Source organism: Dysidea avara, chromosome 4 (assembly GCF_963678975.1).
Source record: "Dysidea avara chromosome 4, odDysAvar1.4, whole genome shotgun sequence".
NCBI lineage: Eukaryota > Metazoa > Porifera > Demospongiae > Dictyoceratida > Dysideidae > Dysidea > Dysidea avara.
The window spans coordinates 44,098,220-44,242,398 of NC_089275.1; the positions used below are offsets into that span (position 1 = coordinate 44,098,220).

The following is a 144,179-nucleotide window of genomic DNA, read 5'->3' on the forward strand; positions in this document are numbered from 1 at the left end:
ACTGCTTTGCCATGCCTTGGCACTGGTTGGCACATGACTGTGTGTGTCCTATAAAACTCAAACCCACGATGAAAAGCATTTATTCCGTCGAGTGTAAATTTGTAGTAAGACTGTAGTGCAGTTTTCTACTCATTGTCAGTAATCATTTCACAATCCAAAACAGGTTAGCCCTTGACTTTGTGACTGTTATACTTATGGTGGCGGAAATTTGCCCATTGTGCTCTTAATTACGCTCCATTATGCCAGAATTATGCTTTATGCTTTTCATCCCCTATTATGCCAAAATTATGCTGGCATAATTGATGCAAGCCTACAAATCAACATATAATTTCTGCAGATAATGTCCACTGTTCTCACCTCTCGGCATAGTAGGTCACATGACACCCTCCTGAATCCCACATGGCATTCTTTAATTAGTCCAATGAGTGATTCATCACTACACGAAAGTTAGTATACAATTAATTTTTAAAAAGTGAAGTAGGGATCCAAGTGATAAAAAGTGACGAATCAAGAGATGAATGATAGTATTACAGCATAGCTTGGTGGGAAAATTCCTACATTGGCATATTAATTTTGTTCAGGCCAAAGTAGGGATTTTCCCACCAAGCTATGCTGTAATGCTATCATTCATTTCTTGTTAACTACTTTTTATTGCTTGGATCCCTTTAAATATACTTGTTTGGTTGGTTTTTTTATTATAGCATACAGCTATACACATGTGATTGTTCTATTAAGGTGACTGCTATCTTGAGTCATCCTTCACCTACCAGGAGGCATGTGACTATTTCATATTTCACTGCACTAGCATTATGAATACAGCTAGACCAATAATATGGGGTATGGTCAAGTAAATAGATGTGGTCACTGCACTCCATTGTTATTAATCAACCGAGATGGTTAATGGGCATTGTCTAGAACCTATTGTGAAGTTACAGATATCTACCAAGTATAAGCATGTTAAATAATTTGGTGGTGTCTAAATATGTTGCTCAAGGAAGATGTTGATACAGAAAATTAATGCCTTGATATGGTTTCATTGCATCAAGAAGAAGACTGATTGAAGATAAAGAAGACAAGGCGCAGAGGGCACCCACTTGTCGGAACCCCATAGGGCACATGCCACTGGTGAGTTTGTTATTGCAACATAAAAATTTAGATCCAGCCCTGCAACTGTGGTCAAGCGGGCAGGCAGGCAGGCAGGCAGGCAGGCAGGCAGGCAGGCAGGCAGGCAGGCAGGCAGGCAGGCAGGCAGGCAGGCAGGCAGGCAGGCAGGCAGGCAGGCAGGCAGGCAGGCAGGCAGGCAGGCAGGCAGGCAGGCAGGCAGGCAGACGAAAATCAAGTTTCTGTGATTTTAGAAAAATTTCTATATCCGGCCGTCTGTAGGTGTTTTCTTGGTTTTATATTTGATGTTAGATTGTTCCGTAAAGGTGATTTTCATCACATAAGTTGTCTCTAGGATGATTTTTAAAGATAACATTTTTGGCTGTACGCATCACTTTTGGGCAGGTCCCCAGTACTACTGTACTGTTTGATACTGTATGTGAAAGTGTATGTACAGTATGCGTGGAAACAGCAGCAGCAGTAGCTACGGTGGTAGATTACTACTCTGGGTCCACCTGGTAAGTACATTGTTCAAGGTTTTCAAAGTCCTGGCTGCAGTCAAACACTTCTCTATACTAGAACGTACCAGCCTGCTATGTACTCAGCATTTGCAACTACTCTTATGATAATTATGGCGAGTACCATGTGAGTAACAAGACAAGTGTAACTTGGTCACAGATTTTGTCTCAAGAGTATAAATCACTCACATTTGCATTTTTCTCTGGAGTTTCAAGAGATTATTTACAGAAAGACACATTTTTCTAAAGCACTGTAATTCAGCCCTAGCAGCTACATGTAGGAAATTTTCAGCAAATATGGAGCTACTGTATTTATGACCTTCAAGAACATCCGGCCAAGGAATTCTTACATAGTTTCCCACTAGGTTTTCATGAATGTTGCTGTATCACAAGTTCTCACATAGGGTGGGTGGTAGGGTGAGCAACACCTAAATTTCATACCTGGTTTGTGTTTTTCAACAGAATCACAGGTTGATTTTTCCTTTTTCAGTGGGTTTGTTCTGAAGCCACATTTAATAAATTAATGACAAATAGTGATGCTCTGTGGCTTTCAAGCAGTGCAAGCAGGTTGCTAGCTTAATATCTACTTAAACTGGTGCCAGTAATCTGGCCTATATACATGTGTACTATCATACTACTATGACACAGCATACTAAGTGGTGAAATTTTGTGGATATTTATGTAGCTGAAAGATATTTCTCAGTGTAATAACATCCTAAACGTAAGCAGAGTGTAGTCATCATCACAAAATTATGTAACTTTTAGGCATAGTAACTCCATATTCCCATTTAAAGATAATCTTTATGTGTGAACACTACACATGTGTCTGTACAATTAAATGCACATGTATACGTATTCATATAAGCAATTATTCATTGTGGTTACAGAAAAACAAAGACCACTTCTCAAGGAGTTGGACAATCATGTAGTACCACAATGGGCCACAATGTGGCGGCAACTGGGAGTGCAACTCCGTGTTGCAGACCACTTGTTAAGAATTATTGAAAAAAATCACCCTAATGATTGTGAAGGATGTTGCAGTAAGATGTTACAAGAATGGTTGGATTCTAACAGTAATGCATCATGGGAAGTTCTTACTGGTGTATTAGAAAACTTGAAATTGACTGATGGCACAGAAGGTAATTTGTTGATTTTTTATTTCAATGTTTTATTTATTATGTAAAATATGGTCTACTTGAAAAATCATTACAATCAATTAAATCCAATTATTACAAAATAATTTATCTTACTTTGTGAGTTACTGCCTATTCTATTGTACTGATAATAGTGGCAGGTACTTAATGGCATCTTGGTTGCAGGTGCATTTTAAGTCAAACTACAAGATTGTACCTTGTTTCAATTATGCACTATTGTCCCTAAAATTTAACTCTTTACTTATTTCAAAACAACTACACAGAGAAATTTGGAATTTTCAGCTAGAGTAGGGACCATAGCACATCCATAAAAAGTACTGAAACAAGCTGGAGTGGTGCACGATATTTAAATCACAGTAAAATGCTAAGAAGTGTTATATCCGTACTGTGCATTTCCATTACAGTATCTTAAGCAAAGTAGGGATATAACACTTCTTATTGTTTAACTGTGATTTAATATCGTGCACTACTCCTGGTCCAGCTTGTTTCAGTACTTTTTATGGATGTGCTATGGTGCCTACTCTAGTTGAAAATTCCTGTCAATGATCGTCTGAAAAGTGAAGTATCCATTACACTTCATTGTCAGCTATGTTCAACCCGTTACACAGCAATACAAATCAAGAGCTGTTCGAAAAGCATCTCTGCAACCCACGCGTACTGAAAGAAAGGGTTGGTGCCGTGCACCCCAGTTATATCAATTATCGTCTGAAAAGTGAAGTATCCATTAAGCTTCATTGTCGGCTATGTACCCGTTACACAGCAGTACAAATCAAGAACTGTTCGAAAAGCACCTCTGCAATCAAAATAGTCACTATTAGGGACCCGCCGATTATGCTCATAATTTTACCTATTATGCTATGCTGCACTGCTCAAAAATTCACCTATTATGCTTAAATTAATGCTCAATATTTACCTATTATGCTCGATTATGCTCAATGTTCATGCCTTAGTTCATATGCTTTGCTACTAGTTTAACACTGTATAGAAAGAAAAAAATGAGTGGCTGGAACACAAATAATAAATTCTTGCTGCATGTAAGAGAAAAGATCGTTATACTCTAATAGAACAGTCAGTTTGATGATTGTTCTATTAGAGTTACTGACTGCTCTATTAGAGTATATCGATCTTATTTTGTAATTGTCATTTTTCCAGCAAGAATTTATACTATCGTACAAATATTTAACCTATTATGCTGGCATTATGCTCAATGCTTTTAGGTACCTATTATGCTCAAAATTATGCCAGCATAATCGGCGGGCCCCTAGTCACTATGAAAAATACGGATGATTTCCGTTACGATCAAACAAGTGTAACTCGATAACAGCTAAGACTACAGGCTTGATTTTTTCACTGTTCGATGTCACTTTGGCCTGAGAAGTGCCTTTTGGCATACCGCAGTACGTACAATGCATTCTTCATGGACTTACCAGTGTCCTCCTTTGTGCGCCATTCATCTTTGCTGACAGCGAAAAGCGTTGATTTGGCGGTAGCACATGATGGCTTCCCTAGGCATCAGTCAGTTACCCATTCAGTTACTCCCTCAGTAGAAAATTTATTTTTATATATTCTGTAGCAACTTATTGAAAGCGTTTCGGGTCAATCTGAAAGCTTCTTAGTTTTACCTAACCAATACTGCCTCACCGTTGTCAGGGAAAATTGAGGCTGGTTTTTGGGTGATGTTATTTCATGGGCCACGCCTACTCCTTTGTGGTCCCTACTGGCATAATAATTATTGTGCAACTGTTAGAAAACAACTGCACTTCTCCTTTGAAACATAAGTAATCAATGATACTAGTATAGTAGTTTTCAACAAAACAGTGTCGGTTATTTTAAGCATTATATAGCTAATACTATCATCTTCAGGTGTGATTCTAGGGGGCTCACTTCATAGAAACCAGTCAGTGTTTTTCAAAAATTGAAACTATAATAGAACATTCAGAGTGTAATCCGAAGCCAAAATCACTAAACAGATTGTTTATTGTACAATGTGAAGTAACCTGTTGTGGCCGAACCTCATAACCACTTTGTCACTAAATCACCCAAAATCGCTTTCACAGCACCTTCCAATGTGTTAAACACCTCTAAAAATCATTAGAAAATTTTACAAAATATGTGACTGAATTTTGGAAAAACATTCCAAATCGCACATTAGAAGTTTTGGATAAATAGTACAGTGTTAAAGAATTCAAGTCAGCATAACTCATCAAGGATGGCAAGCACTCATAGGAAAATTATACGAAAATGTGCATCAATCTATTACCTTTCAGACCACTTCCAGTATTTTTAGCTGCTTGTAGAGTTTCCCACCAAATAAGATAGAAAATCTGAGCAGTTGGATGAGCGAAGTATCACGAGTGCTCACAAAGGGGAGGAGGGTGGCGGGGTGGGCATGATTCAAAATGGCGGCAGACCACGACTGAAGTCCAGACACAAGTTACAAGGCGGTGTTGGCTTCTTAGTGGCTGATATGAAGCAAAATCAACAGAAAACTCATTTGGCCAACATTATCAAGCCATCTATCAGTAAATCACTCATTCTTGCCAAGCCAGGCTCTTCACAAGGCCTGAAACCGCAATTCGAGCTATCCATACCACCCAGAAAAGATGTCTGTTAAAACCAGCCTCGAGTAGTTTGTGTATTACTGAGAATCAAAACTAGTAGTATGATAGTATAGCTATCTACTGGTGGTGTTAATTATTTTGCCTGACGTGTGATTTGGAATGGTTTTGTAAAATCTACATGGTCACATATTTCCTTTGGTGTATGAGGTTACCAAATCCAATAGAAACCTGTGGCGGGGTTATTAGTTAGTAAAGCCAGTGGCTGTTTACTGCATTCATCAAACAAAAATTGTCAAACCAAAAACAAAATATTTGTACTGTTAGCTCACTTTCTGGACAAGACAAGCATCATTAACATTGTTCCAGTCAATAAACCAATGTTATGGTGTGGCACTAACACCATAAACTCAAAGAATCTTGATGCTAACACCCATAGTTTGCTCCTTAACAGCTTACTTTCTGGACAAGACAAGCATCTTTCTAGCCCTGCATAGTACAATAAGCTACTAGATACTGGCACTATTGTTACATGATGTTATGATAATTACACTGGTGCTGGTGTTCTAAACCACAGCTGACATGCTGACCCTTGACTTCACTACATAGATTTGCTTTCAGCTGATTCTTTCATATGACAATGTGATGGGTCACTAGTGCTTTATTTATTAGTGATAAGAAGGGTACATAGGCAAGGAGCAGCTAATGATGTTGCAGGACTTGTGAGTATGTGTCAGGACGACTCTTCTACAGATAAAATTAGCAGCATTTCAGGTGCTTCTTACTATACTACCTGGTTAAATATTAACAAAGCCACCAACAATTGACCTACTAATCACATTGTTCTATATATATATAAGGCAATGTTGGAGGATCATGTGATTAGGCTATTGCACATGCTTATGTCTATGGTGAAAACTTTGTTACTGTATATTAGAGATCATGGAGGTTGCACTTTCTCAGATAAAATATTGACTAGAAACCAGCCTCACAATACCTTCATGGCACCTTGGCAGTATTGGTTATAGGTATAAACAAACACAAATTATCTTTAGTGCGAACTGAAATGGCTCTGGTGTGGAGTGGCAGTGCAAATGACTATCAACAACCCCATATAAAAGTATGGATAGCAAATGTGGTTCAGACTATTACTTGCCACTGAAGTAAACCTACAGGCAAGCCTTAGCTGTACTATACTTCTCCCTCTGAAAGAAGTGCTTATAACTGTCCATCCTATGAATCAATTTACACGTTATGCCACATGTCACCATACATTTGTTCACCGTCATGACATATCATACAGTACAATAGTACTGTATATTAGGGACGATGAAGGCGTGGGCGTGGCCCATGATAAAATATCATCCAAAAACCTGCCTCAATTTTTCCTCACAACAACATGACAGCATTGATTGGGTAAAATCAAGCCCAAAAGTGCCTTCAGATTGACATGAAACATTTTTGTCAAGTTGCTACAGAATTTAAAAATTTCTACCGCCAGTCTGATGCATTCAGTCAAGCATTGCAGAAATCTGGGTAGAGCTACAGCCCTACTTCTTTCACAAAAATGTTTCAAATTCACTTAAGAATCATATTGATAAGCATACAATGCATGTATGCTATTGTGTTGCCTTTTATCCTTCTGTACCAGTGATCGAATAGTAGGGCTTCCATCCACGGGCGTAGCTACGTGTTTCACAATATTATGCAGTATTCATATCGTGTACACCCATGTACACGTGTTGTAGATGTTGCAGTGCTGAGTCAGCTGTCCAATATCATCGTAGACAAGTGTTTTGTTTTTAGCAAAGCTAACTTGACTACGTACTTGCGTTTCAGAATGTTTGCTATGACCAACGCTGTTCTCTACAGGCATGCCGGGATCCAGACTTCTAAAATGGGAGGTTCCACTCTTAATGGTAGACTCCCCAGCAATGTTTCACTGTTAAATCTTACCATTTAGGCCTTTAGAAATATGGTTGAAGCCTTTACAGTTGCTGTAATAGCTTTAGAAGATAAAGACAATAATAATTTTTAGAGGTGCCTATCACAGAAAGATAGCAGTTTCATTGAAGTATTATTGCTGTAAACAAAGGCAGAAGTGTTATGTCACATAAAGTCTCAAAAAGTGTTTCTTTGACTGATAAACTGATTTTAGAAGAAAATCTTGTCAGCAATTAGACCCAGTCAGGCGTCTGCCAAATAGGGGTTCCATGGAACCCTTTGAGCCCCCCAGATCTACCCCTGCACTAGCTGCTTCTCTTGTTCACTTCATCATTATTCAGACTGGTAGCATGCTTTCCTTCAAGATTTCCCTTGTGTTTCTTCACATGATGTGCCAAGCAGACCACATATAGCTATAGCCTTCTACAGTTTAGCAATAATATTTTTGTGGTGTGTTATACATTTAGCTAATCGGCAGAGATTTGCTGACTACTTGCATATGCCCGTATATAGTGCTGTAATTGTGTAAATATTGTGACCAGTTTAGTGAAAATGGGTCTTCCCGCACACACATCCAATTTACCAACCTAACCTCAACGATTCATAGCTTCAGACAGATTGAAGGAAAGTAATGACATCAAATCTGGTCAATAGCATTGCTAAATGGACAAAACATTTTGTTCTATGTATATACAGCTCCTACATGGATGAGTGTTAAAGACCTGTTTTCAAAAATCCAGTTAGATTAATTTGCACTACTATACAGTGTGTTTAGTGGTCATGAACTTGCAGAAAAAGTCCACGAACAGGTATAAGAAAAGAAATTTTAAACTAGAATAGGGACAATGTAGCACCATGATAAAAAGTACTGAAACAAGCTGGATTGGAGTAGTATGTAATGTAATTTTTGCTTTTACTTGTTAAAGAAGATGGGTGTAGAGTATGAGAAAATACATGCATTTTATTTTGTGCAGTATGCATAGATGAAGGTATTACGTTGATAAACCTATCAAATTCCCTTTGTAGTACATATTCGATAACTCTGTTGATAAACTTATGTATGACAGATGTTTGTATCCATAGGGGTTGACTGGCTTAGTGAGTTTATGAAGGGACAATACTGTAACATGAGACTTAAAAAACTTGAAGAAGAAAATGACCCATGGCCACCAATTAAAACTAAATCTTATGTAACATTAGCACTGATGTACCAAAAAGATTTGCAGTCAAGAGCAGAAACAGCTGAAACAATTTATTTACGTACAAAAGGAGATATTTCTGAAATACCTCAGTCCCAAAAGTTGACTGACATCACAAAAATCTTTAGTTCTCGATTTGGCAGGATTCCCAACAGTATCCTTATTGAGGGTCATCCTGGAATAGGAAAGACAACTCTTGTCAAAGAGATTTGTGTTGAATGGGCTGAGGGTAAGCTACTCACCTCTGACAAATTAGTACTCCTCCTGTTGTTAAGAGATCCTAATGTACAGAGAATTACTAATGTACAACAACTGATAGAACACTTCACACAGTCAACCAGTAAGGTAACACAACTACACAGTTATTTAGAAGATAATCATGGAGCTGATGTCACCTTGATCATTGATGGCTTTGATGAACTAAATAATGAATTACGCAGACAGTCATATTTTGTAAAACTAATTAAAAAGCAGGCATTACCTAAAGCTAAAATTGTAGTGACATCACGACCAACTACTTCTGCTTGTCTTCATTCCATTGTAGACAGAAGAATTGAAATTCTTGGATTTGACCATACCAGTAGAATGGAATATGCCATGCAAGCGTTACAGGATTCTCCATCTAAGCTGGAGAGGTTGCACAAACATATTCAACAATACCCAAATATTAATGCCATATGCTACATACCTTTAATGATGTCAATTATTGTATTCCTTTGTATGTGTCAACCAGAGGACCTCCCACCATCTGCTTCTAAAATGTATCAAAGTTTTGTCTTGCATACAATTTGTCACTACCTGAAGAGAACAGGGAAGATTGCTGAGGATGAACACATCAATAACATAGAAAATTTACCACATTCAGTTCAGTTAACATTACAACGACTAGAGAAAATTGCATTTGATGGTCTTATGGAGGACAAATTGGTATTTATGATGAAAGACTACTTACCAAACGTATGCTGGGATGACCCAACTTGCTATGGTCTGTTGCAGTCTGTCCAGTGTTATTGTTTAGATAACATTGGTACAATGACTAGGTCATTCAACTTCCTACATTTGGGAATACAGGAATACTTTGCTGCTAAGTATGTAGCAACATTAACAGAAGATGAGGTAGTTGCATTTTTAAAGGAGTCATTTCTTGTCAATACTGGAGGTGCATGTAATCCCGATTACCCCAATATTAAGAGTGCTCGTTTTTCCAACATGTGGGTTCTGTACTGTGGTATAACTAGTGGACAGTGCAACGCTTTGAGGCATTATATATCAAATTATAACACGTTCGAATCATATTTTTCCCGTGATTTGCAAGGCATTTCAATGTCAATTATGGCTACAGTTACATTAAGGTCTGATCCTCCACAAATAACTGGTAATTCTGACACAAAGGTGATCTTAGGAAAGTCAACTTCTTATAATCAGAAAATATCACAAGATATATTACAGGACCCAATGAAGGCTCTTTGCTTGTTCCAGTGTTTCCAAGAAGCTGAAGATAAAGCTTTATGTAGTGTCTTGTCCAAATGCTTCCAAAGAGGTGAAGTTAATCTCAATAGAATTATGCTCCTTCCACACCAGGTGATATCATTGGGGTTTTTCCTATCACAATCACAAAGAAACTGGGAGCAGCTAAATCTAGATGGTTGCTACATTGGAGATCGTGGCATCAACCTACTGCACCACTACGTTTGTGTAGAGAAAGTCAGCAAACAAGAAATAGCAATAATTAATCTTAATTCAAACAAAATAACTGGACCATCATCACCTCTCATTGGTGACATCATTGCTTACCTTCTACCGCATACTTTAAAATTAGCTCAGAACAGTATCACTGACGTGAAATACATCTCCTCAGCAACAATGAGCACGAATAAAGTCAAAGTCATAGATTTGAGTTATAATTGTCTCACAGCATGTGAAGCATCAGCATTATCAGAAATGATGACATGTTTAGAGAAGTTGTACATTGGCCACAACAGGCTTGATGACATTGCTGCAGTTACACTGTCACAAGGAATAACAAAAACAAACACTCTGAGGGATTTAAAACTTAGTGCAAACAACATCACAGCTGCAGGAATAGTAGCAATTGCAAAGAGTTTAGCAGACAACACCTCACTGGAGATATTACGAATAAGTGAAAATGATGTTGGTCATGAAGGAGCTATAGCAATTGCCAATGCCATCACTTGGAACAGGACACTTAAACAACTCATACTGCGTGGTGATAACAAACTGAATGAAAAGTCAGCCATGATCATAATGAAGAGTCTGCACTACAACCAGACAATTGTTAAGCTAGGGCTTCCCTTTAATCTACAAAGGAAAGATGATATACTAAGAGAAATTCTATGTGTCAATAGTACAAGAAAGACATTTAATCATCAGCAATTAATAGTAGACTAACCACCCATCAACAGTTGTATACAATGGTTGTACATTCTTATGAAGTATAGCCCAGCAAAGTACACATAATATTATTGTGATGTTTTAGTACAGTAATATAGTGTTAATTGGAGAACTTGAATATACATTCAATCTAGATCTCCACTAACACTATATATACCCATATCTCATGACCACCTGAAAGCCATAACCAATATTAAGGCACTTGAAGGGACTACAGGAATTAGCTAGTTTGAAAATCATGAATAATTTTCACCAGAGGCATTTTAAACTCTATCATCAATTGGAGATTGTGCCCCCAGATCCTTGCTTCGCTACCAAATTTAGAAACCATCTTTGAAAAATCCTTGCTACGTATCTCTGAAACTTTTAATTATGATTATGAACCAACAGTTCCTAGCTATCTATTCAGTTGCAATAGTTTCAATTTTGTGTTTTTTTACCCTTGAATCTACAAGAGTAACATCCATGTTTCCACATTGTATATAATTAGTTTCAGTTGCATTTCCTACAGCTCATGTAAGTGTCCAGCTGAAAAGTGTGAGTGATACAGAACAAATGGTGTAAAACCTGTTAATTAGGACACTTGAAAATGAGGACACCTGCATAATCTACACTTGCAATTGGTAATGGTCCCAAATTATCCCTTAGCATGTAAACTGACTTAGAAAATCAGGACAATAATAATCAGGACACTTCTGGCCATGGTTGGTCCCAAAATGTCCTTAATACACTGCAGGTTTCACTGTACATCATTAAATTTTCAGAACCTAAATTAAGACCTCATTGCACATAAACTAAGTGTGCTGTGATAAATGTGACAAATATACCATAATAAGCAATGCATAACCAAGAGTATACTTTTAATATCAACTTAAGCAGCTGTATACCTTTATAGATAATGCTAAAAAAATAGGTCTCACTAACGATCAGTGTAAGATATCAGGTGGCTGTGAATAGATATATGGGTAACTTCAGCAGTTTGTAGCTAAAATTAATTGTTACTACATATCAAGACACACGGTAGTGTGTCGTGCGGCCCAAGAAGCCGGCGCGCCACACCGTGAGTGTATTTAAAGGAAGAAAGTAAACGCGATTTTCACACCTTTGTAGCTCCGTGATTCCTTATCCGATTGAAACCAAAGTTGCTACAGAAGTGCCGGCTAGGTAGGGGAGTCTACATTCCTAATTTGAAGAAAATCGCTCCTTCCATTTCCGAGATACGAGCGGCCAACGTTTGGGTTTTTTTCTTCTACTTCTTTTCGCACACTTTGCAAAATCCGCCATAAAACACGAATGCGTGCTCCAAGCGGGCTGAAATTTGGCACACTTAAAGGGCTCATTAAGGCGAATCTCAGTACCGAGTTTGGTAGGAATCCGATAAACGTTCACGGAGTTATGACCGATTATTTGCGTAAATAAGGTCGAAGGTCTGTCACGCCCACAGGGTAAACCGCTTGAAGGAATGAGCTGAAAATTGCTATGTAGATGGAGTAACTATCGTAGGAGTGCCTTTCTGTGGTTTGAAAGGAATCCAGTTAAAGGCTATCGAGATATGCCACAAAATCCAACCTGTGTCACAATTACGCGATCGATTTTTATGAATAAAAAAACTATTAGTTTTCACGCCTACTAGGCAAACCGCTTAGAGCAGTGAGCTGAAAATCGATGTGTAGCTGGAATAATTATCATAGAAAGTCCATGCAGTAGTACAGAAGAATCGGATTACAAACCACCGAGTTATGATTCCAAAGCCAACTACGTGTAACATGCGAGATCGAGATACTCTAATAGAACAGTTACCCTAATAGAGCATTCAGTTTATTTATTTACTCCATTATAGAATTCTATTACATTGCAAGTTATTCTGTAGGGAGTTTAGCTGCAAACAGTTAATCTTATAGACAGTTCAGCAAGAAGCAATTGCAAGTCACACTATAGAGAGTTCAGCTACAGATATATCGCTGTAGTGATTCAGAAGAATCAGAACATTACAAGTCACACTGAAGAGAGTTCAGCTATAAAGAAGTCATGCACCCTGTGGAGAGTTCGGCTACACTCTCTAGAGAGTTCAGCTACAAACAAATCACTGTGGAGAGAGTTCAGCTACAAAGAAACTACCCTGTAGAGAGTTCATCTATACAAACAAGTTAACCTATAGAGACCAGCTGCAAACAAGTAACCCTGTAGAGATTTCAGCTACAGACACGTCACTTTATAGTTTATACAATGTTCAGCTACAAGTAAGTCACTCTGTAGAGAATTCAGCTACATACAAGTCGCTCTGTAGAGAATTTTACTACAAACAAGACACAGTGTAGAGAGTTCAGCAATCAAAAAACCACCTGTAAAGAGTTCAGCTATACAAACAAGTTACTCTGTAAAGAGAACAGCTAGAAACAAGAGAGAGCTCAGTTAGAAGAAGTTTCCCTGTAGAGATCTCAGCTGCAAAGAAACCCTGTAGAGAGATCAATTATAAACAAATCACCCTGCAGAGTGTTCAGCTAAAAACAAATCACCCTGTAGAAAGTTCAGGTACATACAAATCACCCTATGTAGAGTTCAGCTACAAAGAAACCATCCTGTAGAGAGTTCAGCTACAAAAAAGTTACCCTACAGTGAAATCAGTTTGAAATAAGAGATTTCAGCTACAAAAAAACCACCCTGTAGGGAGTTCAGCTATGAACAGATCACCCTGTAGAGAGTTCAGCTATACAAGTCACCCTGTAGAGAGATCAGCTAGAAGCAAGTCACCTTGTAGAGAGTTCAGTGACAAAGAAACAATCCTGTAGAGAGTTCAGCTACAAACAAATCACCCTGTAGAGAGTTCAGCTACAAACAAATCAACCTGTAGAGAGATCAGCTAGAAACTAGCACAGGAGATACTAGCACTGTATACGGAATGGACGCTGTCCGCGAATCATTTCACTTGGCGGACCGAGGCGGACTGTATACGGGTGTAAACCCGTGCGGTGCCCGCCTAATGGCTTCCTCCACTACGCGGATACAACGCCTATACCCGCAAAGCAACTTATTCTACAACGCGGACAAGACGGAAGTAACGGGTAGATAATTATAGTAGCTACAGGCTCCAACAATGATGTATCTATAGGGCTAAAACCACAGATTCAGAATTATAGCCCATGCGCGTTATAGCTTGAGGCCTGCACTCACTACTGTCCACTTTACCAGTCAGGTACTGGAAGGTGAACATTGGATGCAAAACCTGTACGAAATGCTTATCACGAGCCTGGACACATAGAGGCCAATGAACGACTGATAAGAAAAATCGGGAGTATCGATGCCGGAGTTTAGGTATTAATGGTGAAACTGGCGCCTGCATGGGCACTTGAAAGCAGGCGACCACTGTGTCTCGGTGCTGGAAACACTTTGCACATGATGCATCAGCTAGCATGAGACCCCTCCTCGCCACAGATTATACCCCAGCACTCGTGTTTAGTGGCAAGTACCGCGGGTGCGGTTACCATTAGCTGCAAGAGTGCCAGACCTGCAGTTCTGTGGCATATTATGGCACAATATACCTACATCAACTTTTTAAGCTAGCCCCACCCCCGGAATCCCGATACACCTACTGGGGATTTGACCATCTAGATCCTGGAGCTTTTGATGGTGGCGGTCAAGTCATTTTGATAAATTAATTCCCCTCAGAAACCCCCTTTTGAGGTGGGAATATAGTGGGGTTTTAGCTTCGGTACTGGGAAATTTGACACTAGACCTTCTCAAATCTGCTGTATTCCCCACCCTACCTGGAGTGGGACATGAATAGTACATTGAAATTTGGTAGAACTCACCATAAAAGCTGTCATATTAACAAATACTTGAATTGGAGCTATGACATCATGGGAAGTGTGGCTTCATGGACCAAGTAACTAAACTAACTTCGTAACAGTATACTACATCCCCCCTTCTTCAATAAGACACTCAGAACATTGTTTGTCATGCATTAATCAATTATAAATTATTATACTTCTTTCATTCGTGTTTCCCGTTTATGGTATGTACTGTCCAACTTGACAGCAGCTCATGGTTATAGGCTAGCTTCAATCATATGGCAAAGTTGTTAGCCTAGTTGCATACCTTTACTACGTCCAGTATGTGCATAGACAGGTGACATATATAATTATTATGACGATAACTTCACTGTGACAGTTCATTTAGCCTGCAAACAGAAACAAACAACTCAATATGTAGTAGTTTCAATAGCCATATGTGTCCAACTCAGCAAAATCCTCGTATGTGTCCAACTCAGCAAAATCCTCGGCATATCACAAAGCACCACTGCTGGACCTGTATAAGTGTTGTATATGTACAATTCATTAATTATCGAACCTGACAAACACATAATGGACAAATCACATGCTGGAAGGAATGATGTGGCGGACACGGCTTTACAATACAATCATTGTTATACAATTGCTTTACTTTCAGCAGGTAGTACATATGAATAATAGTTAGCATATTATATAGTTACTGTGGGCTTGTCCCACCACCCCTGCATACCATCCCACAATTCAGCTCCATTTCACAGTTTTAACTATGCCACTAATACAAGCTTGGAGTTCCACATGCCAGACAAGTGGGCAGTTTAAATCTTGCTACACAGTCACAACATTAAAGAATACTTATAAGCATTTGATCTGATTAATGCACAATAAAGAGGAAATTGTTCATTTTCAATATCAGTGGATATATAATTAACATCTTGCAGAGGAGGCTGGTCATGCTACATCAAACATCTTATGGTCTCCAAAATTGTTCAAACCATTCAACTGTGATGCTAAAAATTATTGAATTTAATTATTTTAAAAGGACTCTGGGAACCATAGATTATGGTTCCCAGAACCCTACTCAACACTTGTTTGGCTTTCGTAACTAATAAACAAATGCTACGAACATTATGCATACCCACTTAAAAGTGTCAAAGGACTCCATATGGACGATGATATTTTCAGTGCCCCGTTTGGTTCTGCAGGCAATGTCGTAGAGCTATGACACACGGCGAACCATGAGCTCCTCCGGTTTAGGGTAGTAAGATCAATCACCCTATCTCATACACACTTATGTTAATCCAGTTTGGTAAATCAACTAAGTACTTACACACACACACACACAGACGCACACCCACACACCAGGAATATGGCAGGAAACACCAACAAAATAGTTATGAGAAATCTTGATAGCTGAGATTTCTGAAAACTTTCATGTTTTCAAAGCTGCAAACAGTGAGCTGCGTACCCACTGATTTTTCCTGTCTAAAGATGGGACATCTTGACAGGACATGCCAACAAAAGATGGGACATCTTGATGGCTGAAAATCATGAGTACAGAGCTAAAGCTTGTACCGTTTTGCAACTGCAAACATCGTAATAACATTGATATTGATAAACAGTTACGTACCCACTGATTTTTCCTGCCTAAAGATGGGACATCTTGACAGGACTTGCCAACAAAAGATGGGACATCTTGATGGCTGAAAATCATGAGTACAGAGCTAAAGCTTGTACGGCTTTGAAACTGCGAACACCGTAATAACATATTGATAAACAGCTACGTACCCACTGATTTTTCCTGACTAAAGATGGGACATCTTGACAGGACTTTCCAACAAAAGATGGGACATCTTGATGGCTGAAATCATGAGTACAGAGCTATAGCTTGTACCGTTTTGCAACTGCGAACATTGTAATAACATTGACATCGATAAACAGCTACGTACCCACTGATTTTTCCTGCCTAAACATGGGACATCTTGACAAGACTTGCCAACAAAAAAAGGGACATCTTGATGGCTGAAAATCATGAGTACAGAGCTAAAGCTTGTACGGCTTTGAAACTGCGAACACCGTAATAACACTGATATTGATAAACAGCTATGTACCCACTGATTTTACCTGCCTAAAGATGGGACATCTTGACAAGACTTGCCAACAAAAGATGGGACATCTTGATGGCTGAAAATCATGAGTACACAGCTACGTGCTCACTGATTTTTCCTGCCTAAAGATGGGACATCTTGACAAGACTTGCCAACAAAAGATGGGACATCTTGATGGCTGAAAATCATGAGTACACAGCCAAAGCTTGTACGGCTTTGAAACTGAAAACACCGTAATAACACTGATATTGATAAACAGCTACGTGCTCACTGATTTTTCCTGCCTAAAGATGGGACATCTTGACAGGACTTGCCAACAAAAGATGGGACATCTTGATGGCTGAAAATCATGAGTACAGAGCTAAAGCTTGTACGGCTTTGAAACTGCGAACACCGTAATAACACTGATATTGATAAACAGCTATGTACCCACTGATTTTTCCTGACTAAAGATGGGACATCTTGACAGGACTTGCCAACAAAAGATGGGACATCTTGATGGCTGAAAATCATGAGTACACAGCCAAAGCTTGTACAGCTTTGAAACTGAAAACACCGTAATAACACTGATATTGATAAACAGCTACGTGCTCACTGATTTTTCCTGCCTAAAGATGGGACATCTTGACAGGACTTGCCAACAAAAGATGGGACATCTTGATGGCTGAAAATCATGAGTACAGAGCTAAAGCTTGCAGTTTATAAAACTGTGAGCATTGTAATAACATAAAATGAGATATCTTGAAAGCTAAAAACCATGAGTACAAAGTTAATTTGTATATTATCAAACATAGAACGTCTTTGAAGTGGCCTATTTTCTTCATTGCTTTACAGATAAATATATGGAATTACGATGTGGGTTAGGTTCACACCTCTTGAGTTCACCAAAGACTTAAATACAGGTCGGCTCACCATTTTTTTGTTCTAGTGAGGGTACGGAGAGTATACTATCTAACAGGATATCTCGTCGGATGTGTCAGTCACTCTGAGGATAGCTACATGTTAGCCGCTAGCTCAGTACGTCGGTAACGAAGAGACGGTTGTTTCTTCCGTTTATCGTCCAATACTTGAACACAATACAGTAGCAGAATGATAGGTACCACACGAGGTCTAAAGATTGTTCTGGAATTATTTTAACAGATGCGCACCTTTTAACTGGTGGAGGCGTGCGCACAACAAACCATCTTTGATCATCAAAATCACGTGCGGTTTCTTTTTGACGGAAGTGATTGGATACTGACGCTAAGCAGTCTAACGCAGCCGGATTGTTGAAGAAAACTAGGGTTAAACATGGCGCAACATTGGCGCTACTCAATACCAATGATTGCGACGATACTTTCATGGAATTTGGGGGGTTTTCGGGTGCTTGGCAGCTGAGACGTAATGGCGCTTGACTGAGCAGATCTAGATGTGAAGGATACCATCGTGTCAAACACCTCAGATTGTTTTCGCCAATCGATACGGTGAAATACGTATTGTTTTTAATAACTGTTTTATGTATTATAACAGACATTCCGGGTAGAGAGAACTACCGTCCTAGTCTGCTTTCTTCTGTTAGAACACTAAGCTGTGTGATGGTATGTACTCTTTGGTTAAGTATAGTTGTGTTTTGGTTGGTAAGCCATGGCTGTTTTGTAGTGTAGTCGCAGTTTATTGCACCGTGCCCTTAGTGGATGATTTCAGCCCAATATCTGCTATGTTGCTGGGATGCAATCGTACCATGGGCTGTTTGGCTGTCGTAAGGATTTTAGTTACCTACTATTCAAATTCATGGTAAGACTTGTTTTAGTGTAGCTTGATATAATTTAATGTGTTTCTCTGTGTACCAGTTGTCTAGCCAGCTTTCCAACAGTAGTTCAGTGCTATCAAATGATTTTGCCTTTATCTTTTAGGATTTCCTACAAGATATTTTACAGCATTAGCATCTCAATGGAATTTCCTTGCCACTACTTGCAATAAGCTGTCAAGTACTCAATAACTGAAACACCAGAGACTGTTAACAGAATCCTATGGCATTAAGCCAGTCTTTGGAAGCCAGATTGTTGCAAGCTGATCGTAGCAGTATGATGACCCCTCTGGCACGTGATGGCAGACATCAACCACAAAACAAACTCTTTACCTTACCCAGAAACTTCTAATGGATATTCCACTTTCTGCTAACGTCAAAGTCAACTTGTAAACAGTGGTAGCTGATGGACACGTGACTATGGTACGTGCTGATAGTGTGTAACTATTTTCTTTCCATTATGTATAGGCTTTTTCCAGGTGTTGTCGTGTTTGCAACAAAGAACTATTCACACAAGTAGTGTTCACATCTGGTACTTTGGCATGTGCTAGGTTAGTGTATAGTAATGTGCAGTTTGTGATACACTGTAATGTATGTTTTTCTTCAGGTTGAACTTGCTTTGCTTCGAACAGTTATTCAAGGTACATGTGTAGTGTGTAGCTGCATCATCTTACTTTTGTTATTGACAGAACTGGAACGTTGGAGTGCATGGAGCTAAGAATGTTGTGTAAAAGAATGAACAAGACATTTTTATTTTTATTGTGGAATTTATGCATTTTAAATTATGCTCTCACGTGACAAAAACTGAATTCATTATCGGACACAGCGGCCCGCGCGTAGGATCCTGCGTGACCCTTTAGGCTCATTGGCGGACACCGGATAGGTGCTTACGGAGAACTAGGCGGTTTATTGATGGCACCGTACGGATTTCTTCGCGGGTGAGACGCGTACATCCGCGTACAAGTGGTCCCAAACGGGGTTCTAACAGTAGTCCGCGTACGCCTACGCGGATAACCGCATCTCAACCGTCTGCTCCCACTATGCGGTGTCTAATCCCCTTGGTACGTTGTCCGCAATCAAGGTGCGTTATTCCTGTGTAGACACAATATAGGGAATTCGGTTACAAGCAAATCACCCTGTAAAGAGATCAGCTACAAACAAATCACCTTGCAGTGAGTTCAGCTACAAACAAATTAGAGATCAGCTACAAACAAAACACCATGTAGAGACTTCAGCTACAAACAAATCAACCTGTAGAGATTTCAGTTACAAACAAATCACCCACTGTAGAGAGATCAACTACAACCAAATCAATACCAGAAATTTGAGGTCATGGGCCTACTGATTAAAAATTAAATTGACATACAGTGTTGGATTGGCAATACATCTCAAATAGCGGTGTACAATTTCCGCTCTGCAGTGAAGGTAATGAAATTTTGTATAATAGAGGTTAAACGACCCATTTGGTAGGATTGAAGCCCGTCTACATGTGGCAATACAGACTATGGTTCGGTAGGCCCAAATGTATGGGTTTAACATACAATAAACTCACTCACCCTACGAAGTCGGTTGAATCTGTATGTAACCAATCATTTTCACCTTATTATTAACGCGTAGGCTAAAACCTTCGCTAAATACAGCCATCTACTTATGGTTCCAGGCCGTCCATAAATGTCCAGCGGTGCTCCAACAAATTAGAAACTGCTTCAGTCTATGACGTATTGCCAACGTCATTCATCATTAATAGGCAAATCCAGCACTGACCTTACTTAGAAAGCTCAATCCAACTAATTATAGGTGTTCTGTTTTCTCCAGCAAGTAAACTACGAAAGTAGTAGCTAGCTGAAACTGGCGCCAAATGAGATAGTCTACTTTTCAGGATGTATTAAAATCACGTACATCGAACTAGAAAATGCTTGTAATAAAATCAGCAGACTATGATGGGTGCTGTTTTAAAGTAAGGAGTTTTGAGCATATATGCACGTACACAGTGCAAAACCTAGAGCATGCTTTAGCATGCTCTTGTCTAGGGGGGTCTGGGGGCATGCCCCCACAGAAGATTTTTTGAGAATTTACCCATCTAAGGTTAAATCTGGTGTAAATTTGGACCAAAAATTGCTCGACTAGTTATGCTAGCGATAATAACAAAGCAAAACGACTGAAGTATGATGTGATAGACCAGCTTCCTCCAGGACAAGACACTTATGGCGTACGCGTTGTGATACAGACTACATTATAGTCAATCAACTCAATTAATTTAAAAATGCAATAACATGCACACACATGTATGCACATTAGAAACAATCATCAGTTTAGTCGGTGACTTGTGGCTTCCGGATGAATGGTTTTGTATAGACGAGCTGCAGGCTATAAAGGAACATGTACTTGTAAATTACAACAGAAATTGAAAAAAAATAAGAAACAAACAGTTTATATCTCACACAATGTTCCTTAACTGAGAAAGTTAAAGCACACAAACAGTTATTTCGAGTATCCCTTTGATGTGGTTAACACTCTAATTTATGAGGTATAAATGTGCCATGATTAAACCATGCAGACACAGACACACACTACATACACAGTATGGCTTTGAAGTGTACTAAGTGGAAGCAAATTTTGAGGTTAGTGCAAGATAATATCGTGGTTAGGGACTAAATGGCTTCAAACCCTTTGGAATGTGTTGGTTTCAATCATTAGACATTTATTGCAACATATGCATAGCTTTAAAAACATCTCATTCAAAAACGATTGTATTATATGAATATTTTACACAGGTTGTCTACACTAATGCACACGACCAAAAAATGTACTAAATTTCTGGTAATGTCACCCTGTAGAGAGATCACCTACAAACGAATCATCCTGTAGAGAGATCAGCTACAAACAAATCACCCTGTAGAGAGTTCAGCTACAAACAAATCACCTTATAGAAGGTTAAGCTACAAACACATCACCCTGTAGAGAGATCAGCTACAAACAAATCACCTTGCAGTGAGTTCAGCTACAAACAAATTACCCTGTAGAGAGATCAGCTACAAACAAAACACCGTGTAGAGACTTCAGTTACAAGCAAATCAACCTGTAGAGATTTCAGTTACAAACAAATCACCCACTGTAGAGAGATCAGCTACAACCAAATCACCCTGTAGAGAGATCGGCTACAAACAAATCTCTCTGTAGAGAGATCAGCTACAAGAAGTTTCCTTGTGAGAGTTCAGCTACAAACAAATCACCCTGTGGAAAGATCAGCTAGAAGAAATCACCTTGTAGAGAGTTCAGCTACAAAGAAACCATCATGTGAGAGTTTAGCTACAAACAAATCGCCCTGTAGAGATATCAGCTAGAAGAAGTTACCTTGTAGAGAGTTCAGCTGCAAACAAATCACCTGTAGAGAGTTCAGCTACAAACAAATCTCATTGTAGAGAGATCAGCTAGAAGAAGTCACCTTGTAGAGAGTTCAGAAACCACCATGTAGAGAGTTCAGCTACAAACAATTCACCCTGTTCAGAGATCAGTTAGAAGAAGTTTTCTTGTAGAGAGTTCAGCTACAAACAAATCACCCTGTAGAAAGATCAGCTAGAAGTAGTCACATTGTAGATAGTTCAGTTACGAAGAAATCACCATGTAGAGAATTCAGCTACAAACTAGTGACCCTGTAGATATATCAAGTTACCTTGTAGAGACTACAAAGAAACCATTCTGTAAAGAGCTCAGCTGCAAACAAATCACCTGTACAAAATTCAGCTACAAACATATCACCCTGTAGAGAGATCAGCTAGAAGAAATTACCTTGTAGATAGTTCAGCTATACAAAGAAACCACAATGTAGAGAGTTCAGCTGCAAACAAATCACCCAGTAGAAAGTTCAGCTATGAACAGATCACCCTGTAGAGAGTTCAGGTAGAAACAAGTCATCCTGTAGAGAGATCAGCTAGAAGTGTCACCTTGTAGAGAGTTCAGCTACAAACAAATCACCCTGTAGAGATCAGCTAGTAGAAGAAGTCACCTTGTAGAGAGTTCAGCTCTAAAGAAACCACCATGTAGAGAGTTCAGCTGCAAACAAATCACCTGTAGAGAATTCAGCTAGAAACAAGTCACCCTGTAGAGAGGTCAGCTAGATACAAGTCACCCTGTAGAGAGTTCAGCTAGAAGAAGTCACATTGTAGAGAGTTCAGCTACAAAGAAACTACCATGTAGAGAGTTCAGCTGCAAACAAATCACCCTGTAGATAACTCAGCTACAAACAGATCACCCTTTAGAAAGATCAGCTAGAAGAAGTTACCTTGTAGGGAGTTCAGCTACAAACAAATCACCTTGTAAACAAGTTATCTGTAGGGAATAATTAACATATAATAAATGTATTATTATATATATAATTTGAACATTTACTGATAAAATCAGAATTAGTTAAAGTATTTAAAAACTTCTTCATCTTTCTCTTCTTCCTGTGGTAAAGAAAAAAAATAGGTTAAAAAAGCCCCAAAGCTAGGCCGGCTTTGGGGTATGCAAATACAAAAAGAAGTGAAATCTAATCCAAAACAGCCAAGCTGTAAAAAAAGAGTGCGGCCCTCAGAAAGGCTATGGTGAAAAAAGATGTGAAATCCAAGGTGGCGGCCAAGAAATGGCTGTGATGGTAGGTTAATGGTAAAAATTTTAATAATGACAATTCAGGTGAATTTTGTGCCAAGACCAAGCAGCACCAAATTCACCTGAATTGTCGTTATTAAAATTTTTACCATTAACCTACCATCACAGCCATTTCTTGGCCGCCACCTTGGATTTCACATCTTTTTTCACCATAGCCTTTCTGAGGGCCGCACTCTTTTTTTACAGCTTGGCTGTTTTGGATTAGATTATAGTAAATGGAAATATATAACCATTATGTTGCTGATCTGGACTCAGTATTGAAATTTTGCAGCCTGCACAAAAATTAATACTTTTAATTTATACTTTATTTTTTTATAGTACTATGGTTACATAAGCAAAATGCCGGATGTGACCATGTAAACTGAGTGTGGTTTATGCTTTATATATCGAACATTTTAGTTTGTTTAATTTTATTACTATAGCTAAAAGACTGGACTGTACAGTATTATTCAGGGAAGTTGCTCTTCTCAGAACACAATTTAGATCTCTCTTCTCTTGCATGCAGTATGTCCGAGGGAGGCCTATAGGCCTGCAGGTGAAGAAGTCTGCAGGTAGTACAATTAATGTGCACTCTATATGCTAACATTTCTAAGTTTATGGTTCATTGAAAAGCTGAATCTTTACTAATAGCTATAGCATAGAATTTGATTATAATATTATATGTACTAAAGTACCTAAGAATGTGTAATTAAGTATGTAATATATGTTATACAAAATTCTGAAGAATCATGGATGTAGCTAGATCAGAGGTCCATGTGCATCAATTCACTTAATTATCATTCCATATACATATTATTTGCATTATTATCACTATACTGTCTACTGAATGGCATTTGCCTAGGTTTGTACAGCCATATACATCTACGTAAATGCTAGGACCAGCTAGTATGGGGCCAGGAGCCCATGAGTATATATTATTAATTGATTGACATGTTACATCCTAGTTACAACTTCACTGTAACAATAGCAGCAGCTATTGTAGTAGGAATAGGTCCATTTAGTGACCCCATTACTGTGATGACACTGGAGGATGGTGAGTGTTTGTAATCATTTCTTATTAACATAAAATTTCTTATTTTTAATTATGCTCAACTTTAATTTGTAAGTAATTTTGTTAATTTCTTTTGTAATGCACTGATAACACTTGCTTAAAACAATAATTGACAATGTGTTGGCGTTATAACAAATGTTAATGTCAAAGCTATGCGTCATTCAGGCAGACAATGTTGCAAACAGCTGCAGTTCATCCATAAAAGTTATATACATGTACATGTACAGTTATAAGATTAAACACACACGCTTTATCCTGTGATGCCTGTACATTAGCAATAGTATAATATATTACTATAACTTTGGACTTTTAAGTTACTTAATAAGCATAGGGGTATGTACAGAAGTAGAAATTATAATTATGAAGTATAAAGTAGGACTGAAATACATGTGCTGTAGAATACTAAATCATAATGCAACAACAAGAACCCAATGAAAGTGACAAAAAATAATTATACTGTGACCTCGACACAGCTCAACATAGCCTGTGTAAATCTGCTTTTAAAAATGCATTATTTATTAAAAGAAACAAAATGGACACATTTTCTACCAGAAGTATAAATTTAAGGGTTTGGTTCTATTTATAAATGTTTCAGCATTTTTATGCAACAATTCTCGATTGTTTATTTCCTCAGGAAGATCCAAATCTGTCAAAGTGCTATTCACACACAGAACAACTAGTAATAATTCCGATGCTGCAGCATAATCTATTGTTTGGTCTCCAGTTAGTGATAATTCCTTTAGTGTGGAGTTGCTACAAAGTGCAAGAGAAAGCTCTGAAACTCCATAGCTACCAATGGCATTACCGTTCATTAGTAAAACAGTTAATGAAGAGTTGTAAGTTAAGGCAGTTGCAATAGCACTAGTCCCGGCTTCACTAATGTTACATTGTTTAATAGCTAGAGACTTTAATGTAGTAGTACGACTTAGTGCTTTGGATAAAACACTTGCTCCATCATCACCAATGTTACTATTGCTGATGTCCAGTTCTTCCAAACTTACAATCATTTCAGATATAGCTTGCGTCCCTTTAATTGTAATTCTATTACCTGAAATGTTTAGTACTTTTGAATACTTGTTCTCCACAATTGTAGCACCGATGTCCTTGATGCCTGCATCAGATATATTGTTGAAGCTCAATACCAACGAGTGTGGATTAAGACAGTTAATGAGATTTGTGATTAGAGATGAAGAAGCGGCAGTAAGATTATTACCACAAAGATCGACAGTATTTAACCTAACATCACTGGTGGACAAATTCTGATGCAGTAAAAACATGCCATAATCACCAATGTGACAACCAGGTAGAAGCAATACCCTAGCAGTTTTGAGAGATTTTAGGAGCAAAGCTAATGATTCCACATGGTACGAAAGGAGATGCTTATTGCTAAAGTCAATGACACCTTTTACAAATGTATGAGATACAATCTCGTCAAATTCATGCACTCCTTGAAAACATTTCAGAAGACAAAGAATACCTTCATAAGGTTCTTCCATGACTTTTTTCAATAGCTTCACTACTGCAACTTCTGATGTTTGGTACAACACTGGGGGTGTAAAACGACGGGCATGAACTTTATTTACATTAAATTGTTGTGAGTGACCAGAAGGAGAAAGTGTGTACAGGTGACTGATGAACTTTGGTAAAGTAGAATCTGTGTCAGCAATGGCAAATGATGGCTCTGCAAAATAAAATACACCGGAAAGGCCTAGTGTCATCTCAAAAACCAAACTCCACATTTTATGAAACTTGAAGCTTGAACCAACAGGAATACTCATGTGGTACACCCCTAGAAGAACAGGAAGGAATATTCTGAAAAGATCGGCCATTTCTTTACTAGGCATGCCTGCAACATGTCTGGCAGCAAGATACACTAGCAGGTCTTGGTCAAGAACTATAAGTTGTTCCACTTCATTGCAAGACTTCATGTAATATACCAAATTATAGCAAGAGGAATGATCTCTACATATGTAAGGTAACTCTGATTCAAAAAACACCTCTTTGCTATCTCTCACAGTTGCAAATGCAAATTGTTCCAATTCTTTTAGAACAGAGTGTGAAAGATCACCAAATTCATCAACTGCTTCAGTTACAGTCAACTGGTATTTGATAACATGAAATAGAAAGTGGTTAAACATGTCAGCAGCAGTCATGGGCAGAGAGTCTGGGTACTGCAGACACAGGAGCACTATAATGGCCATGTACCTTGGCATGTGAGATAATCTGTCCATGTTGGGGTATTGGTGAAAATGCTTCTGTAAAGTTTCATAAGTTGATGGATGGTCCTTTAAAGCTGTAGCAATAAATTCATTTTTGTGTGACGCTTCTAATTCAAATATTTCAATCCTTCTGTCTACAATGCTATGAAAATCATTAGAGGCAAATGGTTTGGATGTGAAAATTATCCTTGCTTTTGGCAGCTTTCTTCGCTCAATCAGTCCCCTCAAGTAGCAACTTTCTTGCAATTCTGAACTAAGTAGATCATAGCCATCAATAACAATTGCTACTCCAGCTCCCTCGTATTGTCCCAAGTATTCCACAAATTCTCTTTGCAGGATAGCAGATGTAGTAAAGTATTCTGCCAGTTGAAGATCTGAGGTAATTTTATGAACACTGGGATCATGTAGTAACAGTAGTAACACAAGTTCATCGGGTGTAAAGAGATGACCCTCAACCCACTGCACACAGATTTCCATACAGAGTGTTGTCTTGCCAACCCCAGAATGTCCTTCAACTAAAATACTCCTCAGTCCATATGTGTCAGGATTACTTTCTTCTGGAACACTAGTGTTCAAGGGCTCAAATATGTCCTGGAGATTCTGGAGAGTTCCTAGGCAAGAAGAGTATGCTCTATTGGTTGACTGTAATGACTGCAAGGAGTCATGAAACACACACTGGTACCCGATACAGGGGTAGAAAGGGAATGGGGACCAGATGATTTCGTCGAGGATTGATCTGTCATTCTTCAAACTTTGGTACCACTCCTTGATATTATCTTGCAGTGAATGTACCCAACTGGCTAGAGAAATCAACATTAAGAATGTAAATGATACATAGATACTAAGTCAAACGTAACTGTAACATACCTGAGTTAAGGTTACTGCCATATGACCAAGCAAAAACATCATTCTGTGTGTCAAAAAGAAATGTTAAGATGCATGGAATACGACTCAATAAATTTTACCTGATTGGAAGTATTAACCACCCTTAACTCTGCATCATCATCAATTTTAATAACAGAAATTTTGTGAGCACCAAACATCTTCATATCTAGTGAAGTGACCTTGCATTGCAGAATATAATCCTTCACTGAAGAAGAAATTTGATAAAATACCTCAACGCATCCTTCCTTGATGCCTTTAAAAAGTAATGCATAATTTTCCAATTTAAAGTGCTTAGCAATTATTGTTTTAACCTCTTTTTCAGTTTCTAAAGTGCATTTATCACGTGAAAGTTTAATTCTCAGCCTACAAGTACCTGGAAGTAGATTTTCATCTTTAAATATTCTACATTTTAGTATTAGCTGACAATTTCTGATTACTGATGAATCAATGCCATCAAGAAACTCTATATATCTCTTTTTTGCTGCTTCACATTGAGCTGTATCAACTAGGTAGATCAACACATCATAATCATACAAGTGCCAGTATCCACTGAGTATTTCAAAAAGTTTATCAATGGATTTCACTTTAACAAAAACATCTACTCCAAACAAAGGCACATCTCGGTCTCGTACAGCAGAAGAGCTTCGAAGTTTTAGTAATAAGTCATTCACTTTGATGTTGTTACTATCAAGAGCTTTTTTGATATCCACCACCATGTTGCCAAACTCCACCTCCATCTCATCAAAATTAGACAACTTCTTCTTTGACTGTTTATCATCATCCCATCCCAGAGTGGGACAGATTGGCTGGATATCATCAGTAATTCCTATAACAAACAATGCTAGATGTTTCTTCAGAAATTACATTGAACAGGTGGATTACAGTACAGTATAGTACTGTAGATTAGGGATGATAAAGAACTGGGTTTTTCCAGCCAAAAATATCACCCTAAAATCAGCCTTAATTTTCCAGCTTGCCAGCATTGGTTAAGTACAGCCAAGCCCAAAAATGTATTCAGACTAATTCCAAACCCTTCCAAAAAGTTCTATAGAATTTTAAGTTTTCTATTTAACAAAATTTTATGCTGACTGACTAATTGATGCCTCCAGTTAAGCACAACTCGACAATGGATAAGGCTATGTGCTTGACTTCTTCACTGTTTGACGTCACTTCGTCCTGAGATGCACCTTTTTGTTGAGATCTATTATGCTTATTGCTATTGTTATTGACATCTCAGCTATTATGCTTACTGCCCATATTTTCCGTAGCCACTGGATTAATAGCAGAGAAACTTCTCATACTTTTCTTTATTTGTAACACTGCGTGATGGGCAGAGCATAGCTTAAAACAAAGTGTAATGGCCACCTCCCTTTCCATTATGTAACTGATTGCTGGGCTAGGCTTGAGCCAATTATGCTTTGAAAATAGCCTATTATGTTTTTGAGAAGTGCTAATTCAGTATTAAGGTGTAGTGTGTTCATGTTTAGCTGTATTCATGTGCATTGCACATTTTGATTAAAAATCTTGAAAATCACCTTATTATGCTTGATGCTTTTACTAGCCTACTATCCTCGAAATTATAATATTATGCTGGAATAATTGTTATAACCCTATATTGGGGCATGCATCATGATGCAAAATTACTTTTAATACATATGCATTGGTTCGTGTGTCATAAAAAGTAAACAAACATGTAGAAGGAAATATTATAAATTTTACAGATCAAAGATAAAAAAGTAGCGAAACAATGGAATAGCTAAAATGTGGTGAAACAAGGAAGGTTGCCTATACTTGCAGATTTACTAGTGGACTTTTAATCCCTAATTCAGTTCAGGGATTTGATGTCCACTAGTATACATCTGCAGGCCTCTTCCTTGTTTCACCACTTTTTTCTTTGATCCCTAGAATTTGTAGTTTTTCCTTCCACTTGTGCATGTATGACGTATGTACATCACCAATGAACCCATAGATGACTCAGTAATCCAGCAGATATACAAAGGTGCACATCAAGAGCTGCAGTTTGGCTTTGAACAAAACCGTGACAAACCACACACTAACAACACAGGTAAATCTTATAAACATCGATCATTTAGTGGGTGTAGAAAGCCTACAGATATATAGCTAAAAGTGGGCTCAGCTCCATGTATGTCACAGGTACCACTGAGTGGGTGCAGCTGCTCTACAATAAATTATTGCAGATATTGTGGCTTTGACTCACCTTGTCCCAACAGTTGTTTAATATTACTGGCCACACTGTTCAGTCCAATAAGTGTAAGAGCTTCTATCACTTTATCCCAACTAGCTAGCTCATCAGTGGTTAGCCATTTGCTAAACATTTTCCTACAACATGTTTTGGTGTCGTTCTTCATATCAGCTGCTTCAATGATGTCCAGTTCATTTTCATATTTTGGGTCAAGTAACTGTAGTCCAAGGTCATACCAGTGGTTCGCTACTGATGATATCACATGATTTACTAGATCTCTCAATACAGGACGATCACAACCTACAGTATCATAGATAATGTGTATATGACAGTATCACACTTACTCACCACTTGCAGTGATCCTCACTTCAGCCATTGTTTGAAAGGTATAATTGTGTGATACCAAATAACTGATCCTTTTTAATAATCAATTTTATCTGCAATGATACACTATACATGATTACTGTTAAGTAAACCACATACAATGCCACAGATGAATTTTGCTTATTCAGTTTAATGGGATTAGCTACATGTATGTTGTATGGTTTCTGAGATACATATATATGGCAGTTTAAAACATGCATTAAAACGTTCAGATCAGAATCTCCCCGAAATTTAGTGGTGAAGGGCAGGGGCATAGGCAGGAAGGAGGGGGAGGATGGTTTGGGCAAACCCCCTTTCGGTGGCAAAAAATTTTAATTAAAAATTGCATAAAACTTTCAGCCTTGGAACTCTTCAGTAGGTATACGCATGCTGTCGCGGCCCCCTGAGAATCACATCGTACTAAATAAAGATGAATCATTAATGATGAAACCAAGCAATTGTATAGGATATATCACGTGATACCTGGTGGAAACATGGGAGATATGATTGTGAAAATGGTGGAGATTATTTGAAGGGCAGCAGCTGCAGTTTATCGTGATATACACCTGTCAGGTTAGTATAAAGTATACAAGCCAGTTTAGTGACGAGTTGAGAGAAGAGCCAAGAATGATGTTAAAGTTCGTGCTCAGAATAAAGCTTTGCCAACAAAAGGAGCTCAGAAGTGGATCCCAGAGAAGGGCAGTGTGCTAGAAAATTAAAGTTTGGAATCAGTATGCTGGCCGGAAGTGTAGATTAACTAGTTTCATTAATAATACAGTAGGATTATAGTATTCATGAGCTGCATGAACAGAGGTGTGGGTTTCAGCTAGATAGATGCACACGCAGCTAATTTAATGTTACTGCTTTCCAAAATTTCCTGTCTACACCCCTGAAGGGGTCATCGTATAGTGCATGTGGGCATAATTGTGAGCCACTGACCTATGTGTGTGCCTAGGACTGCACTGAATTTGTACTAACGTCAACTGTTTTTGACATCAATTACTACTGTATACGTAGTGACTGCATGGACAAAATTAATTTATTATGATTATGATGTAATCCAAATAATGTAATTGTGTGCATAAAAGTTATATTTTTCAGAGTTTTTCCAATGATATGATTCAAAAGTACTTGTTAGTATATTGTGTTGTGCGTGTTAGTCCTACAGTCTACAAAGGACAGTTCAACCACAGTGAAAAAGCACACTTAAGCATTTACAATTGATTTAGCAGTTCATACAGTACGTTCCTATTACTATATATACACAGCAAATTAAGAGTACACCATTGCACACAACATAATATTAGATAACCACAAATTTAAAAACAAAGGGCATCAATCCTTAGCCAGCAAACTAACATCCAGCAAACTAACACACAGACAGTCTAACAGTGTTTGTAGATCGGAAGTCTAGTATAAACGCACATATTAATCTGCAAAGTGAAAATCAACCAGTATTGTGTTATAAGACGTCTCCTGACTATTTCCTTTCACTCATACACCAGTATTACTTCAAATTACACACTATCACAAAACATAACAGACAATAGTGTGTGAGGCATCCATTTATCCCTGTTCCTGTTTATGTAGGAGCTCATATTTGGCACCTACTATACAACTAATACCATAATAGGGTAAACTGAATATTTGCTATTTAATACTAAGATGCATAAGTAAGATTCAAAGTGTCAGCTTGCAGTTACAAGCTTATCTTGAAATGGTCATACCACTACAATTGTGCAAGGCAGACCTAGGATCAGAGGTGGGAGTGCTACTAATTCATATCCAAATAGTATGCATGGTGATGTGGTATAAGGCATGCAGTCCTTTACCACAGTCATATGTAAATAGAATGAAATTTTGTCCACCTCTTATTACTCTTAGCAATGTATATACCGTATAGAGGGAAACTTTGGTGGGGAAAAACCTTGGCGAATTTGGTGATTCACTACAAATTCACCAAAGTTTAGCCCGCCAATTACTCGTAGCACCTGAGATTAGCATCTCTATAGCTAAATTGAGCTTGAATCTGCTAAAGTTTATTTTGCCAAATGCAATTTAGCTTGCTATTCGCCAAAGTTTACCCCCGCCAAAGTTTCCCTCCATACGGTAGTCTGGTTTTAAAGGGGAACGTGCGGTTTTGACCTGTTCAGCTAATGAACTCCAGATTGAGCTACTACTGAGTCTATGCATTCTCACCTATGGTGTGTACAACACAACTATCAGGCCTGTTACATATAAGGACATACAGTGGAACCTCAGTTATCCGGACCCCACTTATCCGGATTCTCGGTTAACCAAACTACGGAAATGACTGCTCTATTAGAGTAGTGACTGTTCTATTAGGGTAGTTGAAATACTGATATTTAAAAAAATGTTCTTTATGCGATTTTAAGGTTGTTTATACAGAGATATGGACTTTTCATACTTATGGACCACCCCTGATCCCAAGGGGTTTGGATAACTGAGGTTCCACTGTAGCTAGTCAGTTAGACAACATGACTACAAAATATCCAGAAAAGAACATGCAGGTTGTGAATCAGCATAGTCCTGTGTCACTGCGATAGTTTCTACTCTGCATACTCTCAGTCTACTGTGTAGAGCATCAGTTCATAAAAATGAGACCACAACAGGTGGAGCAGATAGTGAAAACTGGGACCTACCTTCACCGAATTAGGACTTTAAGGACAAAACTTGGTTGACTTATCAGGGCTCAACCCAGAATATAAACCTAGAGGGGGCGAAGTAAGTCACTTCGGATTCTAGGGGGATCTGGGGGCATGCTCCCCCAGGAAAATTTTGAAAATTTAGGTGTAAATATACTCAATTTTGGTGAAATTTTACTGTGATGCCATTGAATATTGACCATTGGATTAAACAACTTTGGGATCAATTAAACCTTTCCATTTCTCAAGGCTTTAGGTATAAACCTAGGGGGGGCAATAGCTAACCCAGAGGGGGCCTGTGCCCCCCCCCCCCCCCCCCACCCCCCCCTAGATTAACCCCTGCTTATGTGATATGGTGTTTGATAGAAAATTAATAACAAACTAATATTGTGAAAAATCCTTCATAAATAAACTGTGTTCTAACCAATAGCTTTTGTTTATGCCATGCACATGTATCTTTCAGAATGTGTTAACGAAACTACTACTACGTATAGACCATGCGTGCATGCCAAGGTTTATTACATCATCAAAATAACGCATCCACCATTTTTTGAGGGCAAAAAACGTATGCATTCTATGCATCTTTTTAATGTTAACATGAAGGAATCGTGCTAAAAGATAGAGTAGTGCTGGTATAAAGTAAGTTACTGGGTAAAAAGTATGTAACATACTTGCTGCATGGCGAGTTATTAAGGTTTTTGCAATACAACGCTCAAATCTTTTGCCCTCACTTTTCTCGTAAACTATCATGAAACTTGAAGCTGTAGCAACTTTTTTCCGGTTTTTGCCAGACCACACCTTGGCACGCACAAGGTCTATACATATTATGTCATGGACTACTCACTCAAAAATAGCAATTAACAATTAGCAATAAACCTTAAGCTTGATAATGTGTTTAGGAAAACGGTTTGTTCATTACAATACAAGTACAAGTAAAAATTAGGAATTTTAAGTTTGATTAATAATCAAAGAAATAAAAAAAGTAGTGAAACAAGGGAGGTTGCCTACATCTGCAGATATAGTCCAGCTAGCACACCACCTACTTCTGATGATTGAGTATGCTTAGTTGCAGAGTAAATAACAATAGTCTGCTGCCACCCTTATATAGGGGTGGGGCTGAAGTGGCATTAAATTAAGACTATGTTGCTATATATAGTTGAGGTGAATGTAGCTTTATAGCTCAACACTTAGCTGCTATTAGGACTACTGAGAGCCTGTTAGTTTGACTCAGGAAAAGGGTGAATCTACAGTACTTGGCTTACTGCTCTACCCGTGCAAGAACTTGGCTTTTCCCTGTGTGCTTTGACATGGATGGCTTTCATCTCAAACACCTCCTCATTGTGTGTGTGGTACTGGTTTCTCATGCTCTTTCATGCCCAAAGGGGGATCTCCATCAATACGCCACAATGAGGTAAGAGACCTCACAGCTGAACCACTGACTGAAGTGTGCCAGGGTAAAATTACATGTGCTACATACATATCTTAATCGCATCAGTTTGAAACAAAGCTCAAATCAATAAAAGCTATATATATATACACCATCAGATTTGCCTGTTCATGGAGAGTAAAAAAAATCTTTGTTTCGTGTTCATACAGTGAAAGGGATGTGAGTTATGAGTGCTTATTATGAAGTTACCATCGTCATTTCTTTGTTGGAATGGCCTTCTTTGTCCACATTAAGGAGAACAGGGAAGCACTATAGCTTGATGCCCAGTTCATAGTGAACAGATTTAGTTAAGTCCCATCTTCGCATCTTAGTTTCAGTCGTGAGTTATGATTAAGTGCTTTGGAATATTGTTGTTGTACAAATCAAATTTATTGCTATTCCAATGTCTAGAACAAACTATTTCATCTGAACCTTTAGCTGTTCACTCCTTTGTTACTACAGACAACAGAAAAGCAATAAAACGAAATTTGAGGAATGTGTGAAAATGCCCAACATCTGGTCATATATTCAAGTTTTCAACCTTCCAACAGTGGATCCAGCATTCAGTCTTGCTACCGACAACATAAATTGGTGAAGAAGCAGACACAAATCTGGGAAGTGGAACACAGCACTTGTACTCCATTGGTGTTCTCAGCAACCAGAGGAATGGGTCATGTGTTTTATAAGAGACTGGCTAATTTACTGTCTGACCCATAATTATGCTGTTTTACTGGGTGCCGACTTTTGCTATAAAATGTATTAGAGAAGCATGGTCTTCACAGGGCCATGTGATAAAGTCTCCTGTGGATATACCGTATGAGCAGAAATTTTGGCGTGGAATTAAAATTGGCGAACGCTCACAAAATCGCCAAATTAAAATCTCGCCATTAGTGTTTCTAATATTTTAACCGATTGAACAGGCAAAAGTTCAAGCATAGATAGTATATATTATGTAGTATATACTATCTATGGTTCAAGCAAGAAGCAAGGTGGTGTATATAGATCAATGTACTACTGGAGGTCAGCCAGCGGTTAATCAGACAATCATTGATTGTCTGTATAAATATCACGGATTAAGGAGGTCCTATACTATTTCACCAAACAAAGATACTGCTCGAGGAAAATACACCTTGAGAAACATGCAGCGGAGCTGGATCATAACTAGCCACTTGGCATGGAGGATGTTCCCAATCACTTCGTTTCCTTTTGCTACACTGTCATGGATTCTCCATCTCACATGAAACTCTCTCCAGTATGCGGGCCAATGAAGTAAATGTACGTACACACATCTTTGTAAACGAAAAGCCAGCTATACAATTTGCTACCATGTTGCATTTCGTCAAATTAAACTCTCGCCAAATACAAATTATTAAGCAAACACCAAATATTCTGCTCGCCAAAATTTCTGCTTATATGGTAATTCAATCAGAGGTTCAGTTTTCCATCTAATTGTGTGATTGTATGTAAAAAACTAACTTGTGCTAGCCTGTTAACTACATAGCATCACACGCCTGCCTGCAAACTGATTTTGTGAACAAGTAATACTTTTTTCAGAGGAGTTGCAGCCGATGCAATTGCAACCCAGTGGTGAATTCAGAGGGGGGGGCATACATCCCCTTCTCCAAGAAAAATTTCCCTACAAAAGACTGAGATACTCTAGTCACAGCATGTAACATTAATATATTATTAAAGCAATTAAAGGCAGCCATACAAAGTTAATTGGACAGTATGTTTGTGGAATTACACAAACAAATGCGGAAATCCAAAGATCACAGCAAAGCATCTCAGTGGACTAACAGAACAAGTTGTCAGACTGCCAAGCTACTGTTGTTGATACACAAATGTTACTCATGTGCACGCTTCTCTGGTTAATTCACCGGTGAATGGCCGTCGCATGATTACTGTTATAGGGAATGTGCCCTGACTAGCCACACAGTCTCCTTTCTTACTAAATAACTTCAATACTATGCACCACAGACCATCAAAATTTGGTATAGCCATCGGGTAAGCATTGCTCTACAATAAGAATATTTGTGATTCGGACTGTTGGCCAATGTTGTAGTCCACAGGTATGCATTTTCACTACTTCTCATATTAAGGAAACTGTGGAATTGGTATACAAAGTGAGGAATGGTTGGAACCGAAGTGGCTTAGCACTAGACTGTTTATTGGCCTAGTTATCTGTGACCGGATCTACAAAAACCCAACACAATCATGCATTTTTGGAATTCTTGTTTATTAAATATTTATAATCCTTTGGCAAAGTTTCAGCCTCATATACCAATAACTTTGGGAGTTACAGCCCTACAAAGTAGCAACAACAGAAAGATAGATTTTTATAGCAAATGCATAGGGAAATAAACTACAGGCACTTACTAAAACGGTTGCAACTTACGAGCAGAATCAGGCACACACAGGTTGAAGTTTGCACCATCCTGTTTGTCATGAGCAGGGGAATCGATTACTGGGTAAGGTTTTCCTTGTATCACCTACATACAAAGGTGAAAAAATTAGTGAAGAAAGATCAATTGTGTACTATCGTTTTGACGTGACGTAAATAAACACCCGTAACTTCTGCATCCTTACATCTACTGCAACAAAAAAGATTTTCAAGTTCCTCTTGAGTAGGCAAATAAGATGACATCCAGGGTTTTATTGTTAGGCCTTTTCTTCAATAAGAACAAAGCGTTCAAGTATTTCACTCATTGTATTCAATGTTTTATTTTATATTTACAGTAGGTTTGCACAATTGTGTTAGGTTTTTGCAGATCTGGTCATATTTTTAAAAATCGACTTGAAACTTCAGAGTTAGATCAGGCAAAGTAGATTGCTAGTTTCTCATCAGCCACATGCTCAATTTTGATGTAGGCAAGCGGTCACTAGTGTTCATTGTTAATTATTGAAGGAAGCACTCAAAATCACAGCAACAGCAGGCTACCTGTCACTACAAGGATTATCTAAACACCTTCTTAAAGCTTATTCATACATCTTACCACCTGTCTAAAGCAGGAAGAAACATTTTTATTTCCCTAGCTGAAAATGATATTTAATTTGTCAAAATGTTGGTGCATGTGATCAATTATAGCAGTATGAATTTAGGGGTGAAGGTGATGCGGGTGGGTGATCAGAAACTATAACTCAATTTAGCCTAGCCTTACATTGGCATTCATAAATGTATGATATTTCACAAACTAAACTAAAGCATCACAGGGACTTTTAGGCATAGATTAAGTTGTACACTGACCAGCAAAGTTTTGGGCCACCCTAATATAACTCATTAAGCGTGTGGGTTGAAACAGTGTGGCTGGACTTAATCGGTTCAGCGCCACCTTAAGAATCCTCCCGGCACAGTCATTTGCTGAATACAAAAACTTGCATCCAGATCCAGCACCAATTCATGGGCCCACTTAGCTATATAGCCTGCTAGAGTTGTTTTTGCAGAATAAATGCACTTGGTCCTCTCAACCCTGTACCCGTCAATGGTATAATGCAGGGGAGTACGAATGGATTGGGGGGGGGGAGCACAGGGCCCCCTACTTTATAAGAAATGATAGAGGAAAGTAATATGTAATATTCTTTTTTTGCAACAATAGTTCTACCCTCCAGTAGTACAGCAGGAAGTTACAGTACAGTGTCAGTTAGTACAACAGGTAGTGACTACTACAAATTGACCTACTTATCAACAAATGTATGGTGTGAATAATCACGTAATGGTGAATAATGTGGTAGCTCTTCATTAGGGCTCAAACGAATAGTGGTTTTTACTACGTATGTATTCAAATATTCTTTATTCGCAATTGCCATATATTCAAATATTCTTTTACAGCATTGGAATCGATGGGATATCAACAATCCTTTTGTACAAGATGTCTCTAACTAAATGTAGAATCAACATGATTTAGGATCAAAAATGTTTATGTACTCTACACAGTGATGTTATATATTTCCTTTGAAAGGAATATTTGAATACCCAAAATGATATTAGAATATTCACTGAATATTCGAATAAATAGAATATCCGTTTGAGCCCTACTCTTCATCACTGTCATCAGTAGTACAATATCATCATTCAGTTGTAAATATATAGCTACAGTATCACTGTGAAAATGCGCATTATCTTGGAGTTGTGTGTTTGCGCTTCTGCTACAATTGGAAATTCCAAAACTGTGTGGGCAGCCTCTCACTGCTGGTGTTCATTCTGAAGGAAGTGCAAAACACTGTGACATTGATGATGACAAATACAAATAAGGGAGTTCAGTAGTTTATGCTGTTTAACTTCGTAATGAACGATGACTGACAGTACAAATAAGGAAGTTCAGTAATCTATGCCATTTAACTTTGCTGTGTCCCATTGACGATGACAAGTTCAAAATTTAATAAGGAAGTCCAGTAATCTATGCTGTTAATTTCATCCATGACATTGACAAGGACTTACACTTCTTTGTATATTATCACGTCCTTGTGTGACACTAAAGAACTTGTAAGATTTGTTTTTCATATTCAATTGTGAAGTTGCAATGTAATAAATGATGACTGACAGTTTGTTGTATTTGATCGTAAATTGCCATGTAAAAGACAATGACTTACAGCTCTCTTGCTAGTGTGGGGTTCACTCAGGCTCACCCCAAAATAAAGGAATTACACATATTATCCCCATTTCTCAAGTACACTCGGCATCAGTATTACTTGAATTGATGAAATTTAATTTAAAAATACCTAAAATTCAGGCCCCTATTCAAGCTGAGCATCTAATTTTCACAAATTTCCTTAGGGGGGTGGGATGCACACGCCCCCGGTACAGGCATGCCTGCACTGTTTTACTGTACTGTTGTCAGTAATAACTTCAGTATCACTGGTACTCAGACAGCTGTGTGCCCCCATGTGATTTATCACTTGGTACCGTGACGCCCACTACGATGTATTAGCGGGGCGTGCCTAGTCATACAAGGGGAGACTTAGCCGCGCCGCCTGAAGAGTTGCAGGGTTGGGCGTGTCGGCCTTAAGATTTTAAATTTACCGGATAGTCTTAGGCTCTGCTAGTCGGAGTGGTTGCAGTTTAATCAGACCTTTAATACTAGCTAGTGGGTAATTACTAAAATTGTCTGAAAGACTGGGAGAAGCGAGAAGGGGAGAAGCTTTACTCAGTGTTCGAGTCCACTGAGCCTCGGCTTGCTTGCCCAATGCGCCGAGGGTTGCCCCGCTTGCCTGAACCGGTGGGATGGGTTCTTAGCTACCTGATTCGGTACTACAATACTATAAATATTATTGCGCACATACCATTTGTCTACTACCCAGCTGCCAGTTCCACCTTCGGCTTTTATCATCGGCTAGTTTTCACCCCTAACGGTACACCCACACACTTAATCGTCAATTACGTGGAACTCCGGATACTTAATTGTCCGAGTTTACTTTTCGAGGGTTTCATCTCGGGTTTAACGTAAGTGGGAGCGTCCTTTGTTTATTGTATGTGTTTGTCGCGTACTTTTCGTTTCGATCTTTGTGTATTAGCTACTGTGAACAACAATGTTGGTGGTGGGCATTATTTAAAATTGAATGCACTGAAACCATAGATAGTATACGCTGGAACCAGCATTCAGGGGTGGGATGGCTAGCCACCCAGCATGCAAAATACAAAAACATACACTTCAGTTGCTGAAATCATAGATAAGGTATATATTATCTATGCTGAAATGAAACCACATCAAGTTAAAAGGTTTGACTTCTCAGAGTCTCAAGATTCTAAAATTAACTTAGAATTCCATTCTGCTCCTGTTGCCAACCATTCTTGAGCAAATTCAGGAAACATTGTATTTGTATAAATGTGCTATTGGGTTAAGGTGATAGAGATTGGATGATATATCAATACATCACCGTATTGCAATACACAAGAGGATGATATACAAGTACTAATACAGTCTTTAATATATTGTAGCAATGAGTCAGGTGTATCAGCTTGAACATTACATACATGGCTGTGTTTGACATTAATATTAAAAGGTAGATGCCAGTTTTAAACCAAATTATTGCTTTGTAGTATCGCATCATTGTATTGTGATATTTTTGGGACAATGTATCAATACTTTCCAATCCTGTATCATCCCATCTCTATAAGGTGATGTGCATAACTTGTGTTCATGGGATATATGGCAAGCAGTGGATGATAGTTCACATTTGTGATTCAATGAAAAAAACTTACACTATCATCTCCTACATGCAACACAGTAATGTGTAGTATGCACAACACTTTAAGGACTATGGCATACCTGCACAAAATACACACTGGTATGCAAGTAAAACCCTTGTTTCATTATGTAGAATCATGTCAGATATTGTATGCTTGAGTTGTTCTAGGGTGTGTGTGCTGTGTGAGGTAGCATAGCCAAGTTGCTAGAGCATTGGTCTGATAATCAATAGGTACAAGGTTCAATGCTCGGTTATGCCTAGTTGCTATTGTTGTTTCCTTGAGCAAGAAAGTGTACTCACGTTGCTCCAGCTGTTTAATTGATTGGTAACCTGTTGTCAACTGGGGGAAGCAGCCCACCCAGCTGTAATGTCAATGCCATCATTCTATCTCAGGAGTAACTGTCACCACATTTTAGCCCTTGTATGCCACACAATGCCACTCAGACAAAGGCATGATATCATTGTTATTACACTTGTAATGGCATATAACTAATAGCCATAATCATACAGTATGATATTACTGTATAGTAGGGACCACAAAGGTTTGTGCGTTGCCCATGAAAAAACATCACACAAAAACCAGCATCATTTTTCCCTGACAACAATGAGGCAGTATTGGTTAGGTAAAACTAAGTCCAAACAAGCCTTCAGATCGACCTGAAACACTTTCAACAAGTTGTTACGGAATTTTTTTTTTTAATTATTAAATGGAATTTTCTACTGACTGACTGACTGATGCCTTCAGACAAGCATAACTCGATAACAGCTAAGACTACGGGCTTGATTTTTTCACTGTTCGATGTTACTTCAGCTGGACATGTGCCTTTTGGCATACCACAGTACGTACAATGCATTCTTCATGGACTTACCAGTCTCCTCCTTTGTGTCCCATTCATCTTTACTGACAGCAAAAGATGTCAATTTGGCGGTAGCACATGATGGCTTCCCTTCATAACAGAAATCATCCATATTTTTCATAGTGGCTACTTCAATTGCAGAGGTGCTTTTCAACAGTTTTTGGTTCGTAATGCTGTGTAACGGGTTAAACATAGCTGACAATGAAGCATAATTGTTACTTCACTTTTCAGACGATAATTGGTAGCTGGGGTGCATGATGCCATTTCTTTCCTTTGATGCGGTATGCGTGGGTTCACCAGTCATAATAATTTTATTTTACAAAAAAAGTTAACAAACTAGTTCAACTAGAGTAGGGACTAATGATGCCATGATATGAAAAATTTAATATCACGATGATCACGATGTCATGGGACTTATATCATGATAGTCACGATATATTAAATGAATTGAATATGCTAATGTTTTCACAGGACAACAGTCAACTTATAAAAATGATTTGACTAGTTTTTTAATGCATCAACACATGAGATTATCCTCATATTTTGCAAATATATCAAGTCACTTTTCACTAAATAATGTTTTTTTTATTTTATCACGATATAGCTTTTTCTCTATCTCGATTATCATGAAATGTTTCTATCACGATTATTGCAATGTTCGATATATCATGGCATCACTATGCAGGTTATGACGGTTTAAACACAGGAGTGTAAATTCGCGTAATGTTTTAGAGAAGAAGATATCTTTGAGGTTTGTAAACGCTGTGGACTGTAGTCATGTGGAAGGTATTCTGTCGATCTACAAGTTGATATGGTCCACTGTGGCACTGTTCAAGCAGCGTTGCTTCTCAGCAAATCCCTCAAGATTAGTTGTCTTGTTGTCAACTTCACGAGTGAAGCGTTCGAGTGAGCTGATGGCGATTATTGTCAATTGAGGACAGATTTCAACTTAAACCAAACAAAGAAGACCATGAAACACAAGGAGAAACAGTACTAACTGTTTTATTATTGATATATCTGTAAGTATATAACACTTTCTGTTATGAAACAGTTGTTGGTTAAACATCATGCATTTTCCGTGCATTTTTTATGTTGCCACTATAGTGGCTTATGCACCTTTAAGGGTTAAAACTTAAGATATCACTACCATTTGACACAAGATCGCTGATTTCTTGATCACAACACAGCATATCTTTCCAATTTTCATATCATCATTGTAGTATGGTGGCAGCCATAAAAGTACTTTCTTATAATATGAATAAATGGTATGGTTTGGGCTCCCGTGAAGTGTAAAGATGTTAGTCCCATAGGTTTCAATACATTTTAAGACCTCCCAAAGGACACCAGATGTTGCACAACCCATAATAAATTAGTATTCATTACCATACCATGAACACTTTAGCTTGCGTGGAAATGGACTATTAAAATACTATTGGATAATACACATATCTGTTTCAGCCCTAGTGTGTAGCAAGTTTTTGATGACATTTGTATTTCTTAACAGACTATATGGCCCTGTACTGTGTTGGATACTCTCCTCTCCTCTATTATTATCTCTTGGTATTATGATGTGGCGTTTATAATGCAGATTGTATTTCTTACATTGCATTATACCTACCAACCATGGCCTAGTTTGCATTGTGAAATTCAAAGAAATGAATGTGTGCTTTCTGCTCAGTAGTCATGTATTGAAGCTATTGCTCTTTCATTAATCATTTTTCCTGCATGCATGCTTACATAAATAATTTTCATGCAATGTTTAAAGTGTCAAAACTCATTTGGTTCTCTGATATTTACAGCTGTATTTGTATTGTCACATCCTAGCTCATCCTCCTGCTTCACCCCAAGCTGTCTCACAAGAAGTTAGGAATAGACCAACAGTTTTCATAGATCATGTTAATGAGAGTGAGAAGTTTATCTTTTTAGAAAATATTTTGCAATCTCATCTTGGGTATCAGGAATCTGATATTTTAACTTTAAAGAAATGTGCTGTAACACACTTTGATGCTTCCAGCAACATCATTACACTTCTGGAAAAGTCACAAAGAGTAATTGTTGTCATTTCAAAGAACTACAGTGCTCCACATATAGTCCCTGAAATTCTCCTAATTGGCAAAGCAATTACCAGCATCATCATTATCATAGGTGATGATGGCACTACTGACAATGATATTCCTGATGATTTCTCCAAGTTTGCATCACTATCTTATGATGATGTAAAGTTTATTGAAAAACTAGAACAGTTCTTGACATGAATTATGTATATTGATGTATAGCTATGTAGAGCCATTTTCTGTTGTAATAATATGTATGCGGTCTTCAAACCCTACCTCCACCCATGTATCTGTACAAACTTATGTTATAGTCTGCTCATGTTCACCTGAGCCCTTATTTCTTGTTAATCTTGTTACATGGGCCAGCTGCCCAAACATTTAGCAGTGCTGTGAAGCCCTTTAAATGCCTGAACTAGTAGTCATACAAGTGCTTTGATACTGGCAGGAACAAGTGAGTTATGAGGATTTAAAAATATCTCATACATTTAGTATGGACGATTCAGGCCCATGCACAAACATGTTTACAACATGAAAACATGCTTGTTCCAGTACAAAACCATTGGGAGCGAACATGTGTTCACCTCTTTGATATTGCTAATTTGGCGAAGGCTCAGGTGAAAGTGTACCAACTATATATAGTAACATTATTTCTATAATTGGCCATATTTTTGATGTTAAACCGTAAGCAGGTTTTTGAAGATTTCAGACATGTTTTACTTTGTGCATATCATATACAGCATGTGCACTATGTATGGATTTACAGCTACCTATGCATAACAATATTGAGAGTGCATACATACCATATCTTCACGGCATATGGCCAGTATTGGTAAAGCCCAAAAGTGCCTACATGTTGTACTTTCATGACCACTGAAGGCGACTGATGATTGAAAGTAAGCTTAGTTATGTAAATATACAAAGAAGCTTCAGTCAGTCATTCAAAGATTCCACTAAATATAAAAAATGTAGCAGGTATTATGGGTATAGCCCTGAATCTTGTACAGTGACTAACGAGCATGTTCTGGATGAAAATCTATTTCCCACCTCTCACTACGTACATTTATAGCTATATAATGACAAACACTGCACTCTGTGACTGTATTAAACATATGTGGTCACATATATACAATCTACCGCAATTGTCCATAATTCTTTTATTTTGTGCGAGTAATTTTATTTTCTTGCCATGAAATACACTGAATAGAAATTATGTTGCATTTCAATGTTTTGCAGCACTGGTAACAACAGTAAAAAAGGATTTAGCAACATTAATATTTTGATGCTTATTGTGTCTTAGTTAAAAGCTAGCCAATAGCTACAGCATTTAACCACACAGGTAATGCATGGAAACTTGCTATAGCTAATTGTGAAAAATTTTGGGTAAGAATATTTTGCATGCAAAAATTGTTTTACAATGAAAAAATAAATTATGGTATATCACTACTACATTACAATTGCACACCTAGTTGCTTACACAGCTAGACATAGAACAAGGTAGAAGACCCACTGGAGGTAGCTTTAGCCTTTTGTAAACTCTAATAGAGCATTCAGTTAACTCCTAGTAGTCATGTGCATGTATGAATATAATGAACTGTCTACCCACATTGGTTTAGATTAACTTTCCTGATCTGAATTATAACATTAACCAACTCTCAGATAGCTAGCTATAGTATGCAACAGTTTAGTATGTAACAGTGGCAGCTAACATCCCTTCCATTATATAATATTATGCCATCAATGTTGCTGCATGGGCCATCTTGAGTGATGTCTGACTAACACTTAATAGTATTTTTTTGTCATACAGTGATCTATAAATATTAGTAAGGTTTTCATCATATATGCTTCCTGAAGTGTATTTGTATATTATAGCAGTATATTATTGCATTTCAAATTTCAATTAGATTCATGTCCTATCCTGTATTATAATATACATACTTTGAAGCAGGTGAAACTTCTCCTTACTAAATTACAACAGTGTTCCTATACAGTGAATATACCTACTGGTGTAAAAATAAGTAATAAAGCATGGGCGGCGGGTGCTGAAAAAAGTAAAGAAACAAGGGTCAAACAAGCCAGCATGTTAAAACACACAGAGATCTCTGTTTGGACTCAATGGATATGGTAGAAGCTAAGAAAAAACATGTACAGTAGTTTCTGCATAAATCAGATAATGCTTCTGTATAAATGTTTAATGTGTGTTTATAACATGCTGGCTTGTTTGACTGTTGCTTTTCTTTACTTTTTTCAGTGATGTCTATCCCATGTTTTAATTTTTTAAATTATTTTCACACTAGTTTGGTTTACTTTTTATAAATCCATTAATTTTATGGATAGCCAATATGAGGTACTGGTGCTTGGTGCTTGATATACACAGTACTCAACATGTATATCAAGATAGTCCAACTATAGGTAGTGTATAGCATGCTGTGGTCAGCAATAGTTAAGCTAGCAGTGATACACAACAACATTGCTCATGCATGGTATGAACTATGGAATTAATACTGCATGTGGTTAAATACAGGTAATGATATAAGGTTTCTGAATAAATGTGTTATATGAATAGATTGGATGCTAACTTATTAACAATTTAACATGTTGGTTGTTCTTGCAGAGACTAAGTCAGAAGATCAATGGCAAAGTGTACCAACAAGAAGCAAATTTGCTTGTTATCATTGTAATATGCATTAAAAAATAGGTCATGGACGTGTAGAAAGACATGGGAAGGAAAGTATGTAGTTTTTATCCCCAAAAAGTAATCAAATTTTGCTCTAGCCTTGTGGAAAAATAACAAGAAGTGTGAAATTTTTTGCTGAGTCTTTATAACTAACTATATATGCATGGCCTAATAGCATAATCGTTGGTTCACTGCACGTTGTTATCAAAATTACTGTGACAAATTGGTACTGCTGTGGGTAAAACAACAAGTTCATGTGGAACAGATAAAATGCTGAGAGAGACTGTTTAGAAGTGTTAGGGAATGTTCCAATGCATTGTTTGAGGTATCACCAAAAATAGGCAGCACCCTTTGGATGTAGAAGTACTGAGAAGTGTATTCATAACACCCTGACAGAGAGTGCTGCAATTGAAAACTGTTACAGGGTGCTCCAATGCATTGCTGAAAAACAGACAGCACCCTTTGGCTACAACAGCACTGATTGGTACTCTCAGAATGTCCTGGCGTTATGCTGGCATAATTTAAAGCATGATAGGTAACCAAAAACATCAAGCATATATAATCAGGATGATAATTACTTTAAAATGTGCAGTCCTTGTGCTTGAAAGAAAGCAAATGATCACCACCAAATAATGTTATTGTATTATTACTGAATTTCATAATTATTTAAAATCACGTAATTAATGATTAATTTTCTTGGTTATTTACACTTTCAGAACTCTAATAGAGCAGTCATACATGCAGCAGTCAGGAAAACTGATTTACTAGTCAGTTCTTGAGCATAATGAAAGCATAATTTTGAGCATAATTATATAGGCTAGCTTGATTCTTGAGCACTGCTCAAAAGTATAATAGCATAATAGGCTGGGGCCTTTATGAGATCTATAGAGGTGTCTGCGAAAAGGGGTCTTATATAGCCTTTCCAAATTGTCAAGTTTGACTATAATCATTACTCCTCATGTTTTCAACCTATCACCTTCATTTTACACCATGCCATAGTGCTACATTATAAGGGTATAAGGGGACTAGATTTCAGGGTGATACCACATTCACAAGTCAAGTTACAGGTTGCCAAGTACATGCCCTTTTCGCAGACCGGGTCACATTTTGTAGTGGAAGACACCCACTGAGCACGTATCTTGATAGGTCTCTAATAATTATCTTGATAAAAGGTGTTAAGAACATCATTTTGTCACTCTCTGGATGTAACTGCAATTTAAATCTTTCAAGAATGCTGTCACAGAACTCCAGTCGTAACGAAACTGCGGTGCCATGGTGACACCCAAATTTTAAGTACCATCTAATATTTTTACAAAGACATTTGACCTCACAATGGCAGAGGAGTGGTTATCTGACAATGAAATTTACTGTTGCTATTAATGACCATCATTCTTATTTATTTTAATGTCATGTAGTTTGTTTGATCGCTTTGGTAATTTGTCTTAGAGCTGTTGCATTTGTGTCCATTTGTATGCATGCTAGGGATGCGGCGATTATGCCAGCATAATTTCGGGCATAATAGGTATGTGTGGAAATCAGGAATTATGCTAGCATTTTGAGGTGATTATAAAGCTTTAACAGTAAGAAAATCTGCAATTCCGTTAAAAAAGATCGAGATACTCTAATAGAGCAGTCAGAATCTCTAATAGAACAGTCACTGAATATTATTTACTCTAATAAAGCAGTCATATTAAAGTCAAATACTCTAATTCAGCAACCATCTAAAGTATTCAAGACTATTTGAAGCTTAAACATCAATGAAAATAGTCTGATACAGCAATAAACTGGCATTATTAGCCAATTGTGGTGGCATAATTTTGGAAATAATGGGCAATTCTCAAAAGCATAATAGGTGATTTTTTGAGCACTGCTCAAAAGCATAATGCTCAATTTTTGGAGCATAATAGCCTCATGCCTAATCCATGCCCATTTTTGTATCCATCTCATTTGTACTTGTTAGCTAGCTATGTGTATTTGTCTGTTTTGTGTGCTACTCTGGCAAGGAAGAACGGTAGTTGCCTAAATCAATCTAAAAAGATCCTTGACACCAACATAATCAAGCCCTACATGATCACAGAGGGAAAAAAACAATTGAGTCAGCTGCACCTTATTTATATTTAGGAATTAGTCCAGAAAGGAACTATTATGTTAAACTGATATAATCAACAAGAATCTGCTTGGAAGAATAGAAATCATAACGTGATGACTCCAGTAGTAGCACAGACAATCAGCATTGCTATTAACATCTCTGATCGACTGATTGATGGAATGGAGTACATAATATACACTGAATTTTAGTATTATAGATAGATAGTTGTATTGAAACATGAGATGTATCATGTATATGGTCTACGTAGTTTATTCTGGCTGTGAACACATGTTGCAGCTCAGACCTTTATAGACATTAACTGGACAGATCGGTATAAATTATGATTTTATATATGTACTCTGATCTACTTTATGTACATGCAATGTTAGCACATGTAGGGCTGTAACGAAAATTTTGGTCCGGGGAAAAAATCGGTCTGGCCGGACCATTTTCAGTCGACCAAATTTAGTCCACCCGGACCATTTTTAGCATCCAAAATTGGTCTGACCTGACCAAAATTGGTCCGGCCCAAACCTAGTTGGCCACATGCACTCCTGACCACTCGGACCAATATTGGTCGACCAAAATGGGTCCGGGTGGAACACTAACGCATGCAGCCAATAGTGCATAGCTATAAGATGCCTATAGATAGTTATTTGTGATGGAACACTGCAGCCGACTTAGCTATAACTATTCTCATCAGTGCATTTATCAATCTCGAATAATGAGCATTGCAGGCATTATCACTGCATGGATTTGTGCTTAAAAAGGTTATCCAACAAGGGCACGGATCATTGCATGCACGGTATCAGCTAGCTGTATTGGAGGTGCTTAAGATCGAGATACTCTAATAGAGTAGTCACCTATTAGTATAACATTCATCACCAGGCACTGATCCAGAAATAAATGAAGGTAGGTGGCTACCCAGCCTAGCCCAGATTTTAAGTTGAGAGTCCTAAATGTTTTAATATTTACATCAGGAAAAACTGACATTGTTATTGTTTGGCTTGTACAGTGAAGTGCATGCACAGTAGCATGTGCACTGTGCATGCTCTTATGCACATATAATGTCTGATCATGCATGAGTTAACACTAATGGTTAGAACAATACATCTGTAACACCTGCATGTGTACATACTGCAGATTCCTCTCTTGTATGTGATATGTAGGAGATGATAGCTTAGGCCCCTATTTGGTGATTATTAGTTTCTCATCCAGTCTTTCTAATCATTATGATGCGGGCGGGAGGGAATTACCATTAGGCCATTATAATATTAATACACAGTTGTACGAATTTTCCTACAAATTAACATTGGTTTTTAGTTGCAATCATGCTCTATCGACTTTGGCATAGTGAGATTTCAGTTAAATGTTGAAAAACTGTCGAAAATAGAATCCACTGCAGTAATTTGCCAAGGAAACAACAGTTCTCCTGGTGATGCATAGTGCACTGTAGTGTTAATTTAAAAAACGTCGTCGTGTTTCAATGCAAACTATGATGGTTTGGTATCACATGTTCTTCTGAGCATGCACAGAATAAATAATGGCTTACCATGCGGTAGCCTAAGAAGGATGCGGGCGGTGGATGAGAAACTAATAATCACCAAATAGGGGCCTTAGGTTTGCTCCATTAAATAACTAAATGTGAACTATCATCTCCTATACTGATCACATGTTCCTATACTGGTATAAAAGTTTCCTTAAAAATATTGCTATAATATTCCCTGTATGCTTTTCACTACTTAACCAACTTTAAAATTTTACTAATTTTCACCTGTGCACATATACCAGTAGGAGATGCAGGCACTGATCCAGAAATAAACCAAGGTGGGTGGCTGGCCCAGATTTTAAGATGAGAGTCTTGAATGTCTTGGTAGTTACATCAGGGAAGAAGGGCTGAAAATATTATCATCTAGCTTGTAGCTATAGTACCTAGCTAGTAGCATGCCCTTGTGAACAAATTAAGGCCGGGAAAAGTTGATTAATTGTTTCGCATCCCCACCCACATCCCTTTTTACCCCACCGCCTCTAATTTCATTATTGCTGTTATTAATCACGTGCACACATATTTTGATGTTAGGAAGGCTGGTTATCATTTTGCAGCACAGCAAATGTCACTTGCACCTCAGAAAAGGTGGTAGCTAATAAGTAAGTAATAGTCCTTAAAAGGTTTTAGTTAACCTTTATAACAGACTTGCCTGATTCGGAGTATTTTCTTTACTAATGAATAATGAAAAATGACCTCCCGCCTGCATGGAAATCTAAATTTTTTGTGAATGAGAAACTAGTAATCGGCAAGTTTCCTGGCCTAATGTATTTTGTAATCCCAATATACAGGCTGATCATGAGTTAACACCAGTGGTTAAAACAAACTGTAATACACCTGTAACACTCACATGTGCACATACTGCACATTCCTCTCTGTCATATGTGATATGTAGGAGATGATAGTTTAGGTTTACTCCATTGAATAACTAATTGTGTATGAACTATCATCTCTTACTAATTACATGCCCCACAGGAAGAAACATCACCTTAAAGGTTATAGCTATAATATCCTCAGTATGTTTTTCATTACTTAGCCAACTTAAAATTTTGAGGCATGCAGTTGCATTATTCCACAGCCTTAGGGTGAATTGCTGCAGACATAAAAGTAAAATCGACTCAAACCTAAAGGAGACCCCATATTTTCCTTCAAGAAGTCCTCTGCCTGGTGATAGTTAATACTGCCCATGATCATAGATAAATTCATGTATACTGCTACCATCTACTGCAATGTTATAGCCAGCTATAGCATTGGAAACTGATGCAATGCAGGGATTTAGTTCATATTCATAATTGATATAACAAAAGAGTGTTCATGATCAGTAATATTCAGCATTATTAAATAATGCATGTCTGAGTGGCTGCAAGGCCATGCATGCATGGTGGGTGGCTATATAGCCACCTCATCCATCCCTCTGGATCAATCCCTGAAATAATAATGTGTAGCTGTTTATGACAATGCGTGCATGGGTATTCCCAGATTAAAGAACTGACCAAGGGTCAGAATTAACAAATTAAATTCTGAGCTATATATGCAGAAGTTGAAGATAAGACATGTTTTAATGATAGATTTTATATATTGTCTACCATCCTCAAGTATAAGTGATCCAGCATAGGCTGTTGATTTCCATCATGTTGCTATAGTTGTTTGTCATGCATAATCACCACAAACAGGCTGGATGAAAGATTCAACCAAACACTGCAAAGCTGATGATGCTTGTGAAGTTTATTTAACATATAAAAATGTAATTGGGAAGAATATCTTGATGCCTGTGTTTTTGTATGCAACATTGCACGCCATGAGTCCAGCATTCACCATGCATTTGAGCTGATGTATGCTAGAAGAAAACTTCTACTTCCCAGCTAGTTATTGACATGGAGAAGAAGAATGCAGGACTTTTATCATACCACTCTGCTTTAAATTAAAACAGCATTAATTTTGCGACTGCATGCATGTGGTCATCGCTGCATATAGCTTATGACATGCAATTTAGTTTCTAGCTACTAATATATATGCATTTTCCGTAAATCAACTCAGGAAATTAAACTACGCTACTCATTTATATAGTTTCCAGGCTAAGTCGGCTGCAGTGATCCATCACAAAAAACTTAGCATGGATCACCTGTCCACACAATGCCGGGTACACCCGCGGACCAACCAAAATTGGTCCAAGTGGTCAGGGGGTGCATGTGGCCAACAAAGTTTGGGCCGGACCAAATTTAGTCAGGCCGGACCAATTTTGGATGCCAAAAATGGTCCGGCCGGATTAAACTTGGTCAACCAAATTTGTTCCGGCCGGACCAGTTTTGGTATCCAACATCGGTCCGGCCGGACCGATTTTACCCGGACCGATATTTCTGTGACAGGGCCTGCATTATTTATTAACGCAAAGAGCTAAATAATTTAAAATGAATGCACGTGCTTAATGCTATATGGTTGCTACAGTGTATGTACCCCATATTGGTAATCAATTAGTTAGTATGAGAACACATGTGCTAAACTTTATTAAGAATTTTCAGTGGTCATCTTTGGGAGCGTGTCAATGTTTGCACTGCATATACATGTGTTCAAGCATATAGGTATGATAATATCTAAGCTTTAAGTGGTTTTACTATAGAGAGAGAGACGTCTTATTTTGTTAACACAATTACAACGTAAGTACTAGGGGTCTAGACTCAGAGGTATCATGCATATCACATATATTTTTGACTGCTTGAATACATTTGACCAGTTTCTGGAAACCTCAGAAGCCCTGTATGATAATATCTATGCTTTGGCTAGGGAGACATCTTATTTTGCTAAGTAAGACAATTACAACATAAGTGCAGGAGTCTAGACTCATGCATATCATATACTGTATCATAACCACATATCAAAATAATTATATTTTTGATGGCTTGAATACACTTGACCGGTTTCTGGAAACCTCAGAAAGCCCCGTATGATAATATCTATGCCTCAAGTAGTTTGACTTTGTGGTAATTAATGTGTATCCTGCACCTCATGATCAGTGTCACCATATTAATTGTTCCTTACCACATCTCCTTTTTCCCTCCTACTATTCAACATTTTAATTAGGGCTAAAACGAATATACCGAATATTCGAATTCGTATTCGACTCGACTTCGTTCGAAGGAATTATTGAATTCGAAACATCGAAATTACAGTAAAGATGGCAGACACTAGTAATGAGGAATCTTTGTCAGTTTCTACAACTTCAACAACATCAGACACTGGACTAGAGATGCACCGATAATCGGATTGGTGATCGCGAGGGTGATCAGATCGGTTGCCGATATGCCTTCCATATTCAGTAATAATGGGCACAAACGCTCTATGAATCGATTAGTTTGCATGGCCAGCTATGAAAAGCCTTTTTGCTCACTACAAACAAACAGAAAGCCTCTCTACACTATTCTATAAAACGCTAAGTTACGAGAAGCCATATGACGACGTGTGTGAGTACTGCTATTAGTGATAAAATATTCTTACCCAGAACAGTAGCTGTTAGCTGCACTTTAAGAATAAAAATCTGCACTACAGGAAAACTAAAGTGATCACCTGTGTATAACAGCCATCTTGGTAACTAATCAAAACACGGAGTAATCCGGACAAAGGAGCATGTATTAAAATATTTGCGGTGCCTAATTGTCTGGGTTGTGTAATAGAGGCCACACCACCATAGGTAGTTGTGCAATATAGTAAAGTTACATCACTTCTCCTTTCTCAATGCTACAAATCATTAGAATATACATCATGCAGTAGCTACACCTGTAGTTCTATTTGATTTACGAATATACAATAATTTAATCAGTATATAATCAGTATCAGCTCTTTTAGGTACAAATTAATCAGATATCAATACAACTGAAAAATCCTTATCGGTACACCTCTCATAGCTACATCATCAGACACTTTTACTTCATTTCAAAAGCTGCCTACTGTATCAATTTTTAATGATGTTTTACAATTGAATACAAATAATAAGAAATAACACATGTACACTGTATAAGAGCATTACACTATATATAGAATATTCTATTATTCATTCTTGACTAAAAATATTCGTTCTCTTTCATTTAGAATATTCGTTTTAGCCCTAATTTTAATGACACATGTACAGCAAGTGTATAAACACTATAATAATTGTAATTAGCTGATTCGGCTCTCCACCAATGCAGTTCAGTGGAGATAGCAGGATGCTCTGATGGTTGCAACTTTCTGCTCCCTCAAATAGCCAGCACAGCAGAATGTAATAAAGAAAATGAGATGGCACAATGCATCCAGGAGAGTGTCTGGTGGTAGGAGGTACCATGCTTCTGGGATACAAGATCAGCAAGATGGTTGTAGCTTCTTTTCCCAAGCCACCAGAAGTGGGGGAAAGATTCACATTCAACATTGCGTGCCTGCTAAGCCTACTATTCAACAATGCATTTTTATTTAATCACGAGGTCTCATGCAGTAGGGTGAGTAGGCTAGCCCTTTCACCGAATCATCCTATAACTTAAATCCACAAGTCTATACACACGCACGGATACAATTAGTATTAACTGGTATGTTTCTCACGTACATGTTATAAAAATTTGATCATTAGAAATGGAGCCACAGTGTTTTGTTTCGCAAAAATTAATTTGATATTAATATGCGGAGATTATACCGCGGATTAGGCCACTCTAAATAAATTCTCTGTTTCCCGTCCTGGACTCAAGCATATTTGCATGCGGGCGGGCGGTCCATTTTCATTTTCATTATAAGATTGGCAAGCCATTATTTACCTGGCACAACCATAAAAAAGCTGCATAAAAGCATGCTTAAGCTTTTAAGTTGCAAAAATAACACAAGCGTGATTCACGCTTGTGTTATTTTGAAGTGTGGGCCAACTTGATAGCACTGCTGACACGTGAGCTGACACCGTTTCGAGATGACTTACTGAGCCTGTCAGTGTGCAAGAATAACCGGAAAATAATGGAAGTTTTTAGAGCTGACAGTAACCAGATGCGGGCGGTGAACGGGAAACAGAGAATTTATTTGGTTATACTGAGAGTTTATTTATTTTTATACATTAGTAGCTAGTTTACGAATTATTGAGTTGTGAAAAGGCGTACTCAGAGTCAGAGACGTACTCTGGCTGATCTGTTTCTGCGACCATCAGATGGAAAAGAAAACTTCTTGTTTTCTTAGTAGTAAGCATAAAGTGATTGTGATGTGTATTATTGTAGAGTGCTGGTGTGACTGTTGGCTCGATCAGTGCTATAGCTGGAGCTAGCTACTCCTGTACTCTCGCGTGGTCTAGGGAAAAGTGGTCTCAGTGACCACGCGAGACAAAACTAGCTGGCTAATAAGCTTTGCAACTTCGGCCCTCAGAGTCACCGTGACGGCTCATCCTGCGGCTATCTGTTTATGTTATCACATATGAATCACAGGTCACCACCAGTTGCGGTGCAAGCCGGAATTAGAAGACCTAGTACTTTACTCTGAGAAAATATCTACTTGCTGGAAACAGCTAGCTCAGGAACTGTCACTACCTCCAGACACAGTGGACACCATTGACATCAACCATGATGAGGTCATCAACAAGTGCTATGACATGTTCAAGATGTGGTTGAGGATGACAAGTGACACTTGTTGGTGTCACATAGTCAATGCCTTGAGGAAAGTGAGGTTGTATGAGGCTGCCGAAGGGATTGAAACCAAGCTAGGTTTGTTCCCAAATAATAGCTACATTGCTACAATACATGCAGCATTTAAAAAGTGTCTGTGTGCAACAAATAATCCTTCCATGTTTTCCAATTCATTTCACCTATATAGTTCCAGTCTTTTAATCATGCCCTGAGGCATTGATGTTTCTGCCTACTTAATAGATTGTGTGCCCCATGCTGACAAAATAAAAATATCCGTGGTCACCCAATTGTCTGACATGGCCACAAGTTAATTTAGTGGTAACCACAGTTGATAGATCATCCCACATGTTTCTTGTTGTTCTCAAGTATACAATTAATGAATTTCATGTAATGCATGTTTTAGCCCTATGTAATTTAAGATGGTTAATCACTGCTGTTAATGGCTTGACATAACTCCCTATTATGGTTAGTACCAAGGGTAGTGAAGGCAGTAGGCATGGAAATGGTACATTGCTAGAAAATAGTTTAGGAAATCTGTCTCAGGTATAGGCATAGCCCATTTAAAATATATACCTTACCCCCACACTCAGAAAAATCTTGTTCACTACACATCTAGAGCTTTTGGCTGGCCAATGCTGCCGTGTACTCTCATTGCATGCATGAGTGCACACACAGCTAGCTATCTTTCAAAAATACTATCTCAGTGCATGCGGGGCCCACCAGTGTCTGTTAGCTATATACTTTAAACTCTGCTATGTAATTTTCGTCACATCACCCTTATCCAATCTCCGCCCCTGACCTGTTAAAAGTATGTAATTATGAACTATACTGTATTCGATCAACCTGTTTTCTGGAGAAATATAGCTACATAAAATGATTTTCTGACATACACATCAGTATGCATACTTACTACATGGTTTGTTGATGCAGCTGGTCGATCAAACAGACTCACATGGGGATGGGGACAGAGCAATGATGATGCACACTTGGAAGAAAAAAAGCCATCGAATTTTAATGTAGAACCACACAATGTCACTGCTGTTCAAATTGACAATGATTTGGAGTCGAAAGTAGTCATCAATGCTTCTAACCAGGTAAAAATCAAGCCCCTAATGTACATATACATGGCTGTATTTCTTACTCATACAGAATGATCAGTTAGTTTCATCATATGGTATTGGTCCTGGTAGTAACATGGAGTCAGGTAGGTTATGTAATACAGGCTGGTGATGAGTTAACTTGCACAAAATGAATAACTGCATGGCTGAGCAAATACCAGTCGTTTTTACACATTCCTCAATTCCATTCTGTTATCTATGAAAAGGCAAGTCTGATGGTGTAGTGGTTTTATTGATTTGAGTTTTGTTTCAGTGAATATCAAAGCAAGTAAAATGCGAGTAAATATTTTTACATTGCGTATTTTTTACCCAGTTTAGTTAAAACAAATTTTGAAAATGGTCGGTTTTCACTCAATGAGTCACAATTATAAGGTTAGATTACCTCGCTTATCTGACCTCCCATTGTAGTACTTGCAGGTGGTCTGCACTGCAGACAATGTTCATGACATTTTACCCTTAACTGGTTATTTGTCACCCAAACAGACTCTTGACTTTTAGGCTTGTGATAAACTTTTTAACCTCTGCATGTGCATATCTTGCATGTGCATATCTTGCATGTGCACAATATTTTTGAATCAATAGTTATTAGTATATTTTCATACATTTTGCTCTCATATAGGTGGCTGGTTGCATTTACTTCAAGATAATCTCAAAAGGTGGTATCAAGGGATGAAGTACAATAAATGTGTTGCTGACAAAATCATGTGGTCCACATTTCCAATCTTCCCCTGTATTGGTTATCAGTGTGTGTTACATGACTCCTTGCAGCCATCACAGTTACCTTATAAAACATACACTTCTTGCCTGAAAACTCTCCAGAATCTCCAGGACTTATTTGATCCCTTGAACAGTGCTTCACAAGAAAGTAATCCTGACGAATATGGACCGAGGAGTATTTTGGTTGAAGGACATTGTGGGGTTGGCAAGACAACACTCTGTATGGAAATGTGTGTGCAGTGGGCTGAGGGTCATCTCTTTACACCTGAAGAACTGGTATTACTACTGTCACTACATGATCCCAGTGTTCATGAAATAACTTCAGATCTTCAACTGGCAGAATACTTCACAAAATCTGCCAATATGCAAGTACGTTTAGTAGAGTACTTAGAAAATTGCGAACGTGCTGGAGTAACAATTGTTATTGATGGCTATGATCTACTTAGTTCAGAATTTCAAGAAAGTTGCTATTTGAAGGAACTGATTGAGCAAAGGAAGCTCCCAAAAGCAAAAGTAATTGTCACATCCAAACCATTTGCAAGTATTAATTTTCACTACCTTGTAGACAGAAGGATTGAATTATTTGAACTAGAGACATCACATAGAAATAAACTCATTGCTATAGCTTTAAAGGATTTTCCATCATCCTATGAACGTCTACAGAAACATTTGTATCAGTACCCCAACATGGACAGATTATCCCACATGCCGAGATACATGGCCATCCTTATGTTCCTGTGTCTGCAGCATCCAGGCTGCCTGCCCTCCACTGCCAGTGACATGCTAAAACTCTTTCTGCTTTACATTATTAACCATCAGCTAAAAGCCACTGAAAATATTGATGAAATTAGTGATCTTCCACAATTTGCTCAAGAGGCCTTTAAAAAATTAGACCAATTTGCATTTACAGCCCTAAGAGAAAGCAAAGAGGTGTTCTTAGAGTCAGAGTTACCTGAAATATGCAGGGATGATGTCACGTGTTATGGTCTGGTGCATTCTGTGCAATCTTGCAATTCAGCAGGACAAATGAAGGTTGTTGACCAAGATTTACTGGTGTATCTTGCTGCTAGAAATGTTGCTGTTATGCCTAACAATGAAATGGCAGATTGTTTCAGAGTATCTCTACCCACCCTCTTAGAGTCATACCACTCCAGTACTCCCGTTGGCTTGAGTACCAAACTTCATAGAATGTGGAGTTTAGTTTTTGAGATGTCACAACTCTCTAACATGCTTTTTTCTGCAGAATCTTTGTTTGCCAATACTGGCACATGTGCTAGTATATCAGAATTTATTGGTGACTTGTATACACATTCTGATAGCGGTCAAGCCCAAGAATTTAAAATTGGCAATGGCCTACAAATTCACGCACGTGGCTTTACTACCATGGAAACTGAAGCAGAGAGATTATTGAAACAGGCCAAAGAAGAGCCTTTCACAAGCTGTCTCTGTCTATTCCAATATTTCCAAGGGCTTTATGAATTTGATGAGGTTATGTCTCATACATTTAACAGTGGTGTTCTTGACTTTAGCAATAAATGTCTCCTTCCATACCAAGTGGAATTGATAGCTGCACTCTTGGCATCTCTCGAGACCGTAAATGGATTGCTTCTATCCGGTTGTCACATTGGTGATTATGGAGTGTATTTATTCTGTCAGTATTTGTACGTCCGTGATCTAAGCTTTAATACTGTTGATCTTTGTGGCAATAATCTTACTGCAGCTTCTTCATCTCTTATTAGCGATCTCATTAATCATCTTAATCCACACTCATTGGTACTGTGTTTCAATAATATGTCTGACATTGGTATCGAGGACGTTGGTGCTGCTATTGTTAACAACAAGAATGTAAAAGTACTAGACATTTCAGGCAATGGGATCACAATAAAAGGGACACAGGCTATATCTGGGATGATCATGATCTTGGAAGTACTGGACATCAGCAATAGTGACTTTGGTGATGATGGAGCAAGTGTTTTATCCAAAGCACTAAGTCGTACTACTACATTAAAGACTTTAGCTATCAAACAATGTAACATTAGTGAAGCTGGGACTATTGCAATTGCAACTGCCTTAACTTGCAACTGTTCATTAACTGTTTTGTTGATGAATGGTAATGCCATTGGAAACCTTGGGGCTTCAAAACTATCATTTGCACTTTGCCACAACTCTACGCTAAAGGAACTTTCACTAACTGGAGACCAAACAATAGACTATGCTGCAGCTTCTGAGTTACTACTAGCTGTGTTATATGAGAACAACACTTTATCAGATCTTGATCTCCCTGAAGAAGTGAACAGTCAAGAATTGTTATATAGAGAAGTTGAAACATTTTTCGACGATAGACCCAGAGCTAGGCCCCTAAATTTGTCCTTCTGGTAGACCATGTACTCAATTTCACACCGCAATATTACAGTTAGCTAGCTATCATTTTAACTACAGCTATAGCTGTTCAGTTCTATAGCAGCCATGCCAGTGCATGCAAACCGGAACACTACCTATAATATTTAATGTACGTAGTTAGTTATAGCTGTACAGCCTATGCAATTTTGATATTAATTTGTTGTTCAGTTCTGTTTTGTGGCAGCTAGCCCACTGCATATGGACCTGTGAGAAGGCTTAAAACCTGTGAATAAAGGAAGTCGAAACGTAAATGAAATGTGAAGAATGCAGAAAGAAAATCCCAGACCCAGTGGTGACTTACCCCCTCGAATCTCCCGCAACATGCAATGGTTCGCATAATTTTTAAATCCTCTAATAAAGCGGTCGGCCGCGTTTCATTCCGTAAGCTCCGGATATGACAGATCTCTATTTAATACCTACCCTATTTTCTATGTAACGTAGAAGCAGTATGGCGGAGGAAAGTGAAGACACTACCGACTTTACAATTACTGAGATGGAAGGTGAGACTTGTTGTACAGATATATATATAGCGGATCAGGGTCCACGTGGTAGTACAGTGACAATGTAACGCCCAGTTCAAGGGGGTGTCACGTAGGTACGCGCTGTAGGGAGATCTGCGACCGCGGTCAAAGTCTTGACTGGCCGAAATTTCGCTCTGACCTGTGACTAAGAGGCTTTTTCGACCTTTGACCAGTGACTTAGCAACGATATTTCAGCACTTTTCGATTGTGGGTTGGAAGCTTTTACCCTTGACCGTTGAATTGGCACGATTTTGGTGGCCTTGACCTTTGACTTAGACTTTGACTGTGGTCGCAGATCTACCTACAATGAGTGCCTGTGTGTCACCCCCTTGCAGGTTTCATTACCCAAACCCGTCCCCAAAGTAGGCATGTGTAGGTAACTATATTTAATTAATAATGGTAGGGGACTTGTAACTCGGAAAGGTATATATTATCTATGCTCGGAAGTTGGCCCAGGGGTCAGTTTAGTTAGGCATTCCAGACCGATTTTAAAATTTTGGAAAAACTGGCTTTTTATATGCTCAATAGATAGAGTATTGATTGTTGATCTCAGAAATATATAGTTTGTTGGGTTGGAATTAGCTTCTTTGGCATGCACAGTGCTTAAAAACTGAAAAAAAGGTACATTTTTTCTCCGGGCCTCCCCATACATTTTACAGGGGAAAATGGCACAATTGAATCAGGAAGCCATCTAGCAATCTGGACTATCTTGAAACTGCAGTTGCTTCTAGCTGCAAGTTTGTACATGTAATGAGAGTAACTTCAGGTCTTCTTGGATCTCAGCGATCTTTGTATGCTTTGTGGTGAGCAAATATGTTTCACCTACTGCACACTTCTCAATACAATGGTGTATACCCATAGGCAAGTGGCTATCTCAAGTTGGTAAAAACATCAAATTAGCAACTTATAAAGGTAAACAACTATAGTGGAGGTGCCACAATGATGCAACAATACCTAAGGTGGGGTTGTAGTTTCAATTATGGCATTGTTATGCCAACTTTGAAGTGGTTTATACTTTTGAGCTGATGACACAGCCATCAGAAAATTGCTCTGGAGCTGAAAATCGCTAACCCGAGTGAAGTAACTACGCACTTTAAAGTAAGCACCAGTGACTACCTTCCACCCGACAGTACGTTTTTAAAAGTTTTAAAGTATTCTACATACATTACAAGGCTTGAAAAGATTACAAAACAACACAAAACTTACTTATATGTAACGCGCACGACAAAACTAAGATTTTCATGATGATCAGCGTGTAGACAAACCCCACAGCGATTTTCATCTTCATTGGAGCTCGGACGACGGAGCAATCCCAAGTTAAACACGAGTTGTCATTTTGTGCCAGGGTTCTATTGGGGAATATACGGAGAATTTTTTTATTTAAAAATCTCGGATACTGGAATGCCTAGTTTAGTCTGGCGCCGCCCGCCCCTTCGCATAAAGTAAGGGTCTGGTGAAATACAGATACTAAATCATTTCTAGCGCCCAGATTCGGCGCTAGTCAATTAGTACATGCCAATGACGTTCACACAGAAATCGCCTTGGCAACACAATGCTTTTGTTCGAATTGAAGTGCAATCATCTGACGTAACAAGCATTACGTGCGCTGTCTAATTGAATTCCTTTTGAAATGATTAGGTATTTGTATTTCACCAGACCCTTACTTTTTGCGAAGGGGCGGGCAGCGCCAGACTAGGGTCAGTTGAGAATTTTTCACCATACCCCACCTGATCTGGGGTAGGTGGGGCTTGACAATGATAGGTGCATAGTTTTTAACTAGTCACTGCATTCTTTACACCATAACGTGTCAGCTGCAAAGACACATCTACAAAGAAATCTTTAGACCCCATGTTGTCTGCCTGTGTTCTCTGTAACACAAGTTATTACATTGGATTCGATTGTAATAATATTAATAGAGACCCTGAAAAATCAGGGCACACCTTGATAATCAGGAGACTATTGGTTGGTCGTATTACACTGGAACTAAACACTTGAGGACACCTACATAATCCAGACACTTAGTTAAAGTCCCAAGGTGTTTCTTAGTACATAAACTGACCTGGAAAATCAAGACACCTTGATAATCAAGGTATCTTGATTAAGGACTGCTTTGCTTGGTCATACCATATAGAAGGAAACTTTGGCGGGGGAAACCGTTGGCGAATTTGCTACAAATTTTGCCAAAGTTTAACACACCAATTACTCATAGCGCCTTAGATTAGCATCTTTGTAGCCAAACATTGAGCTTGAATTCACCAAAGTTTATTTTGCCAAATGCAGTTTAACTTGCTATTCGCCAAAGTTTACTCCCGCCAGAGTTTCCCTCCATACGGTATAATGCAGTTTTCACTTGGGTCATGTTATACACAAACAGCACATTTTGCAATGATCATTTTAAACAGACAACCTTTTCTACACAATGACTTGATCAGGTCTCCAGCTGAAGTCTTATTTATAATCACTTAAAGTGTCTGTTTTCATGTAGTTAGTGAGACAGTTGAGTTTTTGCCACGTGAGCGTAGCAGCAGCAGCAGCAGCAGCAGAAACAGTGACCGGAGTGATACCAGATGCAACATCACAAAGGCCAGAAATGTTGTAGGCTTTTGGTAAGTATCAACATTGTGATAGATTTATACTATGGCTGTACAATAGTTGATGTATGACAATTTTTTGAGTTGAAAAATATTAGTTGATGAAAGTTCAATTTAACATATTTGTAAAGTGATGAAAGTTTATTGCTTAAAACACAGTGTAGTGAACAGAAGCAAAATGATGTCAAAAGTTGGATTATCATGTACATTTGAAAAGAGGTAGCTGCCACATCTGCACTTGCTATGTGTTTCGTGCTAGTGCCATACTATGCCATGCTAGGGATCTAGTGTAAACACACTATGTCAGCTGCTCTGCTGCATCCGATTAATGAATAACAATACCTTGCTAGCCTGGCCTAGTAATCCCACTAGGCCAGCTGGCGTTAACAGGCTCCTCGCAATTGTACTGAAGTAATTCCTCATGCGTAATACCAATATTATTGTGAATTGCTATTCCTATAATAATTTTAAAAATTTGTTGTTGATGCTCAATGACAAAGAATTTTGACAGTGATGTTTTTTACAGTACCGTATTGTCTTGAATTATGGCCTGGGCGTTTATTTCCTTCAAGCAACTTTTTACCCCAGCTACTAAATGAGACCTGAGACTATATGAGACTGTCGTTTATATACCTGATCAGCATTTACGAGTCAACTTCATACCTTGGTGTTGTACTCTCTTGGGCTCTCCTTGATGTTTCCCTCAGCATATATCACAGATTCAGGCTTAAATGGAACTCTGTAAAACGTTCTCTTTGCTTCATCTTTTATAACACCTCCCGGAATTGTTGAAAGTAATGACTGCACTAGACATTTATTTGAGACCCAGTATTTATTTGAGACCCGGTGTTTATTTTTATTATGATGCTGTATACCCCCAGTGACTAAACGGGACCAGGCGTTTATATGAGACCGGCCATAATTCAAGGCAATACAGTACTTAGCATAATGTATTAATTTTATACTATTGTTTTTACATCGTTATGTACTCTGTGTATTAGGCTGATTGGTCTGTGCAACAATTTTCCTTATGTTGTGATGTTGAGTGCTGCATTTGATATTCTTAGTAAAGTGGATAAAAGTACTTCACATACTGTAAGTGTGTTTTTGTGTGTGTGTGTGTGTGTGTGTGTGTGTGTGTGTTGGTGGAGGTGTGGCTAATGGCAGCACCCCTAGCCCTGACCAATAAACAGTGTCGCAGTTCCCTTGCATTGGATTCAACAATGTGGTTTACACTATGCATACAGTTACAGTGCAGGAGGGGATGGAGCAAGGAGATTACTATTATTGTCTGTGGCCATGTCCACCTTCCTTGGTGGTGTTCACTCATTTGGCTTATTAATTGTTTGTAATTAGGCTACCCATTGCTGAGTGGATGGATACTGTGGAGGCAGGGATGAAGGTCTCCAGTCAAGAGGTGTGTGTGTGTGTGTGTGTGTGTGTGTGTGTGTGTGTGTGTGTGTGTGTGTGTGTGTGTGTGTGTGTGTGTGTGTGTGTGTGTGTGTGTGTGTGTGTGTGTGTGTGTGTGTGTGTGTGTGTGTGTGTGTGTGTGTGTGTGTGTGTGTGTGTGTGTGTGTGTGTGGTGTGTATGTGCTGACCATGCAAGCCAACAAGAGGGCTTTATGTTGTGCATACACCATGCGTTGCACCGGGCAGACCAAGTGTCTGACTCAGGTCCTGAAATTGTCTATAGCCTATCCACCCCTCTCACCTCGCAAAAATATCAATAGCTTGTATAATAGTTTAAATTCAATAGCTTGTAAATGAGCTATTCAGCTTCCTCTGGTAGGGTGAGTGTGTACCTTCCCTGGATGAAGTACTTTGACTGCTCTGTTAGGGTATTTGAGCATTCTATTAGAGTATATTGATCTTTTTATGGTTTTAAATTGCAAAGGACAACCTTAATAAGATTTCCAGCTAAAAAAGAAACAAGGGTTTTTCTCTATGTAGAAAATAGCATTTCAGACAACCAGATGATTAGAGGTGAAAATAAAGGTGCAGTTTGACTCCATAACAAGTTCAGGAAAGGCTGTATTTTATGGTGGCTTCTTCATTGGAAATGTGTGATGAAATATTGGTCATGAATAATATGCCGCACAATTGAATGTAGTGGGTCAAGTAGTAGTACATGTACAAAGGAGGTGAATTTCAAGGACTTGTGCATTTCAACGCATGAGTTTAATTGCCGTGAAAGAAAAAGTTTGGTGTTACTTTGGCAAATCAGCATATAAAGCATGTTGACAGATAAAAGTTTGGTGATTTTACCACCCAGCCAGTATAGACAGTCGGATAATCGAGGGAGCACTGTACATGTAAGTTTATCAAATTTGGCGAATCAACCAAACTTTATTCGTCAATTTTTTTGTTCTATTATCCAAACACTTGGTTGTCCATGGCTGCTCTATTTAGAGATACCGATCTAGTATCAGATCGATGCTGATCTCGACAATTTGAGCAAAATCGGTAGAACTGATTTTCTGTTGAAGCCACCGATTCATGATACTGATCTTTCTAATCACCATTTCTTCAACTTCTATCATTTCTCTGCTCCATTTACAAAATAAGCTAAAGTATAGTGCTATTTTCTCCATTGAAACTATGAGAAGCCATATAAATACATTCAAGTTGGCTGTTTTGATTACTGGAACTTACCAGAGGTCCTTGACGGAAAACAATGGATAGTGCTACACCATATCAAATAAACTAAACTATTAGAATCTCTGCTACAACAGCCTACAAGTCTTGGTAGGAGCATGCATTAAAATATTTGTTGGTGCTGTCAGTGCTGATTGTCTGGGTGGTGTAATTGAGGCCACACCACTATTGGTATTGACTCCAGTAGCAATGCTGTGATCAGCAATTGACCAATTAGAGATTATAAAATGCTATTAAGAACTACCTGTACAAGATCAGTTGTCATATTAGATAACTGATATCAGATCGGTAAAATATCAGTAATAAATTTCCTAGATCGGATCGGTATCGGTAAAGCTCAGAAAAGTTGAATCGGTACACCTCTAGAGTATTTTCTCTAAGATATATGTTCTGTTAGAACAGGGCTCTGTATATAAATGAATGGGCTTTGATTATCTGAACATGGTTTGGTCCCAAGGGGGTTGGATAATCAAGAGAGCACTGTAGTAGTCACGCCAAAATGTTGTTTGCGGTAAATTTTTTGAGGGCTATCACAGCAATTGTAATGAGCACAATTACGCACTATCACAGCAATTTGAAGAGTTCACGTGAGTACAAACAAATAAAATGATGTCATTCTTCCGGTATCCAGACTATATAAACCGCCACGTGTCTCTTCCAACTCGGACTATACTCTACTGGAGATGTGCATCAATGATTACCTGTATGTAGAAAACTGTACATCAAGACACACGGTAGTGTGTCGTGCGGCCCAAGAAGCCGGCGCGTAACACCCGTGAGTATATTGACAGGAAGAAAGAAAACGCAATTTTCGCACCTCCGTAGCTCTGTGCTTCCTTGATGAAACAAGACGATTTTGCTGTGGACATGCCCCCCAACTGCAGCACTCCACATTCCAAATTTGAGCGAAATCGCTTCGCGCGTTCCCGAGATATGCGACTTCAAAAATTGGCTCAGTTTCTTCGTTTTTTTTTTCTTCTTATTTTTCTTTTTCTTGTCGCACACTTACAAAAACTGCTATAAAACTCGCACGCCATATCCGATTGCCTTGAAATTTGGCAAACAGAAGGGGGATATAAAGGCGCATCTCGGTACCAACTTTGGCTGGAATACGATAAACAGGCAAAGAGTTATGAGCGATTATTCACGAAAAATAACACCAATATGTTGTCACGCCTACAGGGTAAACCGCGTATGGGAAGAAGCTGAAAATCGGTGGGTCAATAGGTTAACTATTGAACCTCAAACCTTTTGTGGTTTGAAAGAAATCGAGTTAAAAACCAGGAAGATACAACGAAAAAACTAACAGTGTGTAACAATTACGCAATCGAGATTAGCTAATAAAAAAACGACTGCTTGCCACGCCTACCAGATAAACCGCTTGGGGTAATGCTTTGAAAATCGTTGTACAGATGGAGTAATCATCTTAGAAAGGCTCATCAATGGTGTAGAAGAATCAGACTTAAAGCCACGGAGTTATAACACGATATCCAACTTGATGCAGCAAGTGCGAGATCGAGATACTCTAATAGAGCAGTCATTCTAATAGAGCAGTCACCCTGAAGAGAATTCAAGAGATCAGCTAGAAATAAGAAACCTGTATAGAGATCAGCTACACACAAGTCACCCTGTAGAGAGATCAGCTAGAAGAAGTTACCTTGTATGGAGTTCATGCAACTATGGAAAGAGATAGTTCAGCTAGAAAAATTCACCTTGTAGAGTTCAGCTACAAAGAAACCACCATGTAGAGAGTTCAGCTACAAACAAATCGCCCTGTGGAGAGATCAATAGAAGAAGTTACCTTGCAGAGAGTTCAGCTACAAAGAAACCATCATGTAGAGAGTTCAGCTACAAACAAATCTCCCTGTAGAGAGATCAGCTAGAAGAAGTTACCTTGTAGAGAGTTCAGCTTCAAACAAATCACTCTGTAGAAAGATCAGCTAGAAGAGGTCACCTTGTAGAGAGTTCAGTTACAAAAAAACCATCATGTAGAGAGCTCAGCTACAAACTAGTGACCTTGTAGAGACATCAGCTAGAAGAAGTTACCTTGTAGAGAGTTCAGCTACAAAGAAACCATTCTTTAAAGAGCTCAGCTGCAAACAAACCACCTGTACAGAATTCAGCTACAAATAAATCACCCTGTAGAAGGATGAGCAAGAAAAGTTACCTTGTAGAGAGTTCAGTTACAAAGAAACCACCATGTAGAGAATTCAGCTACAAACTAGTGACCCTGTAAAGACATCAGCTAGAAGAAGTTACCTTGAGAGAGTTCAGCTACAAAGAAACCATCATGTAGAGAGTTCAGCTACAAACAAATCTCCCTGTAGAGAGATCAGCTAGAAGAAGTTACCTTGTAGAGAGTTCAGCTTCAAACAAATCATCCTGTAGAAAGATCAGCTAGAAGAGGTCACCTTGTAGAGAGTTCAGTTATAAAAAAACCATCATGTAAAGAGCTCAGCTACATAGTGACCTTGTAGAGACATCAGCTAGAAGAAGTTACCTTGAGAGAGTTCAGCTACAAAGAAACCATCATGTAGAGACTTCAGCTACAAACAAATCTCCCTGTAGAGAGATCAGCTAGAAGAAGTTACCTTGTAGAGAGTTCAGCTTCAAACAAATCACCCTGTAGAAAGATGAGCTAGAAAAAGTTACCTTGTAGAGAGTTCAGTTACAAAGAAACCACCATGTAGAGAATTCAGCTACAAACTAGTGACCCTATAAAGACATCAGCTAGAAGAAGTTACCTTGAGAGAGTTCAGCTACAAAGAAACCATCATGTAGAGAGTTCAGCTACAAACAAATCTACCTGTAGAGAGATCAGCTAGAAGAAGTTACCTTGTAGAGAGCTCAGCTTCAAACAAATCACCCTGTAGAAAGATCAGCTAGAAGAGGTCACCTTGTAGAGAGTTCAGTTACAAAAAAACCACCATGTAGAGAGCTCAGCTACAAACTAGTGACATTGTAGAGACATCAGCTAGAAGAAGTTACCTTGTAGATAGTTCAGCTACAAACAAATCTCCCTGTAGAGAGATCAGCTAGAAGAAATTACCTTGTAGAGAGTTCAGCTACAAAGAAAACACCATGTAGAGAGTTCAGCTGCACAGAAATCACCCTGTAGAAAATTCTGCCAGAAACAAATTGCCCTGTAGAAAGATCAGTTAGAAGAAGTTACCTTGTAGAGAGTTCAGCTACAAAGAAACCATTCTGTAAAGAGCTCTGCTGCAAACAAATCACCTGTACAGAATTCAGCTACAAACAAATCACCATGCAGAGAGATCAGCTAGAAGAAGTTAGCTTGTAGAGAGTTCAGCTACAAAGAAACCATCATTTAGAAAGTTCAGTTACAAACAAATCTCCCTGTAGAGAGATCAGCTAGAAGAAGTTACCTTGTAGAGAGTGAAGCTACAAACAAATCACCCTATTGAAAGATCAGCTAGAAGAAGTCATCTTGTAGAAAGTTCAGTTACAAAGAAACTACCACGTAGAGAGTTCAGCTACAAACTAGCTACCTTGTAGAGACATCAGCTAGAAAAATTACCTTGTAGAGAGTTCAGCTACAAAGAAACTATTCTGTAAAGAGCTCAGCTGCAAACAAATCACCTGTACAGAATTCAGCTACGAGCAAATCATCCTGTAGAGAGATCAGCTAGAAGAAGTTACTTTGTAGATAGTTCAGCTACAAACAAATCACCCTGTAGAGAGATCAGCTAGAAGAAATTACCTTGTAGAGAGTTCAGCTACAAAGAAACCATCATGTAGAGAGTTTAGCTGCAAAGAAATCACCCTGTAGAAAATTCTTCTAGAAACAAATTGCCCTGTAGAAAGATCAGTTAGAAGAAGTTACCTTTTAGAGAGTTCAGCTACAAAGAAACCACCTGTACAGAATTCAGCTACAAACAAATCACCTGTACAGAATTCAGCTACAAACAAATCACCTGTAGAGAGTTCAGCTACAAACAAACCTCCCTGTAGAGAGATCAGCTAGAAGAAGTTACCTTGTAGATAGTTCAGCTACAAACAAATCACCCTGTAGAAAGATCAGTTAGAAGAAGTTACTTTGTAGAGAGTTCAACTACAAAGAAACCATTCTGTAAAGAGCTCAGCTGCAAACAAATCACCTGTAAAGAATTCAGCTACAAACAAATCACCTTGTAGAGAGATCAGCTAGAAGAAATTACCTTGTAGATAGTTCAGCTACAAACAAATCACCCTGTAGAAAGATCAGTTAGAAGAAGTTACTTTGTAGAGAGTTCAGCTACAAAGAAACCATTCTGTAAAGAGCTCAGCTGCAAACAAATCACCTATACAGAATTCAGCTACAAACAAATCACCCTGTAGAGAGATCAGCTAGAAGAAGTTACCTTGTAGATAGTTCAGCTACAAAAAATCTCGCTGTAGAGAGATCAGCTAGAAGAAATTACCTTGTAGAGAGTTCAGCTACAAAGAAACCATCATGTAGAGAGTTCAGCTGCAAAGAAATCACCACTGCCCAAATTTCAAGACAATAGCTCTTTCCAATCTGAAGTTATCAATTGTCAAAGTTGGCAAATTGGATGTGTGTGGAAGACCCCTTTTCGCAAATCCGATCACATATGCATTATATATATAATTTGTACATTTACTGATAAAATATTTAAAGTATATACATCTACTTCATCTTTTCGTCTTCCTGTAGTAAAGAAAATAAACATAGGTTAAAAAAGTCCCAAAGCTGGCCATAGGCCGGCTTTGGGGTATACAAATACAAAAAGAAATGAAATCTGATCCAAAACAGCCAAGCTGTAAAAAAAGTGTGCGGCCCTCAGAAAGGCTATGGTGAAAAAAGATGTGAAATCCAAGGTGGCGGCCAAGAAATGGCTGTGATGGTAGGTTAATGGTAAAAATTTTAATAACGACAATTCAGGTGAATTTTTGTGCCGCTTCACAAAATTCACCTGAATTGTCGTTATTAAAATTTTTACCATTAACCTACCATCACAGCCATTTCTTGGCCGCCACCTTGGATTTCACATCTTTTTTCACCATAGCCTTTCTGAGGGCCGCACACTTTTTTTACAGCTTGGCTGTTTTGGATTAGATATTATTAGCTATAGAAAGGGGTGGGGGGTGGGAAAATGTTGATATATCGACTTCACCTTCCTCATGTAATTCCTAATAGCATGCAGGCACTACGTGCCCTGAGCCATTCGTAAAGTACATTTCGGAAGGCTCCGTCTCAATATAAACATGTAAGTTTAACGCTTGAGCAGATGACAAAACTGCTGTCCCAAAGGATGGTTTGTCATCTGAATCCTTGGTTGGACGGAGATAAAACTTTTGGAACGTTCCTGCTGATGACCAATCTGCTGCTTTCAAGATGTCTGCTGTTGTTACTCCAACAGATGCAGCAGTAGAGCTTGATGCCCCCCTGACTGAGTGAGCTTTAAAGATCTCAGTATTAATGCCCGCTTCCGTCAAGCATGTTTTTAGCCATCTGGCTATAGTGCTGCCAGTCACTGAGTCATGCTTTCCAATCCAGGATAAGATTCCAATCCAGGATAAGAACAGCAAGGTTTTCTTGTTCTCTGTTGACCAAGCCCTAAACTCCATTGTTCTGGCTTCGTATGCTTGCAGTGTAACCACTGGGCAAATACTTTGATCCTCTGGATATCTAGGGTAAAAGAAATCTGCCAAGGGCTTTGATGCCCTACTTTGTTTAGATAGATGCTGCGCCATGAAGGTGACGCCTGCCTCTGAGAAGGAGCATGCTCTAATGTCCAGTTTGCTTAAGTCCACTGACCTAGCTGGTCTAGTCAAGGCCATCAACATAGCTGATTTTATTGTAAGCAAGCGGAGTGACAATGTACCATTCCCACCCAATCCTTTCAGATACCTCAATACCACACCAACATTCCAGAAGGCTGAGTATTTAGCTACAGGCGGTCTTTCATTGAAAACGCCTTTAAGCATTCTAGTAATTAAGGGGTGTTGACCTATTAAGTACCCATCCACCTTTGAGTGTAGCACAGAGATAGCTGACCTGTATGAGTTCAGCGATCGATAAAGATATCCTTCCTTAAATAGGTCTGCTAGAAAGTTTGCCACGTCTTCTATATAGTGTATAGTGTTTACAGCATGTCGTTATTATATATTTAGTGTATGTATACCCTTCCCTTGTTATTTAATCACTACATGTATACGGTCTGAAGACTACATATGCACTCACCCCGGTCCCCCTTGTACGTAGGTTGGGAGCAACAGTTCAGTTGACTATTGTCAGCTCCAATATGACTACTGTGAAGGAGTGAGACAGAACAACACTGGACACTATCCCCACCGAGAGTGTAACAAGGTCTCTACTGGGGTGAGTGAATACTGAATACCACAATCAATTGTGTCAGATATATATGTGACTGAGTGTGCAAAAACTGCATAAAATTTACCTAATTCCTGAAATTATTGTAATGCATAATTTTTCATAGCGTTGTGCCATTATAGTCATATTGAAACTGTTTTAGCTATTGTATACTAGTTACTACAGTGGAACCTCAGTTATCCAGATCCCAACTATCCGGATTCTCGGTTAGCTGAACTACTGAAATGACTGATCTATTGGAGTTGTGACTGTACTATTGGGGTAGTTGAAAATACTGATACACTTTTTCTTTATGCTATTTTAAGTTGCTTATACACAGTTTCAGAGATATGGGATTTTCAGACTTAGGCACCACCCCTGGTCCCAAGGGGTTCAGATAACTGAGGTTCCACTGTAACTGTAGGAGTTCTAGTGAGATATGACCTACTTTGTGACCAGATGCAGTTTGTGTCCCCAGTCACATATACCCAAGTCTAGTTTTGTATGTAGACAGGAATACATTCGTACATGTGGATCAGTTGGTTACTTGTAAACAGCCTTTGTTGCTGTCCACCATATGTGTATGCATGCTATACAGTAGTGTAACAACAGCTGTGCACGTGTCAGTGTCTCTTACTTTAGGTCATTCTATTGGCTGACATTTTACCTACACTGATCATAAAGGCAACAGCTCCATGGTTTATGGCTGCTATTCCTTACTGGTTAGTCTGTATGTGTGTATAGTGTGCATGTAGTGTACAGTGAAACGTCATTAGCAGGTCCACCTGTAGTGTATTGGGTCAGCCTCAACAAGAGGCATGTTACTCAGGACATAAAGTGTGCCTTAGTGGTCACTATAATGAGGTAGTTGGTCTTATTGTAGAGGTGGCCACTAAGTAAGGTTTCACTGTATTGTATATAGCACATAATGGCCACCTTGTCAATGAGGACAGCTTACGGTGGAGCTAGTCCATGTGTCCTTTCCACCTTGAGTTAATACAACCACCTTGTTACCAGTGGCCATACGTACATATGTGACCGTCTCAGCAAAAAACCAACTTGTTTGCATATAGTGCTAGACAGTAGGTAGAGCAAGATAATCGATTTGTACAGCGAGTATACTGAAAATAAACTACAGGCGCTTACATTCACAGCCATAACTTCCGTTTGAATTAGTCTACAACGTTGCAATTTGGCTTAACATGTTCACCATGGATTAGCACATCAGCCAAGGTATAGTGTTAACCCTGTAGCCACCTGTGCATATGAATATGAAGGCAGTTTAGTAGAAGAAATGATGACGATCTTGTTTACATTTACTGCATCGTAAAAAAATGCACATGACACACATACCGTTGGGGCTACAGAAACGAGACAAAAATTTTCGAACTCTCCATGAGCAGTCGAATAAGGTGGTAGATAATTTTAATCGATTTGAGTCTTCCTTCTTTGAGTACTGGCCCGATAAAAACTTGCGCATATTTTTTCTTGTAGCATGCATAATATTACGAATTATTTTTAAATTCTGTTTTTCTTAATACACATGCTTGTGCAAACAAGTCAGGTTTTTGCTGAGACGGTCACATATATTATGATGTCAAAATATGAAAACTAATACAGTATTCCCTCTTAACAATGTGAGCAGGCAGTGGACCAGTTACTCTACCCTCTTTAATTGCTATTTGTAGGCATCAATGTTGGCTGTGTGTACTGTCTTTGTGGCAAGTACAGTAAGTGTGTGTAAAGAATTAAACATTAATAAAAAATATACGTATTGCAAAAATAGAAGGTACAAGTGAAAGTAAACTACAGCTACTGTGGTGCACTTATTGTAGTGACTTTAAGTAGAAACCAGCAAATCTCAGTATAATATCTTATCAAGCCATGGCTGATTCTATTGTTGGTTATCTCTCACTAGCTACTGTACATTCTTTGGTAACTCTCCCAGTATTTTTTCCAACAAATGGCCATATGCTCTGTAGCTGAAACTTTTACAATTAGTGATTGTACTATTAGAATATCTTGGTATCACTCATGTGAAATGTGCACAGTAGCTTTAGTTTTTACACAAAATCTACACAGCAATATTTTTACCAGACTATCAAGGCCCTGACATAGTCAGTGCCTATCTAAATTCTAGTGTACAATAAGTCATTGTTACAGCAACTAACTGTTTGGTTTGCTGAAGGACTGACACTTGCCTTTGTTGCATTTCCAGGTCTATCTCAGTAATGGAGTCACTCCTTTTGTGCCGTAAGTAGTCCTATTGACGAAGTTTCACTATAGAGTATGTGTGTGACCAAACTTACAAAAGGAGTTCTTCCACACACATTAAATTAACCAACTTTGATTCATAACTACAAAGTGAGAAAAGATATTGCCTTGCAATTTGGTAGGTACACCAAGTTTAATGGATGGTTGGTTTGCATGCCTCTTTTATACAAAGTTATGGTGTACCAAGTTCATAAAATTAGATGTGTGTGATTTCTCTACACCTATCTGGTCACTTTATAGAGTTGTAGCTTGTACAGTATATATCGGTATATGTGTTCAACATGCTTTTCACTTTTATACAGGATCAGGATCAGTTCATGTGTACTAGCGTCGATGGGAAGTTTTGTGATTGTGGCCTTCGCTAACACCACTGGAATATTAATACTTGGTAAGTCAGTATGTCAGTATGTTGCTGCTGCTGCTGCTCAGTAGTTACATCACAAGGTCATGTGATCTCCTGTAGGTGTTTGTTGTGCAAGTTATGGGTCAGGTCTTGGAGAGTTGTCTTTTCTTAGTCTCACCTCCTACTACGATAAATCAACTATATCAGCTTGGTCTTCAGGAACAGGTTGTGTACTTGTGTACGTATGTACAGCTGTAGTGTGATCGAATGTGTTTTTGTGAGTGTGATGTGTGCGTGCATGTGTGTGTGTGTGTGACCAGGCATGTGAAATCCGGGCTTGCCTACTTTTCATGACTCATCTCATTATACACACACTTTAGGTGCTGCTGGTGTAGCTGGAGCTCTAGTATATGCTGCACTACTGGAGTTCACCACTCCTAAAGTTGCTCTACTACTTCAACTAGTAGTACCAGTGTTGTTAGCTGTGAGGTGAGTGTGTAGTAATGGGTGTGATAAGTGAGGGACTATATGTTCTTTGTGCATGACTCTAGCTATAAATGTAACGTCAATCATGTACACACGCACACACACACACACACACACACACACACACACACACACACACACACACACACACACACACACACACACACACACACACACACACACACACACACACACCACATAGTGTATACATTGGGAAAAGAAAAACATGTCTGTGGTGAAAGAAAACTTTTTTTGAAATGCCTCCTGAAAAACATTTGAACCTTCTCACCATCATTTGCAGTCAACACCTTACAGTAACAATTTAGCAATCATCTTGTGATCAAGTGTGCACCCACTGCATTACAAGTGAGTGGCTAGATAGGAATTTCACAAGATTTACACAGTTTGTTCTTAGGAATTTCTGATTTGTTTTACCCACAGGTACACAGTGTTTACACTGCTATTTTTTCTGCAGTTATTTCTTCATCCTTACAAAGCGGACCACAACACAACCCGGTCGTAGTAGAGTTCCCTCACCAGAACAACTCTCTATCTTAGCCTCTGACAGTGTCAATGTTACCAGTAGTTTAGGTATGTGTGTGTAGTGTGTCAGTATAGGTACGGTACGTACTGCTCTAATGCAACGTTGTCTTGCAAGACTGCGAGTGATTAAGATGACTTGCTAATTAAAGGGTGTGGCACCCGTTTCACTCGCGAGTATTCCTTCTGTTTCATTTGGGATGAATACTCACAAGCAAAACTCGTTCCACATCCATTTTTTAATCAATTGCACTCTCATGAGAGGACGTTGCATTTGAGCAGTACCATATATGTGTGTAGTTGGCTTCTTGTATCAATTCTATGGGAAGGTATTGGATGCCCTGAAAATGTTTTGATGTGAAAGTGTAATCATTATAACCCCCTTGTTGAGTTATGGTTGCCTTTATCCTGTAAAATCATCCACTGTGTGCGCAATACATACACATGTTGAAACTATAGAAGTATCTTTTATAGAAATGTAGAGATTGTTGGTTTTTCAGTAGTTCAAAATGCTGTAATTTACAAGTTTGTAAAGTATTTGTTACAGCGAGGTTGTATATACAATATGACCGGATTTGCGAAAAGGAGTCTTCCACACACATCTAATTTACTGACTTTGGTGACTCATAACTTCAGATTGGTATAAGCTATTGATTTGAAATTTGGTCAGTGATAAGTACCAACGTAGGTTAATGGAAGAATAAAGTTTCAGCTTTGTGTTTTTCAAAACCTAAGTTATGGTCTTTCAAGTTCATAGAATTGGAAGACCCCTTTTTGCAAATCCGGTCAATATATCTTAAGGAATGGTAAAAGTGTTCAGACAAGTGAATTGGTTTGATAACTGGGAGACCACACATTTATATACAAAGCTATGTTGATATACTCTAATAGAACATACACCTGTACTCAAAATACTCTAATAGAACAGTCATTTCCAATTTTGATTAACTGGATAACTCAGGATCTACTATAGTACTACAGTATACATACTATAGGTGATACCCAGTCAAGGTGGAGAGTGAAGTACACTACTGCTCGTGCTCTACTGATCAAGAGGATCAAGCTACTACCAGTGAGTGTTTTTGTGTACTTGTGAGAGATTCTTAGTGGTCTACACAAATTTAATATATTGTCAAAGTTGTGATAATGTGCGTAGCCCAGCTTTTTAGCCATGCATATATGTATGTATGTAATGCAGGGCCAGTGGAACCACATTGGCGACTACAGTACAGTAGGGGTTGTAGCAGATTTTGTCAGTTGAAAAGTATGGATCAACATACTCTAATAGAATAGTCACCGTATTATTGTTGAGAGCTTGAAACTCTTCAATTTTGTCTGTAAACACTCCCAGATGCAATCTCAGAGCTACTATTATTATGTTGAACTGGATCTTCAAAACATTTAATAACTCATGGATGCAATTACATACAATCTTGAAATTTGGCGGCCATTTGTAGTACTGCTTGACCCCTTAAAAGTATTTAAATCTTTTTGTTCAAATGTGTGACATAATATTTACAGCCAATCAAAATTTTGACTGTACATTTCTTGTGTGGAAGCCATAAAAGTGTAGTGTCCATTACAATGGAGCCAAACCATACATGTCTGTTGTTACCTTTGCTGTGACCACTAATTGTCTGGTTGGCTGAAATGTTAACTCTGTTGAGAAAATAATTTTTAGCTGTTTTTCAGGATCCAGCTCAACTTGTACTATAGAGGAGCATGCCCCCTCCCGGACCCCTTCCCCCTTGAAAACATTTTGTTCTGTGCACACTATATTAGTGGTAACTCTGACTACAGCCATTGACCTGTCATTTGTAGTTGCCACTGGCCCTGTGTACTTGCTAATAGTGGCTAAGTGTTTATGTGTATGAATTGTAGATGTATAATGTGTGTGTGTGTGTCTGTGTGTGTGTAGTGTGTGTGTGTGTAGTGTGTGCATGCGTACTGCATTTTATTCATAATCTTGTATATCTCTCTTCCCACTCAGTTCCTTTCCCAGTTCATGTTGCCCTTATTTGGAGTGTACTCGGCAGAATATCTCATCAACCAGGGCTTGGTAAGAGACATCATTTAGTCCATCCTATTACACTATCCCATCAGTATGAACAACTGTACTATGAGAACACTCATATTGGAGGACTGTGTCTCAACCAGCACTCCCAGTATAGATGGTACGTGTGTATGGCTATAGCTGCTCTGTATGGCTGGAGTTTTTGAGGAGTTAAATTTTCATTAATTTTGAAAGTTTACATACTGTAATCACAGTTGGCAATTTCAATTCTTTGTGCATTAAACCCATAATGGGTCTTGAAAGCATTTTTTGCTAGAATTTAATATGTTCAGTGTTGGGAGTAACGCGTTATATAAGTAACGTGCTACGTAATATTATTACTTTTGTGGTAACTAAGTAATATAACGAAATACACTATAAAAACAGGTAATATAACTCAAGTTACTTTACTTGCAAATGTAACGCGTTACCTAAGTAATATAGTTACTGTAACGAGTCTAATATTATTACTACAAGTAACGAAGTTACTAATCTCGTTAGTGATCCACTGAGTAACACCTAGCCAAAACAAAGTAACGAAGCCTACTGAATGAAGCTTATTCACCAGCTTCTTACTTATAACCAAGATTTGCACATTGTCCAACAACGCAATCATGTCAAGTGATAAGGTGGTAGTTTCACACATGGCTGCTTAAGGCTGTGGACACAAAGTAATATAATATGTAATATTACATCCCAGTGCGTGGGAGTATCAAAGTGCCGCGCTGGGTTATAACTACCATACAGCTAGACAGAGTGGCGCTGCTACTGTACGATATATTAGTTATCACCCAGTGATAACTAACTTATCACCCTGTTGCGGAGCCACTCAGTCTCTTTCGTGACATCATAATAACCGCGAATGGCATTGTTTACCAATGGAACAAAGAGCCAAATAAGGAAATATTGATACAAAACATACCAATACAGCACTTAAAACTAGCTAAATCTTACAAGAAAACTGTTAATCCTTTACACAATAACACTACAAGTTACCAATACGATAGTTTAACAAATGCAGTCAAGAATAGTCCGTGACGATTTTCGCTCCAGCAATCACTCCCAACGGTCACTATGGTGAAGAACTAACTTCCTCTAGCTTCATCGTTCTATCTCGGACTATGGTAGCCACTTGTTGGTCTTTATTTTTCTCTTGCACACCACGCGACACCACCATACCAAAATCTGACGAAGGCGAATCGTACCTGGAACCGCTGCTTCATAACACCGCCCTTCGCTACAGTTTGTAGGCAGTATGTAAGGTCTCTCTTGTAGCTACAAAGTAGAATCTCCACACAATTCGGATGAAATCTTGAGCACAGTGACAGGAACTCAAACCGGAACTTAATTTACTATCCGTAAACTTCTGCGCACTCCGGGATATAAAATAGTTATATCCCGTATACTCGGATGATATCATTGTTATTACACTCGTCCTCGGCTCCGCCTCGGACTCGTGTAATAACAATGATATCACCCTGGTACCGGGATATAACTATAACTTATTATAGTTACTTTATTTTATGGGTAATATGTAACTGTAACTAAATAGTTCAATTGCAAGTAATATGTAACTAGTTACTTCTACAAAGTAACTTGCCCAACACTGAATATGTTACCAATTTCTATGTGATAATGTTGTGTATTACAGTTAAACAGTCGCAGCTGTTAGCAACTTTCTGAAACCTCAATGTTATGGACACAAGATTTTGGTCCTACATAGCATTTTACCATTTTTGTGGTAAATGTAGACCGGAACTATCAGCCGTAAATCTTCCATGATAGAGAGATGCTCCACCGTAGTTAGCACGTGACACTATTGTGTAGTGCTTGTAAAATTACCATAAGATACGTATATAGCAAATTGCACATATCAAAGCACTTTTGTATTATTAACAATTCTGGCATTTTAAGGACTTCACAGAGCTGGCCCATGTAAACAAGGGCTCAGGTGAACATGAACCGACTATAGTCTAGTTGGACATTACTGAACACCTGTGTTCCTCCTATACAGGTATCAGGTGATGTACCAGGTTGGGGTGGTCATATCACGATCATCAACCTTCTTAGTACACATCAAACACTTCTGGGTGTTGACCATACTACAGGTTAGCTTACTACTAGTGTACGGTACTATTTAAATGCAATGTCCTTTCGCAGAAGTCTGAGTGATTAAAGAACTCTCTAATTGAAGGTCATGGCATCCGTTTTGTTCCATACTCACAGGTGTCACATTCTTTAATTAACCCCCCTCACTGCCAAATTTACAGAGGCCTCCAATTTACCTCTTCTGAACTGCCATAACTTATGTACCATACCATATAATTCTATATCAATTTACTCGCTATAGAACAAGGAATTCGATTATCAAGTTGTTGTTTACACAACAGCAACCACTAAGCCATTATATAACTTCGAAGTGCAAAAATCGACCTAAATGAAACCAAACGTGAAATTTCACAACTTTACAGGCTAGAACTGTTTATAATAACACAATAAACATCGCTAACCTGTTTATAGTTGAAGCGATGATCACCAAGTCTGGTTTTCCAGCATTTGAGCAAGTGCGTCTGCGCATACAGACACGAGGTTACTGTTTCAAGGCGTAAAAAAGTAGCAACACACCACTCCAACCTATATAATCTCTCTCCTTACTGTTTCTCTTCATTAGTAGTGCCGTTATCACTATGCTTGTTATCGACATTCCAAAAGTGCATGATTGCATCATCTAACTGTGTGATAGTGCATGAGAGACTGGTTATCCCTGTTCCCGTTCACTTATGGGTGTGGTTGCTACAGGATAAGCGCAGGAACTACTAAAACGCTCAACTGAAGTTACAGAGCACTAAGAATGTGATGCTATGGGTGTTTATATATCGAAACCACCGTGTGGCGGTGAGAGGGTTAATTAATGAGTGCCAAAAAGGCGTGGCATCCATTTCATTTGCGATTATTCACGAAAGGTGAATGTTTGCAAATGAAACAGGTGCCATTCCGTTCAATTACTAACTTCTTTAGTCACTTGCACTCACTTGAAACGATGTCATTAATTCATCCTCAGAAAATACTTGCAAACAAAATAAGTTCCACGCCTTTCAATTAGCAAAGTTTTTAATTGCTTACAAAATGACATCACATTTGAGCAGTGCCGTATGTATTCAGAGGAAGCTCTGGTATATATCAATTAGTGATGCACTGATACCACTTTTTTACTACCGATCCGTTACTGATACATTTGAGGCCAGAAATGGCCGATACCGATACTTTGCCCCACAGGTATTTCTCACAAGAAACAGCTAGTGATTTAGCTTACTAAACTCATTTGCTAATCCCATCAACTGCAGTTTGCTGGTTTTGTGGCTATCAATTACATGCAAAGATAAGTTTATGGCTTCAATGAATCTTATTTCGTGGCTTACTTCAGTTTCCACTGTACTAATAATGCTAGTAGCTGGCTTCTTTTAAGGAATTCATGGCGCATATCAGCTTTTGCTCAACTCCGCCTTCAATGTGCTATGTACGCTGCCATCTTGATAAGTAATTAAATGACGTCATTTAAAGTATCGGTTGGTATCGAGCATTTATAGCTTTACCAATACAAGTCCGATACCGCCACAATAGGGCCAATACCGATGCTAGTATCAGTATCGCTAGCATCGGTATCGCTAGCATCAGTATCGCTAGCATCGGTATCGCTAGCATCAGTATCGCTAGCATCGGTATCGGTGCATCACTAATATCAATAACCATTTTGAATGTGATAATGACTTGTTACATGATAATGTACATGTATACTAGCTCTTGTTCTCTTTTGCTATACAGATAATGACTTTCCTGTTGTTGTTCTATGAGGCAATCTACACATTCATCCCTTCATTTTGGATAACTTTCTTCATCATCTTGTGGGAGGGGCTGCTTGGAGGAGCCACTTATGTCAATGCATTTTACCAGCTCTCATCATCAGTGAGTACAATGATTATATAAATTGTATCGTAGAAAACCAGCTCCATGCGTCCAATATGAACACCTTGTGATCACGTTAAAGTGTCCATATTAGTGAGGTTTCCTAATTTTTAAATGTGTGTACACTAATACAAATGGGATCATGGACAAGTATGTCCTGATTATCAAGATGTCCTTATTTCAGGGGTCTAAATGTGTATACACTAATAGAGGGGACCATGGGCAAGTGTCCTGAGGGATTATTTTTGTACCTTAACTGTTTAATGCATTGTCCAACACCCATACAGGTATCAGATGAACACAGAGAGTTTGCAATGGGTGCCACCAGTGTAGCAGACACTACTGGGATAACACTGGCTGGGATCAGCTCAATCTTTCTGCACAATTACATCTGTGAACATGTCATAGATAACATATCACCAACATGTCCTTCATGACACATACCATAACACATTTGATGTACATTATTTGTGCACTGGTATACATTGTCATAGGTTTCTATTTTTATACCTTTGTGCAGTGCTGTAATTCTTATTTTTTTGAGGACAGATGGATTTTATTTTTATTGATTAAATAGTTCCCATGACTCTGACTTCTTAGCTAGTCTCCTCTATAGCTACGTAGTCCCGAAAGTTGCTTTATGGATTTAGCCACCAAAGGTGTCAAAGTTTATTGATGCAGTGTGACAAAACAGGTGAAAATGATATAGCAATGATTGTCTTTATTAAGTGACCTAATAAGCATCCATCCATATTATGGTACATAATGGTGTTAATAAGGGTCATTATGGTGAAACCTGTGTATTAAAGACACCTATGTACTAACTTAATATGTAGCAGCACCAACAGAATCCAGCAACCCTAGCAAGCTAACAGAAGCCCTTGTATATTACCATAATTTGCTTAATTTTTGTGCAAAATTTAGTGTAAAAATATTTTCGTTTGATTTACCTGAATGACTGCTCTATTAAAGTAATTTGATCTTGCATAAAAAAATTTGTGCAAGATATTTTTGTACAAATTTTGCATACAGAAATTATTTTACAATGAAAAAAAGCTAATTACGGTAACAGAAGCCATCTAGCCTTATCATCTGGATCTGCGAAAAAGGGTCTTATAGCCTTTCCAAATTTTCAAGTGTGACAAGTGTCATAACTCGCATGTGTTTAACCCATTGTATTAAAATTACATCCAGGAATAGTGCTATGTTAGGAGTGTAAAGTGACCAAATTCCATACACACAAGTCTAGTTATGGATTGCCGAGTACATGCAATTGGAAAGGTTATAAGACCCCTTTTTGCAGATCAGGCCATAATACCTAGGTCATTACTGAACTCGTGTATTGCTCATTACGGTAATTCTTAGGACAGTTGATCCTCATAGAAAATTTAGGGCTTTATTGGCCAAGTACTAGATTGACCCAACTAGGTATGTTGCCATTGATGTATATTTATGAAATATCTGACATCCTCTTTTTCATCAAATCACTTAAAACTCCTACAGATAAGTTCAATATCCTGAACTATGTCAGCTTCAATACTGGTTCTACTAGATCTTCTGGAATCAAACTACACCACAAGACAGCCCATACCAATGCAGCTATGAACTCCTATTTTTTTCGCCTACCTAGACTATGGAACTCTTTGCCAATAATTGATCATACACAATCACTAACTGTGATAAAATAAAAATTGAAGAAATTTTTATGGAATCATTTCCTAGCTAACTTTGACAATTCACTCTGTTGTTTCCATTACCTTTGTCCCTGTTCCCGTTGTTCCAAGAATCCTGCATCTAACAATTTTAACCACTTGTAACTATAAGTATGTAAATGTTAGTGTATAGTTATTTTTTAATGTATGTTAGGCTATCAGTGTAGGTCACTGGTAGACCCTCAGAATTATTATTCTGTAAAGCATTATTATTATTATTATTACTGACTTAGAAAGGAAATGGGAGGAGGGAGCTATGCCCCCTTAGCCCTCCTCCTAAATCCGCCCCTGATACACGCATACATACTTCTCTATAAATGTACATGTACCACTTTCACACCTCAGGTCAAAGTGCATACATATTAATAGTTGCATGAGGGATTTGCCTGATATGCATACCAAAATCCTGCAAGGGCTGCACAGGGGCGGATCTAGGATTTATGAAAGGGGGGGAACTAACTCAAGGTACTAAATTCATATTTCTGCCTGTAGATATTTGTGTGCTGCCTTTAGATTATAGGTATGGCCTTCTAAAGCATTTTGTTAATAGAAAAGTTTGGGTGGGTACTGACAACCAAGCACATGATGCACCCTCTCACAATTGCACAACAATAGGTGCATGTTAGAATAATATTTTGAAAGTGGAAATTTTGAAATTTGAATGATGCGAGATTGAATCTGTGAACATTTTCAATGGAAATTGTGTACCTGAATTAAGTATTGCCATACATATTAACTACACAAGTAGATGAATCAAGCCTTGTAAACAGACCAATTAATGCACTTCATTGTATATATGTATAGGTGCAGGCAGATTTGGAAAAATTTCATAACAGAACCAACTATACTTTTCCAGTGAATGTTCTATTAGAGTAGTTAGCGATTGCTCTAATAGAGATCTCGATCTTGTATACCTCCAATGCTGATCCGGGTCCTTGTTACATAAACTTTAGCATAAATCCACTGATAGCTAATACCTTGGAAAGATGTTTATAAGGTGGTTTTATGAGTATTTGTATTATTAGTGATCATACAATTATAAGACAAAATTTCATTATAATCTTCAGCATATTGATCAAGTACAGCCTAAAAGTTAAGGGGGGGCAGCCCCCAAAGCTCCTCCCCTGGATCCGCCCCTGGGGCTTCAGGCATACAATTGGGGAAATCCAAACTCCAAAGTGCCCACTGTGATGTTACAGCTAATACTTATGTAAACAGGGTGGTACCACTATACCTCAAGGCTATGCTAGTTTTGATGAAAGTGGCTTGCAATTGCTCTTTTAAAGTACAACCACTTTTCCAGCTAGGATACATCTCATTGCAATAGCACACTGTGTGTATTAAGTTTTGAGGTATACATGACATTGATCACAATATGAAGGGATGGATTTTCCAAACCCCTTCTAGGTATTTGTCCCATTTCACTTTAGCCAAGGATTTCGTTTGCAATTGGGTTCCTTGGCTTGTGGTAAGCACTCCGTACAGGCTTTGCCTCTAGTGCCTAACTGGTAAAGCAGACAAAAACAACGGAGGATATAATTATTATGTTTACCAAGTCCCTTGCACAAGCCACAATCAATCACATGCTGTGAGCAAACACAATTGCTAGAGGAAGCTAGTCTATGAACATTTCTACTATGCCAACCTATATGGTGAATTACCCATGAGTCCATTTGTTAAGTTGGTGTTAGTTTTTTGTGTGGTTCCTATGAACCATTGCTAATTCAGTTTATATATTACACTTATAAACACTTTGGCTCAGGGTAGCTAATGGTTTATGTAACAGTAAATTTCCTCTGACTTTCAATTCAGGGTATGGGTGTATGTAGTGTGTCTCCTTGTACTAGAAGTATGGATGTGTGTGTAGCTATAGTGCCTCCTTGTCAGAAGAGTTTGGTCTCGCATCATGCATAGCATTAAAGCAAGTGTTATTAGCTCACACTGCACATGTAAATGCGAATGAAAACAGTTTATAGTTATATTTAAATATTTTCAGTGACACACTACCCGTGCCATCCACATAGTAAAAATATGATTTGGTCCAATGTTCAACATTAAAGATAACAGTACACTTCACTATGATGTCATGTACATGCTCACCCCACAATGCTATGAGTATATCTGTCTAATTACGCACTAAAATGATTCAAAATACGCAGACATAATAGATTTTTGCAACTCTTCAGAAAGAGTTGATCAAATATATAAATTAATTTATAACTCTCTAAAATATCTGAACCCTCTTGTTGTTATAGTCAGTAACATACACATCATTGTTGGGACTAATAGCAATTCCATATGGAGAAGAAAATTGACCTTCAGCAGAACCGTTGGACCCAAAGCTGTGTAAGAACACTCCATCTTTGTCAAAAACTGATACACAATTATTACCCTCTTCACTCACAAGGATTAAACCACTCAAATCAATGGTAAGTGCAGAGGGTTCCTCAAGTGACTATTACCAAACTTGTCCACATACGTGCCATCAAGTGTAAACCTGAAGATGCAATTGTTGTTTATATCAGCAACAAGTAATTGATCAATACTAGTCACTGCTATACCCCAGGGGTTACTAAGTTGTCCCAATCCAATAATGTGACTGAACTGACCATTGAGGTAAAACCCTGAGACACGATGATTGTCACTTTCAGCAACAAACACTTTATCATTGTGGACTACAATACCTACTGGATAGTTCAGTTGACCATTGGCAGATCCATATTGTCCAAACTGCAACAAGTATGCACCATTAACATCAAATTTCTGTACCCTGTTGTTGTTATCAGCCACATACAAGTGATTATTAGCATCAAATGATACTCCTCGTGGATTATTAAATTGACCATTATTAGCTCCACGTTGACCAAATTTTCTAATCAACCTGTCTTGACTGTCAAATATGTACACACAGTGGTTGCTACGGTCTGTCATTTCCCACACTCCATCCTTACCAAATGTAATATCCCATGGACTACCAATCTTGCCATCATCATTCACAATCTTCTTGGGCTTGTTGAAAGTTTTATAATCTCGGGGCTGAATCATAACAGTGTAGGAGCTTTCTTTAATATGATCCAGCAATCGACAACTTTACTCCTCCAAGTTGTTTGGCTACAAAAGATACAGAGTAGCTCCCATTGTTGTTATCCTTCATTTCTACAGGAACAACATCTCCCTTGCTTGATTGTACTTGCACAACAGCATGGCTACCTCCCATGGAACAACGTTCACCATTGCGATTCTTGGTGATGATGGTAAAATCAACTTTGCTTCCCACCATAATCGGTTGTGCAGGAATACCAGTAACTTCACAATTGTCTGGTATGGCAACATCAGCAAACAATTGGCCAAACAGGGGAAAAAACCACTTGTGCTTCTTTGAAGGAACAAACTCCATTGTGGGCAACTCAACTGGCTCAGTCTCCAACTTGCTGTAGGAAATAGTTAGTATCTTCACCTCATTTACAACTTGTTTCATGAACAATATATTAATGCTTCCTGGTCTGATCCATTCTTCACTGCATCATTCAGCTCCTTCACACTCAACAGTTGTGCTTCTGTGAAATCTATTTGTTCCAGCTGTAGTGAGATTGCCTTTTTCTTTTTTGTTGACAACTCTTGTAACTTGTTCTTTAGCTCTTCTCTTTGTTGTTGTAGTAGTTGGTGTAGTTCATCATAATACAAGTCAATCTGTTGATCAACTTCACTGGCCTGTGATGTAATCTTCTCCCCAGCAGCTACCACCTTCTGACGTGACATAGACAACTTGTTGATCATTTCCTCAACTTGTTCAATCATCTTCTCCATTTCCTTCCTGTGGTCATTCACCTCCAGATCATGGTTGGGGCATAACATGGATTTTGCTTTGAGTCGTATGTCAACTTGTTTCTTATCTGACTGCAATTCCATCAGCTCAGTAATGTTGTGGTTTTGATTCCCTTTCATCTTTTTGTGGAACTCATGGCAATGCTCACACAGGAAGGTGATGCAATCAAGACATAATGATTCTGCTTTCCCTTCATCAACGCACATGTCACATTTTGCTTCATCTTCTCCCTCAACTTTACGCTTCAAATCAACTTCATCTAGTAGACGATTAATGAAGAAATTGTTTGGTAATTCCTTCACACCTCCAGCAGGACACAATAGATTCATGCTGCAGTCTGTCATGCTGTGCTGTGCCCAGCATACATGTTAGAAAGGCTGTAAACAGGATATTAATTTTTGAAACAGTTGTGATGTGTGACTTTTCACAATATTGTGTAATAATTATAGCCATGCAATTTTAAGTCCTATTTTAATGGCTCTTTAGCTACATTATACAAGTATTGAAGTACTATTCAATGACTTGTTACCATCTATAGTTTGACATGCACTGCATAGCTATAGTTGTATAGTAAAGTGTGTGTGGCTATTCTGGAGTCTTCAGGAGACATTGAACACAGAGACAATGTTATTGCAGATACCTAACTGCGTTAGGATGTGTGACCACACTGTCCACACCATATATAGCTGCTTTGAACTTATGAATTGTTAATAGCTTGTTACTTGTATTATCTCTATATTTCGTTATAATTTAGCTACCTGTGCTTTGTATGTATATGTGTAGAATGCTGTATGCATGTAGAGGAACTGAGGGGGGAGTGTTTGCACATGTGTATGAGAGAATATCACAAGTGAAGTTCCAGCTAATGCTGTTTCACCATTGAATCCAAATCCTGCCACATAACATAAGTGTGAATATTGTTGTTGATGAGATATATATAATTGCTTCAAACTTAACATTTTAAATCATCTACGTTAGTACCTTGAAATTAGTACTGAAGTTTCATGGAAGTTAGTATCAGGATATTATCCTCTAGGGGTAAAAAATATTGTAATACACTGCAGGTTTGTAAACCTTGTGTGCTTTGCAAGCTTGTACATTAGTACAATAATGAAGTAGGATTGTCTTTCCAGCTAGGGCTGTGTGATAATAATGATGGCCTGCTCATTGTGACGCCTATGTCACAATCATGATAAAGATAATATTATTGCTTTACAACACCAGATGCAAGATTACAGAATTAAAATAGCTATGTACAAAATTAGTTGAGAGTCAGATGGTAACATATGTCGACTGCCCAAAAGGTCAGATGGCAACATGTTTTTGGGGTCAGAGAATGAATTTCCTATTATTGATAAGACAACAGTAAATATTCATTAACTATTGTATAGTAAAAGCAGGCAGATGATACTCTTGTGAGTAAGGTTACAATTAGAACAGCCACCACTATTGTTGAATAGAGCTGAAAGAGCTCAATTAACTGTGTGAAAACATTTCCAGATGCAATCCAAATTCTCCTTCCCTATCCTAGAAAAACATTTGCATGTAATTGTGCATGCTTTGCACACCTGATCACAACTATTACTTGGTCTGGCTTGTCATTTATAGTTTCCACTGGCCTTGAAATGTCACAAATGTGTGTGCCTGCTAATAGTGGCTATGTTTTTATATGTATGAATTGGTGAATAAATTAGTCATTAGTCTCTATTCCACCTCATAATAAAATTACTTATATGTGTGTGCTGTACTACATGATCTTGTATACCTCTCTTTCCACCACTCAGTTCCAGTTTATGTTGCCCTTATGTGTACTCGGTGGAATATCTCATCAACCAGAGCTTCCTATTACACTATCCCATCACTATGAACAACTGTACTATGAGCACGTTATATTGGAGGTCTTAACCAGCACTCCCAGTATAGATGGTTTGTATGTGTACGGCAGTACTAAACTGGAGCTAATTTTTTTGCTTTTTCTACATCAAAATTGATATTGGCATACACTATGTATGTGTTATAACAGATACACTGGAGGCTGTTTCCTCTGAATTAAGATAAACCCTCCATTGCATATAGACAACACATTTGGCCCCCCAAAAATCTTATAGTCATTGTTGTAGCAAACGTGGGCCAAAAACAATTATAGCAGAAAATGGTCCACAGCTACACTGTAGTTCACACGTCAGTATACAAGACGTTGTGTAGTGTTTGTAAAATGTCCATAAGATGTGAATAGTTAAACATTACCTCCTTGTTTCAAGGTTTTCAAATTCCTCTGTATGTGGCAGAAGCTAAGTCTTGGAGTTGGCTATACTACACAAAACTTAATCAATTGGCCATTCAGTTAGTATCTTAACTTATCACCCAAAATAATGTATATTACAATTGAGAGTTGATTATAATATGGAGGAAGTGTTGTTCACATTGCTGAAAAGTAGTCAAACAGTCAATTGAAATTCTGGTTTCACAGAGCATATACACACCTGTTAACAATTAAAATACTCTAATATAGAGCAGTCATTATTCAACCAGTACACTCACTTATTATTATATTTATTATTATATTGTTTAATTAGCAGAGCCCGCCTGGGGCATAAGTGCTAATGTACATTAAATTAAAAGTGATTGTATAATAATTGTTTGAAGCTGTCAATAGTTTGTTGGTTGATGATGTCTTGTGGTAGTCCATTCCATTCTGGTATTGTTCTTGGAAAAAATGAGTACTTATAATTGTCTATTGATGTATGATAGTGTAGGAATTTTTGTTCATGATTAGATCTTGTAATAGTGACAGGTGATAATGTTGGTAAGTAGCTGTTAGGTATTTCAGTTAGGTTGTGGATAATCTTGTATAATAGAGTTAATCTTGCACATTTTCTCCTTAATTGGAGTGGTGGCCATTCTAATGATGTTAGCATATCAGTTATACTATCTCGCATATTCCTTCTCCATGGTCGATTCAGGACAAATCTAGCTGCTCTATGTTGTATCATTTCTATTTTATTTATGTCCTTTAGGTGGTATGGGTCCCAAATTGCAGCAGCATATTCCAGCACAGGTAAGATAAATTGTTTATAGCTTAGTTCTTTAAGTGCACGTGAACAGTTTCTTAAGTTACGTTGTAAAAAACCGATTAGTCTTGTTGCATACATGGTTAACTTGTGGTCCCCAAGAAAGATGGTGATCTATTATTATTCCAAGGTAAGAATGCTGTTCAACAACTTTGAGGGGTCTGTTTGACATGTGATAAAGAAATGTTGTTTTATGGTGGTGTTTGGATAACTGAAGAATGCAACACTTGTCAACATTAAATTCATTTGCCATGTTTTAGCCCAAGTATTTAGTGTATTTAAGTCTTGTTGTAATAGCTGATGATCGTTAGGAGAATTTATTGGTCGATAGATAAGACAGTCATCAGCAAATAAACGAACAGTGCTCTGAATATTTGATATTAGATCATTAATATATAGTAGAAATAGTGTTGGTCCTAAAACTGTACCCTGAGGTACTCCAGATGTGACTTTACATGGGGATGAGTATGTGCCCTCAATGACTACTTGCTGTGATCTGTTGTGTAGAAAAGATGTAACCCACTGAAGTGTTTTCCCTCGTATTCCATAATAGTCTAATTTCTTCACAAGCCTGGCATGTGGAACTTTATCAAATGCCTTTGAGAAGTCCAGAATTCCAATGTCGACTTGTAACCTGTTATTTAATGCACGAGCAAAATCATCAATTGTTAGCAGGAGTTGTGATTCGCAAGAGCGTCTAGCTCTAAATCCGTACTGGTTGTTGCACAATATACTATTTGTTTCCAGGTGTTTCATAATCTGACTGACTAAAATATGTTCCAACGTTTTGCAGACAATTGATGTTAAGGACACCGGACGATAGTTAGATGGATCATATCTTTTGCCTTTTTTAAATAATGGAGTTACAAATGCAGACTTCCACTCCTGTGGTATATCGCCAGTAGTCAAAGATTGCTGAAATAGGTGTGTAAACATTGGTGTTAACTGATATGCAAGTCCTTAAGTATTCGAGCTGGAATGTTGTCTGGCCCCCCTGCTTTGTGTGGATCTGTCTGAGATAAGAGAGCAAAGACACCAGGTTCTGTGATGGTTATCTCTTCTATGGGTGGATGAACTGATTCTGGTAATGTAGGTAAGGAAGTTTGATCTTCTACTGTAAACATTGATTGAAATGTACCATTGAGAATTTCAGCTTTACTGCTTGGTGTAGTAACTATTCCATCAGGGGTTTGTAGTACACTAATTCCAGTGTGGTCACGGTTCTGAGTTTTAATGAAGTTCCAAAAGGGTTTGTTACCTTTCAGTTTACTTGAAGAATTAAGAATATTGGTAAGGTAGTTGTTATGTTGTAGTCGGATGGATCGGCGTGCTTGTTTTTGAATCTTCTTAAATTGCTCCCAATCAGTAGCCGTCCTGGTTCGCTTTGCTTTATTGTAAAATCTCTGCTTTTTCCTTATTAGTCTTTTAAGGCAAGGTGTCATCCATGGAAGTTTTTTCTGGCTAGAAATATATTTCATTGGTATGTAGGTGTCAACAGCTTGTAAGAGGTTTCCACGTATATAATTCCAGTTTTCTTCAACAGATCTCGAGTTGGTTTCATTTAGTCGTAAATAATCTGCAGAAATGCTGCTTACTTTGTCACGGAGAGAGACCCAGTCTGCTCTTTTAAAACAGTACATTTTCTTTCTAGGTTTGCTATTGCAAGGAATACAATTTAATAGATCAACAATTACTGCATTATGATCACTTAAGCCGAAAACAGTTCTAGATTGGCAAACATAGCTAGGATGTGATATAAAACATAGGTCTAAAATATTTTCTTCTCTAGTAGGATCGGTAACTATTTGCTCTAATAAAAAGTCTTGGGATAGCAAAATTAATGATTCTCTAAATGCTACTGGCAAATAAGATTCAGTTAAACAACCAGAAGACCAATCAATTCCTGGGGAGTTAAAATCACCCCCAAGAATGAGTACTGCATCAGGAAACATTTGTTGAACTTGTTGTATACATTCAGACAGTTCTTCCCAAATTGATATTGGAGAATGAGGAGGACAGTAGAAGGATCCTAAAATTATATCGGGATGGTTCTGTACATGTACTTGTGCCCACACTACTTCACATGGAGAATCTATTAACACTTGACTAGATGGAACATTTTTGTCGACTAATATGAACACTCCTCCACCATGACTGTTTCGGTCTTTCCTGTATTCATGATAGTCTTTTGGGAATACTTCTGAATTTGTAATTTCTTGATGCAAATGTGATTCTGTACCAATTAAGAAACGTATACTATGTAGAACTAAGAATGTTTCTAGTTCAGCATGCTTATTTGTTACGCTGCAAAAGTTAATAATTGCAAGATGTTGTAGCAAATTTTCGTTTGGACTACTGGTAGAATTTACAGGTGAACTACCACAGTTTATGCCTATAGTGTTGTGACTAGGGATTGATTCTGTAGGGGTAAAATCATCAGGACAATGATATCTTTTTTCAGAATTTAGTCATTGGGAATCAGTGGAAGTAGTGTCCATAGTTTGGGATGGCTCAGGCTGAGATGTATTTGTACTTGTAGCGTCAGAAGAAAGAGGAGCAAGCTGGCTGAGTTGGTTAAACTTTGAATTGGTGACTATGCCATGTGGCTGATTATTGACATAAATGTGAGCATTACGAATTTTGATAGATTTGCGAGAATAGCCTTGTTGGATAAGCTTCCATTTTTCTTTAAGTAGTAAGGATTCAGTGTTTCTCTCTTCAGAGGTCATATCAGGCTTGGCAAGTATAGGAGGAGAAAGCTTACTTCTATCATACAGGACAGCTTGAGCATCTAGTGCACGGAGAAACTGTACTAAAAGTGGTCTTGGGCGTTGCTGAGTTGGTTTGAATTTCCCTAGTCGGTGTAAATCTTTAATTGCTGAGCTTTCGATATTGGGTACAGCTGATAGGATGTTTTTAAGATCAGATTGTGATCTAGCAGGTTTAGATGTGTTTGGAGGACATTCTGCGATACCATAAAATACTACATTGCACTTCCTGTCGGATGACCTTTGCTGATTGATGAGGGGAGTTGTAGGTTGATTTGGGGGATCAGGCAATTGGTTACTAGGCAACATTGGCTGCTGGTGTATAGTTTTAGGATGGCTAGTCTGGTTCCCTTCTAGCTTGCTTATTTTGTCAGTTAGGGTCTTTATGGTCTCTTTTAAAGCACTGATTTCATTATATTGTTTGCTAAAGGTGCAGTATGTATGTTATCAAGAGTATAATGCATGTGTATGTATTTAGAAGGTTGGACACATGTTATAAGCCCTCTAAAACGTTGTTGAAGAAAGCAATACATATCATCATTTCAGTTTGTTTTTACAGGATACGTTTGTGACTAATTTAATGAAGTTACATGATGTTTACAAAACAAAACATTATATTGCCTTGAAGCTTACATGAAGTGCAATCTGAGCATTCAACAAGCCCCACTGTTCTTAGAGGCTGACGTGAAATACCAAATAAAACTACAATTCTGACCTCCTCTGATACTAGGTATTTGTGGGATACATAGTTATATAGATCTCAGTAGACGATGCAATAATTTTATGGCTTTATTGAAGTAGGCTCTACATAACTTTGACTGTTTCTGCAATGACAACTAGTATGTAATACATAAAGTCTATAATTATTTAAGACACACATACCTTTCATCAAGTTGAGATGCTTCTGGATATGTAAAAGTTTTGTGGTGGATGGAAAGTTTCATGGATTTCATAGATTACTCCTCAACTACAAAACTTTCTGTACATGAGCAAGGTATATAGCCATCATGCAAATGAATATAAATTATAGCTATGAAAATATTTAATTATATAAAGCTTTTCCTTCAAATTTGCTTATGAATAAGCCACCTTAAAACTTTAATTAATATGGTAATCTGTTCTGCTAGCTTATTATACTTTTTGTGGTAATGTTTCTACATAACTCTAGCTTTACTACTTGAAGGAGGCACCTAAACCTTCCACCAGGCACCAGTTCTTATCATCAGTATGTACTTATATTGTAGTAGGAAACCAGCTCCATGTATACATTGTGAACACCTTGTGACCATGTTGAAGTGCCCTTATTAGTGATGAGGTGTCCTGCATGATTTCAGGAGTCTAGCTAAATGTGTGTATACCAATGTAGGAACATGGACAAGTGCCATGAGTAATAATTATTTTTGTTGCTATCATAGTTATTATAATGTTATCCAATTCCCATACAGGTATCAGATGAACATGGGTAGTTTACAATGGGTGTGACCAGTGTAGCAGACACTACTAGGATAACACTGGCTGGGATCAGCTCAATATTTCTACATGATTACATCTGTGAATGTGTCGTGGATCACCAACATTTCCACACTGTAGTAGCTACATTGTGTTTTCTAACGGTGTAATTTCTTATCATTCTGGTATGTCTTGTATAAACTCTACAACAAATTCTTCCTTTTCACAAAATTAATCAAGTCTCTATCAAGGACAGGCAGATTTTGAGTTGTGACTCAGAATGCAACTTTCTTAGCTAGTCCCGTACACCTGTTTTGCCATTTTTCATACTGCCAATGATTTTGCTACCACATACAGCCATAAAGCAATTAGTGACTAGCCAATATAGTATAGCGGCATAGTGCAAAAATGGGCATTTCGTGCACAATTATGAAACTTTCCACACAAATGACACTCCTATTCTTTTTGATATAGTGCCTCTGCAGGTTTGACCTTTGGTGACCTTTACAGTCATTTTTACATTGAAAATTCACTATTTCTGTGTTTATTTGCCTGAGACATTATTTTACGCTGTTAAAACATGGTTTCAAATTAAAGATGTTTACCTAAGTAACAACTTGACTTTTATTTGAAGTGAATAGTTCATACCACTCCAAAGTTATGACCACTTTTTATTATTGACAAATTCCTGGAATTTACTTACCCTTGGGGCTTAAATTACCAATGAGCAGGTAGCCTTATGTAAATTCCATGGCCAATATAAATGGTCATAACTTTTGAGATGAAATCACCTATATTGACTTTAAATAAAAACCGGAGTTATTACTTTTTAAACAAGACCATAAATTTAGAACCATGTTTTAACTTTGCAAAATAATGCCTCAGGGAGAAAAAGGATGAATTTTCAATGCAAAGATGGCTGTAAAGGTAACCAAAGGTCAAATCTGTAATGGTACTATATTTAAAAATAAATGTCATAAGGAGTGCAATTAGTGCATAGGTCTACGTCAAATATGCCAACATAATAAAAGGCTGGAATTCTATGCCAGCATAATGCTAGCATATTAGGTGGATATTTCAAACTATGGAACTTAATTCCATGAAAATAGATTGATAGTACCTAATAGAGCAGTCAGTGGAAACCGCAGAACAATAGTAACATTTACGAGTGAGCTAGCATGCTCTCTGTATTCTTGCAAAATATTACTATTAACCTTAACATTACTAATTTCTTCTCAAGCATTCTATCATTAATTCCCAACAAAACAAACAATAATATTGTAATGTACTCCTAATAACAAAATGGCTAAAAAATCTGAACCCTTTTGTAATGGTCAGTAACATACACATCATTGTTGGGACTAACAGCTATCCCACACGGACAAGAAAATTGACCTTCAGCAACCATAGGACCCAAACCTGTGTACAAACACTCCATCTTTGTCAAAATCTGATACACAATGACTACGCTGTTCCCCCACAAGGATAAAACCATGGATATCAGTGGTAAGTGCATTAGCCCAGCTCAGGCCATCACCAAACTTGTCCGCATATGTGCCATCAAGTGTAAACCTGAAGATGCCACTGTTAAAATCAGCAACAAGTAATTGATCATTACTAGTCACTGCTACACCCCAGGGGTTACTAAGTTGTCCTGATCCAATAATGTGACTGAACTGAGCATTGAAGTGAAATACTGAGACACGATGATTGCTACCTTCAGCAACAAACACTTTATCATTGTGGACTACAATACCTATTGGATCATACAGTTGACCACTGCCAGATCCACAGTGTCCAAACTGCAGCATGTACTTCCCATTGACATCAAATTTCTGTACCCTCTTGTTATCACCATCAACCACATACAAGCGATTATTAGCATCAAATGATATTCCTCTTAGATTATAAAATTGACCATTGCCAGTTCAAAATTTTCTAATCAACCTGTCTTGACTGTCAAATATGTATACACAGTGGTTGCTAGAGTCTGTCATTGCCCACACTCCATCCTTACCAAATGCAATACCCCATGGTTTACCCACATCATTAACAATTTTCTTGGGCTTATCGACAGTTTTATAATCTCTGGGCTGCGCCATAACAGTGTAGGGGCTTCCTTTAATATGATTCCCTTCAATGGTAATTAACAAATTTACGCCTCCAACTTGTTTGGTTACAAAAGATGCAGAGTAGCTCCCATCATTGTTATCCTTCACTTCTACTGGAACAACATCTCCTCCTCTGCTTGTATAACAATATGGCTACCTCCCTTGCAGCAGCATCCATCACAGCGATGCTTGGTGATGATGGCAAAATCAAGTTTGCTAGCAACAAGTGGTTGAGCAGGAATGCCAGTAACTTTACAATTGTCTGCTATGATTCTGTCTTCATGTATTGGCCAAACTGTGGAAATGACTCTATGTAATTCTTTGAAGGAACAAACTTCATTGAGGGCAACTCAACTAGCTCAGTTTCCAACTTGCTGTAGGAAATAGTTAGTCTCTTCACATTAAATTGTTTCTTTATGAACAATGCTTCTTGGTCTGATCCATTCTTTACCACATCATTCAGCTCATTCACACTTAACAGTTGTGCTTCTATGAAACTTATTTGTTCCAGCTGTAGTGAGATTGCCCTTTTCTTTTCTGTTGACAACTCTTGTAACTTGTTCTTTAGCTCTTCTCTTCTCTTTGTTGTTGTAGTTGTCGGTGTAGTTCATCATAATACAAGTCAATCTGTTGATCAACTTCACTGGTCTGTGATGTAATTTTCTCCCCTTCTGACGTGACGTAAACAACTTGTTGATCATTTCCTCAACCAGTTCAATCATCTTCTCCATTTCCTTCCTGTGCTTGTTGGCCATCTTCTTCACAGAATTGTGTACATGTCCATTGTGCTCATTGGTAGTGCAGTAATGACACACTAGCTGGTCACATGTCTCACAGAAGAAATTCATCTCCAGATCATGGTCGGGACATAACATGGACTTTGCTTTGGGTCGGACATCAATTTGTTTCTTCTTTGACTGCAATTCAACCAGCTCAGTAATGTTGTGGTTTTGATTCCCTTTCATCTTTTTGTGGAACTCATGGCAATGTTCACACAGGAAGGTGATGCAATCAAGACATAATGATACTGCTTTTCCTTCATCAACACACATGTCACATTTTGCTTCATCGTCTCCCTCAACTTTACGCTTCAAATCAACTTCATCTAGTAGACGATTAATGAAGAAATTGTTTGGTAACTCCTTCACACCTCCTACAGGCACCTCACTCGTTTCTCTACACTCTGGGCAAATGATGTTAGAACCTCTCTGTAGTTTCTCCATACATCCTTCACAGTAGGAGTGATAACAAGGGAGGTATTTGGGTCTCTTGTACACTTCATAACACACTGGACAATTTAGGAGACCTGCTACCTTCTTCATTCGCTCTGCGGCCATTTCGTTTGATCAAGTCTCGCGTTTGATGGGCGTAAAAATTAATCAATCTTGAAATGATCTGAAGAAAGCAAAGTATTTACTATAGATCTAACTACGTATAATACTTCATCACTAACCTGGTTTATTGGAAAAGACACGAAAACTAGTGGCTCGCGAAGACCCCGGGGCGTCACTCTGCTGATATGGTCACGTGAACAGCATGTATGAAGCAAGGTTTTGCTGTCATGATCACGAGCTCCAGCACCCACAATAAGTGAGTAGAGTTGTGGTTGTGTAAGATATTAACTATTTGAGCATGATTTAGTTATCTGACGACTTTGCTCTGTCCTCCACTTTTCCATCCTCAGTGTAGCTATGGCTAATTTTATATTGTGTAGCTAATGATGTTTGTGTGTGGTGTATTTGTGTTGTGTTTAAATAGTTCTTGTAACTGTGTGCTTGTGTTGCACTTTTTTTTGTTTCTGTGTTTGTGTTGTGCAATGTTTTAAATTTGTATATGTATGCTCTTGTATGGAAGAACGGCTATGCCAAATATTTGAGTTAAAATTGTCTCAAAGCTCATGCATTTGGTGAATTCTTCTCCAGTGTTTTCATTTCTGAAGTCACTGCATCTCTTCCATCATTCACCTTAACAAACTCCCCACCAGATATTTCGGATAGCTATTGATATATCTCCACAGTCTGTATTAAATAAATTGAAATCACTTAAAGTTGACAATCCCCAGGACCTGATGGCTGGCTGCCTGCTGCTCTAAGAGAAATGAGTGACATTATATGTGTATATACCCCTGGCCATAATATATAGTAAGTCCTTACAATCTGTAACTCTTCCTGAGAATTGGCCACGTGGTGTCCATTCATGAGTCTGATAGTCAGCACAATGTTGCAAACTATAGCGGACCAATTAGTCTCACTTCTGTTACCTGTAAAGTACTTGAATCAATAGAGACCACATGCTAACTCACTTGTTGGACAACAACCTGCTATCTCTACACCAGCATGGAATAAATCCACATAGACTGTGCAATACTCAACTAGTTAGTGTATTAGATCAACAGTGTTGGGACAGTTACTTTTTAAAAGTAACTAGTTACATATTACTTACAACTGAACTATTTAGTTACAGTTACATATTACCCATATAATAAAGTAACTATCAAGACACACGATAGTGTGTCGTTCGGCCCAAGAAGCCGGCGCGCCACACCGTGAGTACATTAACAGGAAGAAAGAAAACGCAATTTTTACACCTATGTAGCTCTGTGATCCCTTATCCGATTGGAACCAAATTTGCTAGAGACATGCCGCCCAGTTAGGGGAGTCTACATACCAAATTTGAAGAAAATCGCTCCAGCCATTTCCGAGATACGAGCGAACAAAATTTCGTTTTAATTTCTTCGTTTTCTTCTTCTTCTTCATCTTCTTCATTTCGCACACTTCACAAAATTCGCCATAAAACACGAATGCGTGCTCGGATTGGGCTGAAATTTGGCACACTTAAAGGGCTCATTAAGGCGGATCTCCGTACCAACTTTGGTAGGAATCCGATGCACATTCACGGAGTTATTACCAATTATTTGCGTAAAATAAGGTCGAAGGTCTGTCACGCCTACAGGGTAAACCCCTTGGAGGAATCAGTTGAAAATTGATATGTAGATGGATCAACCATCGTAGGAGTGCCTTTTTGTGGTTTGAAAGGAATCGAGATAGAGACCATGGAGATATGACACAGAACCCAACCTGTGTCAAAATTACGCGATCGATTTTTATGAATAAAAAAATTATTAGTTTTCGTGTCTACCAGACAAACCGCTTAGAGCAATGAGCTGAAAATCTGTATGTAGCTGGAATAATCATCATAGAAAGTTCTTGCAGTAGTACAGAAGAATCGGATTACAAATTACTGAGTTATGATTCGAAAGGCAACTACGTTCAGCAAATGCGAGATCGAGATACTCTAATAGAACAGTCACCCTAATAAAGCATTCAGCTACATTTATGATTTACTCAGTTATATTACATTGCAAGTTATTCTGTAGGGAATTCAGCTACAAACAAGTCACCCTGTAGTCAGATCAGCTAGAAGAAGGTACCTAATAGAGAGTTCATCTACAAAGAAGCCATCATGTAGAGAGTTCAGCTCAAATAAATCACCCTGTAGAGAATTCAGCTACAAACAAATTGCCCTGTAGAGAGATCAGCTAGAAGAAGTTACCTTGTAGATAGTTCAGTTACAAAGAAACAATCATGCAAAGAGTTTAGCTGCAAACAAACCACCCAGTAGAAAGTTCCGCTATGAACAGATCCACTGTAGAGAGTTCAGTTAGAAACAAGTCATCCTGTAGAGAGATCAGCTAGAAGAAGTCACATTGTAGAGAGTTCAGTTACAAAGAAACAGTCATGCAAAGAGTTTAGCTGCAAACAAATCACCCAGTAGAAAGTTCCGCTATGAACAGATCACACTGTAGAGAGTTCAGTTAGAAACAAGTCATCCTGTAGAGAGATCAGCTAGAAGAAGTTACCTTGTAGAGAGTTCAGTTACAAAGAAACATTCATGCAAAGAGTTTAGCTGCAAACAAATCATCCAGTAGAAAGTTCCGCTATGAACAGATCACACTGTAAAGAGTTCAGTTAGAAACAAGTCATCCTGTAGATAGATCAGCTAGAAGAAGTCACTTTGTAGAGAGTTCGGCTACAAAGAAACCACCATGTAAGAGAGTTCAGTTGCAAACAAACCACTCTGTACAGACTTCAGCTACGAACAGATCACCCTGTAGAGAGATCAGCTAGAAACAAGTCATCCTGTAGAGAGTTCAGCTAGAAGAAGTTACATTGTAGAGAGTTCAGCTACAAAGAAACCACCATGTAAGAGAGTTCAGCTGCAAACAAATCACCTGTAGAGAGTTCAGCTAGGAACAAGTCACCCTGTACAGAGATCAGCTAGAAACAAGTCATCCTGTAGAGAGTTCAGCTAGAAGAAGTTACATTGTAGAGAGTTCAGCTACAAAGAAACTACCATGTAGAGAGTTCAGCTGCAAACAAATCGCCCTGTAGAGAATTCAGCTACAAACAAATCACCCTGTAGAAAGAAGAAGTTACCTTGTAGAGAGTTCAGCTACAAACAAATCACCATATATGTAGAGAGTTCAGCTAGAAACAAGTCACCCTGTAGAGAGATCAGCTAGAAACAAGTCAGCTGTAGAGAGTTCAGCTAGACGAAGTTACATTGTAGAGAGTTCAGCTACAAAGAAACTACCATGTAGAGAGCTCAGCAGCAAACAAATCATGCTGTAGAGAATTCAGCTACAAACAAATCACCCTGTAGAAAGATCAGCTAGAAGAAGTTACCTTGTAGAGAGTTCAGCTACAAACAAATTCAGCTACAAACAAGTCACCCTGTAGAGAGTTCAGCCAGAAGAAGTTACATTGTAGAGAGTTCAGCTACAAAGAAACTACCATGTAGAGAGTTCAGCTGCAAACAAATTGCCCTGTAGAGAATTCAGCTACAGACAAATCACCTTCTAGAAAGATCAGCTAGAAGAAGTTACCTTGTAGAGAGTTCAGCTACAAACAAATCACCCTGTAGAGAGTTCAGCTAGAAACAAGTCACCCTGTAGAGAGATCAGCTAGAAACACGTCACCATGTAGAGAGTTCAGCTAGAAGAAGTTACATTGTAGAGAGTTCAGCTACAAAGAAACTACCATGTACAGAGTTCAGCTGCAAACAAATTGCCCTGTAGAGAGATCAGCTAGAAGAAGTTACATTGTAGAGAGTTCAGCTACAAGGAAACTACCATGTAGAGAGTTCAGCTGCAAACAAATTGCCCTGTAGAGAATTCAGCTACAAACAAATCACCCTGTAGAGAGTTCAGCTAGAAACAAGTCACCCTGTAGAGAGTTCAGCTAGAAGAAGTTACATTGTAGAGAGTTCAGCTACAAAGAAACTACCATGTACAGAGTTCAGCTGCAAGCAAATTGCCCTGTAGAGAGATCAGCTAGAAGAAGTTACATTGTAGAGAGTTCAGCTACAAAGAAACTACCATGTAGAGAGCTCAGCTGCAAACAAATTGCCCTGTAGAGAATTCAGCTACAAACAAATCACCCTGTAGAGAGTTCAGCTAGAAACAAGTCACCCTGTAGAGAGTTCAGCTAGAAGAAGTTACATTGTAGAGAGTTCAGTTACAAAGAAACTACCATGTAGAGAGTTCAGCTGCAAACAAATAATATATATTGCCCTGTAGAGAATTCAGCTACAAACAAATCACCCTGTAGAGAGTTCAGCTAGAAACAAGTCACCCTGTAGAGAGTTCAGCTAGAAGAAGTTACATTGTAGAGAGTTCAGCTACAAAGAAACTACCATGTACAGAGTTCAGCTGTAAACAAATTGCCCTGTACAGAATTCAGCTACAAACAAATCACCCTGTATAAAGATCAGCTAGAAGAAGTTACCTTGTAGATAGTTCAGCTAGAAACAAATCACCCTGTAGAGAGTTCAGCTAGAAACAAGTCACCCTGTAGAGAGTTCAGCTAGAAGAAGTTACATTGTAGAGAGTTCAGCTAGAAGAAGTTACATTGTAGAGAGTTCAGCTACAAAGAAACTACCATGTAGAGAGTTCAGCTGCAAACAAATTGCCCTGTACAGAATTCAGCTACAAACAAATCACCCTGTATAAAGATCAGCTAGAAGAAGTTACCTTGTAGATAGTTCAGCTAGAAACAAATCACCCTGTAGAGAGTTCAGCTAGAAACAAGTCACCATGTAGAGAGTTCAGCTAGAAGAAGTTACATTGTAGAGAGTTCAGCTACAAAGAAACTACCATGTAGAGAGTTCAGCTGCAAACAAATTGCCCTGTACAGAATTCAGCTACAAACAAATCACCCTGTAGAGAGTTCAGCTAGAAACAAGTCACCCTGTAGAGAGTTCAGCTAGAAGAAGTTACATTGTAGAGAGTTCAGTTACAAAGAAACTACCATGTAGAGAGTTCAGCTGCAAACAAATAATATATATTGCCCTGTAGAGAATTCAGCTACAAACAAATCACCCTGTAGAGAGTTCAGCTAGAAACAAGTCACCCTGTAGAGAGTTCAGCTAGAAGAAGTTACATTGTAGAGAGTTCAGCTACAAAGAAACTACCATGTAGAGAGTTCAGCTGCAAACAAATTGCCCTGTACAGAATTCAGCTACAAACAAATCACCCTGTATAAAGATCAGCTAGAAGAAGTTACCTTGTAGATAGTTCAGCTAGAAACAAATCACCCTGTAGAGAGTTCAGCTAGAAACAAGTCACCATGTAGAGAGTTCAGCTAGAAGAAGTTACATTGTAGAGAATTCAGCTAGAAGAAGTTACATTGTAGAGAGTTCAGCTACAAAGAAACTACCATGTAGAGAGTTCAGCTGCAAACAAATTGCCCTGTAGAAAATTCAGCTACAATCAGCTAGAAGAAGTTACCTTGTAGAGAATTCAGCTACAAACAAATCACCCTGTAGAGAGTTCAGCTAGAAACAAGTTACACTGTAGAGAGATCAGCTAGAAACAAGTCACCCTGTAGAGAGTTCAGCTATAGAAGAAGTTACATTGTAAAGAGTTCAGCTACAAAGAAACTACCATGACAGAGTTCAGCTGCAAACAAATTGCCCTGTACAGAATTCAGCTACAAACAAATCACCCTGTAGAAAGATCAGCTAGAAGAAGTTACCTTGTAGAGAGTTCAGCTAGAAACAAATCACAATGTAGAGAGTTCAGCTAGAAACAAGTCACCCTGTAGAGAGATCAGCTAGAAACAAGCCACCCGTAGAGAGTTCAGCTAGAAGAAGTTACATTGTAGAGAGTTCAGCAGTTTAGCTGCAAACAAATCACCCTGTAGGGAATTCGGCTACAAACAAATTACCCTGTAGAAAGATCAGCTAGAAGAAGTTACCTTGTAGAGAATTCAGCTACAAACAAATTACCCTGTAGAGAGTTCAGCTACAAACAAGTCATCCGGTAGAGAGATCAGCTAGAAGGATCACCTTGCAGAGAGGTCAGCTACAAAGAAATCTACCTACTTCATCTTTTCTTCTTCCTGTAGTAAAGAAAAAATGACAGGTTAAAATCCCTAAAGCCGGCAATAGGCCGGCTTTGGGGTATACAAATACAAAAAGAAGTGAAATCTAATCCAAAACAGCCAAGCTGTAAAAAAAGAGTGCGGCCCTGAGAAAGGCTATGGTGAAAAAAGATGTGAAATCCAAGGTGGCAGCCAAGAAATGGCTGTGATGGTAGGTTAATGGTAAAAATTTTAATAACAACAATTCAGGTGAATTTGGTGCCGCTTGGTCTTGGCACAAAATTCACCTGAATTGTCGTTATTAAAATTTTTACCATTAACCTACCATCACAGCCATTTCTTGGCCGCCACCTTGGATTTCACATCTTTTTTCACCATAGCCTTTCTCAGGGCCGCACTCTTTTTTTACAGCTTGGCTGTTTTGGATTAGATAATAATATTATATATTCATGTGGCTAAATCTAGCACATGTTGCGTCAGACCTTCAGTGCTGGTCACTGTAAAGCACTAATAACAATAATAATAATAGTCTCGTGTATCCAGACCAGCTTTTTTCTTTGTGTGGGGATGAGGAAAAGCCATCCCACTCAAAAGACAAAAACCAATCTGGCTACATGAGACTAGCCTAATTCCCCTGTAGTTACACGTAAAGATAGTGACACTGTAATAGAGTAGTCGTGTAAAATAATTTTCATTCAGTGCATATTGTGAAAATAATTTTACACAAAACTTTACTGTTACTTTTTTACAAAATAAAACAACATATGGCTTGATTTCACACATTTTTGATATATTTATTATCAGGAGCTCATGATCACAGAAATCACATATAGTTAATTGATGTTGGCCTGACAAAAAACATACGTATTATATGTGACCATGAATTCACTTTGAACATGCCTCACAACTCACTTGCTCTTGCTCCTAACAAAGCTTTTTTTTTAATCTGGCATTTAAAGGGCATCACAGTACAATGTACTACAGAATCTTTGGGCATTTGTCCCATGTACGTAAGAAGGGTTGCTTCACTGGTTTGCTGTTAAAATTTGCTTTAAGTGTTAATCTGTGACAAAAATAATACACAACATGTCAGACTACTGTAATTTAGTGGCTGCTGTTACACTAAATGTGACAACGTGTATTCAAATTATCAGCTCATCAAAATGAACAGTTTCACTTCAAGGTTATAGACATGTTACTGCTAATATATATAAAGTTTGACCTCCAGCAAAGCCCACTGTTTCTTAGTTTTGTATTGTGACTATATACAGTAGAAGTGCATGTGAAATACCAATGCAATAATATTTATATAGGCAGTGCTATGTATTAAGAGTTGTATAGATTTCTGCAAATTTAACAGCTATAAGAGCTAAATTAAGAACATGAAATACAGCCGGTACAAGCTCCATGGGTTATGACTCTGAGTAAAGATATTGTTAGAAATAGCTCCTGTGTACAACTGCTACACATTCACATGATAAATAATTAATAAAATGTTCAGTTTACATCATATATAATGAATAAAACCATGCGGAAGAGAATTTGCATGTAGGTGGGAAATGGGAAACAATGAATTTTCTTGGAGTGACCTTATGCCAAACTCATAGACATTTAGCCAAGCCCCTATAAGTTGATCACACCTGTAAGCATTAAGGCATGCAGATTGCTCATGACTATAAAGACCTAGGATTAATTTTGTCACAGTATTAAAATAATGCACCCAGGGTAAAGTACTGTGCAGTGTACAAAACAGTAACATACCTCACATTCTGAAATTTGAGTAAATATATATTATCTTCCCTCTTGTGTCTGTGTGTCCACGTGCATCTTGTATTATTGATCTTTACAGGCACACAGTAATCTCTGATTAAGTAATAGTTAGACGTCAAAGTGGAAGGGTCTACGAAATTTAGAAACCCGAAGGCCCGGAGGCAGTGGCGCCCGGAGGCAGTGGCGCCCCGAGCGCAGCGAGGGGCACTACAGCCCGGGCCTGAGGGTTTCTAAATTTCGTAGACCCTTCCACTTTGACGTCTAAGTTATTTAGACCCTTCAAGTACAGAAAACTATTACTAATTGGACTGCAACGCACAGTTCTAAGCAGCCCCGTACCCGCTAGTATAGCTATCCTAGCAACATTTTCAAATAACTCACCTTGACAACCGTTACTACTTAGTTACTTTTAAGCGGTCCGTATCTAGGAAGCTCATGGAGCTTGAGAGCGTCTCTGAAGCTGACAAAGAAGCACTGTACAATTTCCTTGGCGACGAACTGCTTCCATTTATTTCGGACGAGGACACACCTACGACGGGCCCCACCCACCTTACCGAGAAGGAATTAGATGAGTTGTTCTTTATCGCTTTTGAAGAGTTAGAAGGAGCAAGTATTCAATTTAAAGAAGTCACTAACAGTTCCAACAAGATTGTTTCTAATGCCGTGGCTGGTAATGTGGTGCAAAACGAGCGAACTACCATAGCTGAGTCTACAAGTGGTAGCTCCAAAGTGAGCTCCAAAGCTGCGAGAAAGTTTGCTAAACCTGTTACGAAAGAAGACATTGCTACAACCATGCAAAGTGCTATTCCGAAGAAAACACAAAGAGATAACAAATATTGTTACACCTTGTGGAAGGAATGGGTTACGCACCGTGCAATGGCAACAGGAGAGGTGATACCCTTGTTGTGCAACATTACTGCTGAAGAGCTTCAGCACTGGCTTTGTTCATTTGTGTTAGAGGTACGGAAAAAGAATGGTGATGTGTTCATTCCTGACACACTTTATCACATTTGTTGTGGTATAATGAGGTACTTAAGAACGAATGGAATGCCACATATAAATATATTTAAAGACCCTGGCTTTTCACAATTTCAAATGGTGTTGGATGCAGAAATGAAACGTTTGCAGTCAGCAGGAATTGGTACAGTCCACAGAAAAGCAGAGCCTATAACCTGTGATGAAGAGGAAATTTTGTGGCAGAAAGGAATTCTTGGTGACCATACAGCAGAGGCTTTGTTAAACACTATGGTCTACATGAATGGAGTGTATTTTTCATTGCGTGGAGGAATTGAGCATCGTAATTTACGATATGAACCTTCTCAGATAAAACTGTTTGAAAATCCTGGAGAACATCCTTATTTAAAATATTCAGAAGATGTTTCGAAAAATCACCCTGGTGGCTTAAAAGGGAGAAAGAAAAAGCAAAAGATTGTTTCCCATCATGCAAACTTACCCAATCCAGATAGGTGCTTTGTAAGATTATATAAGCTATACAATAGTCGCTGTCCACCAAATCGTCCTAATAATGCATTTTATTTAAAACCTATCAAGGATGCAAAGAAAGAAATGGCATTTGGTACACTGACCAACCAGTTGGGCATTGCACACTGGATACCACCATTAAGCGAATTTGCAAGCAAGCTGGAATATCTGGATATCGCACAAATCACTCCCTCAGAGCTACCACTGCTACAAGATTGCATCAGTCAGGATGTATTGAAGAGCAAGAAATAATGCAGAGAACTGGACACAGGAGTATTGAAGCTGTAAGAAGTTACAAGCGACCATCAAATGACCAACTGATTCAAGTATCAGACATTCTATATAACAACAATAATGCAAAGAAAGTATGTAACAACAATACAATGTCACATGTGGAATTCAACACCTCTAAGGCACTATCTTTGGAATGCAAAAGTGATTATACTCCAGTCTTCAACATATCATCATGTTCATCTGTAACAATAAACTATGGAACAAAATAATCTTCTGTAGCTAGCTGTGTAACCAGCACTTAATATCTTTATTTATTTATTTATTGTGTAACTGCTATGATGTAATTTGCTAGAACTATGTAGTATATTTGTTTTAGCCAATCACAATGCTTACTGACTTGTAAACATGAAAGGGTCTAAGTAAACATGAAAGGGTCTAAGTAAACATGAAAAGGGTCTAAGTAACTTAGACACCTTCAAAATCCACCAAATTCACCACCAAAAGGGTCTAACTTTTCATAGTAATACATTGAGTTCTGTGGGTGATTAAGTGTGACAAATGGTGACAAATCACTTTGCTTACAAACAATTCCATTCCTACCATCTAAAATATATATGTGACCCTATTTTGGAAAACCATACATTTGGACAGTACACATGCAAAATTTGTGGGAATACTCAATTGAAAATCTGAGATTTTTTTGAAATTAATTTTTGTAGCCATGTTTTGATAAAGCAACTATACCTTCTTGCTGTAAAATTTCACACCCAGAGCTTCTTTATTCTAGGAGATATACTTAATTATATCAGACCATGTAGTAGTTTCACAGTGTGTGGGACACCAATTAACTTACAAATTGGGTGATTTGTTCATTCCCAAAACCAAACATTTTCTTGTCTTTAGACAATAACACAAGTGATTTAATTGAGGAAAAGTACAAAGAACACATAATTAAACTCTCAAGCAGGGGCAGACCGAATCCAGAGTTTGGAAAGGGGCTGAAAAGTTGAAGAGCAAAAAAAGGACACAGCAATAATGGTTACCCTTTACCAAATGTATTTATTATAAAGCGTATAAAGATTTTATTCGTAGCTTCATAATTAAGCTATACTGCCTGTGACTGCTTTATTAGAGTGACTGCTCTATTAGAGTATCTCGATCTTGCATGCAATTTTTTTGAAAGGGATGAAAGAAGGTGCCCCCGTACCCCCCACCCCTCCCGATCTGCCACTTCAAGGATCTCTTTTCATCCATTTTAGATTGTAAGAATGAGATCTTTGTCAACAAAGTGATTTGTCATCAGTTCAGTTGTCACACCTGATCACCATACAGTTCTATAAACTGATAATGAAAAGTTAGCTTGTTACAGACAGTAGGAAATTAGCCATATTTTTGGAATGCTTCAATGTATCATCAAAAAAGTTTCACACAGGTAGATAATCACTCATTTTACTACTATTATAATTTTACTATATAAAAAAAGAAAATTGACCGATGTGCCAAAATGTATGATTTTCCAAAATAGAGTCACATACTAATAAAGAGACTTATTATAGTTAAATAAAGTGTTCCTGGTCCTTTTCTTCAATTAATTAATCATTGCTTAAATGCTTAGTTTTAACCATTCTATCACCTGAACAAATTACCCCATTTGTATATTAATTGGTGTCCCACACATTGTGAAATCACTACATAGTCTGATAAAATCATCCATATCTTCTAGTAGAAAGAAGCTTTGAGTGTGAAACTTCACAGCAAGAAGGATGAATAGTTGCTTTATCCAAGTGTGCAATTTCTTTTTAATTGCTGAAATTTTCAAATTGAGTTTCTACAATTTTTGCATGTGCCCATGGCCAATAGGATGGTTTTCCAAACTGATTGGGTCACAAATGTGTTTGTTCCAATTTCTCATTTGATCAGGGTACAGTTATCAAAGTTAACAAGCTGCAAGCAGTCAAACATATTTCGTTGTGTTATTAGACCCATCTGTCAATCTATAGGTTCACCCCACAATGCTGTGCACATGAGAATTTGTCTAGTGATATAATATACTCAAATAAAATAGATTACCTATCACAAATATTCTGGTAGGAGATACATCAAACAATCATAATAAAAATATCTACAAAATCTGAACCCTCCTGTTGCTATAGTCAACAACAAATAATATTATAAAAACAATAATAAAAGAATTTTTTAAAGTCTCTAAAATATCTGAACCCTCTTGTTGTTATAATCAGTAACATACAAATCATTGTTGGGACTAACAGCTATTCCATATGGAGAAGAAAATTCACCTTCAGCAGAACCATTGGACCCAAAGCTGTGTAAGAACACTCCATCTTTGTCAACAACTAACACAGAACCATAATATTCATCACTCACAAGGATAAAGCCACTCAAATCAATGGTAAGTGCAGTAGAAGTGGATTCATATTCTCCATCAAACTGGTCCATACATGTGCCATCAAGTCTAAACCTGAAGATGCTAATAATGTCATGATCAGCAACAAGTAGTTGATCATTACTAGTCACTGCTACACCCCAGGGGTTACTAAGTTGTTCTGATCCAATAATGTGACTGAACTGACCATTGAGGTAAAACACTGAGACACAATGATTGTCACTTTCAGCAACAAACACTTTATCATTGTGGACTACAATGCCTACTGGACAGTTCAGTTGACCATTGCCAGATCCATATTGTCCAAACTGCAACAAGTATGTACCATTAATATCAAATTTCTGTACCCTGTTGTTATTGCTATCAACCACATACAAGTGATTATTGGCATTAAATGATACTCCTCGTGGATTATTAAATTGACCATTACCTTTTCCTTGTTGCCCAAATTTTCTAATCAACCTGTCTTGACTGTCAAATATGTATACACAGTGGTTGCTATAGTCTGCAACTGCCCACACTCCATCCTTACCAAACGCAATGCCCCATGGACTACCCATCTTGCCGTCATCATTCACAATCTTCCTGGGCTTGTTCACAGTTTTGTAATCTCGGGGCTGCACCATAACAGTGTAGGGGCTCCCTTTAATATGAACCCCTTCAATGGTAATTGACAACTTTACTTCTTCAACTTGTTTGGCTACAAAAGATGCAGAGTAGCTCCCATCATTGTTATCCTTCACTTTTATTGGAACAACATCTCCTCCCTTACTTGATTGTGCTTGCACAACAATGTGGCTACCTCCCTTGGAACAACGTTCATAATTGCAATTCTGGGTGATGATGATAAAATCAAGTTTGCCTCCCACCATAATCGGTTGTGCAGGAATACCAGTAACTTCACAATTGTCTGGTATGGCAACATCATCAAATAATTGGCCAAACTGGGGAAATGACTTTTTGAAATTCTTTGCAGGAACAAACGCCATTGTGGGAAACTCAACAGGCTCAGTCTCCAACTTGCTGTAGGAAATAGTTAGCCTCTTCACATCATCTCCAACTTGTTTCTTCATGAACAATGCTTCCTGGTCTGATCCATTCTTCACTGCATCATTCAGCTCATTCACACTCAACAGTCGTGCTTCTGTGAAATCTATTCGTTCCAGTTGTAGTGAGATTGCTTTATTCTTTTTCGTTGACAACTCTCGTAACTTGTTCTTTAGCTCTTCTCTTTGTTGTTGTAGTTGTTGGTGTAGTTCATCATAATACAAGTCAATCTGTTAATCAAATTCACTGGCCTGTGATGTAATCTTCTCCCCAGCAGTTACCACCTTCTGACGTGACGTAGACAACTTGTTGATCATTTCCTTAACTGGTTCAATCATCTTCTCCATTTCCTTCCTGTGCTTGTTGGCCATCTTTTTCACAGAATTGTGCACATGTCCATTGTGCTCATTGGTAGTGCAGTAATGACACACAAGCTGGTCACATGTCTCACAGAAGAAATTCATCTCCAGATCATGGTCAGGGCATAACATGGACTTTGCTTTGGGTCGGACATCAACTTGTTTCTTCTTTGACTGCAATTCTAATAGCTCAGTAAGGTTGTGGTTTTGATTCCCTTTCATCTTTTTGTGGAATCCATGGCAATGCTCACACAGGAAGGTGATGCAATCAAGACATAATGATACTGCTTTCCCTTCATCAACACACATGTCACATTTTGCTTCATCTTCTCCTTCAACTTTACGCTTCAAATCAACTTCATCTAGTAGACGATTAATGAAGAAATTGTTTGGTAATTCCTTCACACCTCCTGCAGGAACCACATTCGTTTCTCTACACTCTGGACAGATGATGTTAGAACCTCTCTGTAGTTTCTCCATACATCCTTCACAGTAGGAGTGATAACAAGGTAGATATTTGGGTCTCTTGTACACTTCATAACACACTGGACAATTTAGAAGACCTGCCACCTTCTTCATTCGCTCTGCAGCCATTTATTTGACAGGTGACAATAATGAAATTATCTACAGAAAACAAATTAATATTAATTTAGCTTTATACAAGAAAAAGTTATCTACACAAAAACAGCCAAGCTGTGAAAAAATGGTGCGGCCTTAAAAAACCTGGGTGAAAAAAGTTGTGAAATCAAAGGTGGCGGCCAAGAAATAGCTGCAATGATGTTAATGCTAATAAATTTTAATGATGTGCATTGTTAAAATTTATCAAGACACACAGTAGTGTGTCATGCAGCCCAAGAAACCGGTGCGCAACACCCATGAGTGTATACATTGACAGGAAGAATGAAAACGCAATTTTCGCACCTCCGTAGCTCTGTGCTGCCTTGATGAAACAAGACAATTTTTGCTGTGGACACGCCCTCCAACTTCAGTACTCCACATTCCAAATTGCAAAATTGCTTCAAGCGTTCCCAAGATATATGACTTCAAAAATTGGCTTAGTTTCTTGTTTGTTTTTTTTTCTTATCTTCCTCTTTTTGCACACCTACGAAAACTGCTATAAAACGCGAACGCATTATCCGATTGCCTTGAAATTTGGCACACAGAAAGGGGGTATAAAGGCGCATCTCTGTACCAACTTTGGCCGGGATATGATAAAGCCATTCCAAATAAATTCTTTGTTTCCCGTCCACCGCCCGCACCTAGTTCTGTCAGCTCTAAATATTCCATCAATCCGTATTCTTCCATTATTTTCCGGTTATTCTTGCATACTGACAGGCTCAGTAAAAGCCATCTTGAAATAGTGGCAGCTCACGTGTCAACAGTGCTATCACGTCAGTACAAACTTCACTTTTGTGCTATTTTTTCAACTTAAAAAGGAAGGAATTCGAACAAGCTTAAGCATGCTTTTACACTGTTAAAATGAAGAGTAACCACAACTCTCAAGGAGTTCACAGTGTAGGGAGGATTTAACACCCCTGTAGAGTAACCATTACTCTAAAGGAGTAACTGGGGAGTAACACATGCTCTGAAGGTGGTGTCACTTACTCTTCAGAGTAATGTTTATTCTCTTCAGAGTGTTCGTTACTCTCCATGGGGTGTTAAATCCTCCCTACACTGAACTCTTCAGAGTGGTGGTTACTCTTTATTTTTAACAGTGTAGCTATGCTAGGGTCCGCAATCCGAAAAATCAACTTTCACAAATCGATCCCCCTACCATTGTGGGATGTTCATTGTAGTATCCCATTGCTAGATCCACCATGAAACTGGAGGCACGGTTGTTGTCTTCACAGAATTATCGATTTTAGTATTTCGTGAGATGCAAAACTTATTTTTAAAATTTCGGGCTCCACACAAAGAACAAGATAGAACTTGCTGCTTAGCTAGATATTATCTAGAGTTAATGTAGTTAAAAAGTACGTACAGTAATAAGTAAATGATTCACTGGGTTCCCAGTACAGGGTTGCTTTCTCTCAAAAAGCAGAAAACGAAACACGAATTTTCGAATTCAAACTGCCCTACCAGCCAAGACAAGAAAAGCCAACTCTTCATCATAGTGATGTGATAAGGTTGGATGCATAGTCTGTCTATGCTGTTAGTTTGGAAAGGATCTGAGACTTCTCACCATCTGGGTGAAGAACGTCAAAATTTTCGTGCGTCATTTCAAGGGATTCTCTCAATGGTACCAAAGTGCTTTCCGGTACTTCTGATGCCACACTGGTCACTTAATTTTGTTTAGAATGATGATAAATGATGGTTCAAAACGTTTGGTAGTAGTAGTAGTTGGTGTTTTTGTGATTTCATGTGATGTAGTATACCAGCAGCTCACCAGGAGCTCCACCCAGCTCGGACAAAAAATGAAAGATTTTGTGCATTTTTCGGTTTGTTTTGGGATGTTTTGCAGCATAATGGTGATGTAGGGTGATCTAGTAAAGATTTGAAGCTGCTGTGGAGCGTTAGAGGTGAAGTCAAATTTGGACGGTTTTGCTGCCTCCCTTGATGCATAGCTTTGAGGGTGGGGACTATTCTACGGAACGGAACGGAACGGAACGGAACGGAATGATGGACTAAACCACGGAACGGAACGCTTTCTAAAATTGAAGCTTGCAACTTACCATTGCTGAAACTTCCTTTATAAGTTAGCAGTGGCATCTCCAGTGGGTGATTAAACATAAGATAAAAAGAATTAACGGATCGATTGTGGGTTTTTGTTGGTTGTCATTAGTAACGAAGTATTATTGTGGGATGAGCTGTATCAGTGATGTTCATCCATACGGAAGGGAACTTTATGTGAGCTGTTTTTCTTATTTAGACTTTAGAAAACAGTCTGGGCCGGTCTTTCAAGTCATAAGTCAGTGTATAAATAAAGCAAGCAGGAAGATACTGGTAACAAGAAAGAGCCAGCTGAATTAAAACTTGAAGAATTTTGTGCAGTGTGTGAGGAGCAAATATTTTGGCAGACCGCAAGGAGGGTATATTCTGCAAACATCACTGAAGTGTATGCATGGAGTTATTTATATATTAACAGCTGGTGCAGTGGACTAATGCCGTATTCAATAGTGAGCTGATTTTATCTGTTGCACAATTCAAGGATGTGTCTGACTGCTAGCCTTGAATCAGGCTAAATGCCAAAACTCCAAGATCAGCCAAATCTCTATTATAAGCCGCATGTGAAACCATGCCCGTAGCCACCAGGCAAACGTGATTTGGACCAGGATGTGTGTGTAATTTCAATGTATCTAGTCAGACCTGAAATGGAACACTCACATTAATTACATACCACCTAAGAATCCTAGGATTTCTTAAGTGTAACATTTCACATGCTTCACTTCAAACAAAACAGGTTAAATTTGTTCGTCTATTTTCAAGTGATTCCCAGTCCAGCTGGTCCATGAAATTACAATGGGATCACATGTATTTGTTACAGTGCGGGCTGTCCTGTGTTGGATGTACTCTAGAGTTGAGATTTCAAGGTAGACTCACTGCCAATGTACTGACACTAGTACTGTTGTAGCAAGTTTCTGTGAATGGTTCAATGTCTGGTTGGAGTGATGTAATAAGTGGAATACCTCAAGGATCAGTCTTGGGTCCTCTCTTCTTTGCAATTTTCATCAATGATCTGCCATCATTATTAAGGAATAAAGTTCTTTTATTTGCAGATGACACAAAAATATATTCCAGCATTAGTCGTGCTAACCCAATATCCTCCCTGCAAGATGATATTAAAGCTTGCATTGAATGGTCAGTAATGTGGCAGTTGCCTTTCAACATTTCTAAATGTAAAATACTACATATAGGTCAGTTTAATCCAAGATATTGTTATAAGATGGATGGGATGGACATTGTTAAGGTAAATGAGGAAAAGGATTTGGGGGTGTTGATTGATGGCAATCTCAAGTTTCATAGTCAGTGTTCGGCAGTGGTTAATAAGGCTAATAGACTTCTTGGCCTTATTAAACAGACCTTTTCGGATATTTCTGTAGATTCATTTACATGTTTATACAAATCAATAGTACGTCCTATTTTAGAATATGGTAACTTGGTTTGGGGACCTTACTATAAAACAGACATCCAAAAATTAGAAAAAATCCAACGGAAAGCAACTAGAATGATCAAATCTATAAGAAATCTTGACTACGAGGAACGATTGAAAGTACTTAACTTGCCATCATTACATTATAGACGTTATAGAGGTGACATGATTGCTGTCTACAATATGCTACATGATAAGTATGATATAGACCATTCTGATTTTTTTACTTTTTCACCCATTACCCATACCAGAGGTCATACATTTAAGCTATTTAAATATTTTTCAAGAACAGATGCCAGGAAATATTTTTTTACAAGAAGAGTTGTTGAGCCATGGAATAATTTACCCCAAGAAGTAGCATGTGCAGCATCAGTTGATGATTTTAAGAAATTGATTGACCAATATTCATCTAACACTATGTATAAATGTATGTAATTAGTCTACTTGTACTTTTTTTACCTGTTGATCAGGTGTAACAGGCTGTTTAGCCTTATAAATTACCTGTAATAAATAATAATAATGTTTAAGTGGAGGACAAATGAAATAGTAATGCTAGATTATTTATGTATACAAATTTTTCATAATGAAATTGATATCCCATTTTGATTTGTACTTCCACTTTGCAACATATTCAAGAACAAGAAGCTACCACACTTAATCTCCAACCACTGTCATTAATTAACCAAGATATCACTAGTCTGTAATTCACCTTACTGTAGTGATTTTATTGATTCATCTGTATGTTTTCTTCATTTTCCTTTGAAGTTGTACCAAGAGTTCATAACAAGGTGGAGAGTGTCTAACTTGAATGCATTCACCAAACACCCTGCTTAAAGACACCTAGGCCTTATTTCAGAACAAAGGCTTTACCTTCTTCAGCAACACTAATCAACAGTTTTCTATCCTCCAGTAAAGGTGTTGATTTGATGAAAGGTGAACTTTACGCAGGGTGTTTGTACAGGCCATACTGAGAGTTAGACACTCTCCCCCATACAAATCAGTATTACGAACTCTTGGTTGTACAGTATAGGTAAACAAAGATAAGTTTCTCTCCCATCTTATTCTAGGATTTCTATTGACAAGGAAAATTCAATTATTTGTATACAGGCTCAAAATTGAGAAAATATAAAGAAAGTGAATTAATATTATACAGTCAGTTTGCTTTTGGATATTTAATGTCTCCAACCACAACAAAAATTCGATGAATCCATGCATCTCATCACTGGTCGTCTGAACATTCTGAAAGTGATACCTCACTCAATCAACCATATAATCTGTTTATTAGACTGAATAAAGTCATGATTACCTAAACAATCAATTAATGTTTTATAATTATCCTATTCCATTTTCCTGGAGGTTCCACTGATAAAATGCAATTTCAGCAATGATAGCAGCTAGCCAAGCTGCAAGTTGATTCAGAAAGCATTCCATTCTGTAAAATAGACCCCATCCAGAATTCAACTCAGTACGCAGGCTAAGATATCTGACAATAGTCCACTACTCTGTTAATGAATCATTGATGTTATTGTTGTTATTATCTACTTTACCAGTTAGGCACTGGAGGGTGTACACAGAAGGCAGAGCCTGTTCGAGGTGTTTATGTTCACACAATATAGCCTCCTTGAGGTATCTGAATGTTTGCTCCTCACACACTGCACAAAATTCCTTTAGATTCTGCTTGGACTGAGTTGATTCAGCTTGTCACCATACTTGTTTCCTTTGTAGTGTAGCTATGCACATACTGATTTATGCCGATTAGAAAGGCTGGGCCTCAGACTGTACATTCTAAAGTCAAGTAAGTAAAAATAACTCACATACTAGTAAAAACAAGTCATGCATTAGTTCCCTACTTGATATATCCGAAGATGAACACACTGAGTCAGCTATTCCCACAATTAGTACTTCGTTACTAATGACAACCAACAAGAACCCACAATCGATCCTTAAATTCGTTTTATCTTTCTTGGGGTAACGTTTGATTACCTGCTGAAAGTGCCACTGATAACTTGTACAGCAATGGTAAGCTGCAAGCTTCAATCTGAGAAAGCATTCCGTTCCGCAGTTTAGTCCATCATTCCGTTCCGTTCCGTTCCGTTCCGTTCCGTAGAATAGACCCCACCGCTTTGAGCGAGGTGTGGAAGCTGTGGATGAAATAATAATTGACAACCGCTGTTACCAAACGTTCAGGGACATCTTTTGCCATAGTTTTAGTCTATAATTGATTGTTGTGGCTGCAGATGCGCTGGAAATGGGTAGAATTCGCAACACAATTCTTTGATGCTGCAAAAAATTTTGACGCTCGTCACCCAGATGGTGAGAAGTCTCAGATCTTTTCCAAACTAACAGCGTAGACAGACTATGCACCCAACCGTATCGAAACACTATGAGGAAGAGTTGGCTTCTCTTGCCCTGGGTGGTAGGGCAGCTTGAATTCGAAACTTCGTATTTCTTGTCTGTTTTTTTTTCAAAGAAAGCAACCCTGTAGCTACCGGGCACCCAGCAAACTATTTACTTATTTTTGTGCGTAGTTTTCAACTACAACAACTCTGGATACGATTTGGCTAAGTAGCAAGTTTCATCCGGTCCTTTGTGTGGAGCACGAAATTTTAAAAATAATCTTGCATCTTGTGAGATACTGAAAATGATATTTCTGTGAAGACAACAATCGTGCCTCCGGTTTCATGGTGAATCAAGCAATGGGATACTATAATGAACATCCCACAATGGTAGGGGGATTGATTTGTAAAAGTTGATTTTTCGGATTGCGGACCCTATGTATGCAGCTTTTTTATGGTTGTGCCAGGCAAATAATGGCTTGAAAAGCTGCTAATTTTATAATGAAATCATGGAAATGGACCGCCCGCCCGCCCGAATGAAAATATGCTTGGGTCCTGGATGGGAAACAGAGAATTTATTTGGAGTGGCCTAAACAGGAAAAGAGTTATTAGCGATTATTCACGAAAAATAACACCAATAATTATGTTGTCACGGTAAACCACTTATGGGAAGAAGCTGAAAATTGGTGGGTAAATAAATTAACTATTGAACCTCAAACCTTTTATGGTTTGAAAGAAATCGAGTTAAAAACCAGGAAGATACAGCGAAAAAACCAATAGTATGTAATAATTATGCAATCAAAATTAGCTAATAAAAAAACGACTACTTTCCACGCCTACCAGAAAAACCGCTTGGGATAACGGGTTTTTTTTTGAAGTTTAATCATGATAATAATATCTAATCCAAAACAGCCAGCTATAAAAAAAGTGTGCGGCCCTCAAAAAGGCTATGGTGAAAAAAGATGTAAAATCCAAGGTGGCGGCCAAGAAATGGCTGTGATGGTAGGTTAATGGTAAAAATTTTAATAACAACAATTCATGTGAATTTTTGTGCTGCTTGGTCTTGGCAAAAAATTCATCTAAATTGCCGTTATTAAAATTTTTACCATTAACCTACCATCACAGCCATTTCTTGGCCGCCACCTTGGATTTTACATCTTTTTTCACCATAGCCTTTTTGAGGGCCGCACACTTTTTTACAGCTGGCTGTTTTGGATTAGATTTCACTTCTTTTTGTATTTGTATACCCCAAAGCCGGCCTATCCGGCCATAGGCCAGCTTTGGGACTTTTTTAACCTGTCTTTTTCCACAGGAAGAAGAAAAGATGAAGCAGATGTACTTTAAATATTTCTGATTTTATCAGTAAATGTACAAATTATATATATAATACATATATTTATTACAGAACTCTCCATGGTGGTTTCTTTGTAACTGAACACTCTACAAAGTGACTTCTTCTTGCTGCTCTCTCTATAGGGTGAATTGTTTGTAGCTGAACAATATACAAGTAACTTCTTCTAGCTGATCTCTCTACAGGGTGGCTTGTTTGTAGCTGAATTCTGTGCATGTGATTTGTTTGCAGCTGAGCTCTTTACAGAATGGTTTCTTTGTAGCTGAACTCTCTACAAGGTAACTTCTTCTAACTGATCTTTCTACAGGGCAATTTGTTTGTGGCTGAATTTTCTACAGGGTGATTTCTTTGCAGCTGAACTCTCTACATGGTGGTTTCTTTGTAACTGAACTCTCTACAAGGTAATTTCTTCTAGCTGATCTCTCTACAGGGAGATTTGTTTGTAGCTGAACTCTCTACAGGTGATTTGTTTGCAGCTGAACTCTCTACATGATGGTTTCTTTGTAGCTGAACTCTCCACAAGGTAACTTCTTCTAGCTAATCTTTCTACAGGGTGATTTGTTGTAGCTGAACTCTCTACAAGGAAACTTCTTCTAGCTGAACTCTCTACAGGGAGATTTGTTTGTAGCTGAACTCTATACAGGTGATTTGTTTGCAGCTGAACTCTCTACATGATGGTTCTTTGTAGCTGAACTCTCTACAAGGTGACTTCTTCTAGCTGACCTTTCTACAGGGAGATTTGTTTGTAGCTGAACTCTCTACAGGTGATTTGTTTGCAGCTGAACTCTCTACATGATGGTTTCTTTGTAGCTGAATTCTCTACAAGGTAATTTCTTCTAGCTGATCTCTCTACAGAGAGATTTGTTTGTAGCTGAACTCTCTACAGGTGATTTGTTTGAAGCTGAACTCTCTACATGATGGTTTCTTTGTAGCTGAACTCTCCACAAGGTAACATCTTCTAGCTGATCTTTCTACAGGGTGATTTGTTTGTAGCTGAACGAAACTTCTTCTAGCTGATATCTCTACAGGGAGATTTGTTTGTAGCTTAACTCTCTACAGGTGATTTGTTTGCAGCTGAACTCTCTACATGATGGTTCTTTGTAGCTGAATTCTCTACAAGGTGACTTCTTCTAGCTGACCTTTCTACAGGGAGATTTGTTTGTAGCTGAACTCTCTACAGGTGATTTGTTTGCAGCTGAACTCTCTACATGATGGTTTCTTAAACTTTCTTTGTAGCTGAACTCTCTACAAGGTAACTGATGTCTCTACAAGGTCACTAGTTTGTAGCTGAACTCTCTACATGGTGGTTTCTTTGTAACTGAACTCTCTACAGGGTGACTTCTTTTAGCTGATTTTTCTAGAGGGTGATTTGTTTGTAGCTGAACTCTCTACAGGTGATTTGTTTGCAGCTGAACTCTCTACATGATGGTTTCTTTGTAGCTGAACTCTCTACAAGGTAACTTCTTCTAGCTGATCTCTACACAGGAAGATTTGTTTGTAGCTGACCTCTCTACATGGTGGCTTTTTTGTAGCTGAACTTTCTACATACAAAGTGACTTGTTCTAGCTGGTCTCTCTACAGGATGACTTGTTTCTAGCTGATCTCTCTGCAGGGTGACTTGTTTCTAGCTGAACTCTACCGGGTGATCTGTTCGTAGCTGAACTCTCTACAGGATGATTTGTTTACAGCTGAACTATCTACATGGTTGTTTCTTTGCAGCTGAATTCTCTACAAGGTGACTTCTTCTAGCTGAACTCTCTATAGGGTGATCTTCTCGTAGCTGAACTCTCTGCAGGGTGATTCGTTTGCAGCTGAACTTTCTACATGATGGTTTGTTCATAACTGAACACTCTACAAGGTAACCTCTTCTAGCTTATCTCTTTACAGGATAACTTGTTTCTAGCTGAACTCTCTACATGGTGATTTGTTGGTAGCTAAACTCTCTACAGTTCGATTTGTTTGCAGCTGAACTCTCTACATGGTGGTTTCTTTGTAGCTGAACTCTCTACAAGGTAGCTTCTTCTAGCTGATCTCTCTACAGGATGACTTGTTTCTAGCTGAACTCTCTACAGGGTGATCCTTTCGTAGCTGAACTCTCTACAGGGTGATTTGTTTGCAGCTGAAGTCTCTACATGATGGTTTGTTTGCAGCTGAACTCTCTACAAGGTAACTTCTTCTAGTTGATTTCTCTACAGGGTGACTTGTTTCTAGCTGATCTCTCTACAGGGTGATTTGTTTGTAGCAGAACTCTGTACAGTTTGATTTGTTTGCAGTTGAACTTTCTACATGGTTGTTTCTTTGTAGCTGAACTCTCTACAAGGTAACTTCTTCTAGTTGATCTCTCTACAGGATGACTTGTTTCTAGCTGAACTCTCGACAGAATGATCTGTTCATAGCTGAATTCTCTACATGGTAGTTTCTTTGTAGCTAAACTCTTTACAAGGTGACTTCTTCTAGCTGATCTCTCTATAGGGTGATTTGTTTGTAGCTGAACTATCTGCAGGGTGATTTGAACTCTCTACAAGGTGATGTTTTCTAGTTGATCTCTCTACTCAGTCTGGATGACTTGTTTCTAGCTGAACTCTCTACAGTGTGATCTGTTAAGTTTCTACCTGATCTCTCTATAGAGTTATATCTTGTTTGTATAGCTGAACTCTTTTACATGGTGGTTTTTTGATTGGTTGCTGAACTCTCTCTCCATGGTGACTTGTTTGTACTACAGAGTGACTTCTTTGTAGCTGAACTCTCTACAGAGTGACTTACTTGTAGCTGAACATTGCATAAAGTAACTTGTTTGTAGCTGATCTAGATTAACTCTCTACTAGGTAGCTTTTTTGTAGCTGAACCCTTTACGCAGTGACTTGTTTGTAGCTGAATTCTCTACAGAGTGACTTGTTGTAGCTGAACTCTCTACAAGGTGACTTGTTTATAGTTGAATTCTCTTCAGTGTGACTTATAATGTTCTGAATCTCTACAGCAACATATTTGTAGCTGAACTCTCTACAGGATGACTTGCTTGTAGCTGAATTGTCTATAAGATTAACTGTTTGTAGCTGAACTCCCTACAGAATAACTTGCAATGCCAAAGAAATTCTATAATGGAGTAAGTTATAAACGTAGCTGAATGCTTTATTAGGGTGACTGTTCTATTAGAGTATCTCGATCTCGCATATGCTACACGTAGTTGGCTTTGGAATCATAACTCCGTGGTTTGTTATCCGATTCTTCTGTACTACTGCAAGGACATTCTATGATAATTATTCCAGCTACACACCGATTTTCAGCTCACTGTTCTAAGCGGTTTGGCTGGTAGGCGTGAAAACTAATAGTTTTTTTATTCATAAAAGTCGATCGCGTAATTGTGACATAGGTTGGGTTTTGTGTCATATCTCGATGACTGGATTCCTTTCAAACCACAAAAAGGCACTCCTACGATAGTTACTCCATCTACATAGCAATTTTCAGCTCATTCCTTCAAGCGGTTTACCCTGTGGGCGTGACAGACCTTCGACCATATTTTACGCAGATAATCGGTCATAACTCCGTGAATGTTCATCGGATTCCTACCAAACTTGGTACTGAGATTCGCCCTTTAAGTGTGCCAAATTTCAGCCCGATCCAAGTACGCATTCGTGTTTTATTGCGGATTTTGCAAAGTGTGCGAAAAGAAGAAGTAGAAGAAGAAGAAGAAAACAACGAAGAAAAAAAAACCCAAACTTTGGCCGCTGGTATCTCGGAAATGGCTGGAGCGATTTTCTTCAAATTTGGTATGTGGACTCCTCTACCTCGCCGGAATTTCTGTAGCAACTTTGGTTTTAATAGGATAAGGAATCACGGAGCTACAAAGGTGTGAAAATCGCGTTTACTTTCTTCCTGTAAATATACTCACGGTGTGGCGCGCCGGCTACTTGGGCCGTACGACACACTACCGTGTGTCTTGATAAATAAACACTTAAACAGTAGGCAGAGAGGCAAACTCTGCCCAGTCCTGGTATGATGGTATTGTTGCCATTACAGAAGCAGCATTGCCATGTTGAACATCAATGGCAACCTTCTGAATCAAAGATTGGGTGGCCCTATTATCACCAGACTGTTCCATCACCCGGGAACCTATCCGCTTCACTAATGAGCGTGCACATGATCTCCAAGCACCCAGGGTCTCAACACATAAAGGGGAGAAGTGAAATGATGGAATTAGAGAAGAATACTTTCTGCACTTAGCTGACTCTGCAGAGTTTGCCAGCTGGCTGGCACCACTTGCAGAAGTAGATAAATTAGATGGGGCCAGGGTGTCTGAACAAGTAAAGTCCCAGAGCAAGGGTAAGCCCCATGACCAAGGAATCAATGACATTCCATCTGGCCTCTTACCATCATTACGACACACACCGACTGGCAGCAGGTAAGGCCACTCCAATTGGTAATTATGTTTCTGGTCCACCGCCCGCATCCTTTTTGGAGAATGTGAAATTTCAGAAATACATGGGAAAAATGCCCGCATCGGATTTTTTTAAAAGCCAGATTTTACAAACAAATATTGGGCTGGAACAAAGATGCTAAATCAAACTGTTTATAAGTATCATAATAGGCATTCCAGCCGAATTTTTAAATTTTGGAAAAATGGACTTTTTATATGCTCAAAAGATAGAGTATTGATTGCCGATCTCAGAAATATATAGTTTGGTGGGTTGGAATTAGCTACTTTGGCATGCACAGCACTTAAAAACTGAAAAATGGTACATTTTTTCTCCGGGGCTCCCCATACATTTTAAAGGTGGAAATGGCACAATTGAATCAGGAAGCCATCTAGCAATCTGGACTATCTTGAAACTACAGTTGCTTCTAGCTGCAAGTTTGTACATGTAATAAGAGTAACTTCAGATCTTATCGGATCTCAGTGATCTTTGTATGCTTTGTGGTGAGCAAATATGTTTCACCTACTGCACACTTCTCAATACAATGGTGTACACTGATAGGCAAGCGATTGTCTCAAGTAAGTAAAAACATCAAGTTAACAACTTATAAATGTAAACAACTAAAGTGGAGGTGCCACAATGATGCAACAATATACCTAAGGCGGAGTTGTGGTTTCAATTACGGCATTGTTATGCTGACTTTGAAGTGGTATATACTTTTGAGCTGATGACACAGCCATCAGAAAATTGCCCTGTAGCTAAAAATCGCTAACCCAAGCGAAGTAACTACGCACTTTAAAGTAAGCTCCAATGACTACCTTCCACTCGGCAGTACGTTTATAAAAATTTTAAAGTATTCTACATACATTTCAAGGCTTGAAAAGATTACAAAACAACACAAAACTTACTTATATGTAACGCGCACGATAAAACTAAGATTTTCATGATGATCAGCGTGTGGACAAACCCTATAGCGATTTTCATCCTCATCGGAACTCGGACGATGGAGCAATCCCAAGTTAAACGCTAGTTGTTATTTTGTGCCAGGGTTCTATTGGGGAATATACGGAGAATATTTTTATTAAAAAATCTCGGATACTGGAATGCCTAATCATAATTTTCCTTTTATCACTGAAAACCTGCAAGAAATGGGCATAGTGCATAGTACAGATCGATATACTCTAATAGAACAGTCAGTAAATCATAAAAATAAAACTCTAATTGAGCTGTCACTTCATTGTTGCTTTGTTGCTGAATTCCGCCCGCCCGCACCTAAAACTAAACTTCAAATGACCAGAAACATAAAAACAAACTGGAGTGGCCTAATGTTTTGAAATTCGCTGTACAGATGGAGTGATCATCTTAGAAAGGCTCTTTAATGGTGTAGAAGAATCAGACTTAAAACCACAGAGTTATAACACGAAATCCAACTTGGTGTAGCAAGTGCGAGATCGAGATACTCTAATAGAGCAATCATCCTAATAGAGCAGTCACCCTGAAAAGATTCAAGAGATCGGCTAGAAACTAGTAACCTGTATAGAGATCAGCTACAAACAAATCGCCCTGTAGAGAATTCAGCTACAAACTATTCATCCTGTAGAGAGATCAGCTAGAAGGAGTGACCTTGTAGAGACAAACAATTCACCCTGTATAGAGATCAACTAGAAGAAATCCCCCAAAAAACACCTTTGCTGTAAAAAAAGGCGCATCCAAGAAACTACAAGTATCTGTAACCCCATGTAAAAAACAGATAAGCTGTAGAAAACACTCCGTGAAATTAATGGGTAACTGAAAGAGCTGATATCTAGGGCGGCCAAGAATCAATAATGTTACTGTTACCTTGTAGAGACAAATAATTCACCCTGTACAGAGATCAACTAGAAGAAATCCCCCCAAAAACACCTTTGCTGTAAAAAAAGGCGCATCCAAGAAACTACAAGTATCTGTAACCCCATGTAAAAACAGATAAGCTGTAGAAAACGCTCCATGAAATTAATGTGTAACTGAAAGAGCTGATATCTAGGGCAGCCAAGAATCAATAATGTTATTATAACTGACTATGATCACCAAAGAACACCTTGGCTGTAAAACAGGCAAATAAAAGTAACTGGCAACCAAAACAGCTGATATCTGAAGCAGCCAAGAATAAAAGTTAAGTTGATACAACTAGCTCAATTATTAACTTGCAACATTGAATCTTAATCATTCAACTGTGTTCTATACATTCACCCTTGCTACATCCTAAATTAATTCTTTGTAACTCTAATTGGCTGGTAATTTGGCATTTAAATAAATCACAGTCATCATGTTTGGGTATAAAATCAGACAGGTAAACTTATTTGTGTTCTGTTTTCTTTAATCATAAGAATATAGTAATCACGAGCTACAGGATAAGCAGCCAATGGATAAGTCACAACGTAAGCTGCACGAGCTAAAGGGTAAGCAGCCAATGGATAAGGCACAACCTAAGCTGTTTTCCAAACAACCTAACTTGGAACATGGCTAGTATTCATTTAATTTTAGGCAAAGCAAAGAACACTCCACCTAAGAAAATACATCACACGCAACTATTTAAAGAGCATTAATATATTAAGCATGAAGTGTTCCCAATTGTTCATGATGAACACTGCTTTTTTGGAGTATTTCATCTGCATTGTTTGGCACACAAATGACCACATTGCCATCTGTAATAGTGTAGTGGAATTCATTACTTTTAGCAGTGGTGGAGGAAGTTGTTCACAATTGGGAAGGGGGGGAGGGGGGTTGGGGACACTTGCACAATCAATAGTGTGGTATTCCAAGACAGAATGTCCATCACTATCTAGGGTCAAGTACTTTCTAATGCCCATCAGCAGCAGAGTATACAAACAGTTTGATTCTGCATGCATTTTGGAGCCCATCTTATATATAGGCTCCTTCTAGAGAAATTTTAAAATGTGTTATGCATACCTAGGTAGCTATTGCGTACTGTGTGTAAGCTTGATTACACTAGCTATTATATTGTACATACTGCATCACTGATTACCTCATCCATGACTCCTGAATCCATTGTACTGTCGAGTGATCAGCAAATATCAGTATAGCTCACATGATTTAGCCACGGAATCAATCACAGCAGTACAGGTACTTTGGTGATCATCCGTTTAAAAAAAAACATGGTGGCAGCCTTCCTTTACTGACTTTAAGTTGTGACCTATTGACCAAAGTACCAGTTGCTGCTTTCTAATTAGAATACCCCTTGTACAGTTGCTGTTCCCATGCCGTTTATTCATGAAACATGTTGTTCTAGTTCCATACATCATATAACAATCAACTATCAACTTACTAGTCACACCTTCTAACAAAGTAAACCAATTCCTCACATGAGCTTCAACTATGCACACAAAAGTATAGGAATTGATTGTGGGGAAAGTTATAAAACTTGAAATTGAAATGGGAATGAGCCTCAAGTCTAGCAGTAAACAAATGCTATACATGGTAAATATTGCTATAACCATGACAAAGGGTAATACTTACCTCAACAGTGACCATAGCACCATATATACTACAGGCGGCATAAGCCAGACACATGAGCTCCTGATGGGAAGAACTATCCAGCTCTACATAATTTTGAGACTTATTTCATTTCGTTTCCCATTTTGATTCCTGGTTTTATAACTTTCTGATTTTGGGCTCCCATTGGATGCATCACATGATTCACTAAAATTGTATGTGTATCTGCGTATGTAAGTCAACCAGCTGTCCAGTATGTTAGCAGCCTCCCCTTCCTATGTATTGGTGCCACTTATTTGTCTATCACTTAATTTGTGACATTACACACCTTATGTAGCTAAAGTCTTTGAGCAGGCTGTAGGACTAGGTGTCCTACAGACTTTCAGCACTTGTGCTCTAAAGCATTAATAAATAAACTAGTGTCCATTTGGTTCTACTTGGGGTACTTAAAGATAATGAGTTACTCTAAAAATAACAAGGAGAAAACATCCTGACCACCTGTTAAACATCCTGACCACCTGGTAGACTCCTGTAAGCGTTCGAGCGTAAATCGGATGGCTGCAGGTTCGAGGCCACCTAGGTCTAGTCATGGATTTTTCTCCAACTTTTCAAACACACCTTATGCTTATGTAGCTAAAGTCTTTGAGCAGGCTGTAGGACCAGGTGTCCTATATACAGACCTTCAGCACTTGTGCTGTAAAGCATTAATAAATAAAACAAAGTAATTGACATAATATCATGGCAGCCATTTCTTTGCCTCCACCTTTGATATCACATATTTTTCAATCTAGCCTATTTTTTACCCCTTTTCACAGCTTGACTGTTTGGAATAGATATCATTTCTTTTTGTATTTGTATATAGGCTTTTGTCTATATCTTTTATTTTCCTACATGTAACTAGACATTTGTATTAATTTTATTTAGTTGCTAAATATTGCATATATGCGACTAGTCTCGCATGACCAGACCCTTTGTGCAGCTGCTTATCGATTGGAAATAATAAACGGCGCGCTTGTGTGTACCATGCGAGACTAGTATGTGACTGCTCTTTAACCCTTACTGGGCACATAAGCCACTATAGTGGCAATATAAAAGCAACACATGGAAAATGCATGATGTATAACCAGCAGCTGTTTTCGTAACAAAAGTATTATACTTACAGATATCAATAATAAAACAGTTAGTACTGTTTCTCCTTGTGTTTCATGGTCTTCTTCATCTGGTTTCAATTTAGTTGAAAATTTGCTCTCAATCAGCAAGAATTGCCATCAGCTCACTCAGTAGGCATGAGGCTATTATGCTCCAAAATTGAGCATTATGCTTTTGCGCAGTGCTCAAAAAATTACCTATTATGCTTTTGAGAATTGCCAATTGTTCCCAAAATTATACGACCATAATTGACTATTTATTGCTGTATCAGACCATTTCATTGATGTTTAAGCTTCCAATAGTCTTGAATTCTTTAGATGGTTGCTGTATTAGAGTATTTCGTTTCAATGTGACTGCTTTATTAGAGTAAATAATATGCAGTGACTGTTCTATTAGAGTTTCTGACTGCTCTATTAGAGTATCTTGATCTTTTTAACAGAATTGTGCAATCTGCAGATTTTCCTACTGTTCAAGTTTAATAATCACCTCAAAATGCTAGCATAATTCCTGATTCCCACACATACCTATTATGCCTGTAATTATGCCGGCATAATCGCCGCATCCCTATCACTCGAATACTTCACTCGTAAAGATGACAACAAGGTGATTAATCTTTAGGGGCTGGCTGAAAGCAACGCTGTTTGAACCATGCCACAGTGGACCATATAAATTTGTAGATTAACAGAAACACCTTCCAGTGCACAGCATATGCAAACCTCAAAGATATCTTCTCTAAAATGTTATGCAATTTTATACCCCTGTGATTAAATTTGGCAAAGGAGCATCAGAATTGGACACCATATTTTTCTTTGTGATGTCAGCAATCCGAAAATCTTAATTTCAAGTCCATGTGACTTCTGTATATGAATTATTGATCGATCAACATCAATAGCTACTCTATATAGTGGCTTACACGGTCCGGGTGCATGCATCTTGTAAAGTTTTATGTGGATTTAAGGGATAAAGAGATCTCAAAACACACTTGGTACATGCATGTATGGTTGGTTTTCATGTTATTGATATTTAACAGATTTCCATTACACATCACTGAAGGTTTGTACCTTGATACGTGCAAGAAAATTCAACTGGTTTACATAAGCAGTGTAGCTAGTAGACATGACAAAAAATTGCAGTGATCCTGACTGCTCTATTAGAGTATCTTGTTCACATGATTCTTATGTATGCTTGGCCAAAAATGGTCCCAATATTTAAGTATCTCAAATATTTAATTGTTTATTTATAATACAATAATAAAATTTTATCTCCTTTTAGTGAGATGTTTCTCACTTCTATTTGTGCTGGAAATGGTACAGTAGACAACAGGGGACTAAAGGAGCCTTGACAGGAGCACAAGTACACTTCGTACAGGTTAGTTCATGAAACATCGTTACTCTAAAATAGCCGGTGTCAGTCACCATTTAAAAGCACACTTTAGTCATAATCTTGCAGTCATGACTTTAGTTGCCCCCCTCGATGTTCTCGTAATTAAGCTAGTGAGTTGTTGAAGTCATTCAAGGACCAACCCACATAACCACATGCAGCTACAAGAGCTTTTCTTATGTTCAGAATTTAATTACAACTTGTTATTTGATAAGTTGGCATTTTGGTTTATCGGAATTAGTTGTCGGTGTGTGCAAACTCTATACTGCATTGTAAAAGGTTGTATTCTGGAATACCCACTATAGTAGGATCTCTACCAAACTTTTAGTGGGCCATCAGTGATAAATTTGCAAACTTTTTCCACATGAAATTATAATTGCTGCAATCCAGCATGAAGTTACAAGGCCCAGAAGTTGAAGTTTGCTCACAGGCAATAACTGTTTGTTTCACAACTCAAGAAAGAAGTGCAAAGACAAATCCATTTGCTAAGTTTCCACAAGATTTTGAAGAACCTTCTGATTCCTGTGCCAGCAGCCAGTGTCTTAGAATAAGAAAAATGTATGGGTTATATATTAACTTGGCATAGCACCCCTAAGTGCTTGAACTGCAATAATTACTGACTACAGCTAAGTATCAAGTCTTGTAAAAGCCAATGCAAGGGTGTCAGAGTAGGTGCAACCAGTGAGGCCAGAGCCTCACCACTTTTTGGCTAAAATTTAAAAAAAATTAAAAACTATTAAACTTGATGAAGCCAAACTTAACAAGCTATAGCTACTTGGTATTTATTTAATGGCAACAATGAACAGAAACGACACTTATCCAACCTGTCTTTCACTCAAAATAGCTTCATTTCAACTTCGTTCATGTTAAGCACCTCTAGAAATAATTACCGTTATAACTAGCTTTGGCTATTTCTCTTTCTGGTTGCTTTGGAAGCATTCCTTACAGTTTATCTCTTAGTTAATAAACTCAAATGATAAGTTAAACAATATTATTGAGATGCTTTTTGGTCAGTCTCAATGAACACCTGGCAGGAAGCTAGCTAGCTAGTAGCACCTTGCACACAGTACTACAGCCAAATTAGTGCCTCCAAATAGCATCTCTCTTGTATGTGTAATTGTGTAATTTTAAAATATTCCTGGGGGCATGTCCCCAGCCTTACGACTTTCACTTTTACTCTGACGCTCCTACAATGACCAGTGTTGGGAGTAACACATTACATAAGTAACGCGTTACGTAATATTATTACTTTTATGGTAACTAAGTAACATAACGTAGTACGCTATAAAAACAGGTAATATAACTCAAGTTACTTTACTTACAAATGTAACACATTACCTACGTAATATAGTTACTGTAACGAGTCTAATATTACTAATCTCGTTAGTTATCCTCTGAGCAACACCTAGCCACAACGAAGTAAGGAAGCCTACTGAATGAAGCTTATTCACCAGTTTCTTACTTATAACCAAGATTTGCACATTGTCCAACAATGCAATCATGTCACATGATAAAGGTGGTAGTTTCACATGTGACAGCTTAAGGCTGTGGACATAAAGTAATATAACATGTAATATTATTATAGTTACTTTATTTTATGAGTAATATGTAACTGTAACTAAATAGTTCAGTTGCAAGTAATATGTAATATGTAACTAGTTACTTTTACAAAGTAACTTGCCCAACACTGGCAATGACCCAGTTACACAATAATTAGCATTATAATTAACAGAATAAAATGTGTTCAAGTGCAATGCAATTTATACACATGGGTTTGCAGCCTTATAAATGCAACAGTATCATACAGTACGATAGTAACTGTATAGTAGGGACCACAAAGGAGTAGGCGTGGCCCACAAAATAATATCACCCAAAAAACAGCCTCAATTTTCCCTGACAACAGTATTGGTTAGGTAAAACTAAGCCCAAACAAGCTTTCAGATCGACCCGAAAAGCTTTCAACAAGTTGCTACAGAATTTTAAAAATAATTTTTATTTAACGGAATTTTCTAGTGACTGACTGACTGACTGATGCCTTTAGACAAGCATAACTCGATAATGACTAGGGCTACAGGCTTGATTTTTCAGTTTGATGTCACTTCAGCCTGACAGGTGCCTTTTGGCATACCGTATGTACAATGCATTCTTCATAGACTTACCAGTGTCCTCCTTTGTGTCCCATTCATCTTTGCTGACAGCAAAAAGTGTCGATTTGGCGATGGCTCGTGATGGTTTCCCTTCGTAATGGAAATTGTCTGTATTTGTCGTAGTGGCTATTTTGATAGCAGAGGTGCTTTTCAAACAGTTCTTGATTCGTACTGCTGTGTAACGGGTTGAACATAGCCGACAACGAAGTGTAACGGACTTCACTTTTCAGATGATAATTGATATAACCAGGGCACGTGGCACCATTTCTTTTGGTATGCGTGGATTGCAGAGGTGCTTTTCAAACAGATTTGAAATGCTGCGTAACAGGTTGAACAAAGCTGACAACAAAGCATATAGGAAACTTTTTTTTTGCATGCGTTTTAACATACACAAGCACATTAAACAGATACAAAATGAAATAAACACATTAAACAGATGATGGAAACTTCACTTTTCAGATGATAATTGGGGAGTGCGGTGCCATTTCAGATGTGGTATACATGGGTTCACCAGTCATAAATTATTTACAAAAAAGTTAACAAACAAGTACACTGAAAAATTTGGAATTTTCAGCTAGAGTAGGGACCATAGCACATCAATAAAAGTACTGAAACAAGTTGGAGTAGTTCACGATATTAATCACATTAAAACAATAAGAAGTGTTATATCCCTACTGTGCATTTCCATTATGGTATTTTGAGCATAGTAGGGATATAACACTTCTTATTGTTTTAATGTGATTTAATACCATGCACTACTGCAGCTTGTTTCAGTACTTTTTATCGATGTGCCATGGTCCCTATTCTAGTTGAAAATTCCAAATTTTTCAGTGTACTTGTATGCAGTATATTATATAGTTATACAACAGCCACGAGTGCTCTGTCTGATATAAACGCACGAGCCTGAGGGCCGTTAGGCCTGAAGGCAAGTGCGTTCATACAGGCAGAGCACGAGTGCACGTTGTATAACTGTTATGTACCACTCACCTAATAGGTGGGGAGAGCCTCACAAGACAGCTGTAACACTTATAAAAGCCAGGTTTCTAACATCGATTGTGGGTAACCAAGCCGGACGTTGCGATGACGTTCCCCTTGCAGTACTGCAGCCACCTGAGATATTGAAAGCTAGTATGCTAAGGGTTATATCACTAACCTGCATTTGCTGTTCGACTCTCATCATGTAGTGCTCAGTGTCCCATATAGACTAAGCACCAGACTAATCACCATAGTGATTCTCTCGAGCGAAAAAAAGCAGCTAAATAGGTGGTTTAAGTAAACAAAACCTAACTACTAAACGATACTAGTATAATTCTTACTATTCACACTGGCTAAACTCGAATCTGGTGGCATGACAAAACTGGTTACCACAATCGAACGTAAAGATTAGAATATATTTGTTTTATTGAGTCATTGTCGAAGTGGACTACAGTTTAATCTGGGCTAAGATGGCACCAGACTAGTGAGATGTATAAGTACGTTTATATATATGTAGACTAGAGTTGTGGCCACCCGCGTTGGCTTTTTCGATTGCCATTGGCTGCTAGTAAACATTATACGTATTGGTGACGTTATGGCCCACAATCGACCTTGACATGTCAGGCTATAAAAGAATTCGAGTGATCTGTGAAGTGTCTTTCCACCTATTAGGTGAGGTGTCGTAGTGGTCTTCGCCACCGGCACTTGTGCTATGCTGCAAAAAATCGCAGCCAGTGCAATATCTGTATATTGCACTGCGGTTGGTGCATTATAACTTATAATGCACTCTTTGTGGTCTACAAAACCACAACCAGTGCGTTATAAGTTATAATGCACTCGCTGCAGTCTGCAGCAGTGCAATATACAAATTATGGCACTGGCGGTGCCTTTGAACTGCCCACACAGAGTGGTACATATACATCTAAGCACATTGACACCATTAGTTCTAGTCAGTTACACTATATGAACAGCCAAAAATGAAAATAACCAGATTTGGTAGGTGATTCCTGATTTTAGGATTTCCAAATACTTAATGGATTTATAATGGGATTTTTCAGATAGTGTACAAGAGTCACAGCTCATAGGTTACCTACGTCTCTACTACAACCACCTTCAACACTTCAGCATCTAAACATCAGTAGCTAGGTTATCTTGTAAAACACCACAATTAAACATTGCAAGTCTCACTGTGTCAATACAAGAATCAGAACCCTACCACGTTGGAGATATTTCAGAGTTAGAGAAAGTACAACGGAGAGTAGCGCGCTGGGTGTTGAATGACTATGGCAGATTCAGTTCAGTTTCTCTAATGTTGGATCAGCTGAAATGGCCTACATTACAAATTCGTCGGAAATTATCTAGGTTACAAATATTGCATAAGATACACTACCAACAGTTATCACTCCAAATTCCTCATTATTACTTACCAAAAACACGACCAACAAGACAATACCACCATCTTCACTATATTTTACCTACCTCATCCACCACGGCATACCAAAACAGCTATTTCTCAAGAACAATAAACGAGTGGAACATACTACCAACTGACACAATTGAAATTGCAGATACTGATCTATTTACAGCTGGACTCCAATCATATGTACCTAATGTATTTGTTTATGTGATTCCTGAGCACACCAGCAGGGCTGACTGCTCAGTAAACAATAATAATTAAAAAAAGAAAAAAAAAAAGAAGAAGGACCATGACACAATTTATAGTACACTGAGTAAGTGCTGGGGCATCACGTGATCTTCCCGCACATAAGGGTGTGCGAAGTACATTCCACTTCTTGAAGTCTGGCACATGTGCTAGCTACTTTTTACATGGAAAGGGCACCCAATCGTGAACTTAGAAAACCCCCATACTCCATGCCACCATAGATAATAGATACCCCTACCTGGATTAGAAGCACACGTATAGTGTCCATATAAAAGCTAGTCTGGCACTGCCCACCCCTTCGCAAAAAGTAAGGGTCTGGTGAAATACAGATACTAAATCATTTCTACCGCCCAGATTCGGCGGTAGCCAATTAATGCGTGCCAACGACGTTCACACAAAAATCGCCTTGGAAATGCAATGCTTTTGTAGGAATCATCTGACGTAACAAGCATTACGTTCGCTGTCTAATTGAATTCCTTTTGAAATGATTTGGTATTTGTATTTCACCAGACCCTTACTTTTTTGCGAAGGGGCGGGCGGCACCAGACTAATAAAAGTACGTGACTATTCGCGTTTCGTGCCTAAGTTTTAAAACACTCTTTCTCACTCGAAGATTCTGTTATACTGTCTGGATACAGCTCGGTTGTTTTAACTGGTAAGTTTAGTAGATTGTTTCTTGGGTGGCAATTAGCCTACTACTGGTATCAAGACACACGGTAGTGTGTCGTGCGGCCCAAGAAGCCGGCGTGCCATCCGTGAGTATATTAACAGGAAGAAAGAAAACGCAATTTTCACACCTATGTAGCTCTGTGATCCCTCATCCGATTGGAACCAAATTTGCTAAAGAGGTTCCGGCCAGCAAGGGGAGTCTACACACCAAATTTGAAGAAAATCGCTCCAGCCATTTCCGAGATACGAGCGAACAAAATTTCGTTTTAATTTCTTCGTTTTTTTCTTCTTCTACTTCTTCATTTCGCACACTTCGCAAAATCCGCCATAAAACACGAATGCGTGCTCGGATAGGGCTGAAATTCAGCACACTTAAAGGGCTCATTAAGGCGAATCTCTACCAACTTTGGTAGGAATCCGATGAACATTCACGGAGTTATGACCGATTATTTGCGTAAAATAAGGTCGAAGGTCTGTCACGCCTACAGGGTAAACCCCTTTGAGGAATCAGCTGAAAATTGCTATGTAGATGGAGCAACCATCGTAGGAGTGCCTATTTGTGGTTTGAAAGGAATCGGGATAAAGACCACGGAGATATGACACAAAACCCAACCTGTGTCAAAATTACACGATCGATTTTTATGATTAAAAATACTATTAGTTTTCGTGTCTATCAGGCAAACCGCTTAGAGCAATGAGCTGAAAATCAGTATGTAGCTGGAATAATCATCATAGAAAGTCCTTGCAGTAGTACAGAAGAATCGGATTACAAACCACTGAGTTATGATTCGAAAGGCAACTACGTGTAGCAAATGCGAGATCGAGATACTCTAATAGAACAGTCACCCTAATAAAGCATTCAGCTGCATTTATAATTTACTCAATTATATTACATGCAAGTTATTCTGTAGGGAATTCAACTACAAACAAGTCACCCTGTAGTCAGATCAGCCAGAAGAAGGTACCTAATAGAGAGTTCAGCTACAAAGAAACCATCATGTAGAGAGTTCAGCTCAAACAAATTGCCCTGTAGAGAGATCAGCTAGAAGAAGTTACCTTGTAGAGAGTTCAGTTACAAAGAAACAATCATGCAAAGAGTTCAGCTGCAAACAAATCACCCAGTACAAAATTCCGCTATGAACAGATCACACTGTAGAGAGTTCAGTTAGAAACAAGTCATCTTGTAGGGAGATCATGACCAGCTAACCTTGTAGAGAGTTCAGCTACAAAGAAACCACCATGTAAGAGAGTTCAGCTGCAAACAAATCACCTGTAGAGAGTTCAGCTAGGAACAAGTCACCCTGTACAGAGATCAGCTAGAAACAAATCGCCCTGTAGAAAATTCAGCTACAAACAAACCATCCTGTAGAGAGTTCAGCTACAAACAAGCCATCCGGTAGAGAGATCAGCTAGAAGGATAACCTTGTAGAGAGGTCAGCTACAAAGAAATCACCCTGCTTCATCTTTTCTTCTTCCTCTGGTAAAGAAAATATGATACGTTAAAAAAAGCCTGGGGGTATACAAATACAAAAAGAAGTGAAATCTAATACAAAACAGCCAAGCTGTAAAAAAAGTGCGGCCCTTAGACAGGCTATGGTGAAAAAAGATGTGAAATCCAAGGTGGCGGCCAAGAAATGGCTGTGATGGTAGGTTAATGGTAAAAATTTTAATAATGACAATTCAGGTGAATTTTGTGCCAAGACCAAGCAGCACCAAATTCACCTGAATTGTCGTTATTAAAATATTTAAATAAAACACGAATGCGTACTCGGATAGGGCTGAAATTTGGCACACTTGAAGGGCTCATTAAGGCGGATCTCAATACCAACTTTGGTAGGAATCCGATGAACATACACGGAGTTATTACCGATTATGTGCGTAAAATAAGGTCGAAGGTCTGTCACGCCTACAGGGTAAACCTCCTGGAGGAATGAGTTGAAAATTTATATGTAGATGGACTAACCATCGTAGGAGTGCATTTTTGTGGTTTGAAAGGAATTGAGATAAAGACCATGGAGATATGACACAAAACTCAACCTGTGTCAAAATTACGCGATCGATTTTTATGAATAAAAAATCTATTAGTTTTCACATCTACCAGGCAAACCGCTTAGAGCAATGAGCTGAAAATCAGTGTGTAGCTGGAATAATCATCATAGAAAGTCCTTGCAGTAGTACAGAAGAATCGGATTGCAAACCACTGAGTTATGATTCGAAAGGCAACTACGTGTAGCAAATGCGAGATCGAGATACTCTAAAAGAACAGTCATCCTAATAGAGCATTCTGCTACGTTTATAACTTACTCCATTACAGAATTATATTACATTGCAGGATATTCTGTACGGAATTCAGCTACAAACAGTTAATCTGATAGACAATTCAGCTACATGCATGTCACCCTGTAGAGAGTTCATCTAGAAACAAGTCACCCTGTATCAGCTAGAAGAAGTCACCTTGTAGAGAGCTCAGCTACAAAGAAACCATCATGTAGAGAGTTCAGCTGCAAACAAATCACCCTGTAGAGAACTCAACTACAAACAAACATGCCCTGTAAAAAGATCAGCTAGAAGAAGTTACCTTGTAGAGAGTTCAGCTACAAAAAAACCACCATGTAGAGAGTTAAGCTGCAAACAAATCACCCAGTAGAAAGTTCAGCTATGAACAGATCACCCTGTTGAGAGTTCAGTTAGAAACAAGTCATCCTGTAGAGAGATCACCTAGAAGTATCACCTTGTAGAGAGTTCAGCTATAAAGAAACTACCATGTAGAGAGTTCAGCTGCAAACAAATTACCCTGTAGAGAACTCAGCTACAAACAAATCACCCTCTAGAAAGATCAGCTAGAAGAAGTTACCTTATAGGGAGTTCAGCTACGAACAGATCACCCTGTAGAGAGTTCAGCTACAAACAAATCATCCTGTAGAGAGTTCAGTTACAAAGAAACCACCATGTAGACAGTTCAGCTGCAAAAAATCAATCACTCTGTAGAGAGTTCAACTAGAAGGAGTCAGCTTGTAGAGAGTTCAGCTGCAAATAAATCACCCTGAAGAGAATTCAGCTACAAACAAATCACCCTGTAGAAAGATCAGCTAGAAGAAGTTACCTTGTAGAGAGTTCAGCTGCATACAAATCACCTGTAGAGAGTTCAGCTAGAAACAAGTCACCTTGTAGAGAGATCAGCTAGAAACAAGTCACCCTGTAGAGAGTTCAGTTAGAAGAAGTCACCTTTTAGAGAGTTCAGCTACAAAGCAACCACCATGTAGAGAGTTCAGCTGCAAAAAAATCAATCACTCTGTAGAGAGTTCAGCTAGAAGAAGTCACCTTGGTCACCTTGTAGAGAGTTCAGCTGCAAATAAATCACCCTGTAGAGAATTCAGCTACAAACAAATCAGCGTGTTGAAAGATCAGCTAGGAGAAGTTACCTTGTAGAGAGTTCAGCTACAAAGAAACCACCATATAGAGAGTTCAGCTGCAAATAAATCACCTGTAGAGAGTTCAGCTAGAAACAAGTCACCCTGTAGAAAGATCAGCTAGAAACAAGTCACCCTGTAGAGTTCAGCTAGAAGAAGTCACATTGTAGAGAGTTCAGCTACAATGAAACTCCCATGTAGAGAGTTCAGCTGCAAACAAATCACCCTGTAGAGAACTCAGCTACAAACAAATATGCCCTGTAAAAAGATCAGCTAGAAGAAGTTACCTTGTAGAGAGTTCAGTTGCAACAAAACCACCATGTAGAGAGTTCAGCTACAAGCAAATCATCTGTAGAGAGTTCAGCTAGAAACAAGTCACCCTGTAGTAGAGAGATCAGCTAGAAACAATTCACCTTGTAGAGAGTTCAGCTAGAAGAAGTCACATTGTAGAGAGTTCAGCTACAAAGAAACTACCATGTAGAGAGTTCAGCTGCAAACAAATCACCCTGTAGAAAGTTCAGCTATGAACAGATCACCCTGTAGAGAGATCAGCTAGAAACAAGTCACCCTGTAGAGAGTTCAGCTTGAAGAAATTACCTTGTACAGAGTTCAGCTACAAAGAAACCACCATGTAGAGAGTTCAGCTGCAAACAAATCACCCAGTAGAAAGTTCAGCTATGAACAGATCACCCTGTTGAGTATTCAGTTAGAAACAAGTCATCCTGTAGAGAGATCACCTAGAAGTATCACCTTATAGAGAGTTCAGCTACAAACAAATCACCTGTAGAGAGTTCAGCTACAAACAAATCACCCTGTAGAGAGATCAGCTATAGAAGAAATCACCTGTAGAGAGTTCAGCTACAAACAAATCACCCTGTAGAAAGATCAGCTATAGAAGAAATCACCTTGTAGAGAGTTCAGCTACAAAGAAACCACCATGTAGAGAGTTCAGCTGCAAACAAATCACCCAGTAGAAAGTTCAGCTATGAACAGATCACCCTGTTGAGAGTTCAGTTAGAAACAAGTCATCCTGTAGAGAGATCACCTAGAAGTATCACCTTGTAAAGAGTTCAGCTACAAACAAATGACCTGTAGAGAGTTCAGCTACAAACAAATCACCCTGTAGAGAGATCAGCTAGAAGAAGTCACCATGTAGAGAGTTCAGCTATAAAGAAACCACCATGTAGAGAATTCAGCTGCAAACAAACACCCTGTAGAGAACTAAGCTACAAACAAATCGCCCTGTAGAAAGATCAGCTAGAAGAAGTTACCTTGTAGGGATTTCAGCTACAAACAAATCACCCTGTAGAGAATTCAGCTACAAAGAAATCATCATGTAGAGAGTTCAGCTGCAAACAAATCATCCTGTAGCAGTGGCGGATCTAGGAATTTATAAAGGGGGTTTCCAGTTTAGAAGGTGGAGATATATATTGACATGAGATACGCAAACGTTTGCACTACATCGTCTGGTTTGGTAAGGTGAGACCAAAAAAAAAAAAAAAAAAAAGGTCACAGCCTAGTAATAGTACATAAAATATATTAAAAACTTCCTACACACTACTTTAGTAGCTACTGTGACTGCTCTAATTACAGTATCTCGATCGAGACGCACGCCGCGATAATTAAAACATTTAATTGTTACGCAATCATTTTTCAAAGGGGGTTTCCGTGGAAACCAATGAAACCCCCCTGGATCCGCCACTGTGTAGAGAGTTCAGCTATGAAAAGATCATCCTGTAGAGAGTTCAGCTAGAAGAAGTCACCTTTTAGAGAGTTCAGCTACAAAGCAACCACCATGTAGAGAGTTCAGCTGCAAACACATCACTCTGTAGAGAATTCAGCTACAAACAAACCGCCCTGTAGAGAGACCAGATAGAAACATGTCACCCTGTAGACAGATTAGCTAGAAGAAGTTAACTTGTAGAGAGTTCAGCTGCAAACAAATCACCCTGTAGAGAATTCAACTACAAACAGAGAGAGTTCAGCTAGAGTCAAGTAACCCTGTAGAGAGAATCTTGTAAAGAGTTCATCTACGTACAAGCAGATCACCCTGTAGAGAGTTCAGCTACATTTCAAGTCACCCAGTAGAGAGATCAGCTGCAAATTATCCTGTGGGGATTAATTGACATGTAATAAATATATGCATTATATATATAATTTGTACATTTACTGATAAAATCAGAATGAGTTAAAGTATTTATAAAATCTGCTTCATCTTTTTCTTTTTTCCTGTGGTAAAGAAAAATAATATAGGTTAAAAAGCCCCAAAGCTGGCCATAGGCCGGCTTTGGTGTATACAAATACAAAAAGAAGTGAAATCTAATCAAAAACAGCCAAGCTGTAAAAAAAGGAGTGCGGCCCTTGAAAAGGCTATGGTGAAAAAAGATGTGAAATCCAAGGTGGCGGCCAAGAAATGGCTGTGATGGTAGGTTAATGGTAAAAATTTTAATAACGACAATTCAGGTGAATTTGGTCTTGGCACAAAATTCACCTGAATTGTCGTTATTAAAATTTTTACCATTAACCTACCATCACAGCCATTTCTTGGCCACCACCTTGGATTTCACATCTTTTTTCACCATAGCCTTTTCAAGGGCTGCACTCCTTTTTTTACAGCTTGGCTGTTTTTGATTAGATAGGTGCTTTCCGTATAAAAGTATTTGCACGTTTGTGAAAATGGCGTAGTCTCGTGCCCAGACCGCTTTATTTCTTTTTGTGTGGGGGCGGAGAAACAAAGGATCTGGTGGATCTCCAATACATCTTTTGTGCAGCCGGATCTACAACTTTTGGGGATCGTTGATTAGTTATGATGAATAGCAAAGGCTTGTTAACGTAGCGACAATAGGAAATACAGCGCGAGTACCCAAGGATGCAGCCTTGCCAAGCAAACGCGCGATGTATTTCCTATTATTGCTTCATTAACAAGCCTTTCCTATTTATCATAACTAATCAACGATCCCCAAAAGTTGTAGATCCGGCTGCACAAAAAAATGTATTGGAGATCCACCAGACCCTTTTTCTCCACTCCCACACAAAAAGAAAAAAGCGGTCTGGGCACGAGACTAAAAATGGCGGGTTAAACAGGTCTAGTTTAAGGCTGATGCTTATTAGTTACTAGCAGCACGTGTACTGGTATGGATTTCATGGTATATTCGCTCCAGTTTAGCCAAGTTCACAAATCCCGCCTCTCGTATCAACCTTTCACGCTTGTCAAACTTCTAGCTAAGGCCATACCTATTTGATCTTATGTTGCGCGGGCCCGACCGACTGCATTTTTCTTCAAATGAAATAATTTTGAAAATCACGTGTGCGGATCACGTGTTCTTAATTAAAGACAACGCATTATCAACACCCTCGTGATATAGTGCAAAAGGGACCATTGAAGATCGTCCAATGCTTTAACATTGTAGAATACGATGGGAAAGCTCTTTTGGAGATATCTGCTGCTACTAGAAGAGTATGAAACCTAGATTTTGAACTGTGTATGTACTATTATAACTACATTCATTAATTGCATTTTGTATAAATTTTTTTATCATTTTCATGTTCAAACCAACGTACCTACCCAAATTTAAAATAATTTTGCCCACGCAACATAAGATCAAATAGGTATGGCCTAATACACTTTTCTTTAAATTTTTTTAAAATTCCGGCCCTAATGGCACTCCCATCCTCCCCAATCTCTAGCTAGAAGTTAAACCTAATTTAATTTATAAAAGACAAGAAGCAGCTAAACCTACAGAGCCTACACAGGCCTACAAAAACACCGCATGGACCGCCAGCATACACACATCAGTACATCCACTATGAATAGGCCAAACCTTATATTCCATAGCGGTGCACCTACTACTCCCCAGTAAGGAAAAGATGTTCTTATAAAATTCACTCCGGGCACTGTGTATAGTATAAGGGGCGCGAAGCGTGGATAGATTAGGTGGCGCTTAGAAGTCAGTATGGGGTGTCTATTATCTATGATGCCACCCACTCCATTGGAATACTTTGGCCCCTTTTCTGTTACTCCTTATCAGTCATTAAGTCAAGTCATTAAGTCCAAGTCCTTGGAATTAGGTTAGGTAATCCAAAGGCTGGAGTACATGTTGCTGTCAGACCTTCATTGTTACTCACTGTAAAGTGTTAATAATAATTAGAGTGGGTGGCGCGAGCCATGCGCACTCATAATTTTTTTAATCGATAAGAAGGGTCTGGGGGACGAGACTATCTATATCTAAGGTACAATATATATATATATATATTTATAGTTATAACACGCTTACAAGGGATATGACAAAAATATACGCACGAGCGCCGCAGGCGCGAGTGCGTATACGTTTGTCATATCCCGAGTAATCGTGTTATAACTGTTATATTCTACACCCCAGTAGATGAAACGATTATAGATAGCAAGGTATAGTGAAACAGCACCTATTGAGTAGACATCCTTGATGGATCAGAAGTTTTAGATTCTTTCGCGGTGCCACGCCCACCTACTCGCGATTAGTGAAGAAACAAGAGTTCATCGAAAATCCTCCTTGCTCAGGTAAATGATTCTAGGTTCTTGTCAGTATTAGAGACTTGAAATCCTTGATGGATCGAGCGTGTTAGACTCTATAGTGGTGCCACGCCCATCTACTCTCGATTATTAAAGTTAGTGAAGGAAACAAGAGTTAGTGAAGGAGACAAGAGTTAGTGAAGGAGACAAGAGTTCGTCGAAAATTGCTCAGGTGAATAATTGTTGGCTGATTTAGGCGTTTGTTATTAGAGACTTGTTTACCGTTTAGATAAGGATTTTGCGGAATGTGTGAAGTTACACCATATATGGTAAGTGTAGCCACAAAGTGTGGTATATCAGTTAGGCCACTCCAAATAAATTCTCTGTTTCCCGTCCACCGCCCGCATCTGGTTACTGTCCAGCTCTAAAAACTCCATTATTCCGTATTCTTCCATTATTTTCCGGTTATTCTTGCATACTGACAGGCTTACTTGAAACAGTGTCAGCTCACGAGTCAGCAGTGCTATCGAGTCAGCACAAACTCCACGTTTGTGCTATTTTTGCAACTTAAGAAGGAAGGTACAAGCTTAAACATGCTTTTATGCAGCTTTTTATGGTTGTGCCAGGCAAATAATGGCTTGAAAAGCTGCCAATTTTATAATGAAATAATGGAAATGGACCGCCCGCCCGCATGCATATGTGCCTGAGTCCAGGACGGGAAACAGAAAATTTATTTGGAGTGGCCTTATATACCACAATTTGCTGTGGTATATCAGTTATATACCACAGCACGTCGCTTTTGATCTCAACCACCGGTGTGGTATATATATATAAACACTCTTATGCTTGTGTACACAATACAGCATTCTGGAGTATCTTAGTCCAGGGGCGAGACTAAGCGCGTCGACACGCCCCTTTCTATTTTCCGTGCACATCAAGGTGATAAAAACACCCTATTGCTTACCTTGTTTTTTAGTTGCAACCTTTAAAAGACGAAGAAGCACCACGAAAAGGGATTTATCTCGGTTTGAATACTTGTTGGGCGTCAACACACAACAATAACAAGCGAAATCATCACGTGCACAATATTTTGACCAATCAAATCAAACTATAATTATCCCACGTGACTTCCGCTTTAAATTTGTTGACGTGCAAGAACGGATTCTCACAAGTTAAGTTTTAGCCTTGTTTACTAGCTATTTATCTACTTCTGCAAGTAGTGCCAGCCGGCTGGCAAACTCTGCACAGTCAGCTAAGTCCGGAAAATATTCTTCGCTGATTCCATCCTTTCACTTCTCCGCGATCTCCTTTAGCTATGTGTTGAGACCATGCATGGTGCTTGGGGATCATGTGCACTCTCATTAGTGAGGCAGATTGGTTCACGGGTAATGCATGGAACAGTCTGGTGATAATAGGGCCACCCAATATTTGATTCAGAAGGTTGCCATTGATGTTCAACATGGCAATGCTGCTTCTGTAATGGCGACAATACCATCATCCCAGGATTGGGCAGAGTTTGCCTCTCTGCCCCTGTTTAAGCTTTTATTATTTGATTTATATTATTATCTTTTTATTAACCATTCAGTGTACTGCAAAAGAAAAAATATATATATATATTACTCTCTTTCACCAAAGTGCTGCTGAACAATAGTGGTAAAGAGTCTATACTATAATCCTAGAACCTCTGTAACAGCAATACCGGCCAAGAGCTAAAATTATCTTGCAAGAACTGAATGAATGTTAACTTGCTAACAGTTGTTGTTGTTGTTTAACACTTTTTACAATTAGGCAGCTTGGCAGTATAGAACGGTGATACTAGATGTAACATCACAGTGTTGTTGTTGAAAGAGAGAGAGGGAGACATGCAGGGGCACATCTAGGATTTCTAAAAGGAAGGGGGAGGCTAACTCAAGAGTCAAGGTACTAATCTCTTGGGTGGAGGTGTGCTTTCACACCT

The 144,179-nt window shown here is 38.4% G+C and overlaps 10 protein-coding genes and 2 long non-coding RNA genes across 20 annotated transcripts; 6 read left to right on the forward strand and 6 right to left on the reverse strand.

Moving 5' to 3' along the window:
* Positions 1-2,565: 2,565 nt before the first annotated feature.
* On the forward strand, positions 2,566-10,883 carry LOC136253882 (protein NLRC3-like). Its single transcript, XM_066046542.1, has 2 exons — positions 2,566-2,758; positions 8,359-10,883. The coding sequence occupies exons 1-2, from the start codon at positions 2,566-2,568 to the stop codon at positions 10,881-10,883; spliced, it is 2,718 nt and encodes a 905-aa protein (XP_065902614.1).
* Positions 10,884-17,671: 6,788 nt separating this feature from the next.
* On the forward strand, positions 17,672-19,374 carry LOC136252304 (uncharacterized). Of its 6 annotated transcripts, none has more exons than XR_010699462.1 (7): positions 17,682-18,242; positions 18,289-18,370; positions 18,418-18,552; positions 18,672-18,988; positions 19,034-19,116; positions 19,173-19,206; positions 19,255-19,374. It is a non-coding gene; the product is annotated as an uncharacterized lncRNA (long non-coding RNA). The 6 variants fall into 6 exon arrangements; XR_010699458.1 differs by having other exon boundaries at positions 17,686-18,242; positions 19,045-19,116; XR_010699461.1 differs by having other exon boundaries at positions 17,672-18,242; positions 18,609-19,116.
* A 5,319-nt stretch (positions 19,375-24,693) lies between these two features.
* Positions 24,694-39,402, reverse strand: LOC136252305 (protein NLRC3-like). 2 transcript variants are annotated; one of them, XM_066044715.1, is made up of 7 exons: positions 39,303-39,391; positions 36,421-36,514; positions 29,919-30,007; positions 29,586-29,870; positions 27,448-28,193; positions 27,350-27,392; positions 24,694-27,282 (listed from the first exon to the last, which is right to left on the reverse strand). In XM_066044715.1, the coding sequence occupies exons 3-7, from the start codon at positions 29,944-29,946 to the stop codon at positions 24,809-24,811; spliced, it is 3,576 nt and encodes a 1,191-aa protein (XP_065900787.1). In that variant the 5' UTR covers positions 29,947-30,007; positions 36,421-36,514; positions 39,303-39,391; the 3' UTR covers positions 24,694-24,808. The 2 variants fall into 2 exon arrangements, with proteins under 2 accessions (XP_065900787.1, XP_065900786.1); XM_066044714.1 differs by lacking the exon at positions 36,421-36,514 and having other exon boundaries at positions 39,303-39,402.
* Positions 39,402-43,389, forward strand: LOC136252306 (uncharacterized). The gene is made up of 2 exons (XR_010699463.1): positions 39,402-42,084; positions 42,890-43,389. It is a non-coding gene; the product is annotated as an uncharacterized lncRNA (long non-coding RNA).
* Positions 43,390-54,442: 11,053 nt separating this feature from the next.
* Positions 54,443-59,456, forward strand: LOC136252307 (protein NLRC3-like). The gene is made up of 5 exons (XM_066044716.1): positions 54,443-54,611; positions 54,852-55,127; positions 55,980-56,143; positions 56,199-56,253; positions 56,787-59,456. The coding sequence occupies exons 1-5, from the start codon at positions 54,581-54,583 to the stop codon at positions 59,261-59,263; spliced, it is 3,003 nt and encodes a 1,000-aa protein (XP_065900788.1). The 5' UTR covers positions 54,443-54,580; the 3' UTR covers positions 59,264-59,456.
* A 119-nt stretch (positions 59,457-59,575) lies between these two features.
* LOC136252308 (battenin-like) lies at positions 59,576-81,630 on the forward strand. Of its 3 annotated transcripts, XM_066044717.1 has the most exons (15): positions 59,624-59,784; positions 62,291-62,411; positions 63,398-63,491; positions 71,278-71,394; positions 72,028-72,107; positions 73,962-74,047; positions 74,123-74,227; positions 74,383-74,491; positions 74,964-75,079; positions 76,024-76,100; positions 77,019-77,087; positions 77,132-77,202; positions 79,096-79,189; positions 80,904-81,044; positions 81,332-81,630. In XM_066044717.1, the coding sequence occupies exons 1-15, from the start codon at positions 59,733-59,735 to the stop codon at positions 81,479-81,481; spliced, it is 1,482 nt and encodes a 493-aa protein (XP_065900789.1). In that variant the 5' UTR covers positions 59,624-59,732; the 3' UTR covers positions 81,482-81,630. The 3 variants fall into 3 exon arrangements, with proteins under 3 accessions (XP_065900791.1, XP_065900789.1, XP_065900790.1); XM_066044719.1 differs by lacking the exons at positions 80,904-81,044; positions 81,332-81,630 and adding an exon at positions 79,242-80,897 and having other exon boundaries at positions 59,576-59,784; XM_066044718.1 differs by lacking the exon at positions 62,291-62,411 and having other exon boundaries at positions 59,680-59,784.
* Positions 81,631-84,980: 3,350 nt separating this feature from the next.
* Positions 84,981-85,801, reverse strand: LOC136253884 (E3 ubiquitin-protein ligase TRIM71-like). The gene is made up of 2 exons (XM_066046543.1): positions 85,219-85,801; positions 84,981-85,150 (listed from the first exon to the last, which is right to left on the reverse strand). The coding sequence occupies exons 1-2, from the start codon at positions 85,799-85,801 to the stop codon at positions 84,981-84,983; spliced, it is 753 nt and encodes a 250-aa protein (XP_065902615.1).
* Positions 85,802-86,230: 429 nt separating this feature from the next.
* On the reverse strand, positions 86,231-86,911 carry LOC136253885 (transcription intermediary factor 1-alpha-like). The gene has a single exon (XM_066046544.1). It carries the CDS (start codon positions 86,909-86,911, stop codon positions 86,231-86,233), a length of 681 nt encoding a protein of 226 aa, XP_065902616.1.
* Positions 86,912-96,246: 9,335 nt separating this feature from the next.
* LOC136253886 (E3 ubiquitin-protein ligase TRIM56-like) lies at positions 96,247-97,318 on the reverse strand. The gene is made up of 2 exons (XM_066046545.1): positions 96,539-97,318; positions 96,247-96,492 (listed from the first exon to the last, which is right to left on the reverse strand). The coding sequence occupies exons 1-2, from the start codon at positions 97,316-97,318 to the stop codon at positions 96,247-96,249; spliced, it is 1,026 nt and encodes a 341-aa protein (XP_065902617.1).
* Positions 97,319-105,404: 8,086 nt separating this feature from the next.
* Positions 105,405-107,277, forward strand: LOC136254172 (zinc finger MYM-type protein 2-like). The gene has a single exon (XM_066046848.1). It carries the CDS (start codon positions 105,569-105,571, stop codon positions 106,865-106,867), a length of 1,299 nt encoding a protein of 432 aa, XP_065902920.1. The 5' UTR covers positions 105,405-105,568; the 3' UTR covers positions 106,868-107,277.
* A 1,777-nt stretch (positions 107,278-109,054) lies between these two features.
* LOC136253887 (tripartite motif-containing protein 2-like) lies at positions 109,055-110,326 on the reverse strand. Its single transcript, XM_066046547.1, has one exon. It carries the CDS (start codon positions 110,324-110,326, stop codon positions 109,055-109,057), a length of 1,272 nt encoding a protein of 423 aa, XP_065902619.1.
* A 182-nt stretch (positions 110,327-110,508) lies between these two features.
* Positions 110,509-111,279, reverse strand: LOC136254173 (E3 ubiquitin-protein ligase TRIM56-like). The gene has a single exon (XM_066046849.1). It carries the CDS (start codon positions 111,251-111,253, stop codon positions 110,534-110,536), a length of 720 nt encoding a protein of 239 aa, XP_065902921.1. The 5' UTR covers positions 111,254-111,279; the 3' UTR covers positions 110,509-110,533.
* Between the last annotated feature and the right edge of the window lie 32,900 nt (positions 111,280-144,179).

Coding starts and splice junctions, on each gene's coding strand:
- LOC136252305 (XM_066044714.1), bottom strand. CDS start 29,946: ATGGCTGAAGTGAGGATCACTGCAAGTG. Junction 28,194..29,585: donor TAAACAACTGTTGGGACAAG/GTGAGTCAAAGC, acceptor TGTTTGTTATAG/GAATTACTGATGATATCCAG. Junction 27,283..27,349: donor TGGCAGTAACCTTAACTCAG/GTATGTTACAGT, acceptor TGATTTCTCTAG/CCAGTTGGGTACATTCACTG.
- LOC136254172 (XM_066046848.1), top strand. CDS start 105,569: ATGGAGCTTGAGAGCGTCTCTGAAGCTGACAAAGAAGCACTGTACAAT.
- LOC136253886 (XM_066046545.1), bottom strand. CDS start 97,318: ATGGCCGCAGAGCGAATGAAGAAGGTAGCAGGTCTCCTAAATTGTCCA. Junction 96,493..96,538: donor AGAGAAGAGCTAAAGAACAA/GTTACAAGAGTT, acceptor ATCTCACTACAG/CTGGAACAAATAAGTTTCAT.
- LOC136253882 (XM_066046542.1), top strand. CDS start 2,566: ATGTGGCGGCAACTGGGAGTGCAACTCCGTGTTGCAGACCACTTGTTA. Junction 2,759..8,358: donor ATTGACTGATGGCACAGAAG/GTAATTTGTTGA, acceptor TTGTATCCATAG/GGGTTGACTGGCTTAGTGAG.
- LOC136253887 (XM_066046547.1), bottom strand. CDS start 110,326: ATGAAGAAACAAGTTGGAGATGATGTGAAGAGGCTAACTATTTCCTAC.
- LOC136254173 (XM_066046849.1), bottom strand. CDS start 111,253: ATGGCTGCAGAGCGAATGAAGAAGGTGGCAGGTCTTCTAAATTGTCCA.
- LOC136253884 (XM_066046543.1), bottom strand. CDS start 85,801: ATGATTCAGCCCCGAGATTATAAAACTTTCAACAAGCCCAAGAAGATT. Junction 85,151..85,218: donor CACGTATGTGGACAAGTTTG/GTAATAGTCACT, acceptor TTGTGAGTGAAG/AGGGTAATAATTGTGTATCA.
- LOC136252308 (XM_066044717.1), top strand. CDS start 59,733: ATGGCGGAGGAAAGTGAAGACACTACCGACTTTACAATTACTGAGATG. Junction 74,228..74,382: donor AGCTTGGTCTTCAGGAACAG/GTTGTGTACTTG, acceptor CACACACTTTAG/GTGCTGCTGGTGTAGCTGGA. Junction 77,203..79,095: donor CAGCACTCCCAGTATAGATG/GTACGTGTGTAT, acceptor CCTCCTATACAG/GTATCAGGTGATGTACCAGG.
- LOC136253885 (XM_066046544.1), bottom strand. CDS start 86,911: ATGAATCTATTGTGTCCTGCTGGAGGTGTGAAGGAATTACCAAACAAT.
- LOC136252307 (XM_066044716.1), top strand. CDS start 54,581: ATGGAAAAGAAAACTTCTTGTTTTCTTAGTA. Junction 55,128..55,979: donor AGGGATTGAAACCAAGCTAG/GTTTGTTCCCAA, acceptor TTGTTGATGCAG/CTGGTCGATCAAACAGACTC. Junction 56,144..56,198: donor TCATCAATGCTTCTAACCAG/GTAAAAATCAAG, acceptor TTACTCATACAG/AATGATCAGTTAGTTTCATC.